At 39.0% G+C, this 108417-nt stretch overlaps 1 protein-coding gene across 1 annotated transcript; it reads left to right on the top strand.

The window, feature by feature from the left end:
- Window positions 1–14147: 14147 nt before the first annotated feature.
- LOC121062395 (nuclear factor 1 B-type) lies at window positions 14148–55118 on the top strand. The gene is made up of 6 exons (XM_040542403.1): window positions 14148–14277; window positions 16754–16938; window positions 27855–28020; window positions 31582–31664; window positions 42245–42333; window positions 54092–55118. Exons 1-6 carry the CDS (start codon window positions 14148–14150, stop codon window positions 54219–54221), a joined length of 783 nt encoding a protein of 260 aa, XP_040398337.1. The 3' UTR covers window positions 54222–55118.
- The last annotated feature ends 53299 nt before the right edge of the window (window positions 55119–108417 follow it).

The raw sequence follows: 108417 nt of genomic DNA, 5'->3' as shown, positions 1-108417 counted from the left end.
GCTGATACTGTTCTGACGATAGCACATATCTGTGTAAAGCTCCTTTCAGGCTCAGAGGTCTTATCAGGGTATGACATTTGTGAAAACTTACATTCTGTTTTCCTATGTCTGTTAGCGCAAAGAAAATCTTGGAGGGGTTTTCTAGGCCAGAGAACTCACTGGTACTTCCTCCTTTTCTCCCAAGGAAGGAATGAGATCTCCATTTCATTTGAAGCTAGGCATAAATGAAAAAAAGAAGACATGTGGAATTATAATTGTGATCAACCCATGTCAATCGGGGATGTAGTCCCAACATACACTGTTTTTTCAGACGTCCTACAAAGGTCATCAACACTAGAAATAGGAATCAAGCCATAGTACCCACAAATGATAATATGCAGTGGTATCATGGTTTTGGGTCAATAGCTTCTGTTTCACTGTAATGCAATGTTAACTTTTCTAGGAGAAATAAAATCAGAAATAGAATTAGTATTAATCGTAGAATGCTTTGGGTGGGAAGGAATCTTAAAGATTATCTAATTCCACCCCCCCTGCCATCGGCAGGGATACCTTCCATTAGTCCAGGTTGCTCAAAGCCCAGTCTAACCTGGCCTTGAACACTTCCAGGGATGGGGCATCCACAGCTTCTCTGGGCAACCTGTTCCAGTGCTTCACCACCCTAACAGCAAAGAATTTCTTCCTAATATCCAATGTAAATCTATTCTTTTTTTTATTATTTATTTATTTTTTTTATTTAGTTTAAAGCCATTACTCTATGACTACATTCCCTGATGTTAAGGAATAACATTACTGATTTCAGTTTCATTGTCTTCATTTTGAATGTGATGGAAAAAAACGTCTAACTTCTGACTTGAAATAAATCTCATTTTTTCATTTGCATACTTAAGTATAATGTATTTTCATAGAAATAGAAATTAAATAGATTTGAAAGATTCTTCTATCATGAAAGCTATACATATCTTTATTTAGCCGCGTTTGTAAAATAGCAGAAATGACATTACAGTGATAGTTTGGAACAGGAGATAGTGTCAGTAAGGGAGTAGTAGGTAGCTGAACCAGGCTGACATATTGTAGTTGAATTATGAGTTTCATTTGGTATCTATAAGTCATCTAACATTTTGATAGAAAGAAGGGCACAAAGTTTAATGGATACCATAGAAATATAATGAGATTAAAAATGTGGCAGATGAAAATTTGCAGTGGTGTGGAAAAGGATAGATCAAACTTTTACTGCTGTGAAAAATAAATGTCATGCAGTTCAATACGTAAGTAAACATCAGGAGAGGTGACTGTAAGAGTGATTCTCATAGAATCCTCATAATTTCTACAGCTTCTCTAATGTGTAGGTATGCATCATGAAGTGTAGGCACATGACCACCAAGTGTTTATGGTTGGGCCAGGATGTGGTATTTGTGAAACTAAGAAAAAGAAATCTAACCAAACAAAATCTTCCTCAGACCACAGTCTCCTATCAGTTGCAAAACTTCAGACTTTGTCCTTTTGCTGTTAACAGTCTTTTTCCTGGCATACTACTTCCGTAGGTGTTCTGATAAGTTTTCCAGATGTTGTATTTCTCAGAAAATTTTGGGAGAGTTGGCTGTTTGAAAATTCAATTCTCAGCAGAAATTAATAAGCATATCTGAAAGAAAAGGAAACTATAGATGGTGTAAGGTTGGTCAAAGCCAATCCGTAAAGGATTATGAGCTTAATTTCCACAAGCTCTAGTATTGCTACATATGCCATTATCATAGAATCATAGAATGTTGTGAGTTGGAAGGGACCCTCCAGGGTCATAGAGTCCAACTCCTGCTTCCACACAGGACCACCCAAAAATCAGAGCATGTGTCTGTGAGCACTGTCCAAACACTTCTTGAACTTTGGCAGGCTCTGTGCAGTGACCACTGCCCTGGGGAGCCTGTCCCAGTGCCCGACCACCCTCTGGGTGCAGAACCTTTCCCTAACACCCAGCCTGACCCTCCCCTGTCCCAGCTCCATGCCGTTCCCTCGGGTCCTGTCGCTGTCCCCAGAGAGCAGAGCTCAGCGCCTGCCCCTCCACTCCCCTTGTGAGGGAGCTAAAGGCCGCCATGAAGCCTACCCTCAGCCTGCTCTGCTCTGGGCTGAGCAAACGAAGTGACTTCAGGCACTCCTTACATGTCTTGCCTTCCAGACCCTTCACTATCTTTGTAGCTCTCCTTTGAACCCCAAGTATTAGTTTTATGCCTTTCTTATATCCCTGTGGCCCAAACTGCACACAGTACTTGAGGAGAGGCTGCACCAGCACAGAGCAGAGCAGGACAGTCCCTTCCCTCAACTGGCTCACAGTGACATGCCTGATGCACCCCAGGATACGGTTGGCCCTCCTGGCTGCCAGTGCACACTGCTGGCTCATATTCAACTTGTTGTTGACCAAAACCCCCAGATCCCTTTCTGCGGCGCTAGTCTCCAGATTCTTCTCCCCTAGTCTGCACATGTAGCCAGGTTTCCCCTTCCCAGGTGCAGAATCTGGTGCTTGCTCTTATTAAAGTTCATAATGTCGGTGATAGTCCAGCTGTCCAATTTGTCAAGATCTCTCTGCTAGGCCTCTCTACACCCATGGGAGTTCACAGCTCCACCCCATTTAGAGTCACGTGCAAATTTACTCAGTATACTTCAAGTTCCTACAGCCATATCATTTATGAAAATATTACAGAGAACTGGCCCTAAAATGGAGCCATAGGGAACCCCACAAGTGACTAGCCACCAGCCTTATCTAACCCTTTGAGCCTAACTCATTTTTATATTATTCTCAAATAAAAACATAAAAAAACTTAACCAAAATCAGTTTTAAAAATAAATTCTAATTTGTAGTTATTAAAGCGAGATTATAGCTACTAATGGAAGAAAACAAAAGCTTATGAAGTCATTATACTGTCTTTAGTTTTACTAAAATGGCATGCAAAAGTATAAATTTTTTAAAAATATTTTCAAGTACGTATGTAACCACAAAAGTATGTATTACAGTTTCAAAACCTGATTTAAACAAATTATCATGAATTTATGATCTGTTGGTTTTGAATTTATATACATTTAATCACTGTGGGACTATTTTGTAGTTTGTGCCATTCTTTTTGCTACATTAAAATAGTTTAAATATAATTATTTTGCATGATTTTTTTGAAACGTTTGAGTTCTTTCCTCAGAGCAAGCAGGCAGAATTGTAACTGCAAAGATTTATCCCAAACCTTTCATCTGCTATTAGCTTTCCAAGTAACTAATCATCCTTCCAAAAATGTCAAACCATAAGAAAGTGAAGACAGTGCATTACTCAGAAACAGAAACCAAATAATGCATTTAGGAGTTCAATTTCTGTGCCTACTGTAAGATCTTGTGCAAGGCATTTGTTTTCTCATGTACCTTGTTTTTTTCCAAATTAATGTCTTATTAGTGTCAAAAATGTCTGGCTCATGCCTTAGCTTATTTCTACTGATTGGAAATATCTAGATCTAAACAGTAGTGTTCTGTAATTTTGTATGTGTATCTTTAACAAAATTCTGATTTCCTGCAACAGTGTACAAATACCTTGTGAAATAGATTGAAATTGCTGCATGATTGAGTTTGATGAATGTTTTTGAAATTCTTAGCAGGTTAAAATTATGTATGGCAAAACGAACCAACCAAACATTAACAACAAAAAGTCCCCTTCCTTGTGTGGAGGAGGAAGTTACTAAAAATGTAACAACAAAAAAAAAAAGTCAGAGTAAATAGGCTAAGAAGTGCTGGTAAGCTTCATGATTTATTAACTGATAAGTAAACAGGATAGTTTTTTCTTAAGTTCCTTAAGAACTGAGCACGTTGTGTGCACCTCTGGCTTCCCATCTAAAAGCTAGCTTGACAAAGTTAATTAACATAATTGAAAACACTTTCAACAGTTGTTCTTGAGATCTGTTTTGCTATTATAGTGTTACAACTCTGTGTGTCTTGTAAGTAGATAACAGGCACTGTCATCAATGCACACTATTGTCATTAAAGCAGAGAGATTCATGTGAATTTTTGTAGAAGTCAGGGGTCTAGAAATACAGAATGTCAATAGTGAATTTTAATTTTACAGTTTCTTCATCATGTTCTCTCTCTCACACCTCACCCACCTCTACCAACATTCAAGAGTCAAGATGCCAGCATACCATTAAAACTGAAACAGCTAGACCACCTTCACCTGTTTATTGGGCAACAGCTGTTGGACCCTTCTCTTCCCAGGTCCCAGCCCCCTTTGCTGAATGACCCTCCACTAGACTCTTGCCCCCTTTTGCTTTCTCCCCACCCACTGGACACTCACTTCCCATTGGCATCCTCCCTGATGGTTCTTTCCTTTTTGGGCCTTCTTCTCATGAACTGTCAAGGATGGATGTTCTCATTTCTGAAGTGAGGGAGCTAAAAGAGGAGGTTGTTAATGTGATCCAAGAGTTGAGAATGGCAACAGATAACCCTGGCTTTTTGGTGGCCTGTGCTCTTCAGTTTTCGTTTTTTTTTTTTTTTTTTTTTTTTTTTCCCAGATTCTCTTGGTCCTTCTGAAGGTTAATGCTTTAGACTCAGTCTCCATCTAACAGATATATTCGTCTTATAAAGGTTTACTTTGTTGAATATCAGTTAAATGTGTTTCTAAGTTTTTGAGTTCTCAAAATTATTTTATGTTAAAGCATGTTTCAAAGTGATTTATATCATTAGTAACTTCTATTACACCTGCAAACAAAATTTGTAATCTTTAATATTTCAAAATTTTCTTTAAACACTGTGTACACACATCATATACATATATATACATATTTATATACAACTTATGGGTCTACCTGAATTTTCTGTTTTTAACTGGTACAGTGTATGTAAAGTAGTTGAAAGCTGCAATGATTCATTTTCATAATATCAACGGTTTTAACATTCTTAAAGTAAGAGGTACTTCTTATCAAGAGTAAGTTTTCAATGTGTCTTTCCAGAGAAAATTCTTTGCTTCGGCTTTCCTTTCATAGTCAACTAACAGCTATTATGTTGAAAGTGGCATCGCGGTAGCAAACAATAGCGTTAATGAGGAAGACTTGCCCAGGAGGTCACAAATTGGGTTCTCCTAGCTTTTTCCTGGTTGCAGAACAAGATGTTGTTAGTGATCAAAGATTGTGGGCATTGTCTTCTTGAAAAATCAGTGGTTCTGCCATGGTAGTTTAAAAATTTAAAATAAAATAAAATTAAATTAAATTAAAATAAAATAAAATAAAATAAAAAACGTATAGAGAGTAGGTTTACCTTTGTTTCCATAGTGTCAATTTTACAAGAAAAACTGCCGGTACTTGAAGTAAATTAAACATTATTTTTATAAAGGTGAAGGAGCTTTTAAGAGCTATTTGATTTAAGAGCTATTTTTAATTTAAAAGGCAGAGAAAGAGAAAATAATCCATGAACAGGACAGTAAAAACATTATCTTAAAATGAGTAAAGTAGCTTGTACATCAGGAATATTTACAACCTCTGTTACTGGGTGGGAGTGTTATTATGTCCATATTCACTACAAAAATAAAGCAACAGAGGTTATGTTTGTTTCCTCAGCAAGTGTAAACTGGGGTGGCTTAGAAAATCAGTGCTGTACAAAAAAAAAAATAATAATAATAATATGGATGCATTTGATCCTGGAATTTTATCAGAGATCTAAGATTTTTCTTTTAAAACAGCTTTAGACTAATTTTCAACTTGCTCATTAGTTTCTTCAAAAATATTCAGTCTAGCAGATGATAAAGTTTCTAATCTGGGCAGAGTATTTTGACATTTTTTATTTTTTTTTAATCTCTGGATATGGCTTTTTTTTGCTTAATAATGTAATTGTAAAAAAAAAAAAATCTTATAGGTTCTTTGTCTTTTATTTTGAAAAATATAATGTGGCAAGACCTATTAATTAATCAACACACTTAGGGCTAGTATAGTCATCTGCCAGTGGAAGATGTAAATGCAAAAGGATATTTTTCATATATACATAACACTTAGTTACTGAAATTAACAATAAAATTAACCTCTTAGAGCACGATTTTGTCCAGGAGCTATTATTTGTACTTGTCCTATTCCAATGTTACTGAATAAGAGGCTTCAGTATTAGTTTTGAAACTGCTCAGGTCCTCTGAATATCAGAAATTGCAGGTTCAGTATTCTGTATGATCTGGCCTATCTTCAGTTACCAAAAGAGTTGCTATTTAGTACCTTAGGAATAATAGGTGTCTGCATTGTCTATTTTTCCAGTCATGGGATGTTCACAAGATTGAAATTCAGTGCACATGCAACTTTTTTTAGGCACTTGTCCTTTTTGTCTATATGGATAGAATTTTTGTTTCTGTGCTATACACATTGATAAATTTGAAAAGGTTCTTCATTTGTCCTTTTAACTACTTCCATGCAAACTGTATCAAACTTGGTCACAGTTGTAAGTGAGTTAATGATTTTATCTCAGTTCAAAACCATTCCCCAAATAGATCTATAACTAAATTAATATATCTCACCTATTAAACCATCCTAAGGTTACAAATATAGACTATAATAGTCATAAAAAGGAGATGCCATAACCTAAATGGTTCTAAATTAACAACTTATCTTAAATTGTTATATTTCAAATACCTCCTTAATCTTATTGCATTAGAAATTGTGAATAGTTTTCTGATTTATGCAGTTATTACAATATTTATTTCATTTTCCAGGCCAAGTTCTTTGAATTCTCAGTGTTAATAAAGTTCTATAGCTCTGCATTTTTCCTTGGATTTTGGATGACTTTCTGTAGGGTAATTTAATAAATGACTAAAATGTACTCTAAAATCTGTATAATTAGTTTGGCTTTTTAATTAGATTTTCTCACAGTATCCCATAATGCTCTTTTGCCACAACTATTTCTTGGAATTACATCTCTTAGCAATGATTCTTAGATTTTATTTTTCTTCCCCTTCTGAAGGGAAGAAAAATAAAAGAGTAGTCAAGTACCTAAAGTATTTTCTAGTTACTTAAGGGTTGTTTGTGGCAGTACAGAGTACTTGGAGCATCATGTGAGCTTGGAAATAATGGTATATGCATTCATTATATAATATTCTATGTAGCAACAACATTGTGTGTTTGGTGTCATGCTTTTTGTCTCTGTTTCCAAAGTCAGCCTTACTATTTGTAGTGCCTACTCCACGTTTGACTGGTAGTCACCCCACTGAGCTTTGAGTTAATCCTGAATACTTCCCATATGACATCTGGTGGGCTGTTCTGGTGTAGAGGATGTTGGATAAACAGCCTGAAGTTTTGGGAATAAGTGAGGCAGGAGGGGCTGTGGAGGTGAAGTCTGAACTCTGTTGCTGGTCCCTGTGGGTCACTGCAGAGCTGGTGGGGACAATCTAACCATAGATTAGAATTTTGCTTTTCAAATGGTAGAACACATATTTTTTAATTTCCAGGAATTGTACTGAGTTGTTTTGCTTTATGCTCATAAAAGGTTGGATACATGTAAGTAAATGAGGCTAGTTGCACACAGCAATAAAAAAAATCCATCAACTTGTTTGCATATAGACTTTATTTATTTATTTATTTATTTATTTATTTATCCATCCTCCTGATGTGCTTGAAGTTACAAGGGCAGGTAGATACATCCCTCCTGTCTTCTGTCTAACCTCCCTCCTGTTTAGGAAAAGAAAATCATCAAGGTTATTAAATACCACAGAATGTGAGGACTGGGCAGATAAACTCTTTGCAGTACTCAAGAAGTTTTATGGGTATAGGGGTGAGAAAAATGACTTATTCCATCTGAAGGGTTTCTGAACTCATGATATTTCAGTTGGCTAAAAGTTTTTGCATGCCTTTTTTCTCTTAAGTATATCAATGTGTTTTTGTGTTTTTTTTTTTGAGAAATGCAAAATAAAATAATGTAATTTATTAGAAAAATAGAGAATGAACAAGGAAATAATTCAACTGCCATTGGAAGAAATTTATTCTTGTTTTGCTGTCACTTTTCTAAATTGGAATATCATTTAGTGCTCACCAGCTTGCAGTATTGAAAATATAATTGGGAGAAATTCTAGTCTAGTTCCTCTTATTTTTTTCACAACCAATCAGAAAGTATAGTGTAATGAGATGGTTTGGCTGCAGTGAAATAGCACAACAGCACAACAGAGTGTTAGATTAGCCTCGGGCATGGCTGCTGATAGGATAACCAGTGTCACAGTCTGATAGACTGGTTTCTGCAACATTGGAGGTGTGCCTGTAAAAATAACATTGGAGATATATAGGCTGATCTGAAGATAAGAGATTACCAAGTGTTTGTACACTGAAATGTTCTACTCTAATATAAAATTTACATACATAAACTGCTTTTCTACACTTGATGAAAGAAACAAAAGCTTCTACACTTGAGAAAGAAACAAAAATAAAACCGAGGTTAAGTTTTTAAACTTGAAGAGGGCATCTCTCTTCAAACGTTCACCCTGGTTGCTCCTCAAGTTCAGAACACTCACAGCTGCTAAGCGATATGTATATGTGTCTTCGTATAAGACCTCACTGCTTCTCATAAAAGTGAATTCACAAAAAGGGAGTCTTCACACTGACAGTTCCTAGACGTGTCTCAGAGAGTCATCATACAGAACTGGTCATGATGATTTCTTGGTTGATTTTCCTCTCAGGAAAACATTGATCATCAAAACTGATTTTTTTTTTTTTTTCATGGAAATAAATCAATTGTTAGGATGGCTTCTCTCTGGTCCAAGATAAAACTTACAATGAGGGAGAATGAGACACTAATAAACTAATGATTTGGAAGGACACATTTCAATAATGGGACACCCAGATACAAAGTCTAATCTCTGCCTGATGCTGAACAGGAATGCAAGCAAAGTCTTTCTCTGTTCCAGGCATCAAGCATTTGAGACATCAAGCTGTTGAGGTCTTTTTCTCTATTTACTCACAAAAAAAGTCATGATTCCTTTTATGTGAAGAATAAGAATGAGTTAAAATATCTTGATATTTAGGATTCTAGTTTTCCGTCCATCCCCAGTGCTAAGCCTTTAGAACAGACATACCAAAGCCACCTTCTTACATGAGATGTGTTTGTGCTTTAGAGTCACCTAGCTGTCCATATTCTGTGTTAGGTGCCTTATTAAGACATAGAATACTAAATATCTACAATGTTAAAGAAAATTCAGCTGAGCACGTCTGAATATTGGTGATGCTGCTGTGCTTGTACAGAGTGGCTCTGCTTGTTCTTCGCAGGCAGTAGTGTAAAACAAAACTATTTCTCCTGAGCACAGTGGAATTTGTCTTGATTCATCATTGTCTTACAACTATCCATTGTGAATTCAAAATCTTACTGAGATTTTCCTATGTTCTTCACACGAGTGTTCCTACTACTGTAGAAGCAGTGGAGGGTGAGTCCCAACTATATGATGTATGTGGTGTACTCTGGCACCAGAATTAGCTCAGGTACAGCCTCTGGAAAATGATCAGTTCATTTAAAACTCTAGCTTGAAGACATGACTTTAATAGCTTGCTGCTGGTGCTATGGACTCCATAGCTTTCCTGCTTTCACTACACTTCCATAAACATTTGAACATGGTTTTATCTTGATTTCTCTAGAGGCAATGCAACACTAATGAGTTGTAAATGATCTTAAAAGATTGCTGTCTGCAGGACTGTACCATGTAAGGGAAGACCAGTGAAAACAAGCTGTACAAAATATATTAATAAGTAGAGATAAAGAATAAATTGGATTAAAATAAATTTAATATTTGTTTATGGCTTCTTCATACCCTGCTCTTCAGCGTGTTTCATGAGCAAGAAAGAGGAGCTGCCATGATGTGGTATTGTACAAGAAAGTAGATCAGGCAGACAAGAAACAGGCCAGTAGATATTTGAGCTTGCCCTGGACCACTGCCTGATTCCAGATGAGTTCTCCTAACAAGTGGCTTGCTGACTGGTGTGTCAATGTGACAGTCATCCAGGGAGATGACTGGCTCAAAGGCCGCTTCAGACTGAGGAAGAGGGTCTTTGCTTGATGAGGAAATTGCCGAAACTCATGTCTCATTAGTGTTTCCTAAGGTTCTTAGGAAGCAAACAACAGTTTAATTAAAGGCTGATGTAAACACATTTCTGCACACTTTCCCTGCAGCATTTTATCACATTAGAATTGATCAAAATTGTTGCCTTGGGCTGTCTTGAACGGATATACATCTGGAGCACCATTTGTGCAAGCTGCTGATGAGCAGACTACATACGCTATGCTTCACAGCAGCTCCACTTCCTTCCTATGTAGTCAGATTTACCTTGTTGGGCAATGAGATGATATAACTCCTGTTTATTTGAAAAAGCCATTATTTCTTTGATGAGATGTTTTAAATTTAACACATACTACTGTTTGGGTCTGTGCATACTGTATCTTCACAGTCATATGAGAATACAGAAAAGAATGATTTGGAATAGGATGGAGAATTAAAAAAAAAAAAAGAAGCCCATTTTTTACATTTGAAGGAAATTCTAGGCAGTACAGCACACAGTGTGTTCTGATTAATGCTGACCTTTTGATAACTTTGTCCAGGTGTTTTTGGCATCTTTCTGCTCTTCATATATACTTAGCATTTTTCCAAAAGTCTAAAAATAAATCACACTGTTAACTGTTTTATTTTCATTCTCCGTGTAATAACAATTGGAATCTCATTCCTGAAACTTTGACGCAAACTTGAGAGCAAGTGACCTATTTTTGAGACCTCTTGTCGGTCACTCGTTATACAATTAGCAGTATAAAACTAAGCTTCATGAGCAACTAGACGATATCTCATGAAGTGGAAAAAAATCATGCATTCAAAATGAGAAAACGTGTGTTTTCCATTATGTAAAATCTACTGGCAAAATTACATGTAATCTCACTTTTGCTTTAATTCATTCTGCTTTGCTTGAAGTCACTGCCTTCTGAGGAGCAAAACTAAAGATAGTGAAAAACTACTTTGCCTACCCCACCCCCCGCCCCCATTTTCATTTTTGTTACGGGTAACTCTCCAAAGAACTGTAACTAGTATGCTTTCTTAAAACTGCTATAAACCACCTCTCTTGGTCAAGGAGAAGATGGCTTCAGCCTTTCCTCCTAACCTGTACAATCAGTTATTGTTCTGGCTGTCCTGTCAGCTGCATCTGTTACTCCACAGTAAAAGGACCATGAGTGCTCTGCTGTGATGTCAGGGCACACACAGGGAGAGCTGCAGGGGGAAGTGGCTATCTGAATTACTTCACAATGCCAAGGGCATTGTTCTAACAGAGTGCACTCCAGCCATTACTCTTTTCAGTTGCCTGTGCTATATACAAGACTTCTGAACGTACTTCCTGGTGGTGTGCCACACAATGTACATTAAAGTCTCTGTTCTGGCGGGTAACGAATATTTTTCTGGCAGTGCTGAATTTTCTACTAATGACTACCAGTGGCATTCACCTTGATGAGGAAACAGTCTTCTGCATGAGATGTTCATTGTGTTTACTTTGTAAAGTGCTGTCTGTCTTCAGTGTGTTGACTACAATTCTTTTCTCTGTAAAGTAGGAGCAGAGAAAAAAATGACACATTTTTAAAGCAAATGCCAGGGTTATCATAGTCACCAATCTCCTTTTCAGTATATTCTTTTCAAATTAGTGATGCCCCTGGGGGGCTAATGGATACTCTGATTGCATTGCACTTCATATAGCATTCTTCTTCTGAGCAACTAAAATATTTTGGTTTTGAAAAACACAACAACTTTTGCTTGTTTAATGAAGTAACAGTCACCAACCAAATTAAATCTCTGCTGCATTCCAGCAATCAGAGCTGCTGATGCATGCAGAACTTCAGGAGCTAGGCAGCTCTTTCTTTCACAAGTTCTTTTGCTGAATATGGGCTTTACGTAAGGAAGAGATTTTCCACCTCCAACCCATGTTGTTTTTGTTTGTTTGTTTTGTTTTGTTTTGTTTTTCCTTAGGGAGACTCAACTGCATATTTTTAATTTGAAATAAAATTCAACTCTTTGTACCTTCTCTTGTTTGCAATAGGCTATACATGGTGAAGTCAATAAGATATGTGGTTACTTGTGACTTCTGTGACAAGTACTGATGAGCAGAGAGCTGTAGTGGGAGGCTGTGTCTACAGGCTGTTGGGAACACTGTTTCTCAGACTGTAACACTGCAGTGAGACAGATTGTACAGGCGATGAACAATGTACAAAGACAGTAGTTGTTTGATTTTGTCCCGTAACTCTTATAAAACCCTACTTCTTTTGTGGAGGGATGAGAATATTTTTGCTCTGATGAAACTAGGACCTTATATTAAGAAGCTAGGGCTGTTATGCAAGCAGAAAACAAAAAAACATAACAAAATATTTCAATGTCATTCCAGAATTAATGTCTCCTTTTGTCATGGGTTGCTTATGCAAAACTTAGTTTAAAGGAATTAAGTCTTACAATTTTAGAAAGGATTTCTTAGCTTAGAAGAATGTGTTCCACCAAAACTCTAACCATTTGGCACTTGCATTTTTGCTGCCTGCTGGTAGATTCAAAGAAATAAAATACCTCTCCATTTTCTTCCTCAGCAGCAATTAATTTGCAAAGTTTCTATAAGACAGCTAGAGGTGCCCCTCTCTGTAGTCAGTGTTTATGATAACAACAGAAATTTGTGATAGAACAGTATAATAAAAAACATACAGCAGCCTTTGTCATATCTGTTAAAATTCAGTGAGTGCTGAATGGCTTTAATGTAAAGCCATTGCTTACTCCTGTTGACTACTTCCCTGAATAAAATCCTTTCTCAGTAGCCTTTCTGAGGAGGTAAATGTTACAGGGTATCAGCAGACATTGCAGACAGGACCAAAGGAAAATGGGGAAGCTGAAGGGAGGCAGTGGCGGGGGTGCAGGGTCTGCTCTGGGCCTGGTGGCAGTGCCTCTGCAGAGCTCAGCAGTGGTGGCAGGGCAGCTGGGTGAATCGATCTCTCAGTTTGAGGGTAAGGCTCTTACTGTCAAACCCCACAGTTAAACTACAGCCTGTTCAGAAAGCACTGGTCCAATTTGGTCTCAGTAAGGTGCTCCCATTTCTTGGGGATCTTCCAAGAAGATTTTTTGTCCCCCAGAATAATACAATACAGTGTGTTAGTATTAGATGTACCAAAATCACTTTAAGGATGAACATCGTACACGTAGGAAAGTCAGCTGCAATATGGCCCCAATCCAGTAAAGTACTTAAGAAATGAGCTTTACTTTAAACATGTGTTAGTCCCATTGATTGGAAATGAAACCTGCTTATGATACTGATTTGTGTCCTATAAAAATATTAAAACTAACTTCGAAATAATTTACTTCGGTGCAAAGTGAAACCAATGTCTCTTAATTTAAACTTTTGGAAGGAATTCAGTGTTTTTTTCTTTGCTTTATGCAGTATCAGTAACCCTGTATGATAGAAATTATTTGTTTGTCCCTTCTATTGTGTTATCTTCATGTATTGAGCTCTGAAGAGATGGTTTTGTTGATAGGGAAGGAAGAGGTGGGAAGGCCCTACTTGAGACATGGAAAACATGAAATAGAGAAGTGAAAGTATCCTTTATTCTTAGGAAGGTTACATTGTTTCACTATGGTTTTGGAAAGGGCAAGGGAAAGGTTTTGAAATAACAAAATAATACATACCATAAACCAGCATGTGTATAGCAGTTGCCCTACACACCTGAGTGTAGGTGTTCCATTAAAAAATGCAATAACTATTACATGGCTGTTGAAGGAGCAGATGATTTGGTGATGTTATGGGGAGTTGTGAAGTGTCTAGGGAGGTTCTGAAGACATTCATTTCTTCACTGTTTGGCTTGTCTGGTATGAAAGGAATGTAGTTTCTGTTTTGCAGGACAAAGACCAGTTAGTGGATTATTATTCTTTCTCAAGTTGGGAAGTGATAGTTTAAAATTAGTTTATTGGTCACGGGGGAGTTGGGTCACCAAGCAATATTTATGTAAGAACTGCAAAAATAAACATCTTCAGTTTACAAAATCATGTGTTCTGAGATGGACTTCTAAGCTAATGTCACTGTTTTTATTTATTTATTTATTTATTTATTTATATCTTTTTATTTTTTTCTGGTTGTTTTGCTTGTTTGATTTTAATGTATTTATTTACTTTTAATATTGCAGATATGTCTTCTCCTACAATGAAGAAACCTGAAAAGCCTTTGTTTAGTCCTACTTCTCCCCAGGATTCTTCACCAAGACTGAGCACTTTTCCCCAGCATCACCACCCAGGAATCCCAGGAGTTGCACAGAGTGGTGAGGGCTATGGAGGAGGAAGAAATTCCTCCCTGTTTGTGTTGTGTGTTCTCCTTTCCTATTCTCTGAATGTGATGCCTTTTTTCAGAATTACTTGGAGACCTAACCCCATTTATATTACTGGTAAGAGTAGAAACAGAATTGAATATGTTGCAGAGGTAACCTTGCAGAAATGCTCATTAAACTCAGTTCAGGTATTTTTACTGCTGCAAGTCACTAAAGGGATTTAGGATTAGCCAGTGAATAAAACAAGCTGTAAACTACAAAAAGAAAGTGACGAAGGAAAAATACTTGCAGTCTTTTGTCCTTCCAACTTGCATCCTTTTTTATTATTGTTGCTATGATTTTATTGTAGTTAAATATCAGAATAGGTAGGATTTCAAACACAAAAGAAATCATAATCACGTTCATTATGTGATACATTATGTAAAATAAATACCACTGCTTCTTTTCAATGCTCTGTCTAAAGAGGCAGAGTTCTGATGAATGTTTTTCAGCCACTGTATTTTTGAAACCCGTAGTAAATCCATACTAAAATTTCACTTAAATTGTAAAGGAAATGTGATGGACTGCATGTTATCTTGAGAGCTTGAGAGGAATGACAGAGAAATTCCAGCATCAGGGTCTGTTTAATTTTAGAAGTGAGAGTGACCCTGATTCTTCATATGAGAACATGATACTCAGACGTCTCTCCTCAGTGGCTCATCATGACTCTTTATAAATTGTATATAAAGGGATTCATTTATTGAGCAGAGCTGGGTGACTTGAGGAGTGAAGCAGATCTGAGCATTGTCTTTTATTTAACATGCAGTTATTCTTTGAGAAGTATCTGTTTTGTGATTTCTCTGATGATTTCAAAGTCCTATCTTTTAATTCAGATGTGAGGACTACTTTCCCCTTAGCATCCACTTTGCATTGTGAAAGTTAACCAGAACTCTTTCTGGTCTCTGTAAGGTTTCCACAATACTCAGTCACATCAGAGATGATGGATGAAATGGAGTGGATAGATTTCTACTCATTTGTGTTTGTTTTGCACAATTCTCCCATATTAGAGCAGTAACTAATGTTTTATGATTAAACTGAGCTGATGGGTTTGTGATTAAGATGAGTCTGTCACAAAATAAGTTTCTGTGATTATTTTTGACCCTACACTTATGTGTAGACATTTATATTTGCTTTAGTGTATAATTTTTAGATGTATGTGTTCAAGAGGCAACATACAATTGTAACCTAATTCTGTAGATCAGCTATTTACTCATCAGGAAATCTGATTGCTATCTGCATAGCCTTTTCTATTCTGTCAGTGAGCAATGGTTTTGAGATTTGCAAGGTTTTGACTCCAAAGTACAGCAATTTTGGAACTTTCTACTGCAAAGACAAGTTTTCATTTGATCCCATCTAAAAAATAGCGAGCCATTAAAAAATTTAGCTGAAAAAAAACAAAGGCAAGGGAGGTGGTCCAGTAGAGCACTGTTGGTGTGCTTGTGCTGATGAACTGTGATGTGATATTTGTGAGCAGTCTGTAAAATACCTTGCTTACACAGATCTGATTTTGTACCCTCCCACTAATGAAAGCCGGCACAGTGTTGTCTTTTCTCCGCTTCCCTTGAAGTCAGCAGCCCCTTTTTACCAAGTCACAAAGTAGGTGCCCACTGGATGTGTGGCCAGGGGGGAAAGCGGTTCTCTGTGCAGCCTGGGAAAGGAACGCTCTCCAGTTCCAGCTGGACAATGCAGCCACGGCAGGACATGCTGTACATTCCTTTCACTGTGAAAACATTGCTGGTTGTTTAGACATGACATATAGTCTATAGATAGAGAAGTGTGTGTTTGTAGGGGCTGGGAAGAAAAAGAATGCAAAGAAAAATATATACAGGGTAGATCCCTTTTTGTTTGCTAGAGATATTTCCATTGGGTGGACTGGTTTCCCAGGCCCCGAAGTTGAATGTTCATTAGCATTTTCACAAAGGTCATCTAATTATTCATGGCATTATTGCTGAGTAGTTATTACTTCATCCCCATATGAACCAGGTAGAGTGCAATACAGTGAGAAATTACTATTTCTTAGTACTTTGTGATTCTCTGTTGGAATAATGTGAACAAAAGTGTAGATTTTATTTATTTAGTAAAATATTTCTTTTGTTTACTTGGGCTCTAGATAGGAAAATTTTCTAGATAGGAAAATTTTATAGTTGAAATGTGTTTTATGCTGGAGAGTAATTACTGTTTGAAGGAAAAAAAAAAAAAAAAGGCATAGCCCACAAAATTGAGAGTAAGATACTGCATTTATGAATTTGAAGCAGAAGCACTGTGCAGTGCCTGGGATGGTGTGAGGGGAGGACGTAGAAGATATTCTGTAAAGGTACCATGAAGCAAGAGTACAGTGTACTGACTTATTTTTTTTGCTGTAACACAGAGATGAAGAATTTTAGAAGAAACAAGATGCGAAGTAATTTTAATGTTATTTTATCTTCTCCAGTCATCTCAACTAGAACTCCACCTTCACCTTCACCATTGCCATTTCCAGCACAAGCTATTCTCCCTCCTGCCCCGTCTAGCTACTTCTCTCATCCAACGATCAGATATCCTCCCCACCTGAATCCTCAGGATACTCTGAAGAATTATGTACCTTCTTACGACCCATCCAGTCCACAGACTAGCCAGGTACTGTAAAACCAAGTGAACCCTCCAAAAGAAATCCTCTGTGGAATGTGTATCTTTCAGGGCATTTAGACCAATATCTCACTATTTCTGGTCTCAGAGCAAGCTGAGAGATGGAGCACTTTTCCTATTCAACATGGTTGAATAAAGGGAGTAGGATATTCATATCTACTCACTGTTGCTCTGTCAAGCACAAGAAGAATATTTGCACTGAGTGACCCAGCAGCCAGTCCCTGTCCTGCACCCCTCCTGCAGGCTGGGCACCTCCATGACCAGACAGCGGGGAGTTGTCCCCACTGGCTTGAGTGCCAGGATGGAGGTGAAGCTCCTGCTGCAGGATAGGGTGCTGCATATGCTGATATGTACGTGCACATGTATGCACACACACAGACATACAGGTATGTTTACAGACCAGCAATTAAAATAAACTCTGGCAAGGTAATGCAATGTTTCACAGACACCTGACATTGCACACATACAACAACATTACCATAGTGAGCACAGCACAGACCCCTGGAGTTGATTTTCCTTCCTTCTCTAGAAAACATGCAGTAACAGATGAGTTCCTGGCTGCTACACTGATTCAGGCTCGTCTCTGACATGGGAAATTAACGTGGTATTCATTAGAGAAGTAATTTGTAAAGGACTGTGTGCAAAACTACTTTCCATGATGACATCGGCACCTAGCATTAACTTGTGATCTGTATGATGGGATAAACTGCAGCTGAGCCTTGGTCTGTCAATCCTTGGAGTATTTCCAGTGTCAGTGTAATGTAATCTTTGCTGGTTGGGCTGGTATCTGTTTTTGATGCCTTGTCTGAAATGCTTCTGTGGAGTCCTGTAGCTTGTGCTCCAGCATGTTTTTTGGAGAGTCTTGGGAAAGCAAGTTGAAGTGATAGCAGTCAGATTTTCCTGCTCCTAAGAATTAGGTTCCTTTGGAAGGGCTGTCTTATCAGGGTTGAGGGGATTATGACGATAGCATTTTATATATATTTTTTTCCCCACAAATAATGACAGGCCTTTTCAGTAAGAGTTTCAGGCACAAGAGCAGTAGAACTTGAGACTGAATCAAAGTTTCTATGTTGAATTCTGTGTTGAATAAGTGATAAGGCCCCTCTGGGCTGTTCAGAAGGTCATTGTGGCTATTGTCCCCACAAGCAAATGCTCCAGTCCAGCTACATGACTTTCTATGTGTTAAAAAAAAAAAAAAAAAAAAAAAAAAAAGGAGCGTGTCCATAAAATCAAAATTTACTTCGAAGGGAGAGTCCTCCCAATGTGACTTTTGTTGGTTACAATATTAATGCAAATTAAACAAAAAAGTGAAAATCAACTACATCAGCTTTAGAACACAAATTGCTATCTGTAGATGAATTGAAAGTCTTTCAGTCCCATATAGCATTTTTGCTGAGACTCAGCTGGGAACAGTGCACGCAGGACCTGATTTTAATTTGTGTAAAATTTCCATGAATAACAAAGTCTAATTAAGACATCCATTAAAAGTCCTTAACGTTAATTCAGTGTTGAAAATCTTAGAGTTCTATTGGATTTTTTTTTAAAACTGATGTCTTAATTAGGCACTATTAAGGGAAAAAATATGCAAATTAAAATCAGGCCCTTAGTGTTCTGTATTTCTTCAATTATTCAGTGTTTCTTTTACTTAGATTTTTATTTCTTATATATGTTAAAAGAGCAGATTAGGTGATAATCTCACTGGATTGTTCAGTGTTCTGGTTTGGATCATTACTGAAAAAAATACAAAAAAATCTAAATGAAGTATCTGACTTTATTTCAGACAAGTGTGTCATCTTTTGTTTTTAATATTGGGAAATGTATTCACTGAGTAGAATAAGCATTTTCAAGTCTCCGCCCAAGAAAAGTCTTACTCTCTTCCCTTATCTTCCCTTAAAAGATTTGTCTTTAAACCTTAAAAGACAAAATTTTACTCTCCTGATCATTTCACAGTAGTAGTGAACTGAAAACATTTCCTACTCTTGTGTTGTAGTACCATAGGGAATAACAGGACAAACTGGCTTCAATTTACTGCTTTTGCCACCTTTCATAACCTTTATATTAGGCTAATGTTTTTCATTTCATTTGATGTTAGATTTAGTTCTTGAGAAGAAGGGCCGGGGTTAAAAAACACCAAGTATGGGATTCCAGGCATCTGCACCAGCTATTCTCTGCAATTTGTTCTCATTAATCACTATTATTAATGGAATCTCTTTTAAATTTAATTCTTGAAGGTTCACCTCTGAGAAATGCCCTATATTAGAGGATTTGCATACATAGTCAAAATATCTCCAAACAGAGCTCTTAAATGATGGCTGTACAAAACAATGATTTTTTTTTTTTTTGCTTAGAAAAAGAAGCAGCCGTTTGTGAAGTTTCAGTGACAAAAGAGAATTGTTCTGATACAATGGCATGCTTTGAGCCAAACCAGTTTTTCTTTTCTAAATAAAACATGAATTTTTATTCAAACAAATTTAATTATTGTAAAATGCAAAACTGCATCTGTAGGAATACCACATCAAATTTAATTATACTTTCCCACCTCAAAACATATTCATTTGGATTTCAAAAGGAGAACTATGATGATAGTTTTAATTTCAGCTTTAGAAATAGAAAGAATGGATACCCTGACAGCATTTACCTAAAATGAACTGTTCCTCCCCAACATCTTTCAGTAATACAGTAATTTAGATTGTTACGACAAGCAACTGAGATGCCTTGTACTCCCCACAGCAATTTTGAGATTAATTACATTACTACTGCACTGATTATAGTGAGACAGACATGCTATTCAATGGAATACTTTAAGTAAAATTAGTTTAAAGCTATAGAACTCCCATAGGTTTCCACAGGGGGAAACAGTGGGCATTTCCTTGACATAATGTTAAATACTCCAAATTATGTGTGATGAACAGTCAGGAAGTTCAGATAGGCCCTTTGGCTGTAGTTAAAAATGATGCAACAATGGATGATCCTAAACAAAATATCCGTGGCTTTCAGTTTCTTGAGTATCTGTTTATTATCCCCTGTTCAATCTGGAGAATAAATAAACAAATATATTGAACAGAAATGGATCTTATCAGTTATAGAGCTGGACTTGCCTCCAACTAAGAATCTGAAAAGTTCCTGAGATTTTGAGAAGTGCTGTACTTTCCACTAATTAAGTAATTCTGCTGAGACATTTTTATTGTATTTATTTTAACTTTTTTCATCTTAGCATGTGACTTGATGAGATTTTTTGTGTGAGTATATATCTGAATTGTGATGGTGTGCTGGTCTCTCTAGTTAAATTAATATTGGTTACTCATTGTATGTTTCATCAAAAACTAGTCATGTAGTATGTGTTTAATCCACCTACATTATTTATCCATCTAAAGTATATTGTGGTCTTCAAAACTACCCCAAATTTTGAACATGTATTTACTTTTTGAATGATTGTAGCTGGATGCTTGAATGTTTTATATGACTTGGAAAAATTTATTTTGTGTGTGTGTGTATGTACTCATGTACATGCACACACACGGATTTGCACACACTTAAAATGCATTACTACTTTAGAGTGTATGAAACAATACATAATATCAAGATCAGACTTCCAACCAGGCTGAACAAATCACCAAGCGCAACAAAAATTATGTGGCTGAAGACAAATCCAACAGCTCCAAACTTAATGCCCCATCAAGTTAAAGGGAATTGTTTCCTGATTACAGTGTGGTGAATCACAGAAGGGTCAGCAAGTATAATTAAGGAGATGATGGTAAAGCAACCAGTTAAGGTGAATCATACTGAAGTGTGTCCTGGCATCAGTGAGATTTTTTTTTCTGACTGAGCCAGGCAAACAGAAGTGGAAAATCTTGTAAACCTTTTGAGTTTGGATTATGAAAGGCACAGTTTACAGGTCAATTTAAATCAGATTCTGTGATATTGTTGATGAAATATGCAGATCCCAGCAGCATGGTAAAACTGCTTCGAGTCTGGGGGAATGAACTATGAGACTGTTTTTCTCTTAACAATAAATGCCTTGTTATATGCTAAGGTGCAAGTGAGCAACTGTCCATATATTGACTAAAATTCCCAGGTAATTAAAACATACTTTGGTGCAATGTGGGCTCGTTTGCAGTTTTATCTTTTAACAGTTTTATCTTTGTCTGAAGCCAGAAATATCTGAACTGCTAGAGAAGAGCTGCTTCTGGAAGCTGGTGAGGCCACTTGTTTTCCTCTCATAATTGATTGGGATATTCATTTTTTTGTTTGTTTTTCAAAGATAGACACACTTTTAAGGAATTCCAGGAAGATGCTTTGTCAATCTTCATCATAATAGCTGCAGTCATCTGGCAATGAGGATGGAATCTTGTGAGGGTCTGTTTGGACAAAGGGTTTCCAACTGATTCTTAGAGAATACTAGCAGAGTAAGCCAGCACAAGTGATATGTATGCATGTGGTTTCTTTGGTATAGGTAGCAACTTTACTTACGGACATTTAATAGTTTCAGCTTCTTATGTGAGTCCTTCCTTCTAATTTTTAAGTAATTTCTGGAAATTAAATAATGCAATGTGCTTTTCTTAATTGTAATTGGGAGGCAGAGAGAGAGCACTAGTTTAGGTTTGTACTGACAAGGGATATAAAAATTTAATTGCAATTGTAAATGATTACTTTGTATTTATTTTGCTCATGTTTAGTTTATTAAATGTAGAGTTATAAATCTCTGGATTATGTGAAATACCATTAAGTCCAAAGATATCTTTTGAACATTTATCTGGGAAGAAATTTGCTTTCCCATGCTTGTATAACATGAACTTGCCCTGTTAAGACAAATATCAAAGGAAAACTGAGTATTTCCTTTTGCTTTATATGGCAACAAATAATCCAGATTTCATGAGCTCACAGGTAAAGCTGTAGTTCAGGGCAGAGGACTCTTCACCTAGAATGTCTTTTGATATCCATGTCTGAATGCTGGCTGCGGAAGTTCTGCAGCTGCTCTCAGTTTCAGCTGCATTGTATCGAGAGGAAAGTGTTTTCTCAAATGGATGAGATTCAGAACTTTATAGATCAAAGTCAACACCCTGATTGCTTTCAGAAAATAGTACAGAAATGATGTTGTCAGCCAAGAACTGGCAATAACATGTTTTTTTCTGAAGTTAATTCCTCCAAGCAGACAGGTAGCTGCGTGTCACACCACCTGAAGCTTTTGTGTGGGATCTCCCGGTGAGGTCTGCGTAGGATGTGTTGTAGCAATCAGTTATTGAGGTTGCAAGGATATGGAAACTTCACTGAGATACATCCTTAAGAAAAGTTGTGAGGGGCACATAAAAGGGCAAAATATGTTTCTGTTGTGACCATAGTGTCCAGTAGCACGAAAAGAAGAGGGGGAAAGAAAAAAAAGTCTGCATAGCCTTGTTTCTTGTTAAACAAGTACATTATGGAACCTGTAAGTTTCAACATGAGGAGAAACTTCCCTACAGTATCTTCTACAGTCTCAATGGCAGCAATCTGTTAATATCAAAATTTCTTGGTTTGCAGATTATTAAAGACACTGTTGTATTACTCAGATAGGTAATGTCTTCTACACATTTTTTGAAACTGTCTCCTGTACCATTGAGCTATCTCCCATGCAAGACATTGGATGGATGCAGGTGGTGTAATATTAGGGTGTCCTATGCAAAACCTCCAGTTTTGTAAAAGTCTTCGACTTTCTTTTTCTTGTAGATTTTCTGAAACATCCATAACCCCCTGTAGATATCACAGACCACAGTGGCATGGGCTTTCTGACAGAATTTATCAGTTATGAACTCCAGGTTCATAGATAACTTTTAAAGCAAAATATTTTGTATATGAGCAGAGGAGCAAAATATGTAGAACAGTTTCTACAGCTTCATCAACAAAATGAATTCAATCAGTGGTCTCAAAACTACTCTATGATAGGATTTTGGAGTGATATTCATCGCCACTGTACATATAATTTAAAACCTACAGTATAAAGGTACTGGTATTTGGGAAAATCTGTGAACAACAGTCTGAGAGGAAATTGACTGATTACTGATTATAAATCTGTTAATAAAATCCTAGCAGTGAAAACAGCTACACTAAATCCTGATTTTAAGAACGCTCATATTCATATCTGTTAAAAATTTCTGTTCAGACATCAGACCTAAGGATTAACTGAAATTGTGTGTAGTATAGACAATCAGATACTAACTGCCTGATTATTCTACAGTTATGTCACATTTATGACAGTGAATATAACCTGTGGCTCTGGGCACATAAATGGGTTAATCTGTTGTAATACAAGACACTATGATATTAAAAATATGGAAAATGTAACACATCTAAAAATCAAATTAGCCTCTAGTCCAACAATAAAAATATGTTTACCTGCATAAACTGGGGCTACATTGACATTGTAGTTGCCTCTTTCCTTCTCATTTTCAACTGCACAGCTTGTTTATTTAGCACAGCTTTCTTCCTGCAATTTGTTTGAGGTTTATGCCTCAGGCATAATAGTTCTGTTTGTGAATCCATTATACAGATGTGTTGATGCCCCATTTGATGGTAACAGTTGATTTTTCACCTGTAATGCATTAGTGTGAAGAATCTCTTCAAAGAAAGTTAGAACTAAATCCTAGAACTTGTATTAAACAAGGACAAAATTATTTTATGTTAAATAATGTGCTATATAAAATTGAACTTGTAATTTAAGTGGATACTGTTCAAATAGATATATAGTTGCTACGCTAAAATACCTTTTAACAGAACTGCAAAAGTTAAAATGGGAACAGGTCACAGAATTGTTTTCTAGCACCCAGTTTTTAATAAAATTATGAATTATGAATTTAAGAGGGCTATTTCAGCACAAAAGGTCTCCCATTTTTCAACAAAAGCTTAAAGTGGGACAGAGGACTTGAGATGTCCAGGAAAGCTGGTCTTCTTGAGCTTGTACCACTATCAATTTCCATGCTCCACTGTCCAGACTTTTATTTTAAAAACTTTTAGTTTTGTGTTTGCAAAGATAACTACATATGTGTGAGCTGAGTATAAACCAATGCAGCACTGTCAGAGTGAGCCTGAAGACAGGCCTAAACAATAACTCTGAGACAATTAAATGATCTGTTTATTTAAGATTGTTTCATGATCTTAGGCTGCAAACTTATTACAGTGACTTAAACATCAGTACTTACAACTGCTTCACTGTTTCTCACTGCAAGCAAGACAAGTATGAATGTTCAAGATTTGTTAGGAGTAACAGAATTTAAGAGAGTACAAGGCTTTTTCATACATTCTGTTTTCAAATATAACACACCTAGGAAAAACACTGAAGTTTTAAGAGAATTTCACATATGCCATTTCTCATGACAAGTTGTGGTAGATGGAAAACCTCTGTTCACACCTGAAAAACTGCTGAGCATTTTTTTGAAGAAGAATTATATATGTAGAAGTCCTGATAGGTATTCACTTACCTACAGCTGAGTTTAGTTTAATGTTTAAATACAGGAAGCATTTGGTATGAAAGGGAAGTTAGACATGGTGCACCAAGCTCTGTCACCTATCCCTTCCTGTCTTACCTTGCTTGTCGAGCAGTAACACGTGAACAGTTACTGCAATATGCAGTACTTGACATTAATGCAAATTTTCAAATCAGATGTTTTGATACAAATGTGAAAGCAGAGGTTAAGTACTTAAAAAAGGAAAGGAATAGATGTCAGAGACTACAAAAATAAAAGTAGAATAAAGTGCAGACAGAAGGTACTTGGGGAAATGTGACAATATGTAATAAGATTGTTAAGAGGCAGATAAGTTATAATTCCATTTGAAATCTAATGTACCGTCAGACTTTGAAATGTTAGTACCATAAGGAGTAAACTTACTAAAGTAACAAGTTTTCCTTTTTCTTTGGAGGTTTGTTTGATTTTTCTGTTTAGAAATTACAGATGCTGGTTTCCCTGTATTATGTCTTTTCTCAGTTTTACATTTAGCACAGATATGGAACAATGGCTACCATTTAAGAACATAATTTAAAAAAAAAAAAGTAATAGAAATGTAGTTACTTGGGATGTCACAAACCATATCCACTAAAATTGCTAGAAAATTCCTCATAGATTTCAGAAAGGACAGGATTTCACCCTCACTTTTGATGAAGTGGGGAGATGTACTGCACTGCTGTTTTGTAGGGAAAATATGGTTTACATGAGAATGGATTTTAAGTATATTCTGTCTTTTCTTGTAATTCAGCAAGGAAAGGGTTTGCTGTTTTGGACAATATATACATGGACTAAGCTGGAGTCCATGTGAGACGTTGCATTCCTATTGACTGGGATCGCTAGGGAACAATAGAAGGTGATACATTGCTGTAAATTGTCCTGGACTCCAGCTGTGTCCATTTAATTAATTTGAGTCTGGCTTTGGAGACAGAGCTGCTTTTGGAAGCTGATGACACTGGCTGTTTTAATCCATAAATTCCTTGGAATCTTCTTTCTTAGTTTCTAATAAAAGCTGATCATTTTAGTAAGAGAATCACAGTTGTTTCTGGGGTATGCTAGCATACCACATGAACTAAACATCCTAAGGTAGCTCTTCTGTCACAGGACTGTGACTCCACCTGGGAGCCACCAGATGCAACTGAGACCTCCATCAGACTGCATGGATGGCTTGGCTGCCCGGGAGGAGAGGGGGCTTACCGCTATGGCAGGCTTCCCAGAAACATACCAAAGGTCCAGTCCAAAGCAGAGAAAGTTGTGTAACTCTTAGAGATTTTCTGAATTTGTCAGTTAAAATTTTCACTTTCCTCTAAAGCAAGTAGAGACAGAATTCTGGTCAATAAGACCCCTAGTTTTAGGGGTGTTAGGTGTTTAAAATAGAGCCCATAAGATAAAAATCCCTAAACCACTGCTATGATGGATCTCAAAGAAATAAACATATTGGCACTTACTTAATTTTTGACTATTTGCTGAAATATAAAGATTTAATTTGTAGCAGATGCTGAGTAAATTTTTAGAGCATGCTATTCTCTAGAAGTTGCCTTTCGTATATTCTGCCACATCTCATTTTCATTTCAAGTGTATATAGTAAAAGAAAATATATCTATGTATTAGGTTTCGCCCACTGAATAAAACTCTTGGTAACATACCGGTTATCTAGAAATTTAAAATGTGAAATTATTGACATTCCTTTGAATCAGTGCTGCTTTCTTATTTTGAAACTACTTTGACAGCTGACTCTCATTCACCCACCCATTATGAAACTCCTAGTAATAACTTTTCAATTTAAGCAATGAGGAACATTAATGAAAAGTGGTAAATACCATCCAATTCATATATTTACGTGATCTTGGAACTGCATGGCTCCTTTGAGCCACCTCATAGTTGTGTTTTGGAGGTGATTTTTTTCATTTGGTAGTAGTAGAATTAGATTAATTTGGGAGCAGTTTGTTGGCCTTTTCTCATTCATACACAGTTTTGATATTATTTTTCATTTATTATTCATAAATCATTGTAATTTTATGGGGGGAATTAATCTGGTAATCACTCATGTTCCTGTGAATATAGGATTGGTCTCCATTTGTGCTTATACTTTTCAGTGTTTTCTTCTACTTTAATTTTAGATTTTCTAAAGAATGAGGCTCTGTCTCCTTTGGGGGCATTTTCAAAGTCTAATAGATCATACTGCCAGGAAGTATTTTCCTGTTATTCATTTTAAATTTCCTCCTTCTCCCTTTCATTCCATTACTCCTGGTTTGTACTTCCTGTTCTTTCCAAATAATTCCTTCCTCTTCTGTGTGTTTATACTCTACACATACTTGCAGTAATCATCTCAGCCCACAGTTATTATTTCATTACTATAGCCATGCTTACCTCTTTTAACCTTTCCTTGAATTAGTTGAATCAAGTTCTTTATCAGTCCATTTCTTTTATGAGTTATCTCAAATTTGACAGTATCCTTCTTATAATAAGATTCCCAGTAATTTTCATTTTGTTTGCCTGTATTTTAAAAAACCTATGATTCACAGAGCACACAGTTTAAAACAAAAGTTTTCAGGCACGACTGAAAATACTAGATTACTTGCTGACTTTTGCTGCAAGTTATTTACCATTGGAGTATTTACTGTACTGCAGAATGTCTAAGCCATGTTCATTGTATAAATATATACATTTAGCAGTGAACATTGCCAAATTCAGATGTGCCTATATGCAGAAGGTAAAACATTACCCTGATGACCTGTACCATAAAGTCACATGCAGACCTCCTCTTGTACATACTGTGAATTGATCTCTGAAAGAGGCAGCTTTGTTGACTACAGTCTCAACTAGCAAAGTTTCCATTGTGACACACTTCCGTGTAGGATGCTTTTTGGCAGGTGGCTTTTGGCTGGAGGTTATGATGTATGCAATACAGTGAGTTGTATCCTAACCCTCTCCCCTGCTCTAAAAAGTGAATTATTAGTTAGCCTTCCAGTATGTGTAATCTCTGTGGACAACTGTGGTCAAGTCTTGGTTACACTCCAAGCCAGAGTGGTATGGCATGTGAAAATAGAGGTTTTGCATCATTCATTTGCTCTTAATAGTTAGTACATCATGGCCTATGCCTGGTCAATTTAATCCTGCTGTCGTGGGTCTTAGTATGGTTCATAGCCATTGTATGAACAGCAACTATATTTTGAAATGGTCTGATATATGCTGCATCCAGAGAGAGAGAAAGCTCACCAAAAGGTACTGCTTTTACATACATAATACCTATCTGAGGAGGGCTCTGCTGCATAATGAAAAGCTCTCATGGAAGTACATAAATTTGTTAAAACAGCACATTCCAGCAAATAGGTACTACAGTGATGGGCATTCTGAAAAACCCTAAGATAGGTGGGTAGGTTCCTTAAACACAATGTTTATTTCACAAGGAATTCTTTTGGTTTTGTTTTGTAGCCTAACAGCAGTGGTCAAGTAGTAGGGAAAGTGCCTGGCCATTTTACTCCAGTTTTGGCACCCTCTCCCCATCACAGTGCGGTGCGACCTGTGACCCTGACCATGACAGATACTAAACCCATCACTACATCCACTGAAGGTGAGGCATCTTCACCTACAGCAACCAGTAAGTATTTCTCTAGGAAACAAAAAATGTCCATCGAAGATTCAATGTACCAAATTGAGGCCAGAAAAGGTGCCTTTTCCTACTATTTGACCAAGTGGATGCTCATCATTTACATGGAGAGCAAATATGTGATCCGACTGCAAGCTTTTCCTCTTCAAATTTTAACTAATGTATCATGTTACATGAACTAATACTTGTGACATGACAACCAAAATGAAAGGGAAAAGTCTGCGTATTTGACCACTATTCAAGAAAAAGAAAACATGATCTTTCATCTAAGGTGGACGTTGTAAAGACATTGAGAAGCACACTGAGACAGAAAGGTATTACAATGACCCACAGATGGAATTCCAAACAGAGATTGGATAATTTGCTCCTCAATGAGTTTTCCTACAGAAATCAAGCCTTGTTTCAATGCATACTGAATCCGAGCTATGATAATTGCATGCCGATATAAGTCGTGTCATTTTTAGCAAAAATAAATGATGTGGCAAAAGAAAAATTTAATTCCTTGTCATTTTTGCAGTGGATAATATATTCACTGTTCTTTTTTTTTTTTTTAATTATTATTATTAAAATAATTAAAAAAAAAAAAGAGCTTTAAAGTTTAAAGCTCTGTTACTGTAAGTCCAAGACCATATTATTTATCCTATTCTCGTCAATGGAACTGCAATTTTGCAACTAAGAACAAAGATATAACTAGGAATAGGATAACTTTTTCTCTTTTAATTATTCATCTTATGCTCAATGATGCATTAGGTTGTCTTTTCATTATCTTCTCCATATCTGTTGACGTTGAACTTTTATTTGGACTGGAGATGTGTTGCCAGTATTTATCAGATGTGAAGATTTTTAGGAGACACTTCTGATCATATGATTTGGTAGAAAAGGGTCATATGATTTGGAAGAAAAGTCACTATTCATTAATAATATGAATGTCCTTAGCATCCATTCCATTTAAATGACTCACTTTAGAAGCAATTAGTGTTTGAACTGTGAATCTAGTTCCTAATTTTTGGATTGCCATTAACTGAGACTGTAAACATTTTTATTTTATTTTTAAGTATATATACTACTTTGAAACATCTGATTAGAACAGGAAGCAGAGATGAGACTCTAATGCATATGAGTGTTCAAGATTTAAGGTGGTTATGTGTTTATTATAAAAGGATAGAAGTAGCTTCTGTACAAATTACTGCTTAATTATAAATTTATAATTATATAGATAAATTTGTGGAAGTGTTTTTTCTGTTCTTTTTGTGTAGCAGAAAATTTGTTAAAGGGTTAAGTGGTACAGTGTATCTGTACCCTGTCTGGTGGCATATGGTGCAGTTCTTGTGCCTCTTGAGAAGAGTTAGTTTTAGCAGCAAACCTAAAGCAGTTTATAAGCTGTTGCTCTAAATTTTTGGTCTAGAATAGGTGAGAAAACCAGGTTCATGCATAGTTCCAAGTATTCATGATTTCATCCTTTTTCCTGTTTGACATGATTGTGCCTGACACATATATATGCCTCAGATGAGGTCAGAGTCTCCAATACAAATGGTAAAAAGAACAAATACTGTGTCAGGTCTGCATTGGGATGCTGGCTGGTAATCTGACCATATTAATGATTATTACAGGAAATCAAAGCTAATCTGTTCATTAATTATTGTCCCACTAGTAATGGGAAAATTTGGACTATATTTTCAGATGAAGTTGTCATTCAGTTTCTTTTGAATTTCATTGGAACTTAGGCACTCAATTTACCCTGTGAACCTTAGAAAATCTCTGCTTCAGTATTTGAAATAATGCTTCCATGTTATATTTGAATCTTCATGCTTCCACAACAGTACCTAAGCAACTTTTTGCCTAAAGATCCAATGTCTGTCACTAGAGCATGTAAATAATAATACTAAAAAACTGTGTAAAATTTTAAATAGGATGTGCCAATTCTGCACAAAAAGGCATATAAGTGCTACATGTTCAGCGTGCTATGTTTCTGAGAGCAGTGCAGTTGTGCACGTACCTTGTAAAACATTTTAAAACTGGATTGATGACTGGAAGGGAAAAGTTCTCTTGGTTTGCTGATGAAGAAAAATGCAAAAATGAGGGATCATACACTACTAATATATAAATTATATATGAATCTATACAGATAGTATTATCAATCTTAATATACCCGCCACAGAGAGTGTTAATATGCTAAATTGTTTTAAGGCATAATTTTACTTTTATTTGCAAGAACTTATTGATTGATTCAAAACATATATGCTTGGCCAACAAGTTATCATTACTATTCAGTCTGATGAGACTAAAATGACAAATGATTAGCACTGCTTTTCATTCTGAAATGCAAAAGCAGAATTATTTTGAATGAGAACAGCAAATTTTGTTAATATTTGGGAAGCCCTGTGGCTTCCACCATAAATTCTTTCTACTATCTGATTCATTTTTTTTTTATGGTAGTTTTTCAATAAAGTTTTTCAATCAAACCTTTTTACTACAGAAAGGCTGTACCATTATTATTTTTAAACAGATTTAATTTGCTTATATAAGCAATGTGGCTGTAATATTAATGGCAATATTTAGTTACTACTCTCACCTAGGTCATCACTGGTTTGTTCAGTTTTATTAGTTATGCTTTGTCTACTAGCAAGTTTCCAAGATAGGATGCTGTAAGTTGCAGAGTGGACATCTCCACACCAGAGTGGAGTAAAATCACATACCCCATTTCATAAGTGCCACCAAAAGCCATGAGAAGGTAGTGGCCTTCAGGGATTACCAACAGAAACCAGACAGGAATGTGACCTACAGATGAAGGATCCATATTGTGTAACTAATCCCAGCATCACCTACATCCTCTTACACCTCAGAAGTGGATTTCTTTAAGTTTCTGTAGCAGAGAAGCAAGAGACTTCCTTAAATTTTCCCCCTCCTGCAAAAATGTTGTTTCCTGATGCATAAAGGAGTTGAATATTTAATATTATCTTGCACAGTAAAAGTTAACTCTCACTCATGAAAATACTGATCACATTGCATCCTTTCTCCAAAGGACTGTAAATAATAATGTCATGCTACACAAGTAGCTGAACTTCTGATTCCATTTTTTGTTGTTCTCTTACAGCTTTGTGAGGGGCATTCACGACAGCAAGACTGTGTGGACTAATATTTCCTTATTCTTTTCTCACAACATAGTAATCCCAATGGTTTAATCACTACCTTAGGCAGTTGCAATGCAAATGAGGATCAGGCTTGTAATTCTTTCAGAAACATACTTCATTTAATTACTTAAATATATATATATATATGTCAAGCAGAAAAACTTTTATATAACGGGAGTGAACACTGTGAGTTATACATGCAGTTTCCATTGACGTTTATAGGAATTTGTATGTGCCTTTCTGACTTTGGCCCAACTTTTCTTTTGCTTTCTATTAAAGCTTAAATTAAGAAAAAACAGACACATCCTATATATTGCATAATCATAACTCTGGATCTCTCATATTTGTACTGTACCTGCACAGGGTAATAGTTATGATAGGTTGGTATTTTTATCAATCTGTTCTGTTCTTCCTTAATCAGCCTACACAGCCTCAGGCACATCCCAAGCCAATCGATATGTGGGACTAAGCCCAAGAGACCCATCCTTCCTACACCAGCAACAGGTGGGCAAGTTTCACATAGGTGTAATGATATAGAGAAGCTTTATATACTACCTTTCTACATGCTGCCACTGTTATCTTGGATTAGAATGGGATCTTAAAGGTTTTAGTATTTGTCATCTGAAGATGCAGTTTACTCAAACCAAAACTGAATCTTTTAAGAAACGTGAAATTAGCATATACTTTATTTCTTGGATTTGTGACATCTTAAGGAACTTTTAATCATATTTATTCCAATTGCTCCATTTTTCAAGAGCTCATACATGTAAAATTTAGTTGGATTTTAAGAGTGAGAATGAGGTCTATAAGGAAAAAATAATCATTTCAAAATAAATTAAAATTAAGCAAAATTTCTAAAGGGAAATGTCCAAATTAAAATTCCCAAGCTATATTTTTTTGCAGATGTTTAGAAAAAAAAAATCTGTATTTCATTTCTAGGAAATTTGTTATAAAACCATATTCTCAGTGCAACACATCACCATTTCTAGTGTAATAGGCGTACATTGGTCTGCTGATCTCAAACATGATAAAAACATGTTTCTAGTTTCTTACATCATTTATGTTTCAAGTAGCATTTTAAATTTCACATCTCATTAATGCTGTAAATTTAATGCAAATGAAGTGTTTACCCAAACTGTGAAAATATGCAGCCGAGATTAATGATGGTTTACAAACAAATTATCTGTAGCCAATAGCAAGGCCATCCACATACAAAAATCCTACATTGCTAGTAAAAGGAATATATTTGAGATCTTCAAAAATTTAACATATTTTATGATGTGTTTTTGTGTTGCTCCTAGATCTTAACAGTAGAGTAGTTTGAAATTAACAGCATGTAAGGAAAAAAAATATGGCAGTAACAAAGGGGCTGTTAAATAGTCCTCCGTATTTATTGTACTGTAGATTTTTCTCACTCTTGAGTTCCTGTCAACTGTTGGTACACATACCTGTTTCATTTTTGAGTAGAACCTACCTTTTCTGGGTTTGCCATGATATAGCTGATGTGTGCTTCACCTGGAACTCCCTATCCCTACCCACTCCCATGGCAAGGTGGCAGTATGGCCGTTTTAAAGGTCACCACATGCAGAGTTCAGAGAAAATCATAGAGATGATAGTTTATTCAAGATAGCTGACACTTTGCTAACTTTTTTTAACCACTGAGACCTAACTGGAAACATCTGTCCACATTTATGAAAATACCAAATGACAATTAGTGGTTTTGCCAGCTATTGATTTTTCGGTAATTTTTCTGGTGTATTTTTTTTATTTTTTTTTTAGCCTCTCAAAGATTGTTGTATTATGAAATGTGTTATAATTACTATAACATGGCTCTTTTTGACAGTGTCTTATAGACACTTTTTTTCCCCTTAAAAATTGCTACTGCTTAAACCCACTCTACCTTCTTCCAAGTTCATTGAAAGAGTTACAAACTTCTTCTCACATGCCCAGAAGTTAGTGGAAGCACATTTAATTTTCTCTTGGCTGAGTACATAACACATACATTATATAATGCTTATTTCATGCATCTCCTATATATTTTTGTGTTGTGTAGACTGAAATAAATTTGGAGATTTTAGCAGTGTCATAGGAACATAAAAGTAAGAAGGACCTCAAGGGCCATCACAGTCTTTGGTGTTTACATGCACCATGTCTTATACTCCCTTTCATGGTAAAATGTGTGACCAGATGGAGTAGGTGAAAGGGGAAAATAAATTAGGTCTTGCATATTTCATAAACAGAAAAATTCTTCAATGCCACTGTGCGAAACCAGAGTTCTGCCTCCTGAAGTACATGGCTTCATACTCTTGTTATATTTTACTGCCGTTAAAGATAACAAAAAACGTTTTTACAAATACATCAACGCAAAAAGGAGGACTAAGGAGAATCTCCGTCCTTTACTGGATGCGGGGGGAAACTTAGTTACAAAAGATGAGGAAAAGGCTGAGGTGCTCAATGCTTTCTTTGCCTCAGTCTTTAGTGGCAAGACCGGTTGTTCTCTGGATACCTGGTACCCTGAGCTGGTGGAAGGGGATGGGGAGCAGGATGTGGCCCTCGCTATCCATGAAGAAATGGTTGGCGACCTGCTACGACACTTGGATGTACGCAAGTCAATGGGGCCGGATGGGATCCACCCGAGGGTACTGAGCGAACTGGCGGAGGATCTGGCCAAGCCACTTTCCATTATTTATCGGCAGTCCTGGCTATCAGGGGAGGTTCCAGTTGACTGGCGGCTAGCAAACGTGACGCCCATCTACAAGAAGGGCCGGAGGGTAGACCCGGGGAACTATAGGCCTGTTAGTTTGACCTCGGTGCCAGGGAAGCTCATGGAGCAGATTATCTTGAGGGTCATCACGCGGCACTTGCAGGGCAACCAGGCGATTGGGCCCAGTCAGCATGGGTTTATGAAAGGTAGGTCCTGCTTGACGAACCTGATCTCCTTCTATGACCAAGTGACGCGCTTGGTGGATGAGGGGAAGGCTGTGGATGTGGTCTACCTTGACTTCAGTAAGGCTATTGACACCGTTTCCCACAACATTCTCCTCGAGAAACTGGCTGCTCGTGGCTTGGACTGGTGTACGCTTTGTTGGGTTAAAAACTGGCTGGATGGCTGGGCCCAAAGAGTTGTGGTGAATGGAGCCAAATCCAGTTGGAGGCCGGTTACTAGTGGAGTCCCCCAGGGCTCAGTGCTGGGGCCGGTCCTCTTTAATATCTTTATCGATGACCTGGATGAGGGGATCGAGTGCACCCTCAGTAAGTTTGCAGATGACACCAAGTTAGGTGCGTGTCGATCTGCTCGAGGGAAAGAAGGCTCTGCAGGAAGATCTGGATAGGCTGGACCGATGGGCTGAGGTCAACTGCATGAAGTTCAACAAGGCCAAGTGCCGGGTCCTGCACCTGGGGCGCAACAACCCCAAGCAGCGCTACAGGCTGGGAGATGAGTGGCTGGAAAGCTGCCTGGCGGAGAAGGACCTGGGAATACTGGTTGATAGTCGGCTGAATATGAGCCAGCAGTGTGCTCAGGTGGCCAAGAAGGCCAACAGCATCCTGGCTTGCATAAGAAGCAGTGTGGCCAGCAGGTCTAGGGAGGTGATTGTCCCCCTGTACTCGGCTCTGGTGAGGCCGCACCTTGAGTACTGTGTTCAGTTTTGGGCCCCTCGCTACAAGAAGGACATGGAGGTGCTCGAGAGAGTCCAGAGAAGGGCAACGAAGCTGGTGAGGGGTCTGGAGAACAAGTCTTATGAGGAGCGGCTGAGGAAGCTGGGGTTGTTTAGCCTGGAGAAGAGGAGGCTCAGGGGAGACCTCATCGCTCTCTATAGGTACCTTAAAGGAGGCTGTAGAGAGGTGGGGGTTGGTCTGTTCTCCCATGTGCCTGGTGACAGGATGAGGGGGAATGGGCTAAAGTTGTGCCAGGGGAGGTTTAGGTTGGATATTAGGAAGAACTTCTTTTCCGAAAGGGTTGTTAGGCATTGGAATGGGCTGCCCAGGGAGGTGGTTGAGTCGCCATCCCTGGAGGTCTTTAAAAGACATTTAGATGTAGCCCTTAGTGATATGGTTTAGTGGAGGTCTTGTTAGTGTTAGGGCAGAGGTTGGACTAGATGATCTTGGAGGTCTCTTCCAACCTAGACGATTCTGTGATTCTGTGATTCTGTGATATTGAGACATATAGTAAATTGCAAAATTGTGTCATGTTTTCCTTTATGTTGTGAATTTTTTATTATTTTCTAACTTATGCAATGAATATGTATGTACACTTGCCTGAGTGTGTTTGGTGTGTATGTGTGTGAATTGTTACAAAAGTAATATGTATAAAATTAGGGAATAGTGTGTACTGTTTTAAACCATCTGAAGGAACAGAATACTTTCATAACAAAGCCTTTTCAAGTGGATAAATACAAACATATAAGTGCATATATATAAGTTTCTAATAAATCAGTAACCTTTACCCACTTAAATCCTAAACAGATTTCAGAGGTGATGGTGCCATATGTGTTTATTACCCAGAAAGTGAGGTAGAGCCCTGAAATTGTCTAAACAACTTCAATAGAGTAAAGGTTATCCTTTGGTAAGGCAGAAATTAGATTGATTTACTATGTCCTTTCATTACTTTACAACAATTTAAGAGACCACTCTTCTTGTGGCAGGTTTTAAATGCACTTGCTTTAAAGCAGCTCATGATGAATGGAAAGGAAAATCAAGGAGTACATGAAATAAAGACAATCAATCATTCTGTGTTAGCTGAGAGAAAGCCAATGGTTTTAGTTCCTGAGAGGTCCTTTAAATATTCACTGTACCCTGTAATGTACATTGACCCTTCAAGAATAAATATTGTCACTGCTACATTTTTTACTTCATTGGAGGAGTCTTTATGAAGATTTATTTTTTCTGGTTATGAGAAATATTGGCATGTACTGTTGAATATGTTTCTGTTGTTGTTAAATAGAACCAGGATATAGCCTACTTAAGGTACAGTAATCACAATAAATTAAAAAGTTACATCTACAGTTTGTAACATGTACTTAACATGAAGTCTTTTGGCAAAGTGATTGTTTGCTAGAACTTCCAATAAACAATTTATAGCACAACCTACCTGGAATACTCACATTTAGATGGGAAGCACTAAATAAAATTTTGAAAGACAATCCATAATTGCATCTATGGGAACAGTTTGGATACTGTGAAAAATATTCTCTTGCATGCATTACTTAGCATGCTATGTTGATAGTTAGGAATACAAGGCTCTAATGAGGAATTATAACAACGCAGACTGATTTCAGCTCTAATTGCTGGTAGGTCTTCGGGCTACCTGACTTGAAATGCCAGGTATTTTTATACTCTAACATTAACAGTTACAAAACAGATCTCTTGCTTGAGTGGCAGCTAGAGAGTCACATATGTCTTAGCATTTGGTTGTACAAAATCATGTCAGCTCCCCCAAAATGTCTATTATAAATCATTAATGACCATTTGAGTTGCTTTACTCAACTCAGCAACAGCTTCTGACTATTTTTAAGTGTTAATAATGCCACTGCAGGGAGGGAACTATAGGGAGAGGAAAGGGAAGTGATAGGAACTAGTACCTGAGTGAGACCGTTTTGCTTAATTTTGCTTTTGATGGTTGGTGGGACTCTTTTATGAAGTTGAATCTAGTGCTTGGTGCCCATTATCCGTGCTGAAAATCATCTTAACTGAACTATGCATAAAAGAAAGGTTAGATAATCTTCATAACGGTAGGGAGCACCTTCCTCATCCCCACCCTCCACTCCCCTACCCTTTTGCTGACAGTTTATCTATGCATCTACACTGAGGATCTATGGTTTCTAAGACTACATTAGAGGAAGAAGCAACAAATTGCGGTAACTTGATCAAATTCAACTTATAAACAAGTTGTGTCTCCATTCTTGTGGCTATATGATTTTAATAGATAGATCATTAGTTCAGTAACAAAAATCTTAATGAGCAGAATTCTCCTCATTATGACATTTCTGTAGCCTTGTGTTACTGTTCTCAACTTTGTGAACTTAATAGGTTCTTGAATTTGTAGATGTTTACATACAGATTGATATTGTTTCTGTTTCTAAAGCCAGGATGATACTAGAAACAGTAGTCATGGACTTCACCTGTGAAAACAATATGAAAAGATGGATGGATGGATGGATGGATGGATGGATGGATAGATGGATGGATGGGTAGGTAGACAGACAGACATACATTTGTATTTATTGGAAGTCCAGATAAATGCGTTCACAAATAATAAGGTTTTTCTGAAATGTAGCTGTCAGGTTTTATTTCTTGACCACTTATTTAATTTTAATGAACTCTGGAGCCTGAGATGGGTGATTGTGGATCTATTTTACACTGGGAAATATAGATAAGCAGGTTAGATATTAAGGTCTGTGAAGACAATGACCTCTAAACCGTTACTGTCTGTCACAGTACAGTGTGATAGCTAATGCTGGCCCAATTGTCAAGGAACTAATAAGCTCCTCAAGCCCATGCACTGATTAATACAATGGCATGGTTTCTGATAGAGCTTGAAGTTTCTGGGTGTGCTATATGTTATGCATGATTTTCACGCAGCTTTGATATTTATGAGTGAGACATTTGCAACATATGCAGTAATAAGAAACACTTCAGGTCTCCAAAAAGCTGTTTTCTACTACCAGACTAGCCTGCTTCTTTGGTAGGAAGTTGTTCTTACCAGGTGCATCCTTTAGTTACTGAATCCCACAGTTCAAAATGGAATTCTCTTCATACTATTCATCATGGAAGTTGTAAACTCAAATGTCCACTGAAAACAGAGTATCTGTTTTTAAAATGTTTTGGGTGGATGTTGCTTCTGCTTTCAGCAGAGGGCTGAAAGAAGAACACAAGTGGACTCTTAAACAGAACTTCTCAGTAAAGCCAGGAAACAGGTTATCAACACTTAAGCTGTTCTTATTGTGTCCCTTATCATAATCGACAGTTTGACGTAAAACTTGGTCACATGATCACCAGGCAGGTATGTAAATGGATAAGAGGTCACTTTTCACATATGCTTGCTGAAAAGGAAACACATTTAAAGGAAGTTTCAGTCAAAACAATGACAATATGCAAATGTTCAGTTTTATGTTGGCTGTTTTTTTTTTTTTTTTCAACTAACAAAAAGTATAGCAGAGTCTCCGATTATAGTTTCTACAATACTTATTTACTTTCACTAGTGATTACAGGAGCTTGGAATGAACGTTTTTCTTTGATGGGACACCTTTTCAATAGGAGAATACAAAACCTGCTTAAATATTAACCCCTAAAATTATTCAGTCTATGCTTAAAGCTTGAGCTGTTGACTGTGGGATTATAAAGTACATAGGATTTGCATACTTAAAACTCTGCAGGATAGTTGTACTTGGAAGGTGCCCAATTTAAATTGAAAGGGTGGTTATAGTGAAGTCTGTCTCTTGGCTAGAGCTTCACATCGGTATGTCTCAAAGCACTGGAAAGTGCAAAACAAAATCACTCCTCTGGCATTTTACGGAGGGCAAAACAGGAGTAGGGGTGTGGGATGACTTTCAGGCGAGTGGCAGAGTTAGGAGAAGCACTTGTTCTGTTGCTCTGCTGTTGCGTGGGCCTTTGGCTCCTTCCCATGACACTGCTGAGGTGGGTAAGGGAGTTGCAATGTCTCCTAGAGAAATACTTGCAGGCCAGGTATGGCCTTGAGCTCCCTGCTACTTTGTAAGTGAGCATATACCCCGGGGTGAGAGACTGCTGCAGCTCCACGCACTGGGGAAAGGTTAGGCTGCATGTGAGGTTTCCAGGTCTACTGCAAATCTGGGCATCCTTTTTCCCCTCAGCATACAGATCCATGTTCTTTCTTCTGTATGGTTAGGTGAGAGAGAAATAAAAAATCATCGACAATGTTTTGTGGATAGAAGGTGTTATTGTTGCTTGCCTGTCTGAAAATGGCAAAGTGGTGGGACTGAAGTGACGGCCACTTCCAGAGGTCTTCTACAAAAGACTTTCTACCATGCCACACGCAAAATCAGGTCATTTATTTTGCACCCACAGCATATTTTTGAGAAAGTTATTGTTTTTCAGTATTTATTAACTGTCTCATGGGGACTATTTCTTAAGTCCCTCTACTGAGAAATCTAAGTTTTCTCAAGTAACCTGCAAGTAGTTTCCTGCCTCTCCCTTTCACATTTCCTGCACCAAAACTCTTTTAGGTGGCTAATTGTGGGTGAGACTGAATGTGCCTTCTCATCTCCAGCTAACACTGTGGCATACTTCTAGAGGTCACCCAAGTTACTCTGAGGACTACAACTGGCCAGAAAGCTTTCGGTATGACTCCAGACAATACATAGCACTCAAAATACTGTACTGAATTGCTCTACATCCTTCCAAAGCTAGGTACTTGAGTCAGGCCTGTGCTCCCAGGCTTTCCCTACTGTGCTGTCTGGATGTCCTCCAAAAGCAGAGTTCCTGCTGCAGTTGTAAGTAGACGTCTTCTTCCATCAAATGGAGCCAGGGCTCATAGAGGTCTTTTAAGCTCTTCCAGCCTTTTTACCCAGAAAGCACTCAACACACGTGAGGGATGCAGATGTAGTCTTTGAAAGAGATATGACCAAATACTTTCAAATATATATTTCTAAATCCTGGCCTGTTTTCTTAGACATCCTGGTCTCCAAACAGGAGTGATTTGTGAGAGGAAATTTTATGTGACGGTGGAAAAAAAGATTTTCCTGGCAGGTTAGCTTTTAAAGACAACATGGCAGCTATGTAAGCATGCAGAAAAATGCAGAGCAAGAGTTTTTAACACGGGGAAGATGGTTTTCAGTGCAACTGATACAGTCCTGGGCTTGTCATAGAAGTGGTTATCAGGCAGACCTGCAGTGGTTTGTGTTATTGTCAGTACCACAAGAAGACACCGCTGGTTCAGTGAATATCGCTTCACTTTACGGTAACTCTAGATTTGGCCCAGCATGAATCTTCATATACATGTGCATGTAATGGGTCTACAGCACGTATAAAATGTGTATGTTCTATAATTACCACGTCAGGATTTAGTTGTATATGTGTTGAAGTATGTATAACTGTACATTATATGAACTATGTTATTACTAACATTTATGAAATAGATTTCAAAAGACATCCTGGATTTTTTTTTTTAAGTGATAACTTTAATATATTAACAGTACATATGAAAAGTTTTCATTCAGACTGTGGGCAGAATATCACAGTTTAGTGTAGTAGCTGATTTTACTAAAATGTAATGTAAACTGTTTTCCCCATATGGCAAATGCAACCAGGTTCTATTGCAAATTTAGTGTTTGCCACATTTTTGAGCTAGACCTAAGGGCAAAAAATGATTTGGTAACACTAAGTTTGGGATTTTAGTCTTCTTTAAGCTTATAATCAGCTGAAGAGTTTTTATTTGTAGATTTTATATATATATATATGCATAATATATTTTTATATATACACATATGTATATATTATGAAAGAATAAAAGGTTTATGGTTTTTTAATCTTTCAGGCTTACATTCCAGCTGGAAGTGAGTTTTTATAGTTATAAAAATTTAAAATACGCTTTTGTAATGAAATTTATCATATTCCTAAGGGTTATATCAAAAATACAGCTTCTGTACAAGTAACTGAGGTGATATTTTACTACATCTTCAATACGAAAATTTGGTTTACAATATGATTTTGTATAGTGAATAAACCAAACATTTACTTACTCCTTTCTTTAAACATATTCAATGTATTATTCGCCGTTACCTCTAGCAAACTTTCTGCATGCATATTTCCTTTTCTGTTTAATTTCATGTGGTTTAGTCATGATTTTAATTGCCTTTAGAAGGTCCCTTACAGTTCTTTAGATAACAAACAAGTAACAATCCCTATGAAAACATCAGAGGCTAACATTTCCATTTCTCAGACCTTAACAGCAGGAAGCTTATGAGTGTAACAGCCAGAGAGGGTCAGGTTTGCAATATTGTCTTGTCCCTAGCATTTGTATTTTTCAGGAAAAGGCTGCAATTAACTGTGCTCCTGTGAAAATATTGTAGTTTCTTTGCTGTAGCTTGTGCTGTCTGAAGACTGCAAATATGAATAGAGAAAACCAGAATGCACTGAACGCAATTAAACTCAGAAACAACGTTATCTTCAATTCAGAGTTCTGTATCATATATAATGGTACAGCAATTTATATATAGCATGACTATACCGAGGTTAAATTGTATGTTTGCTTTGCAAGCCAGATATGTTCATTTTCTTAAACTTAAAAATACGCCGTATATCCTTTCAATAAATCTGCTAACACTACAGAGCAGCTGTTATACAAGCAGAGCTATAACAGGGTTGCTAGAACAATCCATGAGCAGAACTGATGATTTGAAGATCTGGGAAGAATTTGTTTCAGCTTACATTTAGTACATTCTTCATTTTACTAAAAAGCAATAAAGTTTTTTAAATGTTATTATTCTGATCCTAAACCAAGATTAGATTATTTTATCACCTCTTGCTAAGTAATACTGCTTTCAGTAACACTAAATTAATAAACTTCAATTACAAAATACCTTTACACTTCTTAAATAGCAAGATAAGGACATACAGTTTGTTTAATTTGGACAATATTTCTATAAATTGCATGTCTTCTATGTTTCACGAAATGCATGCTACAAGATATTGACTATATTAGACCTTTATTTAATACACAATTTAGAGCATTGCTTAGAGAAAACAGCATTTATATTTTCTTTCTTAAAATATTTCACTATTGAATATTAACATTTCCTTTTATTCCAGCTCAATTTGTAATCTAATAATGGCTAATTGTTATGTGCTAAACACTAGTTACTCTTTTACGCTTTATTAATAGAGGAGCATATTAAAATAGCACTATCTTAAGCAAATCTATAGGCATTTATTTTTAGAGTAAGTTATTTTTGTTTGTTTTCTTTTTTTTTCCTTTTTTTTAAAAAAAGTTTCTTCTTGGGAAAGTAAGGCTTTTGCCATGTACAATACTATTTTGCATGTATTCATTTAAATACTAAAAACTGTAGTACTGCTCGATCCATATCTGACTGCTAGGTTTCAATTGACAGCTGAGGATTTGTGACTGGACCATGAATCAAAACGGCAGGCATTTATACCCCAGTGCCAGTGAGGATACATTGGGAATTACTTGGCAAAGGTAACATTTTAATTATTTCCCCTACACCACATAAAAAATTTACATTGAGCTACAGTATCTGTTTTAGCGGGCCTCCAGAGGAATATGTGACAGAATCTAATCTGTGTGTAATATTTCTCCAGTACACATTTAGGTTATCTTTAATGTAAGTTGAATTTAGGAGCTACTCTAATTAAGCACCTGGAATGATGATGCTGTGCTGTCAAATGCAAAGTGTTTACAAATTAAAGAGAATACTGATTTTAGGTTTAAAAAATGAAAATGTCATTTGCAGAATTAAACATCATATTTTGGGGGACTTCGTGGCTAATACAAAGAAAATGGTGCTGTGAGAGGTATAGATGTGGATAAGAGTAAATGTCTTAAATGGTGGTGGTTTTGAGCAATGAATAACCATACTATTAACAGAGGAATTTGTGACTAATAAGCCCGTGTAGATTTAGGTCACTAACGTACATGAAGGTAAGATATAAACCATCATATTTCTAAACTAAATACCAAAATAATTAGGAAGTATTTCCACAAAAGACAGTTTATTTTGTATGCAAAACCAAAAAAGCAAACAAAAATACAGAAAGCAAAAAGAAGCCCACCCCACCAAACCTTTCCCATGGGTGAAAAAATACCTTCCTCCCCACCCCCCAACAAACCCCACAACTTTTGGTACATTAATCAATTACTTGTTACTATCCTTTACATCTGTCGGCATATAATGAATTATGGTAACAGTAGGGGGGGGTGTATCTAAATAGATGTGTAAACAAATCAGCATAATTGTGATACATCTGTTTTCCACCTCTTTCATGTGCAGGATTATCTGCAACAATTAATGGGGGTTGTTCGTGTAAAGTACGCAGATTGGGAGCCTCTCAAATGTAGCTACTCAATCTCAAAATAATTTTAAATACTTCTCAGGCATTTGTGTGCATATGACAATATAGGCACTAGGCACTTACACTCTGTGTAAGCCTGTATGTAAGTGTGAGTGTGTATATATAGAATGCTTTTTAATGTACTATATTATGCTATGGATTTCTAGAAGTTTGGGGATTTTTTGAGTATCAGCTTGGAAGGGTAATTACAGAATTTGAAAATTAGTGCCGTTTACAAATCTGAACTTGAAATGCCTTAAATATTGTTGCTTTGCTTTCTGCAGTTTTTCTGATATAATGTTTATCTGGAAAAATTGTTGTGCGAAAGCAAGTTGTAGTTATTTCTTCCATTATAGATTATGGCACAAAAGCACAATGGAAAATTAGCTAATGGATTCACCTCACCTCCTCAAGGGCTATGATTCCCATTACAATCCCCATCATGCAATAACTGCCACAGTTTTCAATGTACCGTCAAGAGTGAATCTGAACTGAGCTAGTGAGCATGGGGTTGGCAGTGGTGGTGATTTATTCCTCCCCTACAAAGGGTTTTTTTTTTTCTACTGGGCATTGACAGGCATTAGGAAATTATCACACAACTGCCTACGTAGGAATATCTTTGAATAGTTTAAATCAGTCATCACTCATGACCTCTTTAAAGCAATGACAATTTATATCAGCACTGTCCTGGTATTTGGTGAATTGTTTTTTTTCAGTACCTATCACTCACAACCTGAGGGAGTAATTCATGAAAAGAAAGGAAAATGGGGGAAAATTTTCCAGGTGATGACCAAGGAAGCTTTGGTGATGAATGCAGGCACATTCTATTACTTGTTCATCTTTACATGCAAAACTGGTTTGCAGGCAGCTCCTGGAGTGCTACCTGCCAGTTTAGCCCTACCAGTGGACACAAATTCTGCCAGGTGAGCTCGGGCACAGATTGGTGCTTGCTCTTGATGTGCCTAGGCCATGCTTATTTGGCTTAGAATTAAACACAGCCTTGAAGGACAAAAAAACTTCCTGTAGTTCTCCCTAAGTAGACGGCTGTAGGATTTGGGCTTTGGAATACAGAATTCTTGAAATCCCCATGTAAATGGGGATCTAAGAACAGAACAGAAATGATATCTGAGCAGAACAAGGGGCAGTGAGCCTTTCTAACACTAAAACTAGTAAGCACTGAAAAAAAAAAGAAAAAAAAAAAAAGAAAAAAGAATGGATTGCAAAAGGAATTGCTGCTCACTGTCAGAGAGAGAGCAGCAATTTGACTGTCCATACAGTCAAATTTTCTCCCACAAAAGTGTTTGACAAATGTTTGATTGCGTGGATTTTTCTAATCTGCAGTTCACTTTTTGATGGTATTCCGTCTGACCTTTTATAGCAGGCTTTTGTCATTATCTTAAGTGTAATGGTTTTCAGAAATGTCATTGACCTCAAGAAAGTCAAATTTTAGCAGTGAATGTTATCCAAATGTTAGTTGTCTTGTCTGTACAGGAATCAGGTAAGGGAAGAGACCAAGCAGAAATCTTTGTCCTGGTATATTGTTGGTGACCAGCATTTTCAGAACTTAGGGAAGATGTGCAGAAGATGAGAAAACCTCTGTTATTTTTGTGTTCTTTGTCTCATTAGTAGCTGCCTTTCATATGACAGTAGATATGGTACATAGACTTCAAAATAAATTTGCTGTGATTATCCTTCCTTGTAAAATTCTGTTAGCATTTATAGTCCCAGACATAAGACACATCTTATTGATACACAGAAGACTGAAATTTGCAAACAAAGAGAATATGAGTAATAGGAGATTAAAAAACAAAACAAACAAACAAAAAATCCTTTAAGACTGTGAGACACCATTTTCTTCAAAAGTAGAATAACTGTAAGGAGTAGTGATAACTAAAAATACATAAATACCTTTCTCACATGAATTAAACATATCGGTATCTTCAAAGGAGATACTTCTATAAAACTTCCTGTGAGCATCCTAAAAAATGGAAAAAAGCATTATTTGGTAAGGTATTGGAAAGTCATTTTTATTTTGTTCCTGATACCCTATCTACAATTAACTTTTTGCTGTTTGTATAGTGTTTATTATATATGTTTTATTAAATCTGCTGAACTTTGAACAACGTTTAAGCTCATCAGCAGAATTGGGCTCTGAAGTACTTTTACGATAATTTAGGTCGATTTTGCTCTATGTACGAAGAAGATAATCAGAATCCATTAAAAATACCCCTTCTTTTTTCATAATTGCTGTTCTGTAATAATAACTATCTTTGGAGACAGAAGTTAAGGGGAAGTTGTGAAAATCTGTAAGGCTCAGTTAGGAGAAGGCAGTCTCAGTCACTATCTGAGAGCAAGAGTATATGCAACAAGTAATCCTAAAACATGAGTGAGAGTGAGGAAGAATTGTGCTTGTGTTGGGGAGGGAGCCTGATAACAAGAGCTTGAGTCTCAGGCACTCATTACTGGATGGTATTACTGGACAGTAATTCCAGTGGGACCACTCTAACAGCCTGCATGATGGGGCTCTTTAATTGTGTGTGGAGTATTTGCAAGTCTTTCACAGACTGCAAGCAAAGTTTCATTGTCGAAGTGTACATTTTAACTCAGCTATTGTTAAATAGCGTTTTTATTTATTTTATATAATACAAATTATTATTATTCATACTAGAATATATGTTACTTTTATGAGTTAGCTGTAGCTTTAACATTATATTTACACTACACAGGCGAATGCACTATGTTAGCATTTCCTGCTTTCAGCCTGTTATCTCAACACAAATGTACAGTACAACAGCTGGTTTGTTCCTGGAGATGCTGGGGAGAGTTTTATTCTCAGAGTACTGAATTTGCTTCCCAGCTCTAGCCGTAGGGGTGTTCAAATGCTCAACTTTCCGGGCAGCACTTTTCCCCAAGCATTGTTCTGGGTTTATAGCAATAGTGTTGATAAGATGGCCAAATGGGATAAACTCTGGTTTGTGGAAGAAGCAGGAGGGCAGATGAGAATGGGTGTAAATTCCTTTCATCTCACAGTACCTTGTATGTGTTTGGAATCTAGCAAACACATAGCTAAAGTAACACAGTCATAAGCACGTGATAAATGTGATAAGCACATTTTGGCAAATATGGACACCTGTTAGATCAATGGTTCATGTCGTAGACCTCCCCTTCCCCCACTCCCCCCTCCCCCCCTCCCCTTCTCCCCTTCCCTCCCTTTCTGCCTTGAGCAATGTTTTGGAAAAGAAATATCAATTCAAGCATTGTGATTTAAGAACAAAAATGCTTAAAGTATACTTACCGTAAAAGTATTCATAGAAAGAAAACCTAGTGATTTCTGGTCTTCATCAATTTAAATTGCTAACTCTAATAGTTTCGCTCAACTCTGTAATAGAGAAAGATGTGCAGAACATTATGTTTCCTCTCCATCTAGGCAAACATCTTCAGACACTTCCTAAGAAATTAATTGTATTCAAGCCAGACTTGCATGCTGCCATCCCACAGGAAATGGGTCAGCAATCCATTAAGATGCCATTAGATAATCTAATTTGGAACTTAATCTCTAAATTAACCATGCTCCATACTTGAAGCATACTTGAGAGAAAGAAAAAAAGTTTATGTTTGAGTCGATAGGGGAGCTGAAGCGTGAAGAAGGCTGTTTGTTTTTTTCTGTAGCTGTGGTCACGTCTCAAGCTGTCTGGTAACCAGGAGAAACCAGACATGATGTAATTCCAGATTGAACTTGAACTTCAGGGATTTAGAATGGGGGAACAATGGACCATAGGAATCAATAATGTCCATTTTCCACATGATTATGTTTGGAGCTTTAAGTTAACCTTTATGGGGGAAGCAGCAAGAACTGTAGTGTGACCAAAATGAATGAGATGATCCAGAAGCAAGATGTTAAAGTAAAGAAAACAACTTCAGTGATATTTCTGAGCAGCACTGCAGATTCCAGCAGGATTAGAAAAGTTCCCGCTCTGTAGTGAACTGGTTGCCTGTTCTGAGCACTCTTTGTTCACTTAGGTAGGACAAACTTAATCTTATGTTTCCTGTCAGATGATTTTTGGCAGCAATGTTAGGAAAGGAGGAGCATATTATAGAGAACTCCCAAGTGTAAACTGTATCTTTAACCCCTTGGTTACTCCAGATTTCTACTTCACCACCTTACCTCCAAATGTTTCCACTAAAGCAGAAAAACTACTTTTTTCTCTTCTCTTCTCTTCTCTTCTCTTCTCTTCTCTTCTCTTCTCTTCTCTTCTCTTCTCTTCTCTTCTCTTCCTTCTCTTCTCTTCTCTCTCCTCTTCTTCTCTTCTCTTTCTCTTCTCTTCTCTCTCTTCTCTTCTCTCTTCTTCCTCTTCTCTTCTCTTCTCTTCTCTTCTCTTCGCTTCTCTTCTTCTCTTCTCCTTCTTTCTCTTCCTCTCTCTTCTCTTCTCTTCTCCTTCTCTTCTCTTCTCTCTCTCTCTTCTCTTCTCTTCCCCTTCTCTTCCCTTCCCTGCCCTGCCCTGCCTGCCCTGCCCTGCCCTGCCCTGCCCTGCCCTGCCCTGCCCTGCCCTGCCCTTGCCTGCCCGTCCCTGCCCTTCCCTGCCCTTCCTTCCCTTTCCCTTCCCTTCTCTGCCCTCCCCTCCCCTCCCCCTCCCCCTCCCCTCCTCTTCCTTCTCTCTCTTTTCTCCTTCCTTCTCTCCTTCCTTTTCTCCTTCCTTCTCTCCTTCCTTCCTTCCTTCCTTCCTTCCTTCCTTCCTTCCTTCCTTCCTTCCTTCCTTCCTTCCTTCCTTTCCAGTTAGAGTTATCAACGTTAGTATTTAGTCATGCTAATTTGGCAAATAAACATTTGGACATGTTTTTGAAAAGTGCTGAGTTAAAGAATCTAACAGATTGCAATTGGAAATATTAATGTTCCACTGGGGGCAGCAGTGTAAATGCTGCTGTGATTAAATTTACAAGTATCTTTGCTGACATTTATGGAAGAGTGAATCACAATAGATCTGGAGAAATAAAAATTGTTTGGACATTGAAAGAAGGTCCTTTTCTAAATCTTTCCTTTGGACGGTTATTTTCTGCTTGGTTTGATAAATTTACCTAAAAGTGCAGAGTCTATTTTTTTAGGTTACCCAACAGTTTCTGCTAACCCATTCTGCTAAGCCCACATTCTTCATGGTTTGTCTTTATGGGAGGTGACCTTCCAGTTGGTGATAGTCCACTGTATGCATGTGCATGTTTACAATCCTTCTTCAGCCCTGACCCTGCATCAGACACTCAGACACATATGGTCCAGGTGCAGAATGGCCATGCACCATTTCTCCAGGCCCTATCTCTCCTGTGGATTTTATTTAGCAATGGTAAGCTCTGTGAACTCCCCATGGTCTTTCTATCTTTCTCTTTTTTCTTTTTTTTCAGTTATGCTATCACAAAAATTGGTCCGCGGGGAGTAGTAGTAGTATAATTACAGCATAATTCCCTTTTCCCTCCTCTGGGCATAAATCTGTAGGTCTTTGCTTCCTCCATCTGCTAGATGGGTGGTATGTGCCCTACTAAACTGTTAAGTCTTCCTAAATTAATTTGATATAATATCTAATATATCTCTTGAAATAAATGCCCACCTTGGAGGTGAAATTTGGCAGCTATTTAACTGCAGATACTGGTTTAAGATGGAGAATAACAGAACAACTACATTAAGTAGATGCTAGAGGGGTGGTTATTCTTTTGGCAGAAATGTACGAGTTGGAATTTAGCCATGCACTGAGGTTAATACAATTGCTTTTCCAAAGTTCATATGATCTTAACAGTTTAAATGGTAAGGTTCCATGTACTTCTGTGGGGGAGCACTTGCTTTGCGCTGTGACAGAAAAACCTTGCTTAGTGACTTGCTAGTGCCATTTCTCTCAACGTCATTCTCTCAAAGTCATTTCTGCCTCTCCCCTCCTGCCTAAAGACTGACCTGGCATGATCTAGTTTGCCTCATCTAAGCTGGTGTGTATGTTCATGCATAGGATAGTAGAGCTGCAAGAAGGAAACCCTGTTTTGGATTCACTTTCCAAATGGTGGAATAGTCTTAAACACTTTTGAGGCTTTTAAAAATACAGTAACTGGTGGAAAATAATCTTAAAATGCTTCAGATTTGCTCAAGTCTGATTGGATTTATTTTTATTGCATTTAGTTAATTGTTTAATGTTATTATAGTTTTTATTTTATTATAACCTCCAAAGCGGACTGTATATACATATAATGCTAGTACTTCTTGTAGTCCATTCCAGTAATATCTTACTCAGAGGTTCTTGAAAGAGCAATTACTATCTTTAAGAGGAAATCATGGAAGAAATCTTGATTGAATTAGCATGTGAAAACTGTAATGGAGAATGTTTACCCAGTAGGATGTTTGCAGAATCTTCCTTTGCTATTTTATTACATTCGAACGGATAAATAATTTATACTTGCCATGGATAGAGGGAGGGCTGGTGACTATATAACACACCTGATAGTCTAGCTATGGTGAGAGAATACTGTTTCTGGTAGCAAAATTACTTAGATGTATAATGCTTCATGAAGACAGTTCTTGCAAACCATACTCATTTTCAAGAGCTACTAGTCTGAATCACACAGGTAACTGTAAGCCGTACCTGATGGTAGTTCCTGTGTAATTTTCTTCAAAACTTAGGTTAGAGCAGTTTTTTGGAGGTCTCATTTCATATTCAAAGGGACATGCATTTATACCACCATATGTATCAGTGCAGGGCACACAGATCTCCTAAGGAAAAGTGAGCTGGAATGTGGGTAGACCTGCTTTATTCTAGCCATACACACACAGCTTTTTTATCTGAAGGAGGAGCCAAGTGGGCAGAGCAACATCTCAGTAACTTCTGCAAGGACAACCAGCTTCACTGCGTCCTGGGCAACAGCAAGAGTTTCAGCTTACCTTGCTTTCCCCTCATGTTCAGGTGCTTAGTGAATAGAGAAAAAGCGTTGCCTCTGCTTTTGTGAAACTTAGGACTGGAAGTTTATCTGGGACATATATAAATCACTGAACAGTGTGGTGAAGGGAAAGATACATTCCCCTTTCCTACCGTTGCCACCTGTGTAGGCCCCAGGCAGAGTTTGTTTTGCAGCCAGCACTAGCTGGCACTTTTGCTAGGAAGTTCTGCAGACGAGTGTCGATGATTTCCACAGCAGAAGCTAAACTCCCCAGTTCTCACAGAAGATTCCTTCAGAGCAGGTTTGAGAAAACTGGTGGGAGACCTTGGTCTGGGCTGACAGTCTGCTTCTGCTGCACACAGAAGCATGGGGGAACTACAAAGAAAGGAGTGGCTCATATGTAGCTGAAAGTACAATTAAATTTATTGGAAGTGTTATGGGGCATAGGTGGGAATGCTGGATAGACAACTGTATGTGTATGTAGCTTCACAAAGCCTGAGCTATCTTTTTGGTTATGGCTTGTATCACAGCTGTTCTCAGAGCTTTGCGCTTTGCTTAGTGCTTCACTGTACTGTTTACCTCAATATTTTTCACTTGGGTTTCCTCTTTTGCCTGCAGTATATGTTGGGTGGTGGTATCAGGCCTGGAGCGTCCACAGACACAGTCACATAAAACTGCAGTACGATGAGTTTGATTTCCAAAATACACTCTGATCTCACTAGGCCTTGAAGATCCTTGTGCAGGAAGTGTTGGTGGACAGGCTGCAGGGCCTGCCCTTCCCTGCTGCCCCAGGGCCTGCCCCTGCCTGGTGGGTAGGGACTTTGGCCCCCCTCCAGAGCTTTCCAAGCGGTTGCTTTTCCAGCACACGGATGGCATGTTGTTGTCCTGGCATCATAGGTGCCTTCATCATTATCCATGGCAGGCAGTAGGCAGCTCTGCAGTGGCGGTCGGTGTATTGCGAGCAAGAGGCTTCCCGAAGTCAGAAGGGATCTGCATAGTGTTAAAATACAGGAGATTTATTGCTCCCTGAGGATTCATAAGCAGCACTGACAAATTTACTGCATGCTGCATTTTTGTGAGGATCGTAACGTAAGATGGAAGGTTTGGAAGGTTTAAAGAAACATCCCTATTAAATTTGCTAGTCATACGGCAACAACAGTCCTATTAGTCACTTGCTGCAATTTATTTTTATTGAGCACTTTCCAAAAAATCAAGCTCTCTTTCTCCTGTGTGAAGTACTGGATAAGAGAGCTGCTACAAATAGCAATTTGTTCCTTATCAGCTCTGACTTCTTTTCCTTCACCTGCTGTATTCATTAGAAGGTTCTGAACTTTAAAAGGAAGAAAAAATAGTCACATATATATCCAGCCTCTGAAGTACACTGTAATTCTCTAAAAAGATAACCTGAAAGCAGTGTATTTAGCCTTTGCAACAGAAATTGCTTAAATACCATGTTGACATCACAGAAAATTTACATTCTTTTTGTTAGTTTTCTGCTTTGTTTGAAGTGGCTAAACATTGTAAATCCAGTGTAACAGGACAGCAAAGCACTACAAACTGTAAAATATGTATTCAGACAGATTCTGAGCAAACAAATCTGCTTTTTTATTATTATTATTTTTTATTATTACTAGCTCCTATCTTTTCAAATCCCTGTGCTTGTGCTTGGAAATGATTTGCATTGTGTCTGTTATTTCATAGTTTACTTCTTAACATCACTGAAATCCAAAGAGGAAGGAACAAGAAATGCATTCTCAAATAAATTGTGAAGGAAGATGAAGAAAATATTGAAACAATTAAGCCTCTTGAATGAGGCTCTGGTACTGAATATTTTTTAAAACCTTAATCTTTTCATTAGATCATATTGGACAGATCTTTCATATATAAATTGGTTTAAGTCTTTGTGTAAATTTTAAGATTTGTTGTATAACTGTGATTTTTCATTTTCAAAAAGGAGCTCTTTCATGAACCACAGAAAATACTGTATTTGAAATAGTCAATAGATATTAAAAAAAAATCTATAATCAAATAGATTAGCTGACTTTCTGTTTTGAAAATAATTGTAAGACTTTTTTAATTACTGAAGAGGTTACAATTACCCAGATTTTCAGGTAACCTTCAAGAATATACCCAATGAAACAAACAAACAAACAATAACAACAACAACAAAACCAAACCTATTGAATATTATCTTTACTTCAGGCATTTTAAACATATTAGGAAACTATTATTTCTTATAATTCCTTGAAGGGGAAAAAAAAAAAAGGCGACAAGCAGGTCTGTGAATTTTTCCACTTTTTTTTTTTTTTTTTTTTTGGGGGGTGTGTGTGTGTATAAAACAGAGAACTTGAAATAATTGGTAGGAATCAAAATAGTAAACTACCAGGCTTAGAGGGGTGTAAAGAGTATCGAACAGAAGTAAATGACCGAAGCTCTTTCCATTATTTTCAGTATAAATCACCTGAGAAACATGTTCCCTGGGTTTTATGAAATAAGGTGACCCCTTTCTTCAGTGTTCACACAACAGTAACTCAAAGATCACATAAATCTGCCAAGTGAAATGAAGTTATTATGTATGCATTTAAAAGAGATAAAAAGGGTCTGTTTTCCTCTTTATGCCTGCTGCCAGCATTACACAGAAGTGCACGTGCTCATCCAGGGAAAGTGTGGTGCAGAGGGCTGACCAAAGAGAGAGAAGGAAGAAAGGTTCCAGTGTCCATCCTTCACAAAACATGTCAGAGACTTTAGTCTTCAGACATGCTATAATGAAGCATATCAGTTTAATCCTAGAGTGTGTTCTCAAGTAAGCTGTTGTGTTTGTGGAAATAACTAGTGCAGAGAAACATTTGCTACAATAAAATGTGCAGGAAGCATGTGTTTGCACAATGTGTGTCCAGTTTTTTTTCTACTTGTTTGGCAATGATTGCTGACATAATGATGCTGTTTTTCTTCTGAATGTATTTAACCAGACTTTCTCAAAAGCCCATTATTTCTGAGTTGCCAGAAATACATCCAAGGAAAAGGCTGCCTAGGCTCTGCTCTGGCTACTGAATAGAGGCAGCTGAAGTCTTTCTTTGAGTACCCATCTTGCAAATACTGGTGGCTACAGTACCTACTAGTAGTCCGTGCCTGGCAAACATGTGAATGCCATTGGAGCTTAACCTCCTCAGTGACATAGTGCTTTTGAAATGGTGATTTTAGTTCCAAAGTCATGGACTTGTCTTTGAAAATATTTTCTTTCTTAGACTTCTGTTGAAAAATGTATGGTACTCACTGCTACCCTTGACTGCAACTGTTTACATCATTGGGCCCTATGTTATGGACACTATAACATTTTGGGAAGAAATACGTAAAAAACAAAACAAAACCAAAAACAACCCCAAAACAGGTTTTTTGAATATTAAAAGTTCTCTAGGCCAAGTTCTCTATTCTAGTGGGGACTCACGCACCTCAGAGACACATCTTGAGATTGAGACAGTGTAAACTGCTGGTTTGAAAACAAGTAGGAAATTGCAGAGGAAACATAAACACTGAGACTTTATTTACTTATTTATTTTTTAAAATTTATTTATTTATATTTGAGATGAGAAAACTTGTACGCTAATAAATTTTAATAGCTCTTAACATCTGTGGTGCCATATAGTGTTATATATATGGTTTAGTGGTGTCTGCTTTATATATTACCTCTAGAATTTTGGGAGACTTCCATAAATAAACAGGTTACTTGCAATTGAGACGAACACAATTGTTTTTCTTTCAAATAAGTCATACTTTCACAAAGAAAACTGTAAATTTGAATCTCAAGCAATAGTCAGAAATTTGTTTTATTTATTTTTAATGTTAAGTAGTGCTGTTAATAATGAATATTTGTTTTAATCCTGATTCAAATTCATTGTGATCTGGTTTTTGCAAAATGCCTAATTTGTGTTTCATTTTCTCTCTCTTTTTCTCTATCTCTTTATCTCTTTCCCCCTTTTCAACAGTCCTGGTACCTGGGCTAGCTTGGTTCCTTTTCAAGTATCAAACAGGACACCAATCCTGCCGACAAATGTCCCAAATTATGGTTTGAACATAATTGGAGAGCCTTTCCTTCAAGCAGAAACAAGTAACTGAGGGAAAAAAAAAATAAAAGAAAAAATAGAAAAAGGAAAAAAAGGAAGACGGGACGAGAGAAAAAACTGAAGAAAGAAAAAAAAATAGACCAGCAATTGCAGCACTTACAATCACTAATTCCCTTATGGTTAAAACTGAAATGACACACAAAGGGTCGATGATATTTCACTGATGGGTAGAATGCAGCCCCTGCTAAGTAGCCTTTGTTATATGAAGTCCGCTGGGAAATAGATGTTCTGTCTCTGACAATATATTTTAACTGACTTTCTAGATGCCTTAATATTTGCATGATAAGCTAGTTTTATTGGTTTAGTATTCTTGTTGTTTACGCATGGGATCACTGTTCCTGGTTATCTCACAAAACAAAGGCTAAGCAGCAGCAACAGAGCTGCAGGAGGACAAGGGCTGTGAGCCAGCCATTTTCTCAACACTCTGATTTCTAAATGTTTTAAAAATACGCTCTGTAGCCTTTAGTTATCAGTATGGATTTACTAAACTTTGGCCCTTAACTCAGCCTTTTCTAGTGTGTTACCCAGTTTGAAATTTTCAATCAGAATGAACACACGGGCTCTATGTAAGAAATGCCTCTATGTAGGTAAAAGTGTTATCTTTTCATGCAACAGTAAAAAGAAAATGAAAAAAACAACAACAACAACAAAAAAACCCACACGAACTTTTCCCACTAAAGAAACACTTACAGAGGCAAGTGCAATTTAAAAATCATATCTAAGGGGTCATCATTATAAGTCCTTCAGCCCTTGGACTCTAAATTGAGGGGATTAAAAAAAAAAAAAATTAAAAATTGCTTTGAACAAATTTATTTTTCCCCTCAGTTTTTGAGGGCATTAAAAGGCATTACATCAAGACAAATCATGTCCTTGAGAAAAAGAAATCAATGAAAACACAGCACTTATGTTGGTTAAGCTGCTGCCTCCACAGAGGGGTAGGATTTATTTATTTAAAGTTACTGGTTGCATCAAGAACCCATAGGGTTTATATTTTTCTGTATAATCTGCATCATAGAGACAAAGAGATAGGCAAATCCATGCCACAAGGGCAAAGCTTACTGTTTACAAACTGGTAATACCAGGATGGGGATAAGATTTTATTTAAATAATGCACTCTTAAAGTCTAGTTACAGGGTGCTGAAAACTTGCATGGTGCTTTCAGAAGTTAGCCTTGTTCAACAGATTTCACATATTGACAGAAATATAATGTGCATGGGCAGACATTTTGCCTCTATGTCTCCTAAAAAATAATCAATTAAATACTCTTTCCAGTAATCCTGATTTGCACGAAGATATAATGTCCACATTACGTGCCTTGCCTTGAAATCTAAAAAATGGAAAAAAAAATACACAAAAAAACAAATAAAAAAACACAAAAACGCACACAAAAAAAAAATGACATCACTACACTTGTTTTGCTGCATTTATTATCATTTTAAATCTTTACCATTTTTATGACAAAATATTTTGTACTCCAGATGGGAAAAAAGTGTGACATCATGGATTTTTTTAGACAGCTATATCTTTATCTCACATTTATAAAGCATATCATGGCTGTGTATAGTTGCCGCTTAAGAATTGTAATCGACCAGCAATATTTTCAGTATTTTGGTGTTTTTTCTATTAACCTTCCATGTTTTTCATCTTCCAATTAATATTGGGGGGAGGGGATTCAAATTTATACGAATTATGCAATACCAAGTTTTGCCTATGTAGGTAGTGCTTTTAGCTGTATTGGTTATTGTAGGTAAGTACACAGATTTAAAAGAAAAAAAAAATTAATGTATGCTTTTTTTGTTTGTTTTAATTGACCAAAGTGGGTACTGCTATTTTTGCAGTGTGATGAGGTCCTTTTATGTACTGAGAGATGGACGGGGATTTTTTTTTTATACATATATATATATTCTGGGGTGGGTGGGGATGATTTTTAACACTTTACAGTGTAGCTGTGAAGCAGTGCACCCTTAGCCAGGCAAGGGCTGCAAAGCGACTGTTCTGCCTACTGTGACAAACTTTCAAATCGGTTCCCTCTTTTAACTTTCCACCTGGGGTGCAAGCTGAAATCATTTCTGGATTTAAAAAATAAATAATGAATTCCGTTGGAGGCAGACTTGACTTGAGGAAATTGTTGTACTTCAAATTTCAAGAGAGACAGAGAGAGAGAGACAGGGAGAGGCAGACAGAGAGAGCAGGAGGTCCAGACCCACAGTGAGATGAAGCCTTTCCCACTCTGGCAAATCTACTACATCCTAAAGTGTTCATGTAAGAAGATGTTTTTAACTTAGAATAGAAAGACATTTGCTTTGTCTAGGAAATGTGTGTAGAGGGCCAAAATCTTTGCTGGCATAACTCCACTGACTTCAGTTGACTCGAGTTGTTCCTGCAGAGAATTTGCCTCCCTTAGTTGGCTTGACTCGTAAATATTCCTTTTTATTTTATTTTATGATATTTTTCCCCTACATCAAAACTATTTTTTTTAAGTTTTTTAACACACAGCATCTGAGTTCCAGTCTTCAGCCTGCTCAGACTGTATCAGACTTTTCTCATGTCTTCTCATACAGCAGATCAGATGGAGAGCTCTGCGCTATAGTAGGAAAGGAGCTTCCAAATGGGTGTAATTAGACTGTGGTGTAAATAAAAGTGCATTTCCAGTAAAATCAGAACTCACAGATTAGTAGTAAGCCTGCTGTTGGAGACATATTATACACTGGGGGATGCTTGTTACATATGGCTCAAGATAGGTGACTTTTCCTTAAAAGCACATCCATTTTTAAGGTGAAAACAAAAATGGAATAGACTTGAAATGGGATACCCTGGTGGGACAGTTCAGCCCTTTGTGGTTGTCTCCGCTTTTCGGAGGTTTGCTTATTGTGGAGCAGCTCCAGCAAGAGCCGCCCCATGGAGTGCTGGGTACCAGCAGACCTCATCGTTAGGCCAGCATGTGGCTGCTAGTGAGGTGGTGGTGGCGGCACATCCCCTTGTCTCCAGCAGGACACTGCAGGAGAAACATGCATAGGCAGGGCATGGAAGGATACCGAGACAGAAGCTGTAGAAAAGCAAATCCTGAAAATTTACCTATAGCTAAGCTGGAAAAAAAAAAATCCAAATCAAAAATCAACTTTACATTGCTCTTTTTCTGAGCTCTATAGTAAGTGAAATAATTCCCTAAGTACATGGCTATTAAGACTAGCTGAAATGTAGTTGACACACTCAGAGCATACTCAGGCTCTGGCCTGGTAACATTAACTATGTTATTGCCCTTTCTGCTCGCCACTGATATTGAGCAGTTCAGGAGCTCAGGTCTGCCCGTGCTCTGTCCTTGTCCCTTGGTCATTAGCAGAGTGTCCCCCTTAAGGTTTTAATAGCACACCAGAATGAAACTGAAGCAAGTTCAGACTTTGAACTTGCGGGATAGTCAAAAGAATGATTACCTTTGTAGGAAGAAGGATGCCCTTAACTGAGCTTTTCTATTTCTGACCTCTTGTATGAAAACATTGAATTTACAGATGCAATATGTTTAAAAGCAAACTCCTTTCATGTGAATAAATTGGTTTTGTTATACAATTGTTTTTTTTTTTTTAAATGTCTCTCTGATAGAAAATTCTGGTTTGAAGAAACTTCTCATTTTTTTTATTTTTTATTTTTTTTATTTTTTTTTAATTATTTATTTATTTTTTAAGCTTAGCAGTCAAATGATTAAGATAACATTGAGAACTCAAATCCAGTCTCTGGCCTCCTCCTTCACCAGGAAGTGTATTCTGACTAAATCAAGCCACCCCGTTCTATGTGCACTGTTCTGCCTTTATTAAGTTGCTTTGCAGCCCTGGCCTCATGGCTGTGCCACTGAAGTGTGTTCCCCCTGGAGTGACATGAACGTTTGAGGCTTGACTAAGGAAAAAAAAAAAAGGCAGTGAAGGAGACTGTACATAAAGACATGGCAAAAATATTAAATATAGCAATATAGTTGTGGGGTGAAGTTCAGGTGGGCAGCTCCACTGAAAATATGTGAATGAATTTGTGAAGCTGCAAGTAGCGAGAAGAAAGGAGGATCTTCTGAATGAACCGCCTACCTTGTAGACAGTAATTTGTACACTGTATAGTTTTGTTAAGATTTTTTTTTTTAATTAAAATACCCTTGTTTGTAAAGCTAACTTTTAACAATTATAATGGAAATATATGTCATTTCCATTTTTAAAGTAAACAAGAATATTCCTTGTTTGGAAACTGGACTTGGGTTAAAACTCTCCAGTTTTAATTTATGTGTTAAAAAAAAAATAAATAAAATCTGTCCATGTTAGCAGTTATTTCACAGATTCCTGTGCTTGAAAAGCATAGGTTACTAATCCTTTAAAAATGTAAATGGAGAAAAGTTATATTTTATGAAGGTTATTTTGTTGTATTTAGTATTGGAAAAGTTGGTTTTCAGAGCATTTCAAAATGTTGGAAGCACCACTGTCTTTTTATTAGTATATATGGCCTTTAGCAAAAGTTTTTGTGATTGTTACATGATGGTATTTAAGATTAGGTTCACAGAGCAATTCAGGATAGGCAGAGAATAAAAACAGTACTTATGTCTCACATAGCTGTGTCCTCAGGGAGCAGAATTTTGAATTTGCAACTTGTAGCTTCATAAGGACTTAATGAAAGAGATTGCACAAGGACATACTCAGCTGTGACACCGGAGTGTGTTCTGTACCTAAATCTAAATTATATTTACTGTGTGAGATTATGAAGGCTGCAGAAAGTTATCCCATATTCAGTGTACAGTATTCACATTTGATGAAACAACTCTCTAATGTTGCTGGCAGTAAGGTCCCAAGCATGACATTCAATATACAATATAGTTTATATGATTCTGTCAAGGTCTTTTGTTAACGTTAACCAGCTGCATGCTCCTGGACTTTTTTATTGGGTTTCTATAGAAAACTTAAGGAAAAAAAAAAAAAAAAAGAACAGAAAAAAAGAAAAAAAGAGTAAAATTGTACGCAGGCTAATAAAGTTAAACAGGAAAAGCTCAAAATTGAATGTTCTACTCCACACTGAAGGAGCTGAAAACTGTCTCCTTCTTATTTGCACTTTCTGCTAGTTTCCCCTGTTTTTTCTAATTCCTCAAAATTGTGTTGGTGTGGTGGAGCACTGCAGTTGGAGGATAACACGGACCACTGATTTTGTCCTTTAACCCTGCACAATGACCTTTGCATCAGCCAAACTTATTGCCATGACAACTCTTTGTACTGTTTCCACGCCACAGCTCTGTTGGTCACATTGTTAATAGTAAAGGGGACAAGTTGGGAGACGGTCAATTTTTACATTTTTTGTTGCAATTTTTTCTTCAATGGTTGTAAGTTGGTTTTTTTTTTTTTTTTTTTTTTTTTTTTTTTTTTTTTATAATGAAAGGGTTCACTACTTATTACTCTTTAGAAATATCTGTGTGTTGCAATTCAAATGTATGTTGAATTTGTGAAAAGGTCTTCAGTGCCACTAGCATTGTGATATCCTAGAATAAGCCTTTCATACTTTTATTGCATGATACAGTAACAGTAAAACAAAAGGTGGCCTAAATAAATGGAAAGCAGTGTGAGCTAGTGACACTAAAGCCAGTCTTTGTATTACTGTATTTTTGACAGAAATGGTTTTGAAAACTGTGCTACAGGGACTGATGTGGCAAATGTATCTCTATATGCAGAAAGAAGGTTTTTAAGAAGTATGGCTTATTATGCATTCTTCATTGAGGGCATTGAAGTTGCATGGACTGATAAAAGTTGATGCAAAATGAGAAAGAAACAAAAACCAGCAAAATGTTTACCAAAAAAAAAACTCAAACAAATGAGCAGTGCCTGTTCAATTTCACAGTCTCTGTTGAGTTCAGTTGTAAATATGTTTCAGATAACATTTTCTTCTTCTTCTTCTTAAAAAAAAAATCTCTACAACATTGTAGAATGTGAGGGGTTCCTCAAGTCCCAGACATAGGCTTCTCAAGAGCTGCATTAGATTATGTCTTCATCAAGCTGTTAATTTGTGCTTATATCATATAGAACTTTTAGCAAACTGGGCAGAGGCACCCCATCTCAATGATATTTCTCTGAGAACAACTTTTGTAGGGCTGTGTGTTTCTTTAGATACATTTAGTACAACTGTAGGTGACAAGTAGTCAGTTATTGCTTGCTAGCTACACACCAGGGTTGATCCATTTTAAAACTTTTGGCATTTTTCCCCATACTGTAGGCCATAAATCCTGAAGGTTACATTTTAATTAAAAAGTAGGTGCGTGCGCAATGTTTGTGTAACGAACCTTCACTTATGGGATGCATTACAGTACAACTACTTAATTTTGGAACTAAGGCCCTCTGGCATCAGACCTGCTTTTAGCCTGAGTGTTAACAAAGGTTTTTATTGTGCCTGGTTGGAGGATAATAATGTTCTTTTTGGTACTTTTTTTTTCCTTCTTCTTCTTTTTTAGGTTACAAATGAACTCAACTGCCACAAGTTTTAAACTGGTGTAAATCAAGCTTGACTTAATGTGATTGTTACTGTTATATCCAGCCTATACTGCTAGCAGCTGCTCATACTGCAGTCAATTACTGGAAGCGGATATATTTCCTATGCAAAAACTGTTTAAACAATAAAAATGAGCTATGCTACAGGCCCTGGTCTCATGTTTTCTTTTCTATCTCTCAGAATGGTAATTAGCAATATTTTAGAAACTAACCTTACACCTCATACCCTGACAGCATGGCACAACTTAAGAAGTTCTGTGTGTACTTAGGTTAGATTTAACATATCTGTTTGCATAGATAGATATTGACTTAGTGGTTATGCTGAAAAAAAGGAAGACAACAGTAGCAAAGAGATAGAATCCAATAATCATCTCAATTAAAAAGCTAATAGTTTTTGTCAGAATGTTTTACCAACCCAAGTAATTATACAGGTGACCTGAACTGCTTCTCTTGCACTGTAATATTGAGCATGATCAGGAGACCTTTTTTTTTGTTTCAAAGTATCATAGACTTGTGAGAGACAATTCGTAAATCTTCAATTTCTTTGCAGTCTTCATGAATACACTTTTGTTAAATACAGATAGCAGCATTCAAACTTCCCAAAATTCTTTGCATTTTTCCGTATTTCAGTAAACTTTGTTTTGGGCCAAAGTCTTTGCAAATTGCAAAAGAAGAATTCTGTTTCATAAGTGTGAATAGGGGATGCTTCACTCAGCTTGTGTTCCTAGAAATACATTGTTTTCATCTTACCCAATTGGGAACCCATATTCCAGTAGTATTACTCATTAAGCACTATGAATATGTTCAGGAGATGACTGACTGGACCACAGTATAAGGACTAAAATTAGGTTATATAAAAACCCTTAAATTTGGCTGCAAAGTGAAGCTAAACAACTCTCCACCTACTTTGATTAAAATATTCTACATGTTCGAGAGCATAAGCTTTATCCAGTTTTGACCATTAGTATGCAAAATGTGATACCATTGTTTATTAAATGAGCTACTTTATATGAAAATGTTTTATGTATAACCCTGGAAAACAAATTGTAAGGCACTGAAAAGTTAGGAATTCTACCAATTTGTACTGCTAAAGTTCACTTTAATGCTGTTATTTGGATGTGGTTTTGAAGATTATATTAAGGACATCAGGTGCCATGTCCAAAACTACAGAACAGAAAACTTTCCTGCATAACTCACAGATGCTTCACAGCCAGAGCTGCAATAGCATGCTGAAGATATTGCAGTGTCTTGCCCCAGAACACCAAGATCCAAGGAGCTGGGAGGAGAGCACACAAAGACCATGACTTGCAATTCCGTAGTGAGGGTGTGCTGAGCAGGAAAGCTCTTGGTTCAGAACTTTTTACTTTCTTATTTGCTAAGAGTCTGAGATGAAGTGGACAAACAATCCATGCACTGTTGTTCAATTAATTAATTAATTAATTAATTTACTCCAGTGTTATTTTTGTATGCTTTCCCATTAGCTTAAAAATGAGAATGGAAAAAGAACAGAAATCTTGCCACCATATTTTAATGCATGGGTAAGGAACAAAGTAGAAATGTGCAGTTCTACCTCACAGTATTTTGTCCCTTTAAGTCATTACATGATCTTTGCTGCATATGGGTTTATTTTTGAGCATTATTTTTCTTTGTGTTCTGATTACTAAGCTAAGTTTGCACACTATACCTGTTGCTCAATCAGCTCCTGTCTGGGTATCCAAAGAGCAAAGCTGAAAACAAAACAAACGTACTTTCTGCATCTTGCTTGTGAGTTTGGGCCCACTGGCTTCCATTTCCCTGGGGATGAAAGCACTTAGTGCTGGGGAACCCTGTGGAGTGGTTAGAATCTGAGTCACATTTGTGAGTGTCTATGAAAAGAAGGTTACTGAATGCTCAGGACTGAATGAAATTTTGTCTTCACTTCACTGAAGGAACAAAAGGCTCATCACTGCTATCCAGGTAACTCTCACACTCCTCACATCTCCACTTAAAAGATAGCAGCCTTTAATATTTCTGGTAAGGTAACTGCAGGATTGTTTTATACATGGCATGTCTATATCACCTTCAGGAATAGCAGAACTGTGCCCACTGAGACTTAACTACAACATAAGCAAACACTCAGGCAAACTATTGGCATTGTTGGCCAAATTTTGACAGATGCAGGCAGGTTCTAGCAATAGGGACTTCTGCCTACATTTCACTCTAGAAGAGCTATCCCACTTCTGCCTACCAAATCTCTCTCTTTGGAGCATCTATTGATAGTTTCCTTAAGTTTCTTGTCTGAGATCAGCCACTACTACGAAACTCGTTATATGGAAATATTGATTGACTGAGCCGCTGAGAGCTGTAAAGATCTGCCCAAAGCTGTGCAAGAATTCAAGTATGTCAAACTGAATTTACCTTCTATGACATTCACTATTACATAGCACCCTGCTCCACTTTTTGCACTCAGCCCAGAATATCAGCGTGTTCTCCAGACAAAGAATGGAGTGAACCAATTTACAGGGCATTACTTGCAAAATATGGAGCTTTAAACATATGGGCGATGGTGATGACAACAGTCCATCTCAAGCTTGACTTGCATTTGACTTCTGCGCATGCTGCTATGCAGGACCAGAGCAGAACCTACTGCTTAAAAAGGGGGTGGTGGAGGGTAAACCTGCTCCTCTAGGAGTCTGATCTGAAGCCATTGGGGTCAATGAAATCTTTCAGATGTTTTTTTTATTTTATTTATTTATTATTATTATTTTTAAGAGTGATTGGACCAGGCCCGCATTGCTGCCAAAGCACCTTAATTTAGGTGAATGTGGGTTTCCAGGTCTTAACGTGTGTGTTGTTGTTGTTGTTGTTTTAAAGTGGGTGCCTAGGGGTGAAAGGAGGTGTTCAAAGCAGAACATAACTGTTTCTGCTTGCTAAACTGATGTTCACTACTAAAACAATGGTCTCCATTGACTATATTTAGCTGCACTGCAGGCTGCCAAAACCAGCACACATTGCTGTGGGCAGACAAGCAAGGAAGTCTAACACACAGCGGGACTGGAGCAGGGATAAAAGCTGTATTTCCCCAAAACTGACAATTCAAGCATTGCAGCCCTGTGAGGCTGGAACCATATCAACTGTAAGCAGCTGTCTATTCAACTTTCGAAAACTCTCTGATCAGATAATTACTGATGTTTCAAGAAACAAACTGTGCCCCCAGTTAGACCCCTGAAATGCCTCTGAATTCAAAGAGGTCACGCAAAGGTAAGTGAGGGCTTTAGTACTTAAACACTTTTCAGACATAATTCTGGTTGTAAAACACTTCTGTCCTAAATTATTGGAGACTGAAATATTTCCCTTAGTGTAATTTTCCTCAGCAGTATATTGAAAACTGTCACAATTACTTACAGTGGATCTCTTTCATAGCTCAGAAAACTTGGACCTGTGAAAAACGCTCAGAAGCTGAGCACATTTTTCTATTTCATGGAGATAAGAACAACAAGATAAGGGTTTGGGCTTAGGTGTGTTTCTTTGTTTTAGGTAGATCGATCTCCCTGCCCATCTTTCAAAATAATGTGATGACAGAATTCACTTTATACATAATATCTGAGATGCCTTATGTATGCTGGTTTGTGTTGGTTTTGAATAGGAGAGGAGGACACATACCACAATAGCTATAAAATATACTTAGTAATAAGAAAATAAATATAACATGATACCCTACATAGTCATCAGGTCAAGTCTTGTAAAGGTTCTTTGGAGACTAATGAGCATGACAGGACCAAGTGCCAGTGTGAGCGTCAGCACAGTGAGGAGCTTCCTATTAACCTTCTGTAAACGATTCAGAGCTGTCTGTGAAGCTGTATACCTTAGTTTGTCCATGCCATGTACACACAAGTGTCAATACAAACTTCCAGGGTTCCTGTGGCTAGAGTCACAGTGACTGAGATAGAGTGTGTAAGCTGTCCTGGAGCCTCCCTGGTACTGCAGAGTTATGCACTTAGTGGGGTGCACATGAATAGCATTATTGGTAAAAGTGGGTTAAGGTTGTTAATGAACCAGCTATAACACCACGCAGACACAAGCATACTGATCATTTTTCAGAGTGCTAGTTCTGCATTCGGAGTGTGGTTTAGCAAACAGTAGCCTGCCTGTTGATGAGGTGACTTTCCCTTATTTATGCTCTATAGTTATATGAGCATTGCTTTTCTAAGTCACCAGTCAAACCCTTTTTCACTGTGAAATAAAAAGAAAAAGCATTCATGATTACATGATTCCATCACCTTTCCTGCTGAGCCCACGCAACTACTTCTGAATACTTTTGGACTAAATTTGTCTAATATTCAGTCCCTCCTGCAGTTCCTTGTTTCACACACTTTTTTTTTCTTTTTCTTTTTCTTTTCCTTTTTTTTTTTTTTTTCCCTTTGCATTGGGTTCTCCAGTATATTATTCTAATCTTCAGGATTATAGCAAGCAACCTTTTTTCTACTTTCTCCTTACATTGTTGCTGAAGCACAATTTCTGTAGAGCAGTAGCTATTCCAGGGTACCATTGCATCGGGAGCCTGTCTTCAGCCTGACTTGAATTTAGCTGACCAGGAGAGGTTGGACATGCTGAGATCTTTTTTTCCTGTCCAAGAGAAGACCTGGCCTGTGAGAAAAATTATTCCAGAAGGATTCAGTTATCTCAGAATTACAGTTTCAGATCAAGGTATGTGTTCTGCCACGGTTACACTTAACTCCAGTCTTTAACAGTGGTTACTATATAAATAATAGCTGAGGGTTTGAGGTAGCTGTATAGGTGGCTTGTAGGACTTAGGGTGTTTTGTGCTGAAGAGGCAGCCAAACTGCTGATAAGATTGCAGGTGGAAATGGTTTCACTTCTACATGTTTGGTCCAGGGGTGCAATGAGAGGGAGAAGGACTTCACAAACATTGTTGATTAATGCTCGTAAACAAAACCTCTCTGAGGGGGCCTTGTTAGACACGGCTAGAGGAATGGGTCCAATGTCTACTGATCTTTCCTGGCAGTATCTGGCAAGGTAAAAATTACTATAGGGTGAGCACATTATAAGGTGAAATTAAGCTTCTGACTGTATTTGTCTAGCACTGACAGTAAAACTGTGTATGGGGAATAAGTTACAAAAATTAAGGAAGGACTGGTACTCAAGGGCAATGTTACCTTGAAGCAGCAGGCTGTTCCCTTGGATGGGCATTGCCTTGGAGCCAGGCTCAATGCTCCAGCCACTGCTGCAGGTGACCAGTCTCCCAGGGTGAGAGAACAGAGGTGAGAGCTGGGCTGAGGAGCTCGCACCAGGATGGGCTTGCTTTCTGTGCCTGGCAGAGTTCCTCAGTGGCTGCTGCTGTGTCTGGCATTACGTTGTTGTACCACAAACTCTGCAGGTGATTAAAAAAATACTGAAAGCAGTCTGTGAGAAAAAGCTTCATCACTGTCCTCTCCCTCCACCTTTGTTTACTGACTCCAAACTGATATGCTCTGCCCATGGTCTTGCCTGCCTCTCTTCAGGTAAACCAATGACACCTGTCCAGTGTAGAGATATTTGAGGAAGAATAAAAAATCTGCCTTAAAAATACCTGGCCACATCCCGGAGGGCAGGGATCAACCCAGAATCATTTTCAATAACTCTTAGTGAAGCACAGAGCATGGTGCTGGAGGTTATAAAGTTCACTCAGACACAAAAGCCACTAATGTGTTTTCATTAAAAAGATCACTCCTTGAAACCAGTATCATTTGGAGGCATTACTTACGGAGCATAAGTGAGCTTTCCAGTTGCTTTGGAGGTAAAACGTCAATTTTCTAAACGGTCTCATGTTTTGGTGCCCATTTTCTTACTGATATGGGATGAAATGACTGGAGAGGTCTTTTTGTCTTTTCATCATCCCCTTTTTTGTGGTTCTGACTTGGGATTACACAAAAATTTTGGTAGCAAGCAGAAATTTTCTATTTTAGATGAGTTGCACACCAAATCACATGTGTGAGCTGCCACAAGGCTTTATGTGTGCCTGGAGGGAGGCAGGTAGGCACCTTGGGGAAAGCACGGCAGCTGGAAACGGTCAGCACACACCTTGTCCCCAGCCACTCACTCTACATCTTCCTCCATTCAGATTCTCTGGGGAGTTTTCAGTCAATGGGCAGCAAAACCTGGAAGATACAGGCAAGTGTGTGTTCTGTCAGTTTATCTTGGTGATGCTGGGCTGGCAGATGACATGATATTTGAAAGGACTTTATGTGTATCTCCAAGGGTTTACCTGGCAGTCCTCTCAGCATTGTGGGGTCCATTAAATGCTGATTCCTGAATATGTTTTTCGAAATGAAGTCTTGTGGAGACTGAAAGCATGAATGGTTAGTCTTTAACATTCCAACGTCTTAGTTTCTATATGGTCAAATACAATACCAGCAGTATTCTTTATATGGTATACATTTTTAGCTGATGGGAACATTAGCAGGTAACTGCAGATTACAGAACTCCTGCTCAAAATATCAAACACTGATATTTCTAGGTGTCCTTACTAATATAACAAAGAAACTATTGTTATAAACTTATCCCATATTTCTGGAAGAAGCATGTTTTTGGCCTTCTCACACAAGTCCTTTTCACTCTATTTGATGTAGACAAGCAGTGCTTTCTCTACACAGAAGTCATTCGACCACATTAACAGAGTTGCAACACCTCATTTCCTTCAAACTAGAATATTCTAGCTTGAATGAAGGAACCAAAACCACTTCCTATACAGGCCAAGCTTCCTTGCAAGGAAGTAAAACATTTCACCCATCTGCTTTGGCTCCTAGTACTAGTCTGCTTGGTTGTTACTTTATATATAGGATCACCTTGCTTCCTGCAACTTGTCTTGATTAAGCAGAAGGTCAGTCTTAGGTTTAAAATTAATATAAGGATATGATTTCCAGTGATGTCATCACCTCAGCAGTTGTAAGAATAAATATTCTTCTTTGACCTTCAGAGGAAATATTGATGATTCCTGCCCCAGAACCAGAGGTTATAGGCTTTGCATTGCTAAAATATTAGATTACTTTTTTACTGCTGAAGCTGCATCTCTACAGAGTAACTTGGGAGAGAGCAAAAGTAACTTGAAGATAACTTGAGCTGACTTATTTCCCATGCTTGATACTTAGGGCAAAGATAAAAATTCCTCTGAAAAATACATTACTCTGTACGTGGGAGAGGGGGCTGAGCTGTCTGATCTAATATAAATGTCTCATTGCCTCTGCAATACAGCACTGGAAACATTGAACTCCACACCCTGGAATAACTGGAAAAGAGAAAAAAAATCCAAAATGAAGGTTTGTTTAGTATTTGTTGATATTGATTTAATATTTCTCACCTTCTGTATTTAATTCTTTCTTTTTCTTCAGCTATTTCACTGTTGTTGATATGCTAGTGGGTAAAAATATTCTTCAGCCACAGGAAATATCAAATAATCTGATTGTTGCTGTTTCCTGACACATTTTTGTGTCATCATCACACTTCCATACAATTTTGAAGACAGAATCAGAAACCATGTTGAATGCCTTTGCTCATTTTTTATAATTCTGCACTGGTATAATATATATAATAATAATAAAAAAAAAGTTCTAAGACGTATAGACTCATTGAATGTGTTTAAAAGAAAAAAGCTCAAGAGTTGTGCATCTGATGGCAAGGCAACTCACAAGTGACTGTGAACCAACTTCAAAAAAAAAGTGTCCCAGATAATGATGTTGCATGCTGCAGCTGAATAGCTGTTCCAAGAGCGCAAGAGTAATAACTTAGTGTTAATCCTAAAGGCAATAATAAGTCTGTGTTGTCTCTGCAGGGCAAGCACCATAAAACACTGCTGTCAAAAAAAGGTTGCGTTTTGAACATGGCTGATTTGACCTTTGCAGAGAACAAGGAAGGCAGAGGAGACACTTATTGCTCTTGCCTGATGCTTCTCCACTGTTACTACCTGACAAGATCTGCACGAGACACCCACCTTTTCCTTTTAAATGAAACCCACCTTCTGCCTTGTTGCACCATCTCTTCCAATTAGTAGTGTTTTGTTTCTGTTTGTTGGACACTGATACCTTAGAGTTGTTACCTTGTTAATCATTCATTCAGTTGTCTGTCATCATGATCAATATCACTTATTGCTTGGCTGAGCATTTGTCTCTTATTGGTGTTCATCAACATCTGTGGGTTATTGAGAAACAAATTAAATGTAGTACCAAGCTATGGGATTTCCACCTGAATATGTCTGGACCTTGAAGTGTTCCTAAGACAGACAAGACAGAGTTAAGCTTCTGTGTTGTCCTTTGTCCTTTCCATTCTCCATTATCTGTTAGTTGTATTTGTCTGCTGAGATCAGAAACAGTCTTTTTTTTTTCTTTTTTTTTTTTCCCCCTCCAGTTAGGCACCTATGCTGTACCTTACTCAGTGAATTATATATCCGCCGTTAAGGCCTCTGGACTATACTTTACCATTCCTAGAAATATTACCAATAGCAGAAAAACCATTTCAAAATCTTGAGAAAGATGATACACAAAAGAAATAAGTTTTTTTTTTGTTTGTTTGTTTTTTTAACACAGATTCATTTGTGACATCTGGAGGACTAGAATAAAAATGAGGCTTACTTACCCAATGTGGGTCATGCTTATCACCCAACTACTAAAAGATAATGTGAGGTTTCCTAGATGGTCTAGCCATACACTTAGTGAGGATGCCATTCCTTTTTATTTTTATTTTTTTATTTATTTCTGAGAAGAGATATTTATTTACAAAATAAATAAATAAAACGGTATTAAGTCAAACTAAGTTGTTTTGATGTCCCCAAACGTGGATTGTAGTAAAAATCCTATGTTTTTGGACTCTGGTGGCAAATGTAAAAAATAAATAGGGTATTTAATGATCTCTGATCCTCTTCCTCTTAGCTACTACAGAAATAAGATGTCTGGGAAAACAGTTCTCAAAACCATGATCTAAACATGACTTGCTGGAACTAAAATGGTTACGCTTCTTAATCCTGTTTATACTATGTGCTTTCTCTACTGTGTTTCTACTGATGTGAGTTAGAGAAGATACTGATCTCTCTCTGAAAGTCTGTTGTAGATTCTCAGCTGAATGGGTAATTTGAGCTGGGAGATGTGCTATCTCTAGGTTATTGTATCAATCATCTTTCTTAATGGATTAATAAGCAGATCTGGAGGCTTTGATAAATAACACAAAATAAATTCATGCCTGCTGAACTGGGGTTGTTGCCTAAGGAAACAGGACAGAATGAAAAAAGCAAGCATCTTCTGAAAATAATTAAGAAGTGGCTTTATTCACTATTGAACAAATGGCTGCCACTCTTCACCCTTTTCAGTGTTTACACTATTTAACTTGGAGGGTGTTTATATGGTGCAGGTGAGTCCAGAACTTGTTGAATCTTAATAACACACAGATGTGCTCAGAGCCACGTGCTACATCAACTCTTGCTATTAACACATCCAACATGAGTGCAACATCTATTGCTGTGCACCTGTAGCCAGCTTAGAGTATGATCAGAGCTGGTCCTTAGTTGGTCTCTGTAACAAGTCAAATCTCCTCATTTGCTTACGGTTCATTACCTGAAATACTTAACAAGACATTTACCTTCTGATCAGGTTTGTGATGATTGGGCATACCTTTTATTCCTGGAGATCAACTAATTTATCTGGCACAAAAGAGTAAGAAATTTAATTGTATTCTGACATCTATTTTTAGGGTCACCTCACAAGATTTTTTTCTGTGACATTAACTCTTTCTGAAATAACGGTAGGAGTTTCAAATAAAAATAAAAGAATCTGATGCCTTCTTTTGTCTTATTTTTGAAACCATTTGTTAAATAGCTATGAAACACAGGCTGCCTGCAAAGAAATAACTTTGCTTAAAAACTCACCTCAATTTGGTGGGGAAGTGGAGCTCTGCTAAAAATAAATAAATAAATAAATAAATATTGTGTATTAAAAGTGGGAGGTATGAAAAGACAAAAATGAGGGGAAAATGAAGGATATTAAGGAAAGTAACATGGTTGGCATGACACAGAATAAGAAGGAGCCAGAGTACTTTAGGAACAAAGAAACCCTTGCAGTGAAATGGGGCCATTAGTAAATGGAGATAGTAAAATTTTCATAATAATACTGAAAAGAAAGAATAGTCCCTGAGAAGTGCTCTATTAAAGGTCTTCCTATTTGGAAAGAGTCAGAAAAAAAGTCCTTGTATACCATCAGGATGCTGACATGCTTGCCAGTCCTTTACTGAGGAAGAAGAGCTTTAACTATTTGCAAAAAGGCAGTAAGTAGATAACCCACAGAGCTACCGAAGGGTTCTTAAAAGACAATTAAAGGCTTTTTATATCTGCAAATATGGTCATTTAATAAATATTAAGCACTAATGAGGTTCCAAAGCCCTGCAAAAGTGCTACAGTTTGAATGGGTAGTTTGGTAAGTTGAAAAATGTGTATTCCATGGAGAACTGAAAAACACAGGGAAAAGAACAAGTGAATGAATGGTCTAATGGAGACTGAAACTGACAGCAAAATGTTCTGTTAAACAGAATCAGAACAAACAAACCAAGGGATTAGACTGTAGCACATATTTAAGACAAAAGATGCTGGACTGAACGTTAATTATAGCAGTGGGTACTTTCAAGAAGCTTCCACAGACAAAAGCAGCAAATGAATTAGCACAAGCCATGAAGCAACACAGGAACATGAGGAAGCCCTTACACCTTACCTATATAACTGGGTAATAATGCTGTGGCTTCTACATGCAGCATCAGTAGAAGCAATACTGTTGTCCTGTAACAGTTCAAAGGTGAATGTATAGAGTAAAAAAAAAAAAAAAAGGGGGGGGGGGGGAGGGGAATAGATTTGGAAGGACTTGGAATACAGGAAAAGGCACTGTCATGGCAAAATTAGAGATTTGGGCATGTTTCATTTGTCCAGAGATGTGATAAAAATAGTAGGAAAATATATATAAGCTGAAGCTGGGAAATTTTCAATTAAAAATTATTTTTAAAAATATTAGTTTATTAATAAGGACTAAAAAACATGGTATATTGTTGAACTTTTGCCTTATAGTAAAATGTGGGTCTTTTCTAGAAGGTATGCTTCCATCAAATTCAAAAGTAATGTTCACATCAGAACAGGAATACCTGGACAAAATTATATAACTGTAATAACTGGAGTTCAAGCCAGACTGATGCTGTACAGCTTTTCTTGGCACCTTTGGCTGCAGAAAAGTCATGCTCAAATTCCTTCTACTATTGTCTTTCTGTGTTACAGCTGTAAACTGATTTACTGATAATACCATACAGAGGATGAGGCAAATGTGGTAATGGTAGAAGTGCTAAAAACAGAAATTCTTTGGAGATTGGTTTCTAGACCATTTGGAGATTGGTTTCTAGACCATTTAATTTTATGTATAAATAAAAAGTTCTTAACTCTGAAATTAAATGGATGGACAGATATTGAACTCTTCCTTTCATTCTCAAAATGAACTGTGCATTTAATCAAATTTTATTTTTAACATTTAAGCCTATTTGAGAGGCTTCCAGTTTTTATCTTAAACTTTGATTCTTTTTTTTTTTTTTTTTTTTAATTTGGTTGTTTCAAATACTTCTCAAAGAAATATTTTCTGAATCCTATCTGAGCTTAATTTTCTCCAAAAATAACTCTTTTTTTCTTTCCCCATCAGACTATTCACAGACTATTTAGGTGAAATCTGTGTGGGTGAACTCTTTGTGTATGTATGCTAGAGACTCAATATGGTACCTTAAATGCTCATTAACACATTTTCTAGAGCAACTAGATCTGACTGTTCAAAATCACTTCTTGCCAAACTAAAGGTTGTGTGGTGGTCTGCTCTCAGCTTTGCTGAAAACATGATTCCTCCTTTTGTATCTTTGGTGTGGTGACTGTGGCTGGCTGCCAACCCCCCACCCAGCTGCTCTCTCCCCCTCCTCAGCAGGACTGAGGCAAAAAATAAGATGAAAAAACCCATGGGTCAAGACAAAGACAGGGAGGTAACTTACCATCACAGGTAGAACAGACTCAACTAGGGAAAAATTAACTTGTAAATTAAAAACAGAGTTGGATGGTTGGAAACAAAGACAAAAAATAAAACACCTTCCACTCACCTTTCACTTTTTCCCATGCCCAACTTTAGTCCTTCACTTCCAGCTCTTGTACTGCACTCCTACCCCAAGCAGCACACGGACAATGGGAAATGGGGGGCTGTGGTCAATCCTGAGCAGCTCCTCACTGCTGCTCCTTCCTCCTCACACCTTCGCCCTGCTCCCTTGTGGGTTCTCCTCTCCAATGGCTGCAGTCCTTCAGGATAAACCTGCTCCAGCATGGTGTCTCTCACAAGGCCTCAGCTCCTTCAGGAAATATCTACATGCTCCAGCATGGGGTCCTCCATGGGCTGCAGGGAAATCTGCTCCAGCAGCTGGAGAACCACCTTACGCCCTCCTTCTCTCACTTGGTGTTTACAGGGTCATGTCTCACACTTATTTTTCTCCCTGCCCCCATGCTGCCTGTGCAGCATTTTGCCCTCTCCTAAATCCATTTCCACCAAGGTGCCAGCCGAAGCTGGAGGGCCTGGCTCTGTCCTGTGGTGGGGCCGCTGGAGCCAGCCATGTCTGCCACAGGGCAGGCCCAGCCTCGCCTCATGGAGGCCCTGCAGCCACCCCACCAGTGCCTTGCCAGGCACGGGTCCCAGTATGCTTTCAATTTTTTCCCCATCTGATCAACTTTCTGGATTAGAGGCCGTGTAGCTGTGCATTTTTGCTGCCAAAAGAAAACTGAAATGACCTTATTATCGTATTACTTAATAGCTGTAGTTGATATTACTTGTGACACAGCTTATCTCGAGTGCCTTCTGCTATTGGTAACCTTGTTTTTGCTGAAAACTGATTTTGAATGAAGTCGCAGAAGACATGATGAGCTTTTCAGTATCACTGCTGGAAAGTGGCATAAATTTTAGGAGGATTATTTCAATACAACCATATATATATATATAATGGGTTACTGGATTTATGTAATATTTTTACATGGGACTTTCACAAAATCCAGTTTACTTGGGGGGTCAGCAATAATGTCCATTCCTTTGGGCTAGAAATACTGCAAGAATTACCCTTATTTTATTGTCTTCTAGTTTTTGTTTCTAGCTGAAACCTGGAAGGACTGTGCAAAAAAAGGGGGAAAATGCTTGTGTTAGAGTCCTTACTGTACTTCAACATTGTCACATACTTTATATGCTTAGATTACCTCGTTTAACTTAGCCTAGACCATCATTCATCTCCTGGGGTATTGGCTAACAGAAGAACAATATCCCAATTTGTAACCAGGACCCCCTTCTCATCAGGAGTCTGTAACAGAGCGTGATGGAGCTGGCTGAAACCAGTGGCTGGGAGCTGGCCCACTGCTGAGGGATCCCTTCCATAACAGATTTGAACTAACGCCTCTCCTACAAACTGCCAAGACAAGACGCATGACAATTTCATTTGAAAAAGCTCTAGCTCAGCGACAGTGAGAGAAAATGGCCCAGCAATTCCTTGAGGTGAAGTAGTGGAGGTAGACAGACAATACTGTATCTAAGCAAGTAAGGTACTTGGAGGGAAGAGGCAGTAGTAAGTCTTGTGACTGATTTATGACATGGAAATGAGGACTATACAGAGGTATGTAAAGCTTATGCACCAGCTGAAGTGATCCGTTGCCCCACACTTTCTGGTTTGCAAGAAACAGATGGGCTCTTTTATACTCATAAGGATAAAGGAATAAATGAAATTGCATCTAAGTTCTGGGTGACAGCACAAATTCTAATGGCTGCACATGTGTTATCATCGCAGAGAATTTGAGAAATTCTAGTTCTCCACTTCATGTGTAGTGAATCAAAGGCTGACCCAAGCTGCCAGAGGCTGTCACTATATATTCACAGTATTCCCAGGGATTAGGAAAAATAGGTGGGGCCTTGCATTCAACATAAGCTGTGCACAGGCTAACAGTGTCCTTCTTGTGGCTAAATGAGAAGAATAACACTTGATAAAAATCATTTTGACCCTTTCAGGTTACTCTTATCATCCATAAGAGGAGGTTTGTATGTGATCACAAGGACGTTGAGAGGACATGTAAACCAAGTTCACAAGACTAACTGAGCAGTACCAGAATATAAGTGCGCGCAGTGTTTTTGTCTGGCCAAATATCAGGCATATCTCCTATCCCACAGCAGCATTTCAGAGCAAAGGGAAGAACACAGATGTGCTGCAGCAGCCTTATAACAGGAGTTTCTGTAGGAAGCACAGCCAGTGGAAAAATGGCATGTTCTTTTGTTATGGCTGAATGACTTCTGCTAGCATACTTCAGGTATTTTAGGATCTGGGAGTGCGAAATTAGACTGTAGATCATTCTGTTAGACTTTTCCTAAGATAACACCCCCACGCATGCTTGTTCATTGTGTTAATTCTCATGTCATGAGCTACCCAGGTATTGTGGTGCTACATGCTGGAAAGGAAAGGAAATAGAAAGGAAAGGGAAAGGGAAAGGGAAAGGGAAAGGGAAAGGGAAAGGGAAAGGGAAAGGGAAAGGGAAAGGGAAAGGGAAAGGGAAAGGGAAAGGGAAAGGGAAAGGGAAAGGGAAAGGGAAAGGGAAAGGGAAAGGGAAAGGGAAAGGGAAAGGGAAAGGGAAAGGGAGGGGAGAGGAGGGGAGGGGAGGGGAGGGGAGGGGAGGGAAGGGAGGGGAAGGGAAGGGAAGGGAAGGGAGGGAAGGGAAGGGAAGGGAAGGGAAGGGAAGGGAAGGGAAGGGAAGGGAAGGGAAGGGAAGGGAAGGGAAGGGAAGGGAAGGGAAGGGAAGGGGAAGGGAAGGGGAAGGGAAGGGAAGGGAAGGGAAGGGAAGGGAAGGGAAGGGGAAGGGAAGGGAAGGGAAGGGAGAAGGGAAGGGAAGGGAAGGGAAGGGAAGGGAAAAAAAAAAGACGATATTGTTCTGAAGAATACCTAACCACTTCCTTTCCTGTAAGAATGTACAAAATGCTACTTCGGTGTGTTTTAGGAAGTTCTGCCTTGTGACTGCGATACAATCTCAGGATTGCATTTTAGAACAGCTAAAATACTTTACCTTTTCTTGCTGAGTTATATTCTATATTGCAATTCAGTCACATATTGGGGTTCAAAGACAATACTCTGAGACTTCTCAGAGCAGAAGCAAAGTCAGGGTCTGTCTATGTGCAGACTAAATAAACCTGACATCCAAGGGATGTAAATTAAGAATATCACTTTTTCTGGTGTTGGTTTAAGAACATCTTTGAAGTATTGGCAGCCTTATTATGGGATTAACATCTTTCAAAATAGCCAATGTAGCAATACTCTACAATGAGGTGTTCCAACACACCATGTAAGATAGTAGCATGTATATTCTTCTGTCTCCGTTTACCAGGCAGTGACCTGAAGATTTGCAAAATATTGTTACCTCTAAAAGCAGATCTATTTTGAAAACTCAGGAGGAAAGACTCGCTGTTTTATTAATTGCCTTAAACTAAAACATTGCATTCACTCAAAGTGTTTGAATGACTCTTGTCCAATCACAGTCCTGATTCAAGTATTTTTAATTCAGGAATCAAAATGCTTTTTGTTTATATCAGATAGCAGTTGCAAGAGCAAATGTGGCATAAACAGGTGCATTAAACTACAGGAACATATAGAAGCCAATAAATAAGAGCACACATTGAACATTTACAGAAACATTTCTGAACCACATACATTTTGCCTTTGTGAACAATGACATGGAAAAAAAAATATGAATCAGAGAATCAGAGAATATCCTGAGTTGGAAGGACTCACAAGGATCATCAAGTCCAACTCTTGGCACCACACAGGTCTACCCAAAAATTCAGACCATGTGACTAAGTGCACAGTCCAATCTCTTCTTAAATTCAGACAGGCTTGGTGCAGTGACTACTTCACTGGGGAGCCTGTTCCAGTGTGTGAAAACCCTCTTGGTGAAGAACCTTTTCCTGATATGCAGCCTGAACTTCCCCTGTTGCAGCTTCATTCCATTCCCTCAGGTCCTATCGCTGGTCATTAAAGAGACTAGATGAGCGCCTGCCCCTCCACTCCCCTTTATGAGGAAGCTGTAGACCGTGATGAGGTCTCCCCTCAGCTTCCTCTTCTCCAGGCTGAGGAGATCAAATGACCTCAGCTGCTCCTCATACGTCTTCCCCTCTAGGCCCTTCACCATCTTCATAGCCCTCCTCTGGACATCCTCCAACAGTTTCGTGTCCTTTTTGTATTGTGGTGCCCAGAACTGCACACAGTACTCAAGGTGAGGCCGCACCAGCGCAGAGTAGAGCGGGACAATCACTTCCCTTGACCGACTAACAATGCTGTGCTTGATGCACCCCAGGATACGGTTGGCCCTCCTGGCTGCCAGGGCGCACTGCTGGCTCATATTCAACTTGCTGTCAACCACAACGCCCAGATCCTTCTCTTCAGGGCTACTCTCCAGCATCTCGTCGCCCAGTCTGAACAGATAGCCCGGGTTGCCACTTCCCAGGTGCAGGACCCAGCATTTGCTCTTGTTAAACTTCATGTGGTTGGTGATCGCCCAGCTCTCCAATCTGCCCAGATCTCTCTGCAAGGCCTTTCCACCCTCAAGAGAGTCAACAACTCCTCCCACTTTAGTGTCGTCAGCAAATTTACTCAAAAAACCTTCTTGTCCTACATCCAAATCATTTATAAAAACATTGAAAAGAACTGGCCCTAAAATGGAGCCTTGAGGGACCCCACTAGTGACCATCCGCCAGCCTGATGTAGCCCCACTTACCATAACCCTTTGAGCCCTGCCTGTCAGCCAATTGCTCACCCATCATATGATGTTTCTGTCTAGCTGTATGCTGGACATTTTGTCCAGTAGGAGACTATGGGAAACTGTGTCAAAAGCTTTAGTGAAATCCAAAAAGATCACACCGGCTGGTTTCCCTTGATCGACTAGATGGGTGATCTTATCATAAAAGGAAATCAAATTTGTTAGGCAGGACCCACCCCTCCTGAACCCATATTTTCTGGGACCAATGACTGCATTGTCCCCCAGGTGCGCTTCAATAACTTCAAGGATCATCTTCTCCATAATTTTACCAGGCACTGACATGAGACTGACAGGCCTGTAATTGCCAGGGTCTTCTTTCTTCCCCTTCTTGAAAACTGGTCTGTGAGATTGCCCTTCTTGAATGAATTAGTCTGTGAGATAAAATTATTTCGATATAGTGGTCATTATCATCATAACATTATCAAATCTGAGTAGCCAGCAAAACATCTGGCTTTAACAGACACATCAGTGAAAGAGTTTGTGTCTTCCTTTGTCCTACTTTCCATCCACTTCATCAATGCCTATTGCCACAGATTTCATGAACCTAAATAAACTGCACTTAATTATGCTAACACATGGAAAAATCAAGGAGTATGTTATTTTACCTTGTGTTTTTTGTTCTTGTTGTTGTTGTTGTTTGTTTTGTCTTTTATTTATTTATTTTTTTTCTTTCCCTAAGCATTCAGATAAAGTTTTAGTAGAACTAGCTTGGATCATCAGGTCTGTATCTCCAGAAAATGTAAAGAGAAAAGTGAACTATGCTTGAGGTTCTTACTGTTTTTAAGTAGACTTTTATGAACTTCTTATGCCACAGAAGAGATATGCAGCTGATATTCTGACTGTCTCATCTGAATGGTCTCATCTGAGATTTAAATGACTTCTACACCTGAGATCAATTTACAGGGTCTTGTGGGATAACATTTGAAGCTGTCATACCCACTGCTAGTCCAACTAATATGACTTAGCACAGCTAACAATGTATGCTCAGTAAATGACGGAACCTGAGTGAGGATCGAGATTGAATTACACTCCCTCACGTCTCATAATGGGCAATTTTTCAAGGTCAATACTTAGGTGAACAAGTGGAACAGCATATGGTGATGTTCTGTGTGACCACCATGCACCATGTATACAGTTGGTTCCCCAGGATGGGGGTGGGTGTGGAAGCATGCATTTTCCCAGCGATATGGGAACGAATAAAGATAGTAGGGCCTTCCTCCCTTCCCCAAAACATGCTGCTTGGACTTATCAAAGTCAGACTGTTTTTCTCCAGATGGAACACTTCACATGGAGACCATTAAAACAGAGGTGGCAACAAAAACTGAGGAGAGGAATAGATTTTATTTTCAAGACCTCCTGTCAAAAAATTGTCCAACAAACAGACATGCCCAGTGATTGCTTTAAAGTGCAAGTGGAAATTCTCCGTAAAGACCAACTAAACTTTAAATTTGCAATTGCCTAGTACTATATGTAAATTATTTTCTTCTGAACCTAATGTCCTAATCCAAGGAATTACTGTGTTATGTTATTATATATATATGTATATACATTTACTTTTTTACTTGTGGTGTTCTAGTCTGTGAAGTTAACAAGAAGTAGGCAGTAAGGATAACCTGTTCTCTTTGAGATGAATCTTTCTCTTCAGGGGCTGATACTCCCCATGCTTCAGTTCACCTAAAAAAAAAAGTCCATACATAGAATAACTCAATTTGCACCCAAGAACACTTCTATTTTCCTTGCACAGAGTTAAGGGGATGGTTGGCATTAAGTCATGTGTTTTACCCTGGGATATGAAAGAAACATCACATCTTCAGGAGAAGTGGTTTGTTTCCTTCAGCTGAGAGGCAAACTTTGGGTTCCACCAAAAACCAGCTCCTGATTTCTGAAAAATGATGAGGCAATAATTCGTTATTGTCATGATACAAAATGTATATTTCCTTAGTTGAAGAAAGACTGGAAAAGTTATCTGTTAATCTTAAAAAGGCTAACATTGTGTTTTGTAAGACAAGTTCTACAGGGTAACAGGAAACATTTCACTGTGTCGGGTTTAGCTCAAATGAGCTTTGATAATGATAAACGATGATTTGTTTAGGATTTGTGAACGGCTTATTTATGTGTTCTGTAGACTCTTAATAACAATTTCTCCAAGTTTTCCCTACCCTAGCTGAACATAAATGATTGGTGAACGTCAGCACTCATTGGAAGTTTTGGATGCTATTTTGGTAGTTCATGAGACGGGAAATACAGCTGACCATCCACATGATATTTGTAACATATGTTTAAAGTGAATGGAGAAAAAATGGAAGTATTACCACCAAAAGGGATATTAGCAGTTAATTTAAGACCAGCTTGTGGTGACAGTAGATATAAAGCATTCTAGCTCCTCTTACTTCTCCTGAATAGCATCTGATAGTGTAGCCTTTAAATCACATAATTTTTGTGTATGTGTTAAATTCTGTGGCAGCTTCATGCAAGACAAGGCACTGAAATGTAATCTTGTTTACTGTACTACAACTCTGAATTTGGGTCAGACAGGACAGCAGTGTTTTTGAATGTATAGGCCATTGTAGTGGGTTTACGTGGTAAGGTTTTGGAAGTGGGGGGCCATAGGGCGGTGGCGTATGTGAGAAGAATCCAGAAGCTGCCCCATGTTAGATAAGGGCCCTGCCGCTGGCCAGAGCCGAGCCAATAAGCAATGTTGTGTGTGCCTCTGTGAGAGCATATTTAAGAAAGGAAAGAATAAAAACCTGGTGAGGAACAGCAGCTGGGTGAGAGAGAGGAGTGAGAAACATCCCTGCAGACCCCCAGGTCGGTGCAGAAGGAGGGCAGGAGGTGCTCCACGCACACAGCAGCAATTCCCCTGCGGCCTGTGGAGAGGCCCTAGGTGGAGCAGGCTGTCCCCCTGCAGGCCATGGGTCCCACATGGAGCAGATCTCCACGCTGCAGCCCGTGGAGGAGCCCCCGGTGGAGCAGGTGGATGTGGCCTGGAGGAGGCTGCGGCCCATGGAGAGCCCCCGCAGGAGCAGGCCCCGGGCCGGAGCTGCAGCCTGTGGAGAGGAGCCCACGCAGGAGCAGGGGGTCTGGGGGGAGCTGCCGCCTGTGGGGGACCCGTGCTGGAGCAGTTTGCTCCTGGGGGATGGACCCCGTGGTACGGAGCCATGTGGGAGCAGTTCTTGAAGAGCTGCTGCCTGTGGGCAGCCCCTGCAGGCTCAGTTCGGGAAGGACAGCAGCCCGTGGGAGGGACCCCACGTGGAGCAGGGGCAGAGAGGGACCGTGAAGGAGAGGCGGAGATGAAGCAGCAGGGACTGATTGCAACCGCCATTCCCCTGCACTGCTCGAGGGGGAGGAGGTGGAAGAGGGCGGATGAGGGGAAGGTGTTTTAGGTTTCTTTCCTCTGTTTCTCACTTCTCTGGCTTGTTAGTAATAGGCAACAAATTTTACTATCTCCCTACTCTCAGCCTGTTTTGCCTGTGACAATAATTGTTGAGTGATCTTCCCGTCCCTATCTCAACCCTTGAGCCCTTTCCATCATATTTTCTCCCCCTTCCCCTTTGAGGAGGGGGAGTGAGAGAGTGGCTGTGATGGAGCTTGTCTGCCCACCTGAGTAAAACCACCACAGCCATGTGTCTGAACACACAGCTTCATCCTTTCAGTGAATTATTTTATTCCTGAGTGCTGAGTCACAAAATGCTATAATCTAGATTCTGAGTATTCTGCTATCAAAACTTCCTTTTATTTTTGCCAGTGTTGCCTGTCCCTTGCTGCACTAATCCAGTATTTCCTGACAAGCTGTTACTTGCTGAAGTGCCAATTTTGTGGGAATTAGCTTTACTATTTATTTGTATAGGTGAACCAGAAGTGCTGGTAGAATAGCATTACAAGGTGCTCTTCTTCGTATTGCCTTACATTCCCAAGTCTCCTGTCACTTTCTCCATTGAACCAGCTGGCAGATCTGTGATGAGATTTCCCACAGTCTGGCCATCAGTTTAGTTAGTGCAGCGCCCTTTTTGGTGAAAATGGCTGAGCTGTGCTCTACTGCTCTTACTATCACAGAATGACCTGGAGATCTGAAGCAAAAAACAGATGTCTCAGTAAATTTTTGTCAAGATGTAATTATCTTGGGAGTAGGGGAACAAATGGTGGGGAGAGTCAGAACCAGATGCATGAACTTCAAGATTCACAATCATAATTACAAGGAAATTTTGAGGAGACAATGAGAAAATGGCTGGAGGAGCATAGGAGAAAATCCCTCATTAACTGCTTGTGATTTTGATTTCACATGAATCACTGGAATTTTGTTTCTGTTAATGGTGCTCAAAGCAAGAACAGTGGAGGTTGAACAAAAGGTATCATCCTGAGTGCTTTTTAAGAAATAAATCTTGGCCAATAAGACAGGCTGTCTTTCCCCCAGGAATCTGGCCAAGCCATTTCTTCCTTTTGCAGTGAATAGAACATGATGAACTGTGGAGTTTGTCAGTAACCATAAAAACTTTGTGTTTTCACTATGTAGAATGTTGGTTGCATATTAATACAACATGCTGGCATATGTGGGGGGTGTGCTTTGTAAAGAAATTCTTATGTTTCCACTGTATAAAAAAAAAAGTGGGAATGCTGGTTGTATTGCGAATTGAACAGAATTTCTTCTGAGTGTTTAAATAACAAGCCAAAACTAAAGGCTGGATCCAGATCACATTTCAAAGCCTGACTGGGTGCTTGGACACAGAGGACAGTGTATAAGTATTCCAAACCTGCAAGGTGAGTATTATTATTAGTGTTTTAGTGGGTTTTTATTTACTTATCTATTTATTTATTTATTTATGGAAGTAGAGTTCTTATTGTTGAGTTAACCAGTATTTTACAGTTTTAATAATGTAAAGAACCAGTTGCTTATGAGGTAGGGTGAAGCCTGTAGCTTTTATTATAGGCTACTTGCCCCTACTCACATTCCATATCTTAGCAAATGTCTTACAGTGCTACTGGGGGTCCTTATGGTGGCAGTCTTGTGGTAAAAATTACTCTGTACCACGCAGTGCCAGCCATAGACTTCACTACTTTACAGAAAGTTATATTTAGAATTTTGTGTTTGTTAGTTGCTCTTTGAAGACTCATTCCACAAATTAGATCTTCGCATCTGCTGTTCAGTGATATGGTGACATTTGCAGTACTCTTTCTGAAGGTGCATGGTGTGTAACAGAGCAAGAACACCACTCTAAAACGGTAGGTTTAGTAAGGAAAACTAATCTACTCATCCAGTATTGAACTACATGATCCAAAATTACATATTTTTAGTGGTGGTTTAACTTTAGTCTTTTTTTTCTTTTATTTTCTTTATTTTCTTTATTTTTTTAAAGCCCCCAAAAGAGATTTTGTTTCTTTGAATGAAGCAAGACTTTTTTTTTTTTTTTTTTCAGCTGCATTTTAAGAAAATGTTGGGGGTAGTCTTGCCTGTTTGTTAAAATGCCTTTTAGGTGAAAATAAAAGAAATCATTTCTAGCTGCTATGAGCGATATTGCAGAAATTCCAGAGTGATTAGAGGGTTTCCTAGCTCAGACAGCACTCAGATTCTCCACTTCCTGTGCAAAAGCCATTGCCATTCCCCGAGGCACTACATACTGCAGCTTGGTACGTCCACAGATCCCCTTACCAGACGTGCTGGCACCTGAAGCACCATATGCAGCTGGGCCGCCTTCCATGTCTTTCTGCCCAAGGGACTGGTTTAACTTGCAGGAACTTTACCACTAGAAGAAGTTTAATGAATTAAAGCTCTACTGAGATAAGTTTTGGTTCATTGCAAAGGCTTCCTTCTTCATCTGCCCTTCTTTGCCTCATACTCATACCCATTCTGTAAGCATAAAAGATTGCAATGTTGTTTATCGTGACATGCAAATAGCAATTTATAGGAAGAGTTCTCACAGCTTGCAAAGTAGGTGGCTCGTGTTCATTCTGTGAAGATGAGTACAGGTTATCCAGGAAACAGTAAAATTTTTCTAATGTAATTGTCACCTTGTTTAAACATTTCTGGGTTTGGACACAGTCATCTTATGGTGTCAAAAAGAAAAATATGTCCAAGCTGGTTCCCCTGAAAAGGTGGTCTCATTGCTCTCAGATGCCCTGCTTTTTGCTGTTCTGTCAGATGCAAAGTTAAAGGCTATGTTCTGTACCCAACCCAAAGAAATGTCTGGGACCCCTTTTATAACCTCATTGGTGGAAGTGTGGTGTTTCTGCTTTTGTTTAAGAAGTATGACAACCAAATTATAGAAGACACAACCTCACCTCAGAACTCTTACTAACCTGTCAGTTTTTCCCTTTTATATGGCCCATTTTGGAATTAATACTGATGGTTGTCCCCCATTCCCGCACCACCCAAAAAAGTAAATTTTAGTGGTCAAGGCTGTTCTTTAAGAGACAAGAAGACTATTTAACACTTTCTGTGACTCTCCTGTGGTAATAAACATCCCTTTATCTTCTTCCTCATTGATATGTTTTCAGGTATTTCTGATTAGACGTTAGACATTATGAAATAAGCAGGGAGGAATTAAAATAAATGGGGATTCTTTATTAAAATTCAATGTTTATAGTTGCAATTTGTTCACTTGTAGCATGTCCCTTCGCTTCGCTTCGCTTCGCTTCCCTTCCCTTCCCTTCCCTTCCCTTCCCTTCCCTTCCCTTCCCTTCCCTTCCCTTCCCTTCCCTTCCCTTCCCTTCCCTTCCCTTCCCTTCCCTTCCCTTCCCTTCCCTTCCCTTCCCTTCCCCTCCCCTGCCCTCCCCTCCCTTCCCTTCCCTTCCCTTCCCTTCCCTTCCCTTCCCTTCCCTTCCCTTCCCTTCCCTTCCCTTCCCTTCCCTTCCCTTCCCTTCCCCTTCCCCTTCCCCTTCCCCTTCCCCTTTCCTTCCCCTTCCCCTTTCCTTCCCCTTCCCGTTTCCCCTTCCCTTCCCCTTCCCCTTCCCCTTCCCCTTCCCCTTCCCCTTCCCCTTCCCCTTCCCCTTCCACTTCCCTTCCCCTTTCCCCTTCCCCTTCCCTTCCCCTTCCCCTTCCCCTTCCCCTTCCCTTCCCCTTCCCCTTTCCCTTCCCCTTCCCCGTCCACTTCCCCTTCCCCTTCACCTTCCCCTTCCCCTTCCCCTTCCCCTTCCCCTTCCCCTTCCCCTTCCCCTTCCCTTCCCCTCCCCTTCCCCTTCCCCTTCCCCTTTCCCTTTCCCTTCTCCTCTGTTTCCTTTTTTTCCCTATATATAGTGACAGTCATAAAAGGCTTGCTTGAATGGAAACTGTTTAAAAACACCCTGGGAAAATAAGCTTTTGCTCTCCTCTGCTTCAGAGTGAAGCTGAAAATACAAATGCAAGATTAATTTTCAGTTACTAATTTATTCAGTAGAACAGGGCTAACACTTTCAAAGATGCATTGCAGACTTAGATATGTGATTTACTGAATTTAAGTGGCAATGGACACCTAATCTTAACCTTACAGGTAGGTTTATAGAAGTCTTTTGAAAATTTAAACATGAACATATCATTTATTTAGGAGCAAGAAGTCATTAGAATTCTAACACACAGGAGAAAAGAACAAAGATCAAATGAGATCTTTCATATGCCTCAGAGCTGCCTCACTGTAGAGGTGCCCATTTTTTTCCAGCACAGTACTCTTCTTTTTTTTTTTTTTTTCTTTTCTGTAAATACTTAACATGGTCCAGATATATCTAAATAACAAAATGAGGTTTTGTTGGTAATATGTTCTATGTTAATTTATCTAACTTCTGTGTCAATGCTAATGCAAAGACAGACATATTAACATAATATTGACTTTGACACATATTATAGTAGACATAACCCATGCTACCATGTTTTTATTCCTATTAAATACTAACGTGAGTAATGGAAATGTGCTATCATACATTATTATTGTACTTTTCTTCTGTTTACTTGTATGTCACCTCTTAACAACTATTTGCATAAGTCATGCTGAGGTCAATAGATGAAGTAATATGTCTTCTGAAATAGCAGCCCAGCAAAGATCTCTTCCAGAGGATGCATAATGTTTTAATTCCACCAGGACAAGAACAAGTTACATCCCATTTTGAGCTACCCATCTGAACAGTTTAGTGGGTAGACCATTCACGCAAGAAATGAAAAGTTTGATGTATTCCTGTACAGTCCAGTTGTGAAGAGTATAGTAAGGCTGTAGTCTGACTTTCTGAAATGTTTTGGTGTCAATGTTCTGTTGAGACAGGGAAAGTCTAATTTCGTGACTAAAACAATTCCTGGAGAATGGTCTGCTGGTTTCAATAAGAGCATCTATTTAACTTGTAGCTCCTCCTTTGTGTTTTGTTTGTTTGTTTGTTTGTTTATTTTTACAGTGGGGAAAATAATGTATTAGAAATTTTAGTGGCATTAGAAATTTTAGTAAAGCTCGATTTACTTTAACATTAACAAGGCATTTTGAAATGTTTGCTTTGCCTGCTTCTATCTCCTCTTGCATATGGTAGACCAAAATACAAAAAGTCCCTTGGGATACACAAGTCATTTACTAGTACATTTGTCATCTTCTTGTTGGTATACTTTTTTTTTTTTTTAATATTCATCAATAGATAATTTACCAGTGGTTTGTTTCAAAATGCATTAAGATGAATGGTGAGGCCGCACCTTGAGTACTGTGTTCAGTTTTGGGCCCCTTCACAAGAAGGACATCGAGGCCCTGGAACATGTCCAGAGAAGGGCTATGAAGCTGGTGAAGGGCCTGGAGCACAAGTACTGTGAGGAGCAGCTGAGGGAACTGGGGTTGTTTAGTCTGGAGAAGAGGAGGCTCAGAGGAGACATTATTGCTCTCTACAATTACCTGAAAGAAAGGTGTGGGCCTCTTCTCGCAGATAACTAGTGATAGGACTAGAGGGAATGACCTCAAGTTGTGCCAGGGGAGGTTTAGGTTGGAAATTAGGGGACATTTCTTCTCAGAAAGAGCAGTCAGGCATTGGAACAGGTTGCCCAGGGAGGTGGTGGCATCACCATCCCTGGGGGTGTTTAAGGAAAGGTTGGACCCGGTGCTTAGGGACATGGTTTAGTGGGTGACATTGGTAGTGGGGTGATGGTTGGACCAGATGATCTCGAAGGTCTTTTCCAACCTTAATGATTCTGTGATTATGTGATTCTATGAATGTGAAGCTGGGCCTTCATTTGGTGTGCAATTTGGTGTGTGGTCTGCAGTGGTGGTCATCTAACTATCCTTAATGTTAACAAAGTTACTGAAAACTATTGTTGTCTCGTAAACAAATAGTTAAATTCTTTGCATTGCAGATAAGAAAGAAGTTCAAACTATGGCACAGAAGTGTACAGCTTCCAGGTTGGCATAGCCCAAAGACTACTGCCATTCAAAATCAAATTGTCCATCACAGCCTGGCTTGTCATTTCCTTAGTCTGTGTACCCTGATGGTGCTCTGCTTCATCTCTTGAGCTATTTTGTATACAGTTGTTGACCTACTGATGTACAGGTAGTTCTATGTTTGATCCCTCTGCTTAACAGCTCGATGAAGTGCTCACAGAAATAAACGGCCATTAAGGAGACCAAGGCAGCAAGTCTAATACTCAAGATACTGACATCTTTCATCAATGGCGAGCACGAGAAGAGTCTTGGTGCGGTATGGTCATTAATATCTGGACAAGAAACCAAACATAGCTGAAGCATTTTGAAAATCACGGTCTCCTTAGCTGTTGAAAAGGTGGTGAGGAAAAAGGGTTTTGTTGTATGTTCTTCAAACTATAGAAACAATTATGTTGATTTGCTGATGTCATGGTGGGAGTCACAGATGTCATAGTGGGAGTTTGCTATAGACTGCCCAACTGGGCCAAAGTGGCAGATGTAATATTCTACAAGCAGCTGGGACAAGTCTCACAATCGGTAGCACTTGTTCTCAGGGGGCCTTCAACTTGCCAGATAGAGTTAGAAATACAACACAGCAGAGAGGAAACAGTCTGGGAGGTTTCTAGAGTGTGTTGAATATAACTTCCTGACACCACTGGTGAGTGAGCCAATGAGGTATGGTGTCCCACTGTATCTTTGTTAACAAAGATGACCGCCACTGGATGCTTATTAACAGAGAAGGACTTATGGGTGATGTGAAGGTTGGAGGCCATACTGGGGATAGCAATCACAAATTAATAGAGTTTTTAATTCTTGGAAAAGTATGGAGGAGGGCTAGCAGAACTACCACCCTGGATTTCTGGAGGGCAGACTTTGAACTGTTAAGGAGAGTGGTTGGTGGAGTCCCTTGGGAGGCAGTCCTGAAGGGTAAAGGAGTCCAGGAAGGCTGGACACTCTTCAAGAAAGAAATTCTAAAGGCACAGGAGCAGGCTGACCCCACATGCCAAAAGACAAGCTGGCAGGGAAGAACACAGTTCTGGCTTGACAGAGAGCTGTGGCTAGAGCTCAGGAAGAAAAAGAGGGTTTGTGACCTTTGGAAGAAGGAGCAGACCACTCAGGAGGATTACAAAGATGTTGTGACGCTGTGCAGGGACAAAATTAGAAGGGCCGAAGCCCAACTTGAGCTCAATCTGGGTACTGCCATGAAGGACAATAAACAATGTTTTTATAAATATTAAAAAAAAAAAAAAAAAAAGAGAAGGAGGACTAAGGAGAATCTCCATCCTTTATTGGATGTAGGGGGAAGTATAGTGACAAGAGACGAGGAAAATGCTGAGGAGCTTAATACCTTCTTTGTCTCAGTCTTTAGCAGCAATACTAGTTGTTCTCCAGATACCCAGCTCCCTCGGCTGGTAGATAGGGTTGGGAGCAGAATGGAGCCCTTGTAATCCACAAGGAAATGGTTAGCAACCTGCTACTCCACTTAGATGTATGCAAGTCTATGGAACCAGACGGGATCCACCGCAGTGTACAAAGAGAGTTGGTAGAAGTGCTCACCAAACCACTTTCCATCGCTTATCAGCAGTTCTGACTATCAGGGGAGGTCCCAGTTGACAGGTGGCTAGTAAATGTGATGCCCACCTACAAGAAGGGCCAGAAGGAGTATCTGGGAAACTACAGGTCTATCAGTCTGAACTCGGTGCTGGGGAAGCTCTTGGCGCAGCTTATCTTGAGTGCTATCACATAGTACCTACAAAGTAACCAGGCAATCAGGCCCACTCAACATGGGTTTATGAAAGGCAGGTCCTGTTTGACTAACCTGATCTTCTATGACAAGGTGATAGGCTCAGTGGATAAGGAAAAGGCTGTGGATGTGGTCTACTTAGACTACAGTAAAGCTTTTGACACTGTATCCCACAGCATTCTCCTAGGGAAACTGACTGCTCATGGCTTGGATGGGTGTATGCTTCGTTGGGTTAAAAGCTGTCTGGGTGGCCAGGCTCAAAGAGTCATGGTGAGTGGAGTTAAATTCAGTTGGAGGCTGGTCACTAGTGGTGTCCTGTAGAGCTCAGTACTGGGGCCAGTTCTCCTCAATATCTTTATTAATGATCTGGACAAGGGGATCGAGCGCACCCTCAGTAAGTTTGCAGATGACACCTAGTTAGGTGCGAGTGTTGATCTGCTTGTTGGTAGGAAGGCTCTACAGAGGGATTTTGACAAGCTGGACTGATGAGCCGAGGCCAACTGCATGAGGTTTAACAAGGCTAAGTGCTGGGTCCTGCACTTGGGGCACAACAACCCCAAGCAGTGCTACAGGCTGGGAGATGAGTGGCTGGAAAGCTGCCCGGCAGAGAGGGACCGGGGAGTATTGGTTGATAGCTGCTGAATATGAGCCAGCAGTGTGCTCAGGTGGCCAAGAAGGCCAACAGAGTCCTGGCTTGTGTCAGAAATAGCATGGTCAGCAGGACTAGGGAAGTGATTGTTCCTCTGTACTCAGTTCTGGTGAGGCAACACCTCAAGTATTGTGTTCAGTTTTGGGCCCCTCATTACAAAAAGGCCATCGAGGTGCTCAGGTGTGTCCAAAGAAGGGCAAAGAAGCTGCTGAAGTGTCTAGAGAACAAGTCTTATGAGTGGCTGATGGAACTGGGATCGTTTAGCCTAGAGAGAAGGAGATTCAGGGGAGATCTTATTGCGCTCTACAATTACCTTAAAAGAAAATTATAGCAAGGTGGGGATCAGTCTCTTCTCCCAAGCACTAAGGGAGAATAAAAGAGGAAATGTCATTAAGTTGCACAAGGGGAGGTTTAGGTTGGATGTTGGGAAAAATTTCTTCACTGACAGGGTTGTAAAATATTGGAACAGGTTTCCCAGGCAAGTAGTTAAGTCACCATCCTTAAAGGACTTAAAAAAATGTGTAGATGTACTGCTTAGTGACATGGTTTAATGGTGGACTTGACAGTGCTAGGTTAAAGGTTGGACCAGATGATCTTAGAGTCTTTTCCAACTTAAATGATTCTATGATTAGAGTCTTTTCCAACTTAAATGATTCTATGATTCTATGTTTTTCATGTTTTGGACGAGACTACCATATTTAAATACTACATGCAATACCTCTTTCTGGCAATAGCTTTTTACTATATTTCAGCTATGAAAATAACTAGTACTGTGTTAAATTAATGTTACATTTAATATATACATATTGACAAATTGTTAACATGTATGTTGGAAACCTGGAGGTAAAGAACAGACACATCTAAGGACAGCATCTTTTCTTTTTTTTTTTTTTTTTAAACTGTATCTTAGTTATCAGAGAGTACAACATAACTTATAAACATGCACATATATATTTATTGAACAGATATCATATCATGGAATGGTTTGAGCTGGAAGGGACCTTAAAGATCATCGAGTTCCAACACCCCTGCCATGGGCAGAGACACATTCCATGAGATCAGGTTGCCCAGGGCCTCATCCAACCTGGCCTTGAATACCTCCAGGGATGGGGCATCCACAGCTTCTCTGGGCAACCTGTTCCAGTGCCTCACCACCCTCTGAGTGAAGAATTTCCTCCTAATATCTAGTCTAAATCTATCCTCTTTTAGTTTAAGACCCTTGCCTCTTGTCCTATCATTATCTACTATCTACCTGAATAGTCCTCCATCTTTTTCTTTAGAAGACCCCTTTAAGTATTGAAAGGTCGCAATGAGGTCTCCCCAGAGCCTTCTCTTCTCCAGGCTGAACAGCCCCAACTCTCTCAGCCTTTCTGCATAGGAGAGGTGCTCCAGACCTCTAATCAACTTCATGGCCCTAAGATGAAATACTTTGTAGGAAGTCCTGAGGTCCACAAGGGCTAAGCATGATTTGGTTGACCTATTATGTAATAATAGTCTCTTCCAGGTATAAAGCAATATTGCGAAGTTCTGAATTCTTTTAGATGTCTGAAAAGTGAAAAATTTAATGTTTCATAGGTACTGGTAAAGAAGGTTAGAATTGAAAGCACTATATGACCTTTATAGCATGTTACTGTAACATGTCTGAGTAGACATGTTCATTTATGAGCAAACGGGATGTTAATTTAGCCTGTGAGATGAAGGAGCAGCAATAAATTAGTAAAGACTTCTGATTTCTTGATGTTTCAAGTAGCTTTCTGCCCACTCAGAAAACAGTCTTTATAAAGAGCATAGAAAATGTATTTTCCATAATGCAGTGTATAAGCTACTTTGCAAAGTCCTCTTAATATTTAGATGATGATGGGCTGAACTGTGTGGAACTTAAAGTTGGCGATGGCAAAGTTGAGAGCTTCAGGGTAAGGATTAAGGGACAAACAAATAAAGAGGATGTTGTTGTGGGAGTCTATTACAGACCACCTGGCCAGGACGACAATGCCGATGAATTATTCTTTGCAGAACTAAGAGATGCCTCAAGATCAACTGCCCTTGTCCTAATGGGGGATTTCAACTTGCCAGACGTCAATTGGAATCACCACACAGCTGACATGAGCAAGACCAGGAGGTTCATAAAGCACCTAGATGATAACTTCTTGGTGCAGGTGCTAAGGGAGCCAACTAGGAAAGGTGCCCTCCTAGATCTGTTGCTGGAGGACAGAGAGGGTCTTATGGGAGACATGGCAATTGGTGGCCGTCTCGGTCATAGTGACCATGAAGTGGTTGAGTTTAGAATTTATGGTGACAGAAGGAAAACTGTCACCAAAACTTCAGCCCTGGATATGGGGAAAGCAGACTTCAGGCTGCTCAGGGAACTAGTCAGCAAGGTCCCCTGGGAAACTGCTTTTGAAGGCATTGGCATCCATCAGTGCTGGTCAGTCTTTAAGCACTGCCTCCTAAAAGCACAAGATCAGGCAATTCCAAAATATCGGAAGTCAGGCAAGTGGGGCAGAAGGCCAGCCTGGCTGACCAGGGAACTTCTACTGGAGCTTAGGCGAAAAAAAGAAAGTGTATGGCTGCTGGAAGGAGGGACAGGCGACGAGGAAGGAATACAGGGATGCTGTTTGTGTTTGTAGGGAGAAAATTCGTGTGGCCAAAGCCCAACTAGAGTTGAAGCTGGCCCTGTCTGTGGGAGACAATAAAAAAGTTTTTTTTAGATCTGTGAACATAAAAAGGAGAACCAAAGAAAACATAGATCCGCTATTTGATGGGGAAGGTCTCCTCACAGACAATGACATAGGCAAAGCAGAGACGTTTAATGCCTTCTTCGCCTCTATGTTCAACACTGATGATGGGCTTCGGGACCCAGGGTGCCCTGAGCTGGAGGACCATGACGGTGGGAATGATAAACTCCCAAGTGACCCTGAACGTGTGCGGGATTTGCTGCTCCACCTGGATCCATACAAGTCCATGGGTCCGGATGGGATTCATCCCAGGGTGCTTAAAGAGCTGGCTGACATCATCGCGGCACCTCTCTCAATTATTTTTCAATGACCTTGGGAATATAGAGAGGTCCCAGTAGACTGGAAGCTGGCAAATGTTGTGCCAATTTTCAAGAAGGGGAAGAAAGAAGACCCTGGCAATTACAGGCCTGTCAGTCTCACGTCACTGCCTGGTAAAATTATGGAGAGGATGATCCTTGAAGTTATTGAAGCGCACCTGGGGGACAATGCAGTCATTGGTCCCAGCCAACATGGGTTCATGAGGGGTGGGTCCTGCCTAACAAATTTGATTTCCTTTTATGATAAGATCACCCATCTAGTCGATCAAGGGAAGCCAGCTGGTGTGATCTTTTTGGATTTCACTAAAGCTTTTGACACAGTTTCCCATAGTCTCCTACTGGACAAAATGTCCAGCATACAGCTAGACAGAAACATCATATGATGGGTGAGCAATTGGCTGACGGGCAGGGCTCAAAGGGTTATGGTAAGTGGGGCTACATCAGGCTGGCGGATGGTCACTAGTGGGGTCCCTCAAGGCTCCATTTTAGGGCCAGTTCTTTTCAATGTTTTTATAAATGATTTGGATGTAGGACAAGAAGGTTTTTTGAGTAAATTTGCTGACGACACTAAAGTGGGAGGAGTTGTTGACTCTCTTGAGGGTGGAAAGGCCTTGCAGAGAGATCTGGGCAGATTGGAGAGCTGGGCGATCACCAACCACATGAAGTTTAACAAAAGCAAGTGCCGGGCCCTGCATCTGGGACGGGGCAACCCGGGCTATCTGTTCAGACTGGGCGACGAGACGCTGGAGAGTAGCCCTGAAGAGAAGGATCTGGGCGTTGTGGTTGACAGCAAGTTGAATATGAGCCAGCAGTGCACCCTGGCAGCCAGGAGGGCCAACCGTATCCTGGGGTGCATCAAGCACAGCATTGTTAGTCGGTCAAGGGAAGTGATTGTCCCGCTCTACTCTGCGCTGGTGCGGCCTCGCCTTGAGTACTGTGTGCAGTTCTGGGCACCACAGTACAAAAAGGACATTAAACTGTTGGAGGATGTGCAGAGTAGGGCTATGAAGATGGTGAAGGGCCTAGAGGGGAAGACATTTGAGGAGCAGCTGAGGTCATTTGATCTCCTCAGCCTGGAGAAGAGGAGGCTGAGGGGAGACCTCACCACGGTCTACAGCTTCCTCATAAAGGGGGGTGGAGGGGCAGGTGACCTATTCTCCATTATCACCAGTGATAGGACCCGCGGGAACGGTGTTAAGCTGAGGCAGGGAAGGTTTAGGCTGGACATCAGGAAGAGGTTCTTCACCAAGAGGGTGGTTGCACACTGGAACAGGCTCCCCAGTGAAGTAGTCACTGCACCAAGCCTGTCTGAATTTAAGAAGAGATTGGACTGTGCACTTAGTCACATGGTCTAAACTTTTGGGTAGACCTGTGTGGTGCCAAGAGTTGGACTTGATGATCCTAATGGGTCTTTCTAACTCGGGATATTCTATGATTCTATGATTCTATGTAACTAACAAGGAAGAACACCTTTACTTTGTGTAATAGTACTGGCCATTTTGGAAATGTGCAATGTAGTGTTGTCCGTCCAATTTCCTGTCCTTAACTTTAAAAAAACATTTCTGAGAGAAAGACTAATAAGCAAAATGTTTACTTTGATTTTCAGTATTTTAAGATCAAACATTTCTGTATTTTTTATCCTTGGTTTTACATTTTATAACCAAGTAGTCATTCAATTTAAGCATTAAATGCTGAAGTTCCTCAGCATGAACAACCTGTCTGGTTAAGGTAAAGCAGAGATTATTATTTTTCATAGTCCAATTTTAAATAAAATAAACAATCACAAAAACATTGCATAAATAAAATAAAAGTGGCATAATCCAATTTAACAAAGAAACATTTTTTAAGTGTAATTTTGTTTGCAGTCTTGTAAGTCTTAATAAGATTAGAGCTTAAATAAATAATAGATTTAGAACTGCACACTTCATTCTTCAGAAAACTCACTAAATACCTAATTTTAATGTAACTTGCTCTGGATTTTATGCAGCAGCTTTCTTTTATTCTTCACGCACCTCTTCCAATCCAACCCCCATACCACATGCTCTGCATTTCCCCCATTTTCATTTCATCCTTCTAAGAACTGCTTAGTCTAAGTACATTGAGAACGCTATGACACGTCCCAAAAACATAAAGTTAACCCATAAGTGTCCTGTGACATACTGCATAAACTCAGAAAAACAGTTCTTGCATAACCTTGTCAAACAATACTCACTTCCTAGCAGCTGCCACTGCCCTGAAATTAATAAAATTATTGTAAAGGCTACCTTCCTGAGTACACCAGTGACACACTGTAACGCAGGAGTTAATTACCATCATTTTTTTACTCTGTTCAATACCATTTTTCTCATCAGCTCTCTTTCTCCCTTGTGCACTGCATTTCATAAATAAATGGCAAGATGAAAACTTTGGTTAAAAACTTCTTATGAAAACAAACAAACAAAAACCCTCTGGACTATATGTGCTCCAGTATGTAAATATACTTCTTTTCAAAGGCAATGAAACAGTTAAGATCTCTGAGATGAAAAATAGATTCTAGTAGATCTTTGCTATTTTGTTGCTTTAAGGGTTGACTGTAATCATGCTCCTTAATTTATTTTTAATTTTCATTCCATTGAATAAAGCCTGCAGGTTTACAGTTCCATGGCTTACTGTATGTATGTATGCGTTGTTCAGAACTTTATGGAGAATTCTGCTTTCTTCTTATGTGCTTTTTTTTTTTTTTTTTTTTTTTTTGTGTACCAGGAAGTAGTAAAATGTTTTGAGATGCTATTGAGTCTTTAAGTTACAAAATCTAGATTCCACCTTAAAAATGTTTCATACTGTACATTGCATAGCCTGGGGTGGTGACTAGCTGCCAAATATCTATCAGAGAGTGATTTATGATATATGATATGTTCCTCAGCCCAAGTGGAGACTGTTTAGTTGAAACATGAGAAAGGAGAGGCCTTGTGCTCTCAAAACCATGATGACAAGTTTCTGTTTGGCTTTCTGAGGGAACATACAGTACAAAACGTGCCATATTTTACAACACCAAAACTTATGTAAGGAACAAAACTAAATTCACTTAACCCCTAGTTTGATTAAGGTTTTCTTTTCTTTTTTTTTTTTTTTTTTTTTTTTTTTAGTGAAGTCTGCTTCTTCACATAAATGAAACAGTTTAAATTTTTCTTCTACTTTCCTTTCAACTCTAACTAAAGCCTGTGTTATGATTTCTGATGCTTTCTGTTCTGATTTTTTTTTTCCTGAAGGTCTGAAGAAGTACCTCTCCCATATGGCTTGTGGCATCTACACTTTGACATGCTTGTGTAGAACAATATGGACCCGTATTCTGCAGTCCTGAACAAGAAAATTCACAAAGGTCTTCTGATATTATTCATGGACACTTGTAGCCAGGGAAAACAAATAAATAAATAAAGTCTGCATAATCCAGCTGATAAATCTTGTTTAGACAGGCATTCAGTCACCACAGTACCTAAGTGCCAAAATACATCATGGAACAGAAACGAACTCAAACCTTTGTTATGTAAAGTAGGCTGAATTTATTTCTTTATATCATTATATTTTCCTTCTTTGTATGTCCTTACTCTGCATTTATTTTTCACGAGGTTTTACTGTGGGAGAACAGCTGGTATGAAAGGCTGTCTTTACACAGGGCAGTGAAAATGATCAGTTCAGGGGCTGTTCTGATCTCAAGTAAACCTGTCGCAGCTGCACAGTTAAGTACGTGTCATCCGCAGCATTTTGTATCTGCAGATGAAATCCTGAACTCAGGCAGAAGATGCAGCAAGAATATACTATGAAAGCACATAAACTCTGTTGAAAAAAATCTTGCAGGTCCTCAGTATCTGACAAAATCTTTAAATCTAAAGAGGCAGAGTGCAGAGAGAGGGAAATACTTTCATACTGTATTTCTACAAATGACTAATTATGAGATTGGTCATATATGTTCTGGTGAATCTAGGAATGCTTTGCAGGCCTTCTGTGACATTGTCCCAGCTCTGTATTCAAGTGGACCCAGAAACACAGTAGCACCGTTCTCTGGATTTCTGTGGAAAGGTAAGGTCCCAGTAGAGCCAGGGAGTAATCTGGCCATTTCCACAGTCCTGGCAGCTGGTAGACAGGACCCTGTCAAGTGTAATTGTACCCATCCTCCACTCAGCCCAGATACAGCCAGGAAGGCAAAGCAATATATTCTGTGACATAACAGGAAACTGTTAGAATAAAAGAAACTTACTTTGCCTCTTCTGAGTCCCTGTAAGGTTCTTAAACACAAGACATTATTTCAATAAGATTCACTGAGAACATAGATAATTTCCACATATGTGATTAGCACAGTTATTTGGAGAAGCTGCAAATCATATTGTAGACTTTAGAGGTCACTTTGGCTTCAGTCCACTGAGGCTGTTGAGATGAAATTTCAGGCTTTTATGTGGAACATTCAGAGAGCAGAGGCTGTAGAGAATTAATAGAGACACCATTAAGACAGAGAAGAAAGAGACTGCTGAAGGGTCTGGCTAAATAAACTGTCACACAGATATGTTTCTGTTTACATAGATCATTCTTCTTGGTCAGTCAGAATTAAATCTCTGGGAAATCAGATTCTGACTAGTCAGTCAATAATGGAAAAAAATCAGTCAACCCTGGCTGTTGAGAATTGCTATCCTTTTCAGTTCCTGGATCAATATGCTGTTGTCTTTGGAGTTAATTAATGGCCTGTTCCAGGTATATGCAAGTCAACAACTCAGGAAAGCCCCCTTGCTTCTTGAAAGCCCTTCTTTTTCTTTTGTTACTCACAAGTCCAGGTGTAGCAAGTTGTTGTGGGGTAATGCAGCTGATTGTTTTGAGAAAAGGTGCAAGCTGGAAACCTGTCTAAGAACTACATACATAACTGGGAATTGAGCAATCATTAGTTTAGGAATGAAGACACTCCATCACTCAAAGTTGTGCAGCTATCTGACTTCACTGAACATATCTCCCCAAACTGATATTTAGTGTTACACTTTCTTACATTAAATTGAATCTTGAGGTATTCTGATCTATATCTTCAGGAACCTGTGGCTTTTTGTAGTCCTGCCTTAAATGTTAACTTATTTGTTGTCACATATTGTCACGTTTTCATCCAAACTGAGAAATCAAATAGCACCCTGAATCTAAGTACACCCAGTGTAATGCCTGTGGGATGTGAGGAGGCATGGAATATTGTAAGGAAAATAAGCAGAAACTTTACAACATTTAAGAATGGACTGAGAGACAGAGACATGAGTCTGAAAAGACAAATTCTGTCCCGTGATCAGTGCGAACTTTTTTTATGTTCTGAATTAATCCTCCTTCCAGGATGGCTTTATTTTTAATGCAGAGAAATGATATTGCACAAAGCACTGCTTAAGCTGTTGCCAGGATCTTGTCTGTTTTGAGATCCTTACTTTCTTCTGTCCAGACAGGCACAACTACCACTGTTTTGTGTAAAGTGACACAGCCTCTTTAGTCACAAGGATCCAGCCTCAGCTGTTTTTTATCTGGAAGATACAGGAGCGGTTAACAGTAAGAGAGGCAGTATAGAAAATGCATACCAAGGTACTGAGATTCATGATAGGCCTTTATGATTGCTTTTCCACTATATCTCTCAGTGATACATCCATATTGGATGTTCTGAAATAATGGTGCTTTGTAATCACAGTAGAAGTGTGCCTATGGAATAACAAACAATAGCTGTTTGAAATGACATTTTTGGGGAAAAAAAAAGCCAAAATAATCTTCAGGCCTTCCAGCCTGAAGAATGCTGGTATTATTTGTTACTTTACTGAAAATACTGAGAAGATCTAGTTCTTTTTAAGAAAACATTGTAAGTCACCTGATATCTGCTGTGCTAAACTCCTAGAATCTGAAAACTGTTTAAGGTTATGGTTTCACTAGCAACTTTTCCTCACTTGGGAATAAAATGTTGCTATTTTAGAGTATACACAACCTTACTAATGTTAAAATAATTGTTCAAGACATTTTCTTGTGCTTGGATATTCGGTGTAAGTAACTGCTGAGACTTGCAGCTTGGCCAGAGGCTGCAGCAAACAAACATCCTGTTGAAGTGTCTGGCACTCTGTGTTCCAGCATGATTGGCAGGAAACAGCATGTTTGGGGAAAGGGAAGATGGACATTATAAAAGCTATAGACTTGTTTTCCCAAAACAATAGCACGATACAAAACTAAAGGAGCCCTTTATTAAACTATTTGCTGCTAGGTTAGTGTGTTGCACGAGTAAGTGGGGGAAGGGACAGGGAAAAGGTGTTGATTGCTTAATGCCTAATAGGGGATAAATATAACTGAATTATTATATGCATATTTCTTTTCTACTAGGCCATGCATCCACCACATTCAGTAAGCACAGAAGTGAAACACCTATCTGTATGTGCCCAGCCCAGTAGGGTTCATTTCAAGTACACTGTATTAGCATTAGTCGCTAGATTAACTTGATCTGACTAGATCCTTCTTCACTAGCATTGGACAGGGCAGGTGTCTCTTTGCTTGTTTGGTTCATTACAGCTCACACCACAAGAACAGGTGCTTTTGTCCCATGAGTGCCATCCTACTGTTGTATGGAAGGAGGTTGACTTTAATCTCTGTGGGGTGTTGAATGTAAACCCAGCTGGCCAAAGCTGCAATGTGGATTTTTTGAACAAGCATGTTCCCCAGCTGCTTGGGCAACATCTCTTCCCTTGTCACACACCAAAACTCAGTGCCACGCTGATTGCTGGAAGCTCCTAAGATGGAGGAAAGTGGTGGAGTGCTTTATATCACTGCAATCCTCCAATCTGAAAGCCTGCTTCTGATGCCTTTCCCCTGAAAAGCAGTCAAAAGCAATTTATGATTCTTATACATCTATACAGGCAACCAAATAGCTAATTTAGCTTTGTACATAGCAGCCAAGGAAATAAGGCTAGTCAGTTAGTATAAGAAGGGGACTGCTGAAATCAGACTGCATTTGGAAGACAATCAAAACTGGGCATGGGAATTTGCCTTCTTTTATCTCATCCCAGTAGGCATATCTAGAAATATACTTGCTTGTCTGTGATAACCAAAAGTTGTTTTTTTTTTTGAAAATACTGAGGTAAATTGCAGATAGATCTTAACAAACAAACAACAACAACAATAAAACAGTCATGTAGAATGCAAACGGTGACCAAGTGTGTCCTGGTGAAGGTGCAGTTCAGCTATCTTGTATGTGAAGGAGCTCTGCGCAGGGCAGGCAAAAATCTGCAGAACTTGGTTTGCTGGTTTGTTTGGTTATGAATTCATTGTCTGTCAGTGGTATAAAAGGAATAGGAATGCTATGAGTTCTAGATTTGATTGCAATAAACATATAGATTTAGAAATGGAACGAAGTTTCCAACAACCCTGGGATAAGAAATAAGATACCAGTGAATTTGTTAGTTGGTCAATTATGAACGAGTTTCTCTACTGTGAAAGACTCTTTAACTAAACAATATTTATGTTAGTGAAACAGCCCTGTGTTGGTGTGCAATACCATCTGGCACATCTGCAGCACCAATTGCATGGTATCAAGGGTGGTTCCAGCAGGCAGCATACTCAATTTTGGCAGCAAATTCAAATAGCAATGAGAAAGTACTGTTTCTGCTCATCGGTTAGAAATAAGAACATTTGTGTTGACTACCAGAAGTAGACTCAGTGCAAAGTAGAACTTGTGCTGATCCATGGTTCTTCTGGAGTTATGTTCTTTTCACCTACTAAGGATCTGATCAACCAAACAAGAGCTATTATGCTACAGAAATGATAAAGATGAGTTGAAGAGGTGTAGAAGAAGAAGCTGAGGAGAGCCAACAGTTTGAGCTTTATGGAAGTTGCCAGAACACATCATCCCACTGGACATTAGAATATTGTCAAAGTGTAGTACATCTTAAAAGAATTGTCTGACATTCTTTGTGTATGGTTCCTTTCTTCCCTGTGTGGATGAGGTGTCTACAGTCCATGGATCATGGTAGATATTTATTGCCCCGATTGTAGGCAGCTGACCTAGGTGTCCTAGTTGAGTTACAGGGGTAAATTGTTACATTTAGAATTCATTTATGGCAAATACCTGCAAATATGAATTTGCAGTCATGTTGGTTCATTTTGATCAAACACAGGTTTTCTACAAGCTTTCTTCCAGTATTAAAGTCTTGTCTATAGCTAGAGATTCTCTGCCCAGTGAACTGATTAGATGCCACATATGATGAGTGAAAACAAAACAAATCAAAAAAACAGTAGAAGAAAACCAACAACAAATTGTGTTTGAAATAAGAACAAATATCTGTAGGGGAAATGGAATGTTGTCAGTCATAATGAAGAGATTTCTCTCTGAGTGACAATTAATTTAATGACTTCACAAATGGGTGAGGGTAACCCCATCAATTTCAAGTTGACATGTTCATTACATTGAAAACACCCAGAACTCAATCCTGTGAACTTTACTCACCAGACTGAAAAATAGTTTGAGGACATACCACTGTTATGTATAAAATAAAGAACAAAAGCAATGTTTTCTTCTTATTTTTTTAGCTTCACTTTCAGCAGAATATTTCTGAACCTGTTGAAGGAATGTTCATTTCCATCTGGTCAGAGACAAGATCCAATTTTTATGGTGTATGCGTGGAGTAAAAAGTATAATAATAACGACAACAACAACAACAATAGCAAAACTCATTGTATAAACAGTTAACTAGTTATGCAACATGATATGACAGTGATAATTTGAAGGTTTTATTATCTTACCACAGCTGGTTCAAGAGTCTTGCTTGTATTGTTGTTTACTATCAAAATTTCTGGAATGTGGAGTAGGACATCAGCATCACTGGAACAGGCTGCCCAGGGAGGTTGTGGAGTCTCCTTCTCTGGAGATATTCAAGGCCCGTCTGGACACCTACCTGGGCAGCCTGCTCTAAGGAACCTGCTTTGGCACTGGGGTTGGACTCGATGATCTCTCGAGGTCCCTTCCAACCCCTACAATTCTGTGATTCTGTGATTCTGTGATTCTCTCTGAACTAATCCTTACAGATCAGTATCTTATAAGAATTTACATTAAGACCATTTTTGGTATTTTGGACTCATTTTATACATATCTTAGAAGATATGGACACTGTTTCATATTTACCAGAGTGGGAATAATGCCTTTTCAGAAAATACTTGAGACAGGCAACATGATTTTACGAAATATGAAAGAAAAGACAATTACGTCATATCACCATAATGTTGAAGAAAACATTTTCAATCTGCAGTTGGCAGGAAGCTGCTTTAGTGCAGATGAGAAGGAAGGAAAAGATGTTTTGTTTATCTGTTGTTGTTCACTTCTATTCATATGCTAGACATTCTTTCACCCAAACGAGTTTCTTTTGGTGGAAGTAATTTCTCTGCTTCCTTTAAGATTTGGAATCTGACTCCAGCTTCTGCATTGGTAACTCTGACAGCCACAGCTTCTTACATGAGGTTACTTCATACTAAATACTTGGCTGGAAATTTCTGTATTGGCATTGGTCTTCATACAATCTCAAGTAACGTACAAACAAAATGGAAGTACTGTAGAAAGGCTTTTAGTGTGGTCTGCGGCCACACAACCAAGCAGTCTGAGGTGGTGTTGCTGTTTACAGAACATCACAGCAGTGACAATTCTAAACCATGCTGGGCTCATTCTTGTATTTGTTAATGGCCTTATCGAATACTTTCACATGGCAACTGCTGAACTGGAACACTCCAGTATTGCAATGGTGTCTTTTTTGCTAGACCTTACTGCTCCGTTTGGTACTCAAATGCAGGGACAAAGTATAATTCAAAATATCATCAGAGCCTGTGCATCAAGTCTTGCTGATTGCCCTTCTTGTGCCCTGCTTCCACAAGAACAAGAAGTTAAGCAGCATGATGTTACTGTAGTTTTCTAAGAGATCCTGAGGAAACAATCCTGCTTTTGCTGCTCTATTTCAGTTCTGGACTGAAAGTAAAATCTGGTGATATAAGGAAAAAACACTGGCCAACAATTATTTTAGTTTCTTTTGAGCCTAAGAGCATTTTAAAAGCATATTTATCTAAAAGTGGATCAAAATTGTTTCTGCTTAACTGAGAACAGGCATATCCAAAGAAGAAAGCTGTCCTGTTCCAGCTGGAGTATGCAATGTTGAGAAATAAGATGAAAGAAGGAGGAAAGGAGGAGAAAGAAAAAGATGTGATATAAGCATGGATGAAGGCAGCGGAACTTGGTCAGACCACCTAGATCAATAAACTTGCTAAAAGTCCCTCAAAGTCTTAAATGGGAAATAGCCAGAGTTTTACATTTTATACTGAAGAAAAGAAGTGAAAAACATAACTTAATTCTGTGAACCAACACATGATTTATTGAGGCATACTGCATGGTATCCACTGCCCTATAAAATGCTTTCTTGTCTACAATCAATAAAATAAAGATGCATGTTAACCAAGGTTGCATTCTGTTAGCAAAATTTTATGGCTAATCCTTCTTTACAGATAGATAGAAGGGCTGATTTAGTTGTAGAATTTAATCCTACCCCGATTAGCAATCACTTCATCACTTAAAATGTTAGAGAAAGGGAGAATTAGAAGGGAGCGAATCCTAGCAGTCTTTAAAATAAAAGACATTGGACACCTGGCACCCTATAAATACTGTGACACTGTACGACAGCAAACATGGGGACAATGCACTGCTTATTCTCAATTGGAATCCATCTGTAGTCTACAGTAGTAAGACAAAAGAGGATTGTTAGCACTTAAAGGCACCTTTACGCAGTCATACCACTTGACTGTTTTATTAATTGCTCCATCTGTTAAGTCAGAACTTTCTGGCAGAGGTTGGTACATGCTCTTAAACCCCTTGGTCTGCTTCCTATTGGTTCCACATGTGTTTGTATTTGTTCTCAGTAGGCAAAGATTCCAGAGAGAAAATGAACCGCTGCAGATCGATTGCAGTATCAGTCATGCAGAAGACATGGTAAAACATGCCCCTTCAGTCTGGTTTACTGTTAACCCTTTAACACAGAAAAGCAGGAGCAGAGGGAGAGAAATCAGTTAGTTCCCAATGATATTACTAAGAAAAACGGATTGGTGCCACGACTTTGACATTATCCATCTTGTTAGGGGCTGTCTGACTCCTAAGAATTCTTCACAAATTACATTTCCACCACTTCCTGTCTTAGAGCTCTGTACTTTACTCTAGCCAAGCCAGACAGTATTAGGATAATGTGGAAGATTGCATTGCTGTGCTGAGTATTCCCATACCACCTGGGTAATTCTTGGACAAAATTACAGTGACAAGAGCAGTGACAGAGGCCTAAAGCGACAAAAGCCAGAGCATTCAAAGGTAAGGCCATGATTCACATGAGAAGGAAGAAAATAAAGGCACAGTGTTGTGAAGTGTTTGCAGAAGGTGTAGGCCCATTTCCCTGAGTTCTTGGTTGGCATTTACTGTATTGCTTAGAAGTGTGTTCTAAAACTTCATTTTAAAAGGCATTAAGGGAGACTTTGTAATATTAAGATGTAGATAGTAATCCAAGGCATTATAATATATTGCTGAAATAGGATTAAAATCAAAAGGCCAAATTATCTGAGGTCAAAGGTGGTAAAGTTTTATGGTCATTAGCTGAAAAGAATAGGCAGCGTTGTACTTGGTCAGTACTCTAAAAACTTGGTGAGGAATTTCTGTACTGCAATTGATGGCGACTTCTCTCAATTGCACACATGCATCCATGTTTATGCTTCAGGGAGGCAAGTAGGACCGGTTTTCTCCAAAATCTCTAGCAGCATAAAAATCTTGTCTTACTGGCAAGGTGTGTTGACCACAAAACCTCCTAAACGCTACATTAAATACAAAGATCCACACAATCCAGTCAGCTTTGGTACATTCAGATGAGAGGATGATGAGAATTGAAAAGCAACACCATTTTCTTCATAGAATCATAGAATTATAGAATGGTTCAGGTTGGAAGGGGCCTTAAAGATCATCTAGTTCCAACACCCCTGTCATGGGCAGAGACACGTCCCACAAAATCAGGTTGCCCAGGGACTTATCCAACCCAGCCTTGAACACCTCCAGGGATGGGGGATCCACAGCTTCTCTGGGCAACCTGTTCCAGTGCCTCACCACCCTCTGAGTGAAGAATTTCCTCCTAACCTCTAATCTAAATCATCCCTCTTTTAGTTTAAAACCATTCCCCCTTATCCTGTCATTTTCTGACCAAGTAAAAGTTACTCTCTATATTTCTTATAAGACCCTTTAAGTATTGAAAGGTCACAATGAGGACTCACCAGAGCCTTCTCTTCTTCAGGTTGAACATCCCCAGTTCTCTCACCCTGTCTTCACAGGGTAGGTGTTCCAGACCTCTGAACATTGTCGTGGCCCTCCTCTGGACCCACTCTAACAAGTTCATATCCTTCTTGTGCTGGGGTCCCCAGACCTGGCTGCAGCACTACAAGTGAGGCCTTACAAGGGCAGAGCAGAGGGGGACAATCACCTCCCTCCCCTGGTGTGGAGCACTCCCCGAGTGCTGGCCACTCCTCTGTTGATTCAGCCCAGGATGCACTTGGCCTTCTGGGCTGCAAGTGCACACTGCTGGCTCATGTCGAGCTTTTCATCCACCAGAACCCCCAAGTCCTTTCTCAGCAGGGGTGCACTCAATGAGTTCTTTTCCCAGTCTGTGCTCCTGTCTGGGGTTGCCCCAACCCAGGTGCAGCACCTTCCACTTGGCCTTGTTGAACCTCATTATGTTCACATGGGCCCACTTTTCAAGCTTGTCCACGTCCCTTTGGATGGCATCCCTTCCTTCTGTTGTATCAACCACACCACTCAGCTTAGTGTCCTCAGAAAACTTGCTGAGGATGCACTTAATCCCACTGTCTGTGTCATTGATAAAGACATGGAACAGTACCAGTCCCAAGACAGACCCCTGAGGGACACTACTCATCAACTGTCTCCACCTGGACATAGAACCATTGACCACCGCTCTCTGGGTGTGGCCTACAAACAAATTCTTTATTCACGGAATGGTCCACTCTTCAAATACATCATTCATCATTTAACAACACTCCCATTTTAAAAAAAGGGTAGAAAGGAAGTCACAGGGAACTACAGATCAGTGAGTCTTACCTCTGTGTCTGGGAAGATCATGAAATGAATCCTCCTGGAGGCAATGTTAAGGCACATGCAGGACAAGGAGTTCAGCTGGGACAGCCAACGTAGCTTCAACAAGGGTAAATCGTGCCTGACCAGTCTGGTGGCTTTCTATGACTGAGTGACGGCATAAAGTCAACAAGGGAAGATCAACTGATGTCACCTACTTGGACTTCTGTAAGGCCTTTGACATGGCCCCACACAACAACCTAATCTCTAAATTGGAAAGATATGGATTTGAAGTGTGAACCAACCAGTGGATTATGAATTGGCTCAACGGCCGCACACAGAGAGTGGTGGACAATGGCTGTATGTCCAGGTGGAGGCCGGTGAGAAGTGGTGTTCCTCAAGGGTCTTTCTTGCAACTAGTACTGTTTAATATCTTTATCAACGACATAGACAGTGGGATTGAGTGCACCCTCAGCAAGTTTGCAGATGACACTAGGCTGAGTGGTGCAGTTGATACAAAAGAAGGAAGGGATGCCATTCAGAGGGGCCTGGGAAGGCTGGAGAAGTGGACCCATCATGTGAACAGCATGATGTTCAACAAGTCTAAGTGCAAGGTGCTGCACCTGGGTCAGGACAACCCCAGACAGGAGTCCAGACTGGGTGAAGAACTCACTGAGAACAGCCCTGCGGAGAAAGATTTGGGGGTTCTGGTGGATGAAAAGCTCAACATGAGCCACCGGTGTGTGCTTGCAGCCCAGCCCAACTGCATCCTGGGCTGCATCAAAATAACTGTGACCAGCAGGTCGAGGGAGGTGATTGTAACCCTATGCTCTGCCCTTGTGAGGCCCCACTTGGAGTGCTGAATCCAGGTCTGGGGCCCCCAGAACAAGAAGACTGTGAACCTGTTAGAGCTGGTCTAGAGGAGGGCTACAAAGATGACCAAAACGCTGGAGCACCTCTCCTAAGAAGAAAGGCTGCAAGAGTTGGGGCTGTTCCGGGAGAGGAGGAGACTCTGGGGAGTCCTCGTTGTGACCTTTCAGTATTTAAAGGGGCTTATAAAAAATGGGGAAGGATTTTTTACTGGGGTATATAACGATAGGACAAGGGGGAACGGTCTTAAACTAAAAGAGGATAGATTTAGACTAGATATTATGAGGAAATTCTTCACTCAGAGGGTGGTGAGATACTGGAAAAAGTTATTAAATTTTTACTTGTATTTTCCAATGGCATTTCTAGGTATCAGGATATTACACACAGAATGCAGAAACTGCTAATTGCCTCCAACACTTTCCCGGGTTTTCTTTTGTCACTAAAAACATCACAGCAGGATGATAAGATACATCTCATCATTGGCCTATGAAGAGAGTATGCTGGACTTCAAACTCACACTGTGGATTTTCATTGATATTTTTCTTGGCAGTCTCTATCCTTAAACTCTGACATGCATAGCTAGATAATCAGATCAATGGAAGAAAAGGAGAATTGTTTTTAAGCAGCAGCAGCAGCCGTTGTCGCATACTGGGAGGAGTATGATGCTTGCAAGGCACCCTGGGTGTGCCTGAGGTGGTTTCTTCTTCTCCAACACCCTTGGTCTGATGGCCATAATGGTGGTGGAACCCTACCTTCTGCCCTCACTGGAACAGACATGTCAGCTGGGCAGATCCCATGACAAGGGTGATCTCTCCAGCAAGCAGAAGGCATCGATTTGAGGGAAAGAGGTGAATGGAAACAAGCCTCTGCTCAAGGCAGAAGGAGCAGCTCCTCCTTTTCTACCTTGCCTTTCCATGTGTCCTTCTATAACAGCCCTGCGTCTCTTGAACACACCCACATCCTTCTTGTGCTGGGGGCTCCAGACCTGGATGCAGTACTACAAGCAAGGCCTCACTAAGGCAGAGCAGAGAGGAACAGTCCCCTCCCTCCATCACCTGGACAATCCTCAGCAGATGCAGCCCAGGATGCAGTTGGCCTTCTGGGCTGCAAGCGCGCATTGCTGGCTCATGTTGAGGTTTTTGTCCACTAGAATCTTCAAGTCTTTCTCTGCAGGGCTGCTCTCAAAGAGTTCTCCTCCCAGTCTGTGCTCTTGTCTTTAGAACTAAGGGAGTTAGAAACCCATCTAATTATTCTTCACATCCATTGCCAAGTTCAGTTCCCCCTGTGCCTTGCCTTTCCTCATTCCATTCCTACACATCCAGATGGCATCTCTGTACTCTGCCCAGGCCTCACGTCCCTACTTCCACTGCCTGTGCATCTCCTTATTATGCCTCAGTTTGACCAGCAGGTCCTTGCTCAGCCACGTCAGTTTCATGCCTTCCCTGCTTGCTTTTTTACATATGGCGATGTAGGCCTCTTGCGCTCATCTCATCTGCAATGCTTTTAAGCAGCTAGAAGTTCGCTCTTGTAGAGTTCAGGGTGCTGACTTTGCTCTGTCCCTCCCCTCTTTCCCTGCATCTCTTTTCCTAAAAGCTTGTAGACCTCGATTGCAGTGTTCTGGTTCCTTGATTCGTATTACCATGTTTCCATGATAGCAATCAGGTCATTTTGTTCTAATTGCACCATTGTTTCCATCTCCTCCTGCTTGTTTTCCATGCTGTGTGCATCAGTGTGGAAGCACTTTAGCTAAGCTATCGGTCACACCACCTTTTTAGAGGAGCCTTGCCTAATTCCTTTGGAACAATTCACAGGTATTTCCCTGTTGCTTCCTAAAGTGTTGGAGTTGCCTGGTTCTTCCCTGTCACTCAGAGGTATGTCCCCTTCTCTTGCTGAATCTAGTTTAAAGTCCCGATGATAAGCCCAGCCAGCCTGCTGCCCAGCACGCTCTTGCCGCACCTGGTCAGGTGCACCCCATCCCTTGTCAACATGCCACACCTCTCAAAAGTGCATCCAAGATCGCAGAATCCAAAACCTTGATCATGGCACCTGCCACGCAGCCAATTGTTCACTTGGTC

The sequence above is a fragment of the Cygnus olor genome, chromosome Z (assembly GCF_009769625.2).
Source record: "Cygnus olor isolate bCygOlo1 chromosome Z, bCygOlo1.pri.v2, whole genome shotgun sequence".
Taxonomy (NCBI): domain Eukaryota; kingdom Metazoa; phylum Chordata; class Aves; order Anseriformes; family Anatidae; genus Cygnus; species Cygnus olor.
This window is presented reverse-complemented; position numbering and strand designations above follow the sequence as displayed.

Coding starts and splice junctions, on each gene's coding strand:
- LOC121062395 (XM_040542403.1), top strand. CDS start 14,148: ATGTCTTCTCCTACAATGAAGAAACCTGAAAAGCCTTTGTTTAGTCCT. Junction 14,278..16,753: donor CCCAGGAGTTGCACAGAGTG/GTGAGGGCTATG, acceptor TATCTTCTCCAG/TCATCTCAACTAGAACTCCA. Junction 16,939..27,854: donor CCAGTCCACAGACTAGCCAG/GTACTGTAAAAC, acceptor TTTGTTTTGTAG/CCTAACAGCAGTGGTCAAGT.